Source organism: Amphiprion ocellaris, chromosome 7 (assembly GCF_022539595.1).
Source record: "Amphiprion ocellaris isolate individual 3 ecotype Okinawa chromosome 7, ASM2253959v1, whole genome shotgun sequence".
Classification (NCBI taxonomy): domain Eukaryota; kingdom Metazoa; phylum Chordata; class Actinopteri; family Pomacentridae; genus Amphiprion; species Amphiprion ocellaris.
Genome location: NC_072772.1, coordinates 442552 through 566113, shown reverse-complemented (window position 1 = coordinate 566113; position 123562 = coordinate 442552). Strand labels below are relative to the sequence as shown.

At 39.8% G+C, this 123562-nt stretch overlaps 3 protein-coding genes and 1 long non-coding RNA gene across 7 annotated transcripts; all 4 read right to left on the bottom strand.

Annotated features, from left to right (window-relative positions):
• Positions 1 to 29081: 29081 nt before the first annotated feature.
• LOC111580063 (uncharacterized) lies at positions 29082 to 40580 on the bottom strand. The gene is made up of 4 exons (XR_002747146.3): positions 40508 to 40580; positions 39339 to 39424; positions 32845 to 32944; positions 29082 to 29298 (listed from the first exon to the last, which is right to left on the bottom strand). It is a non-coding gene; the product is annotated as an uncharacterized LOC111580063 (long non-coding RNA).
• An 8803-nt stretch (positions 40581 to 49383) lies between these two features.
• On the bottom strand, positions 49384 to 89114 carry traf4a (tnf receptor-associated factor 4a). 2 transcript variants are annotated; one of them, XM_023287636.3, is made up of 7 exons: positions 88630 to 89114; positions 61611 to 61662; positions 57304 to 57408; positions 57098 to 57211; positions 55093 to 55254; positions 53523 to 53678; positions 49384 to 52235 (listed from the first exon to the last, which is right to left on the bottom strand). In XM_023287636.3, exons 1-7 carry the CDS (start codon positions 88770 to 88772, stop codon positions 51603 to 51605), a joined length of 1365 nt encoding a protein of 454 aa, XP_023143404.1. In that variant the 5' UTR covers positions 88773 to 89114; the 3' UTR covers positions 49384 to 51602. The 2 variants fall into 2 exon arrangements, with proteins under 2 accessions (XP_023143404.1, XP_023143402.1); XM_023287634.3 differs by having other exon boundaries at positions 57050 to 57211; positions 88630 to 89111.
• Positions 89115 to 89368: 254 nt separating this feature from the next.
• On the bottom strand, positions 89369 to 107426 carry nek8 (NIMA-related kinase 8). 2 transcript variants are annotated; one of them, XM_023287633.3, is made up of 15 exons: positions 107289 to 107426; positions 104519 to 104724; positions 102139 to 102371; positions 101921 to 102052; positions 101259 to 101467; positions 101035 to 101114; positions 100762 to 100946; positions 100029 to 100176; positions 99422 to 99498; positions 98355 to 98472; positions 98078 to 98228; positions 97450 to 97613; positions 96875 to 97027; positions 95469 to 95627; positions 89369 to 93827 (listed from the first exon to the last, which is right to left on the bottom strand). In XM_023287633.3, the coding sequence occupies exons 1-15, from the start codon at positions 107333 to 107335 to the stop codon at positions 93799 to 93801; spliced, it is 2091 nt and encodes a 696-aa protein (XP_023143401.1). In that variant the 5' UTR covers positions 107336 to 107426; the 3' UTR covers positions 89369 to 93798. The 2 variants fall into 2 exon arrangements, with proteins under 2 accessions (XP_023143401.1, XP_035811869.1); XM_035955976.2 differs by having other exon boundaries at positions 97504 to 97613.
• A 9158-nt stretch (positions 107427 to 116584) lies between these two features.
• Positions 116585 to 122908, bottom strand: LOC111580065 (dehydrogenase/reductase SDR family member 11-like). Of its 2 annotated transcripts, none has more exons than XM_055012476.1 (7): positions 122683 to 122908; positions 118820 to 119029; positions 118620 to 118714; positions 117238 to 117367; positions 117009 to 117098; positions 116847 to 116912; positions 116585 to 116754 (listed from the first exon to the last, which is right to left on the bottom strand). In XM_055012476.1, the coding sequence occupies exons 1-7, from the start codon at positions 122812 to 122814 to the stop codon at positions 116725 to 116727; spliced, it is 753 nt and encodes a 250-aa protein (XP_054868451.1). In that variant the 5' UTR covers positions 122815 to 122908; the 3' UTR covers positions 116585 to 116724. The 2 variants fall into 2 exon arrangements, with proteins under 2 accessions (XP_054868451.1, XP_023143396.1); XM_023287628.3 differs by having other exon boundaries at positions 116585 to 116740; positions 122683 to 122907.
• Between the last annotated feature and the right edge of the window lie 654 nt (positions 122909 to 123562).

Below are 123562 nucleotides of genomic sequence, written 5' to 3'. Positions count from 1 at the left end.
ATTTCTTTTTTTTAAGTTTTTGCAGCAGTTCTTTTTAGTTTTTTGACTTTGTCTGTTTGCAGTGCTCTGGGCTGCCACACTTTTGGTCTTTTGCTACACAAAGTGTCATTTTATGACCACGTTTTCAACCTTTATAGATAAGCACTGGATTTCCGGCTGTTAATCATAAACCAAACCAACCAACTTCCCTGGGTTTATGACCCCGCAGAGAGAAGTTTACATACGAACTAACCTAAACTGACTTTTGGTGGCAGGAAATCCTCATGTGGTGCAAAGTGACTCAGGACAGAAGTATGTGTTAAACAATGAGCTCGTATGTTGATGAAACTCTAGATAAGGTTTTGTCATCGTAGAAGCAGCTGTTAAGCCTCACGTCCTTGTTGCTCAGACTCATCTAACCGTTGTGGAGAGTTCTGAGTGGGTTTCAAACGGCTTTCAGTGCACAGCTCTTGACACTGCTGGCTTATTTACAGGTGCGATAGAAATAGAGAGTGTAAATGTTGATAATGATACAGACTGACCCGACTTCCTTCAGCTGGATGTTAGTATATTAATGAAAACAGATGACTCCCCCACAGATGTCGCATCGGTTTATATTTGCTGAGCGAGAGGTTCTCCCTACATGTGTTCTTCTTCCCTGTGAGCTGGGTGGACGTCCTCTCCCCACGGTTGAGGTAACACCGAGGAATCAGCACGGCGAGAGTTCAGGGAGGTCAACAAGTGGGTGTGGAATGTACGTGTTTCCCACGCGAAGCACCTCCACACACAAGCTCTGTGAAAACATGTGCTCGGCCTCAGCACGACAAAAACTGGAATTCAGTGAGGTCCAAAAGGGCCACAGAGCATCTGAGGAACCGTCAGGTTAATTTAACAACTCTGGGGAGCAGAAAATCGGTTGAAGATAAAGTACTGCAGTCCTTTAAGTCTCTGAAGCCCCAAAATCTGAAGTATGGCTAGAAAGGCATGCTGTCTTTTAAAGAAATCACCAAAATTACACAATTTATCAGAGCCTGGAATAATTTAAATAGGAAGAATTGACAGATTTTAAACATTTCTTTCATTGCTGTTGTATCAGTAAAATAAACTAAATCTAATCTTAAAATATTTATGTTTATTTTACATGTCTCATTTAAAATTCACAATAATTTAGACATTTTCTCTCAGTGCATTCTGTGAAAAAACTAAAATTCTGCGCTCTTCGGTGTAAATGTAGAACTACTACTGACTCACATGAGACCGAGAATAGAATAGAATAGAATAGAATAGAATAGAATAGAATAGAATGTGCTTTATTGTCATTATACAGTATATAACGAGATTGGAGAGCTTCTCCTATTCAATGCAAAGAAATCTTAAAGATAGTACAAACAGTCTATTTACAAATATACAGTATAAATAAGAGTGAACCAACAGTAATGTGAGGAAAATTTGGGGCCATTTTGGCCAAACTCGGCTGAACTGCAGGCAGTGTTTACATAAAAAATGTAGCAGATGAATATGGACACAAAATACAAACCTGACCAGTTAAATATCTATCATATGTAGAGCCACAGTGTTCATTTTATAGAATTGGTAACACCTGTGGGCACTAAAAAATACATTGTACAGGCTGATTTAATTTTTTTTTCTTCTTTTTATGATGTATGCCAACATTTCTTTGCTATACAGCACAAATTACATTTTTGGGTTGGTTGTGTTGTTTCCATAGAGGTGCAGGACTGTATATTGCAGTGAAAAATGAGCCCATAGTGAGTAAAAATGTGTAGGAAAAAAAACCCAGAAACTGCGTGGGCTTTAGAGGGTTAATGGAGTAACAGTACAACTACTCGATTACAAGTCCTGCATTGAAACTCCTCTGAAGAGTGTTTTGAAACATGAAGCATAAAATAACGTAAAATGGAAACACTCAAGTAAAAGAGCAGTAACTGAAAACTGTACTGAATTATAGCACTTGGGTTACTTTCCACCACTGCAGGGCAATTCATGAGCAGGCAGGAGTGGGAGTGGGAAAATTCTGGGTGAGCTCAGAGGAGATTTGTGCAGCTGGAATACGGAAATGTGTCTAAACGCACACACACACACACACACACACACACACACACACACACACATACACACACACACACACACACACACACACACACACACACACACACACACACGGACGAAGCTCCCCGCTGAGGCCGAGCTGAGGATGGAGATGGAGCTCGGCGTGTGAACCACCATGTTTCCTCTTGTACCTCTTACAGCAGAGCGGATCGACCACAACACTGTCAGAACGCATCAGCTGCTGGAGCTTGATGGCTTCCACACTCGGGTTCTCCCAGCGCGGCCCTGGAGAGACACCACAGGCCTGTTGCTTTAGTCCTGCCCGGGTCTCAGCTCACCAGAGAGGGTTCCCTAACACAATACCGCCCTCCCCTCGGTTTAATCTGAGCGAAGAATGATGCCGTGCATCGCGCATTATCTGTGGTGGCGTTAGGGAGAATGGACAGAAATAACAGCGAGGGGTCACGCGGGACAACGTAAAAAGTTTTTCTAAAAGGCTGATCTGTTGTAGCTGGAGCATAAATGGGCCTTGAGCCCTCCAGCTACAGCTCTGTGAGAAGGACAATATCCTCAGAGCGTGACCATGACCTCATTGGATAGAGAGCCTCACAATAATCCATAATGTCCTCTTTCTACTCGGTAGCTAAAAATGTGTCATATCATGGCTGCAGTCTCCACTCTGCCATAGATTTCCACCTTAAAAGCCTCGTGTTTGGCAGTCACGATCTTGCTCTTCAAAACTGTGCATAATGAGCGAATGGTGGATCTAACTGCGAACTGGAGCACACAACATACGACAATACGGTAGTGACGTTTCTCAAATCATACCTCACACTGTTGTCTAGTTTTCTCTAAATGGGGCCATAATTTACAAAATAAACATCATGCTGTGTTAAGAGAGACTTAAAACTAGAGACTGAGATTATGAACTCAGTTAAGAAATGTTCAGTGAGGTAGCAAATGAAGTGAGAAGTAGGGCAATTTTCTCACAGAATTGTATACAACCAGACTTCTTTTTGCAACCAGAGGAGTTGCTCCCTGCTGCCTGTTAAAAATAATGCAGATGTTAGGAATTCTAGGTTCACTTTTCTTTTTTTGAAGAACAGACTCTGCATAAAAAAGTTGGATGCACCGACACTGATGTCACCCATTGGGTTCTGGACTTAAGTCATCTTTAAAGCCTTCTGATTAGCATTTGGCCATCACTATTTTGCTCTTTAAAACTGTGCACAACTTCACTGAGAGCTCGGGGATACGATGCACAACAATACGGTAGCGACTTATCAATCACAAGTCAGTCCTTTTCCAAAACCTACCCCGCCTGCTTTATTATCTAATTTTCTCTGAAATAGACCCTAATGTACAAAATAAACATCATACTGTATTGAAGGAGATGTGAAACTAGAGACTGAGACCATAAGCTCAATCAAAAAATGTTCACTGAGTAACAAACTGAAAAGCAGTGTAATTTTTTTCAGAGATTTCTATACAACCAGACTTTATTCCCAACAAGAGGAGTCTCCCCCTGCTGACTGGTGGAAATAATGCAATAAAGTCTATGGTAGAGACCGAAAACAGAGCTAAAAGAGAATCCAGGTGGACAGAAACCCGTCTCCAGAAGATTTATAATGTAATCTTTAGGAGTACATTTTTTGTGGCACCCTTGCTGCCTGATTTACATCATATCTTCCGACAAATGTTTTCACTTTGCAGCTAAATAGGAAGGTATTTGACAGAGAGACTTATTAAAGATCAGAAACTCCCCTCTTTGAAGCTTCCTGTTTGGCATTTGGCCGTCACCATCTCACTCTTTAAAACTGTGCATAAAGAGTGTACGGCGGATCTGACAATTTCCTCAAAAGTGGACCATAATTTACAAAATGAACATCTCGCTTTTTGAAAAAAGATTTAAAACCAGAAGCTCAGACCATAAACTCAATCAAAATGCTCAATGAGGTAACAAATAAAGTGCAAATCAGTGCAATTTTCTTAAAGACTTCTATACAACTAGATGTCTTTTTGTAACCAGAGGAGTCGCCCCCTGGTGTCTGTTAGAAACAATGCAGGTTTAAGGAACTTCAGCGTTGACTTCACTTTTCAGACACAGAGGTAAATATACATAAAGTCTGGTGGAGCCCTAAAACAGAGCTAACAGAGAAAAAACAGTGGACATACATTTGCCAGGTGGCCAGAAACACAACTCCAATGATTACTAATGTTGCTTTATGGCTGCTGAGTGTGAAAACAAATGGGTAAAGCTCACAGACAAATTCGTCAAATCAACTTAAAAATGTCATTTGAGTGTTCGTAATTTTGTTTCAGCTGCCAAGTGACCAATAACTATTAAATGCTGTTTTAAGTAACTGTATGATATGAATCATAACAGATCTAAGAAGTTGAGCAATGAATTGATAGTGTCCTCTTTCTACTCAGTGGCTAAGAATGTGCCATGTCATCACTGCAGTCTCCTCTAACAGCGGTATGCCGTCTGTCAACAGAGTGAAAATATATTCTTGGTTGTCACCTGCTCTTTAGAAGTAAATGTGCATCGAAGAGCAGTGAATTGTCATGAGGGTCGGAGCTGGAATGAAGCGGCAGCAGTATGAGACAGGCGAAGATAAAGACACATGAATGTTGCTCAGCTAACACCAGCTTCAGGGTTACGACCTGTCTGCCTCGCCACTTTCTATTACACTGCAGAAATGTATATCGCCAGCCTCAGCCTGGGTGGGTTTACTGTGGGAGCCAAACACTGCTGAGGGATTCACCAGCTGCTGTGCCCGAGTGGGGGAATTTCAAGGGTTTTTCCCTCAGTTGAAAGTTCACGAGAACGCCAAGTGTGCAGTCGCGGTCAGTAAATGAACAGTAGAGCGACACAGATGACAATTATCAGACATTAAAAGCTCATATGGGAGCAACAGGAGTGAATTTTCATCCTGGTGGGACAGTCAAAGCAGTGAAAAGTAGTAGGAGTCTTCTGGAAATGAACTCAACGTTATATGTGAATTATCGAAAAGAACAAACTGCATTAGCATGTGTTTTTCAGGGCTGCAACCAATTTCTGTCAAACCTTCAACACCCACTTTCCACTTATTTCCATTTATTAAGGTTGGAAAATAGATGTTATTCCAGCCTGTCTGGTAACTGGTTGCAGCTCCTCATTGAAACTTTATGATGTTACACAGAGTAAATATCCAAAGCCCAGATCTCTTGTTTTCCATCAAATAGAAAATATCCCGGATGCATCATTTCATCCACTTTTCCACAACATTCACTGTAGTATGTTTGATATGTTTTCAATCTCCAGAAGACTTTAGTGTACCATACTTAAAGTGGATATAATCTATATTTTTATGATGATAATGCATCAAATGGCAATAAAAATGAATTCTCAAGAGAGATATTACACAAATCTGCGGCTTCTCCACAGTTTTTCAAAGGTTTAAAGGGAGTTTCAGCTCATCGTTTAGCTGTTGGGCTGGACGCTTTATTATTGTGGTTCACTCTGGGTTTTGGCCGCAGTAGGCAGCTGTTTTCCTTGAGAAAGCTCTAAAAAAAAAACTCCAGAAAGACAAGCTAGTGAACAGAGAAATATGTAGCACACTGTGAAAAACTTTTTGGTTGCTGGTTTAATGGTTTAAAACAGTCTTTTTTTAACTGTCATTCTACAAATTTTCCGTTTTGTTAAATTATAGATTCTGCCAAAATTGAAATACTTGTATTTTTGTAAATGGCAATTTGTTCTTTTACAATGTTTGACTGTAAAATTACACTTTTTTGTTTTAGTCTATTGAAATCAGCAATCATATCACTATTTTACAGATATTTGGTGTCATTTAAAACAAAATAAGTAGGCCATATGAAGGATTAAAAACATTCATTAATTTTTAAGTTATTTTACAGATTTTCCCAGTTTTGTTAAATAAAAACTAGTAAAAACCACAGAAAAGGTATTCATTTATACGTTGAAAGTTTTTTTAAAAAATGGTCAAAATTGTAAATTATGTCCACAAAAAACAGTCATTATTTTAGAGATATCTGTTCATATTTTTGATATATCTTTTATAATTTGTGTTCATATATTTAAGCGTCTCGAGACAATTTGACTGTAATTGGCGCTATATAAATAAAATTGAATTGAATTGAATTGAATATATTTTCACCTGTTTACAGAACATAACCTGCTTTATTGTCTATTTTCCTGTAAATGGGACTGAACATCTGAACATCATGCTGTTTTGAAGAAGGAGACATAGAACTAGAGATTAACACCATAAACTCAATTAAAAAATGTTTACTGAGGTAGGAAGTCAGGCCATTTTCTTAGAGACACTGATACTATAAAACTTCTTTTTGTAACTACAGGAGTCGCCCCCTGCTGGCTGTTAGAAAGAATGCAGGTTTAAAACACTGAGACCCGGAGGCTACATCCATCCTGTTGTTTCATAATGTTGTTTCACGGCTGCTGAGTGTGTGAACAGAAAAGTAAACCCGACAGACCAGTGTTGATCATTATATTTATCTGCTGCCAAGTGGCCCATAAAATTATTAACTGCAAGTTTGAATAATGTTTGCAATATAGAACAGATATGAGAAATTAAAGAAATAATTGAATATCAAAATTGCTTTTAATTAATTCTGTGTTATTAGTCCATGTGCTGGAAAAATGCAGCACTGAGAAGCATTAAGTATAATAAACATGAGCAGTAATTTCATCATGTTGGAGGTTGATGATCCTGTCAGATGTGATTTGATTCGTCTGATCTCGCATTGAGTAAAGCTTGTTTTCCTTCACCTGTGGAGTAAAAAGAAGTCACTCAGTATCACCTTGATAGCTGTAGTGATGAACAAATCACAGGAATTCCTTCACACCCCCAACCCTTTAAAAAAATCAACCAATTTAATCCAAAAACATGTTTGGGAGGAGCTCCGCCGTCTCACAACACCCTGAAAAAGTTGAATGAATACAGAGCCATTGTTTGCAGGCTTGGGAACGGGGCTCCCACAGGACAGGACATGACTGAAAACAGGGACTGAGATCAGGGCGTTTGGGTTGAAACTGGCATGTGGTTCTCATTGCTGCAGCGTGGTGAGCGATGGTTGTGTACTGGAGCTCTAGCTGGCCTCGGCGCTGCACGTGAGTCGATGAAAACCACATGTTCCAGTGTGACTGTGTCTGTGGGCTCGTAAAGACGGAGCTCTGGCTGAAGAGCTGCCCCTGGCTCACACACAGAGCCTCTCTTTGCATGTTAAAAACGTTTTCCCACTCGCTTGGCTGATGCAACGTAGTACAACTTCCACATGGAGAGTATTTTCCCTGACTAAGGGGTTTGGGGTCTGATTTATGGCACGGCGCTGTTGCTGAAATGAATCTAGAGGAGAGGGGCTTTGTTTTTCTAAGAGCCCTCCTCCAGTTAATATTCCAACAGCAATCACAGAAGAATGGAAGTTATTAAAAGTAAATTACGGTCCAGGCCGTATGGAAAGATGACGATTTAGAGGTGCTAAAAGATTCTTCACAGAGCAGCTATCAGCTTAAAAAAATCCGCCTGAACTTCTTCCTCACAATTATTTGAATGTCGCTGCTTTTTTTTCTCTCTCTCCACATAGTTTCTCTTTCAGAAACAACTGTTACAGGCCACACTGTCTACATCTGGTTTACATTTCCACAAGCATTTTTTCTGTGTCTTGTGCATATCTACTTTTTGTTTTTAGCATTTACACTCTTTTTGCTACTTTTAAAAATGAAAACTGTGGTTTATTTTAGCAGAATTTTTAACTGACAAAACAAAAATGATGAGTTGACATGTTTTTACGTGACTATTTTCAAAACCTTTTTTTCTGATTTTGTTTGCTGGATCCGGAGAGCAAAAGCATGCATCAATAGTTTTCACCCTTGGTTGAAATCTTAATGATTTAATTGTGAGTGGTGAGTGCATTAACCATCACGCAAAACTGTGCAAAACAGTGCTTGATATTGTGCAGCCCGATCTACTCCAACTGGACAATTTCAGTTTACTGATGTTTGTTTATTGTCCAAATATCATTCAATGATTATTCAAAAATGGTAGAAGAGACTCATGTTGAACTCCAGGAGCTTCCCAGCTGCAGACACAAAAGTTGACAATGCAGAAAATAGTAAAATAATCAGCAGTCAGAGTTAGCCGAGCAACTCAAATCTATTACAACCAGAGAATTCCTGAGTAAAACGGGACAAGAATATGGCACTAAGTGGAAAATATGGCAAATGGTAGGAATATTCATGCAAAAAAAATGTAACATTCTGCTTTATTTGTAGAAATTTGGTATCAAAACAGATGTTGTGTTCAATTTTCACAAACTTATACCTTTACTGTAACTATTAGTGGACTTAAAGTTTTGTGTATTTCTATGTCATGAATGTAAAAGCAGCTGCAGATAAACTCAGGAATAATCATTTTTTTTTGGATAAATATCACTTTATTGCTAAATAGGTTTTCACATTCTTTGAATTTGACATGTTTTGGTGCAGAACAGCAAACACTGACAAGCATACATTTTTTGAAGAAGGATAAAAAGATTGTTTTTAAACACTCTCACTGTTAGCGACCTGCTTTAATCATCTCTAGCCTATACGAGGTTCAGTTATCTCAGCTGTAGCTCTCAGTATGACAACTTCAGCTAAACATTTTAGTCGTTAGTCGTTACTTTTGGCCTCATGGATAACCAGTACTACTTGTCTAACTCCAACTTTTAGTGTTTAATATGCAGATGACACTGAATGATCCTCTGCATGTGATCGGTTCCTGCTCCAGCCTTCAGTCCTGTCATGTGGAGGCAGTTAGAGACTGGACGGACACAAAGAAACACTGCTCACTTTAATTTTCAAAGCCATTGCAATCAAAATTAAACCTTAACAGCTGTGATTGTGGATATTTTAGATTTTTCAGCAGTTTTTATATTCCTTTTAGCTTTTTAGATATTGACTTCTAGCAAACTAAATTATTATGTTTTCTATTTTCAGCAGTTTGTCTGTTATTTCCAGTGCTATTTCAATTTGTGTATCCTAGTTAACCATATCAGCTGTTTGTGCATTACTTTTGTTTATTTGACTGTCTGTTAATGCTTAGCTTTCTGTGTAATGGTTGACTTTTTGCTAATGGTTTAAACTCACTAATACTTTTATCTATTTCAACTGTTTATCAGTAGCTTTTCTACTCTATGGATGTTACAAGTGTTGCTTTAAGCTTTAAGAAGGCCAACTTGATTGTTATCAAACTAAACTGCTCAGTACTTTTAGCAATTTTAACTGTTTATTTTGTTATTAGCACTATTTTAACTAATTATTTAGCTTTCTGTGAGCTTTCACACTGTCTATGGTAAACACATATCCATTAAATGTATCTGTTTTAACCTTGTAATCATTATTTTTTGTTCACACAAGTGAACATTAACTCCCTAATGTACTGTCAGCAGCAACAAGTGGAGTTCAGCCATAGCAGCTGATTCAATATGTAAAAATACAGTGTGTGTTCTTAATCAGATTATAATTTCTGTGTTTTTTATTATCTGAATAGCACCACAGTATTTCCTTGTACCTCCTAGAAGCTGCTAAAATACCAGCATATGACTGCAGATGACTGATTCAACCTAAGAGTCACTCAGATAAGGCGTCTGGGTGGTACGACGTGTTAAAATAGGGGCGACTGAGCAGCGACTGAGGTGTCCACGGTGAGGTTTGCTGCTGTTGCCCTGAAGTCTCCTGGCAGGAAGCCAGCAGCACCTCACTGAGTCACTTTACCGCCTTATCTGCTGCAGGCAGGATGCTGATTACGGGGAGACCGTGGACGCATGAAATACATCCTGCTCGGCGTCAGACGCCGCATGGCTGTGCACCTGCCTGCACAGATATGCTCGCAGTCGTTACTATGCCACTCACTGCAACAGGATAGTCAGCAGACTCTCACTGCAGAACTGTTTAATGTCTGCTGCTTTCTTGGACACTGATGGCAACAGGTTGTGTGAACAAAATGATTCCAGGTCTTTTTATATCCTCAGCAGCATCACTGCTGCTTTAAATTACACAAAGCGGACTTGTAGAAGTAATAAACGCCAGAATTGTATTAAGTTGGAAACAGAATTTGCTGTTGGTTGAAAAAGTATGTCAATTTAACTCACTGTTAACTCAATGGCTGCTCCATTTCTACACTTATTTATATAGAAATATATATATATATATATATATGTAGTATTTGTTGTATTATGGATCATCTGTGCTATCAAATGCTTAATTTGTGCATCAGTTTTGAAGAATTTAAGCCTAGTACTGCTTTTTAAATGTCACTCCTTACTTCCTATATATATCCCCTATGGATATCTTGTTCTTTAAAACATTTGTGTAAAAAGAGTGAAGTTTTTGGAATTATAACAGGAATCTCAAAAGAGTTTAGCAACTAAACTTTTCCAATTTTTTTGGCTCCAGCATATTCCCACGCCTCCCCATTTAAATTACATTTTCCTTTGAGTTCCCAAGGAAAGAATCTGATCCTGGAGCAGTTTGTTGTGACAAGCCAAAGGTCCAAAGAGAGTCAGTGATTTTCACTTCGGCGTCAGCGTGTCAGCCAAGAACGTGACTGCTACTTCTGAACCTCTGCAGCTGTGGAAGAAAAGTGACAAGAAAGTAAGGTAATCTATATTTGTTTCAGGGGAATGTGACACCAGAGACAGGCGAGGAAGAAAGAGAACATGACCTGTGAACCGCCTGATGGAGCCTGAAGAAGACGTCACCTGCATGGACAAAAAGCTCACATGCAGGTGTGAACTGTCGGCCTGAGAAAGCAGACTTGGCTGTTGGTCTCCAGACAGATTACTGGTGCAAAAGGGTAAATACATAAATACGGCAAATGTCAAGGGATAAAGGAAAAGTGTACAAATACAATGCATGCATTTAACATTGAAGAGGATTAAAGCGCCGCTGTTATCGAAGGCCTCCAGCCACCTCCAGGCTTTCTGTTTGTCTCATCAACAGGTTTGGATCCATCGCTGATCCACTGAAACAGAGCTCATGAAGCCCTCACTGCCTTTTTAAATGCTGGCAGGAAAATAACAGAATCTGCCTTCTATTTAGTACTCCGCTCCCTTTTTTGGGGACGTGACTGCCTGCTGAAAAAACTAATTTAATGATATCCTGAATTAAATGCAAACAGTCAAGTGGTTGAAGCTGAAAGGAGGTTGGTTTGATGCACAAATTACATCAGTAATGAAGTTCAACTGGAGAAAAGCAGCAGAGGCTGAGAGTCATTTCAGCTGGCTGATGCCACTGATTAAATGAGTTTAACTTTATTTGTGACAATTTAGATTAATGACAAAAAAAAAAATGCTTTCATATTTGATGCCGTGATGACTTACTGGTTAAAATGATCTTCTTTAGTTTAAAATAAATTACAGAAAAATCCTTTTCCACATCTTCAAACTAAATGCAACTAAAATTTTCCATTACAATTAGTAAAATCAGTTTATTTATTGTGCATTTTTAAGACAATTTTCACCCTAACTAACAAATGGTCACAGACTGCTTGACTTTTAGCTTTTGATAAACAAATGTGTTCAGAAACTTTCAAATAATCAAATTGTTGCTTCAGCCTGAGGACGACTGTCTGCAGCAGATGCGGCAGGACAGAAAAAGTGGCAGCACCTGTCGCTGCTGCAGGACAAGAGGTCATAACCCAGAGACCACCAAGAACTGCTGAATATTAGTACGACATTATCCAGTCGTCATCTTCCTCCTTTTCAGTTCCTTAAAATAATTTATGATAATCAGAGAAAAGTCAGTTCAGTGCTGTTATGTTCAGGTTTGTATATTGGATGGATTACTATGATGTATTTTTGTTTGAGATAATGGTGCTGTAGTGCATCTATAATTAGTAAAACCATTGTACTACATCATGTCACATCTCAATCCCAGACCCAGATCACCACTTCACAAACTCTGGTTGCAAATGATGTCACCATTGTAAGATGGCAGCACTCATTTCCACTATATATTCTGGCTTCACTTTGTAGCTTTAAAAGCACTCTCAGGTCCTTACAGCCATTACATTACAGATCTCCTGGTTGTTTGTTTTCAGCTCAGTTAAAGACTTGTGGAGACATGAAGTCATGAAAAAGTCTTCCTCTGGGGAGAATATCAAAGATCCAGCCCCGTCTGCCAAAAAACACTCAACTAAACTGCATCTTATTCACATATTTTCTCCCATAAAGGCCAGACTGTGACATAGTGCAGTCAAACAAAGGAATTCTTGGACCATCATCCATAAAGGAGTTGCTTCAACTGGTAACACGGAAATGAAATATGTTTATCCCAATTAAGTAATATTAATGCTTTAAGTGAGATGTACTTCAATTGTTTGAGTACTCCTAAATGAACACTTTGAATTGCTAATTGCTGTCATTTTTTCCACAAGTATTTTCTTTGCACAAACATGAAATGTAAGACAGGATTTTGTGGCCACACTGTTTAAATGCTGGTTGAGTTGCAGAACAACAAACTGAACATCAGATGTACATGAAGTGAAGCTAATTTTCAGACTTTGGCTGAAGTTAGGATAGCAATTTAAGGTAACAAAGTGTAATTTTAAGTTGATAGAAATGAAAAAATATGAGACTGCCTTCACAAAATCAGAAAGCTAAACCAGATTCATTTTTAAAATGATTTTAACTACAGCTCAAGTATCAGGTCCTCTCTGGGACCACTCTTCTTAGACTCAAGTTTTGTTTTTACCCCTGTTTAGATAGATTTAGGCACCAAAGCTGCATGGTTTGGATAATTTCATGCTTTAGTTGGCGTGTTAGAGACTTGGTTAAGTTTAGGCCACAAAATGAATTGGTTAAGTTCAAGAAAATTGACCAGTTTGGGTAAATATATGATCCTTTTACCACAAGTTTGAAGCTTCTCCTCCATTTTCTCAGTTACCAGGGTGATGAATCCCATCATATCTAATATATGATTGGTCGACTGAAAAGAAGTGGCATTAAAGTAATAAAATAAATGGGAGATATGTTAAATAGGAACAAATGGCTGAACACGTTTTCATCTCAGTTAAGAATGCAGTTTAGTTGTACATTTTTTGAGAGACACGGCTTCAAAATCTTGTCTAACATTTATAAACTCTCAGAAGTATGTATTGGTTCTTCCTTTCCCTGTTTTTGGCTTTTCTTTAATTAAAATAGCAATTCAAATATTTTATTTTAGCAATTTTAGAACCATATAGCACTTTATGACCCTGTTATATGAATAAAGCATTACTTACTTCTGGTTATTAACATTTTATTACCTTCATTTTCTCAAACCAAGCCAAACAAGATGGCTGTTGATGATAGTAGAAGAATGGAAGTTACAAAAAAGCCTAAGAAGCCCACTAACAGTCCAAAGTCTGACCCTGTGACCTCTTGAAACAACCACAGAAACGGCCTTTTCCTGCGCTGCAACAGCTTAACAGCTTTCTAACAACTCAGCCATGTGCTGCAGCCATTGAGGAACTCTCGAGCTTTTCCTCTTTGCCGCCGCAACAAAATCTGCAATCCATCACTCACTTCCTGTTTGTGCAGCACCTCAGTTTCCGTGCTTCCTGAATGGGCCAAAGGACTTCCCTCTGGATGCACTGAATCTTTCAGCAGCCTGCTTATCTGCTCGGCACACCGTCACACAAATACGGACTCGAGATTCACCGGTGCACACAAACAACTGTGCACATCCCTAAAGAAAGGCATGCATGAATCATTAACAGACAATGAATAAATGAGTGCCAAGATGACCTGAATATGGGAGGACATCACTTCTCCAGGATCTGCTTTTGAGATTGGAAGACAGTTTTACTCTGAGACTGTGCAAGTTTTTGGAGTTTATCTTCTGTGATAGCTGCTGTTTGACGGTTTTCTGGTTCATTTCTGCAGTAAAGATGTGAAAAGATTGTAGCAGCTTTTAAAAATCCCTGTATTTTTGCAACTATGCACACTTGATAGCCTAAAAACTACAATGCAACATTCTTAAAATGTAGACTAAAACATATGTTCAATCAAACGCAATGATAACTGTGTTTTCCTCAAATAAACATTTTGTCAAGCTAATTCCAAGAAGAAATATCATTTTACATTCAAGCAAATACACTCATTTACAGCAAACATCTTCACCAGAACTGGATTAGAACAAATGAGGAACTGATTTAGGTAATATTTTGCCTTATTCTGACCCTTTATTGTGGTTCATAGGGTTTATTCTCTCCCCCGCTGTATCAGTTCCAGCTCCTGTATCCATTCTCACTGACATATTACCAAGGTGTTGACGGATGTCTCCCGGTTTGGCCTCTTGTTTACTTCTATCACTTCCTATCAGTGGGACCATCAGTAAAGGCTGCAGGTCTACCAGGACCACCAGCAGCACCTTCACCACAACAACAAACTCCGTCTGTGCGAGAACAAAGCCAGAAAGAAAGTGTGCCAGAAGTTAGTGTGTGGTATAGAAGTGCTGATTCTGTGTGTTAATCAAGAGGAAGAAGTGCTGAGGCGACTGCTCATAAAGCCTAATGTTTCAAATCAGCCTAAGGACGCACTGTTAAAAAGTTAAAAATACCCGAGTTGGAGAGATGATGCAACTGAAGTGACTTGAAAGTTTGGACACTCTTGCGCAGACAAACCCAGCTGGTCGTCGGCTGCTCAGGATGGCAAGGAAACACTTCCTCTGGGGTTTGATGGCACAATGTTTTATTCATGAAGAGGCCACCACTCAGGTTAAATGTATCAGAAGGAAAAAAAAAGCAGCTCCTTTACTACGAGACAAAATGTGTCTGATTCAATTATTCAGCACTGCAGGTTGACGACAAGAGTGCAGAGCAAAGAAAAAGAAAAAAAAGCGTGTTCGTGGAGAAACAGTTGGGCTGACAGCTGCAGCATGAAGGTGGTGAGTTCAGAGTGTCGTCAGTGATGCTGCTGCTGCTGAGAAGCTATGAAGAGCTGCTTCACACAGAGCGACGATCCGGCAGCTTTAAGTCCACATAAACACAGAGAGGCTATTAAAGTACACATTCTGGGAGAGGAAAGGTCAGAAGGACTTCAAAAAGTTCTCAGCCTTGCACAGAAACAAGGACGTCCATCTGGGGCCATAATCATATACCATAAGGCCTTCTATCACTGTCCTACAAAACTTATTAAATGTCTGAAGCAAATAAAGAAAAAGGAGAGGAAAGCTGTACCGTTGTTCCAAGACAATGTGACCGTCCACACAGATCAGATGGTTTTGAACTGTTGCTCCATGAACTGACCCAACAGCAGAAACACAAACTTAAGGACGCTCAGCATGGACGTGTTTGTTTTTAAAGCTCTACAAACAGGATTCCTAAACAGAGAGCAGTAAAAAACAAATGAAATCAGAGTCTAATTTATGTCTAATATTCATTCTGGCTGATCAAACATTAGATTTTTCACCTGCTAAATGGTTGAATTTCATTCTGGCTATAGTTGCCAGTTTGTCTGTTTCTTGTTGCAGCTTTTTCTTTCCTGACAGTCGCATTTACTGTGTTTTTACTGTAACAAGGTTCATTCACTGTGAATCTGTTTACACAAAGTCAGTCAGTTTATCAGTTGTACTTCCAAGTCATCCTATGAGTGGTGGCAGTGTGAAACTACATTAAATGAACAGAATCTGGAAAAACAACTCAACAAAATTAAGATATTGAGTTGAATCAATGGTCAGAGACTGGTTAGAGACAGAGGGGCTTTCTCTTGACATTTGCTAAGTTTCTTCAGCATTGAGAACTTCCAGCCTCAGCAGCTGAAGGGATTTTTGATGAGTCAGTACAAAACGATCTGTGATCCTGCTCCAAGTTACAGTGAGATAAACTGTAATTCTGCAGATGTATCGACTGAATTCAGTACAAATCGTTGTCGTCATTAGAATTGTTTCGAATGTTATGAAAAGAAACAAACACAAATACACACAGCAAGTTTCTCAAACTACAAAGAGTCTCAGGGGAGTTTTCATCCTGAGAAATCTGCTTATACGCCAGTTCTGTATCTACAAAACTTAATTTAATGAGTTGAATGACCTGAAAATGAAAATCTGGCTTACTTCAATTAGCTAGAAATGAGCAAACACTTTGGAAAGAACAGAAAAGATCATTTGATTTGACTAAATAGTTTCATGATGTTTTACAGTGGGATGATTAGGGGGATTGGACAGTTTGCACAAAACAAAAACCTAAAACGGACTGAGTTTGTTTTTAGCAGTGAATTATGTGAGGTTTCATGGAGTCATCTCATGCATACACATAAGATGGGATCTTATTTAAGAATCTTGACTAAAGGTGCATCCAGCAGCTGTTCTGGAGCTTTTGATCCCATCACATAATCTTCAGCAGCAGATGGATGTAAAAACCTTAGTTTTTCTAAAAACTTTTTAAAAAAATTCACAGCCATATCAGCTTAAAACTGGTTTTTCAAAGTTCATTCTGAGAAAAGTTTGGATTCTTCTGACATGTATAACCCAGTTTATCTTAACTGGATATCGTCTGTGTTCTTTTATAGGGTGTGAGAGCCGCCTTAGCCTGTTTATGTGGTTTGCATTTACTGTAAATGTTTTAATGTCGCCCTCTTAATCAGGTCTCTGTTGAAAAGAAACTTTTATGTGGTTAGATTAAAGACAAATTAAAGGTGACTAATGAAAACAGATTAGTGGAGCTTTGAATAATAACTCTGTTGATGCTTCATGATGAGACTTTCTGAGTGAATCTACAGCAGACAGCAGTGTTTTGAAAGCTTATGATCCTGCAGCTCCACTTTAAAACCAGGATTACCTGCAGTCGGCTGGATTTCAAAATTGCAGGTGGGGATTATGAGGTCCAGACATTATCTCCTCAATCCCGACGCTGCTGTCCGATATTTAACGTGCAGATTATGAGGACACGTGTGAAGGTTGCAGTGAAATGTTTTCATCAGCAGGGGTCACAGACCGAGGAAGCGGCTTCAAATGAATCCAATCTGACACGTGATGCAAATTTCTCCAGGGATCAATGCTGTCAGAGGAGGATGTGAGGGATTCCCTGTTAAGGGTGGGGGAATGTTGTAAGACATATGGCTGATTCCCCTGACAAAAGGCTTTTTCCTGCACAGCAGCAGCAGCATCAGGCAGAAACCCCCAAGAAGAAAAGGCCTCCAGCTGGGGTCAGAGGTCACGGCCCTCCATGCCGGCCAGAGGAGAAGAGCGTTTACAGAAAACTCTGAAGTCAAACCGACAGCTTATGTTACGACGCTCCGTCCTCCCTCCCTGGTTTCCATTGTTCAGACGTGGCTCCTTGTTTACAGTGTTGGGAAAGTTTTCCGTTTCTAAAATGTTTCCGCTCGGCTCTTCTCGAGTTGATTTTTCCTGCAGAGATGTTTGGCGCTGATAAAAACTAGCGCACGTGTCTCGTAGATATGTCTGTTGTTACGCCGATGGCAGGAGACAGATTGAATCCCAGCCAGAGGAGTGAATCACCTTCTTTCATCTGTCTTTATTTCATCTGTCACCACAAAGCTCATAAAGACGGTTCACAGCCCTCCATCCTCAGCTGTCTCCAAAGTCTCAGCCGGCAGATTTATTCCCACTCAGGGCCGTTAGGATGTTATCGCCCTAATTTCTCAGCACGTTTTTTGACATACTGGTGGTTTGATCAGCGTGAGGGTGGCCGTCTGTTGCATACACTCAATTCCCTGTTTGAGTTGGAGACGATATTCTTTTCCCTCTGTGGCTTTATTACAAGTAATATATCTGTTAGAGGATGTCTTTCTTCTCTCTCTCGGAGGACAGTGAATGCATCGTGAAATGGTTTCAATCATGAGAGACTGAGACTCAGATTAAATTGGCATGAAACACAATCACTGTGGAAGTTTATACACATACGGAGTCCGGAGTTTCAGTTAAGTTTTGGCTATTTTGAACATTTACAGCTCATATTTTTATAAATGAAGGGAAGTTTTCAGTGCAGGAAGGCATGGTTTAACCCCTTTAAACTCCTAAACATGCCTGTGGGTTTGAAAGACGTGTTTAAAAAGCTGCCAAAATTCCACCATTTATTCAAGTCAGAAACAGTAAAAACAAAAAGAATTGTCAGGTTTTTAACATTTTGACAAAATTAATCACATGTGATGTGTGGTCAGCTGAAAAACTTAACCAAAGAAAGCAAAATACAGTGCTATTGAATCATAATTATAAATTGTTATGTTCTATTATTTTAAAAAAAAATGGAGAAAAATAAATCATTTGCACCAATCAAATTCTGTTAAAAAAAATAAATAAATAAATAAATAAATAAAATTTTGCACTTCTTTCCACAACCAGTAAGGCATTAGTGACAGAGCTGCAACAAACAGTCACATGACAAAAATTGAGAGACTTTTCGGCTGAACTGCAGGTTGTGTCTTTCAGGACATCCTGATGTCTTTCTGCCTTGAGTCAAGCCTTTTTTAAAATTTCATTCTCATCCATGGACTCTGGTTCCAGTAAATACTGCCAATCATCAACCTGAAATGACCCACCATCGTCCTCATAATCATCCACTGGGTAATCCACCATTACATTTAGCTGCATTAGCCCCACATATGTAAATAAACTGGTGATTATCAGACGTAAGTATCCAGAGATCTCTAATGCATTTAGCAAAATGGCTGCTCCAGATGGCTGGGTTTTTTTTGTTTAGTCGGACATGAAAAGCAAATGATTCATGCAAAAAATAAATAAATGTTGCTACTCCTTGTTTCCCTGAAACTCTCCAACAGAGATGGACGGTGCAAAGTTGCCATGAACCTCAGAGCCCAAATGGACACATTAAAGCGAAATACAAAAGACTGAAAATAACCAAAATGATCATTTAATCACAGAATGAAAACTAAAGCTATATGAACATTGGGGGGGGGGGGGGGGGGGGGGTCATATAAAAATTAAGATACACATAAATTGGTTTGAACTGCTTCTCAGATTTGCACCTACAGAGGGCTTTATGGTGTTTATGGTGCATCTAAATCTCTTTTCTGTGGATAATCCAGAGAAACAGTGACAGTGTTTCTGGAAAGACATGTTGCTGTTGGCTTTTAATGACACATTTCATCGCACAAATGAGAGCTGCACAGTGGAAGAACATCAGACAATGAATCATAGACTATATGCATCTATACAGTTTTCTTTCCCTTTTTTTGTAATTTGAGTGAATAATCCATAAAGGTCTCCTTCTGCATGAAATTCACTGTTGCAGAAGAATAAATCTGAGAAGCGAATGAGCTCATTTTCATATTTACTTTGCAGACTAAAGATAGTCATTTCTCAGTCAGTATTAGCTGCTTCCTCCTCCACATGTCAGTGTGACGTTGCTGCAGAAGTTTATGACTCGATAAGCAGAGTGGGCTGTATCTAAAGGAACATGACGGTGAGGTGAGACATCCGTGCTGAACCAGCAGCGTTAGACACTGTACAGTCTCAGTGATGGAGATAACACATCATTATCTATTTTCAGTTGGCTTTACTGAGCCCAGTCTGTCATTATACATGCAGCGTGGAGATCTGGAGGAAAGAGAGGGGTTACAGCCAGGAATGTGACACAGTTTTCACTGAGCACCAGAACGTAGAAACTTACTATAGTTTGTTGGCAAGAGTCAGATGAGACGTTTATGCTACAGCTGGTTAGCATAAACACAAAATCAAACTCTTAACATATCTTAAGTCCAATCATTTTTGCCAGTTTTTGTACTTTAAACACATTTTTACAGTTTTCCACGTTAAGATGCAACAATTAATCAGTGAGTTTTAGAGGAGCAGGTAGGTGAATTTGTTACGTTTATACAGAAAAAACTGTAAGAAAAACAATGATATGAAAATAATTGTTAAACTGTCAACATCCATGGATCACTTGTCAGAAAACTGAATCAAATCTAATCTTAAAACTATATTTCATATCAATCGCTTTATTCTATGTGTTTCCTCAAAAAAATGCAAAAAATATTCAGCTCTCAACAGAGTCTAAATTCTGCCCTTCAATCAGCTGCATACAGCAGTCATGTAAAAAAAGATCTGAACTTTTAGGTTGAACTGCAGGCTGTGTTTACAGAGCTGAAGCTGCAGGTGGCTGCTGTTTAGCTCAGCTTAGCATAAATACTGGGTGTCATACTCCCAGCACCTCCAAAGTCCTCTAATATTAATGATTTGTACACTTTCACCACACTTTTACACAGTTTTCTACATTAAATAAGACAGAACTGTTGTTCGGTCAGCGAGTTTCAGAGGTGCAGGTACGTGAACAGAGCCAAGCTAGCAGTGTCCTCTTGTCTTGTTATGCTAAACTAATGAAACTAAAGACTCAATGAGATGAACACATCTCATCTGAAGAGCACTAAAGTCAAACAGTTTCCAGCAACTTTCATTCAAATGTGTTTACATCTGAATCTGACTCTGGTTTAATAAAATGTTATCAGACACGTATATCAGTTTGTTCCATTTTCATTAAAACAGGGTAGCCAATTAAAAAGCTATAAAGGCAATCTGTGATCTCTGGTCATGGTTCAACCTCTGTTTTACACGAATTCTCTCAATTTAGCATCAGATCAGTTTGTATGTTCCTCTTAAGCTATATAAAGAAACAGAAAAACTAAATACAACAGAAAGACACAAGTACAAAACAACAACTCTGATCACTGATCTGTCAGATTTTCAGACTCTCAAGGAGAAAACATCTGTACAGATATTATTTTAAGAATCCTCACATCTCTTAACAGAAGTTGAGTGTTGCTACATACTTCAAGAATTAAAACAGTCCAACATTACTATACAACAAACTAGAACTGTGATATGTTGTCTGCAGTTTATGATGTGGAATCTGAATGTTTTCAGATAAACATCACCATCAACCATGACATTTAGTCTTTTAAAATCTGCCAAAATTTAATCCAAATCCTGTCATTACAACTAAAATGAAAAGTTTCTATCAAATGTCATATTGCTGAGTCAACATCTAAACAGATGAGCTGTCAGATCAGGTGGGACCAGGTGTTTCCCTTCATGCCCTGAAGCTGTGCAGTTGTTGTTGAACTCTTGGCCCGATAAACTGCAGCCGCCTCGATCTCATGATTTTACTGTCGCCTGCATCTTTGTGACGTCTGAGCGAGTCGGGATCAAGTTGGACAGAAATCTAATCGACATGCAAGAATCCATTCTGTGCAGGTGTGACTCAATATCTGCTCCACATTTACCCCAACGACAAGCGTGGGATAAATCTTGTCTAGCTCTCAATCAGAAATCAGATAAACATGTTTCCTAAATAACAAACTATTTCACTGAGGTACCTGCTTCTGGGATTTCTACCACCAACTCAGAATTAGATTTAACTGGACACCATCCAAAGTTGTTAAATCAATCCAACTGGACTTTACGAAGGTTCCTTGAAGACGTTTCACCTCTCATCCAAGAGGCTTCTTAAAGTTAAGAAAACTTAAAGTCCAGTTGGATTGATTTAACGACTTTGGATAACCATGACCTGGATGAATGAGAAACTACACAGACAACTGGACGCCATATAAAAATGTAGTCTGATGACAGTGTGGAGTAGCAGGGAATCATGGGAGGTGCCGATGAAAAGTTATTTACTAGTGTCTCTAGTGGTAGGAAATTGCAAAACCAAAAGTATTTGAATTATGACAAGATGTAACCGAGACAGATATGTATAATTTGGGTGAACTGACCCTATAAAATGTTTACAAAGCAGTTCACTGATTTCAGCCCAAGCAGGGAGAATCTTCATTGTGTCTGAGTGAAGCCTGAAACTGGACACCGTTCGTTAAACTGTCGTCTCCTGACAGCTTCATCACCTCCCCCCTCCTTCACTGGAGTTTCACTGGCCTCTTGTTTTATCTAATTTGACTTCAAAACTTGGAGATAAAAAGTGAGAGAGCACCTTGCAGTTTCAGCTCCATTGTTTCTGGTGTCTGGGATCCCAGCCAGGGAACAACTCAATGTTGTTAAATCGTTCTAGTGGTTGGCGGCTCGTGATGCAAACTGTTGAACATGGTTTAATGTTTTACTCTCCTCTGGGTGTGAAAGTCTGCGTCTGTATGAATGGAATGTGTGAATCACGCCGTGCTGCTCTGACAGTGACACAAAGGACGCCGGAGTCACTGCAGTGTATTAAAAAAGAGAGAATGTGGCGCTCAGTCCATAGTGGAGGCCAGTTTGAAACGTTGACATGAGATTAATGAAGCCCGACAGGATTTCGGAAGTGTCCTTGAGCAAAACAAACACAATTCTGGAGCCCTGAGACCACATTTCATCTCTGTGGAGGAAAAAAGACATCACATTTTAGGACATTTTGAAGCTTTTAGTCTTTTAAAATTAGTAGAAATTCACCAGAGTGACTATAAATAACAGTGATACCAAAACGTAGATGATCTCAGTCAACTAAATGAAGAAATTTATTGTTAAAACATTTCTTTTTAAATTAACAATAAGAGGTGAAATGAGTGTGTAAAAGCCACAGACTTCCATTTGCTCTGAGATTTCTTTGGTTTTCTGGCTCACAACTGCACAGAAAAGTAAATCAGATGCTTTTGTATGCGCTGTGTATGTATGCTGGTTTGTGTTTTTGGTTGTTTTAATTTATCTAAATGACAAACCAGCAAAGTAGATACTAAATATGACATCATACCAAACATATTCATTCTCTCTTTAGCAGAACACACTCAGCATATCATCAATCATAACAACAAAAGCAGAAATTAGACATTAATGGATATAGTATTAATGGATTTCCAGGTCTCACTACAAAAAATCTTGTATTTGAAACAAACATTTTACCATCTTCACTTTCCATGCAGTTTCAATGCCATCATTTGTGTTTGTGTCAGAATCCAGAATAAAATAATATTATATAAACATAATCAACTGATTCGTGTTTAAGGAATCTGTCCAAGCAGCATTAAAAATAAGATTTAGGATTGTTTTACTTTTCTCTGTAACGTCACCCATTACTGGCTAATATTTATACATTAATAAACATTTCTCCAAAACACAGAAACAACATGCGAAAATATGTAATACTGGTACGGAGGCACACATTTTGGGTATTTTCCTTGAAACCAGAAAATTGTGAATATTTTTTAACTGGATGTATCTGTTGTAGTCCCATATATTCACTCTAATATTTGCTTCTGAGGCGTAGGACAATAACAAGTATTTTATGATTTTGTATATTGGCTAACTCTATAAGGAGCTGAAGGTTAAAAGAAATTCATTCATTTCATTTATCTTACTTTCTTGAAGCTATATTACATTTCTCTAAGATGAGTTACAAACTGACAGCTTGGTTACCTCAGTATGAACCAGTGTCTTCCAATCTACTCAAAAGGAAGAGTAATTCATTATATAATGTAAATATGCGATGCGTTTGTCATTGTGTTTGTTCCATATCTTTGGTTTTATTGAAATACAACAAACCTAACAGATCTCTTTCTTGTTTTCAGGAGGTTGCCGTCATGTTTTCTCGTGAGCAAAATGAGTTTTACGTACGCATTCCTCTGATTGTACTTTGTGTAGAAGTGTGTGAAAGTCCACGTTTAGAGTTTGAATCCTTTACTTGCAAAGTTAGCACCTCGTGTAGAGTCAACGCCGGAGCAAGCACTTGATTCTTTGGTCAGAAACATGGCTGTAAATAGATGCTAACGTCGCTCTGTTTGTGTAAATAAACAACTGTTTGCTGACAAGTTTGCCACATCAGCATTAGAAGGTGTTAATACTATTTAATCTGATTTAATGTGCAGTGTGTACATCCTGTGATTAGCTGTTCCAAAAATAAAAATACATTTATGTCAGAGAGCAAATTTCCACATATAAGCTGCAGTGAAACCAGCCATCTGCTCTACAGTGGCGGCCAAATTCCAACAACATACCTCAGACGGCTTTAGAACAGCGGCTGCAGTAAACGGGCACCATCCTGCAACAACAAGTCTTAAATGTACATTGTGTTTGCAGAGAAAACAAAGCCAGACCTCCTAACAGGCCGGTGGCTGGCCGGTCGGGGTGTGGTGGATGTCGCCTCACTGAAATGCCACATGCAGGCCGGTTAATCCGCTCCATGTGCTGGAAACCCCACACACTGACTGAGAGTGGAGGCACAACGGGCCGGAAGGAGCTCCAGGTGATGGAGGACTCCCCAGTGACCCATCAGACACATTCATCAGCCTCCACCCCGAAAACCTACAGCCAGCTCGGAACCAGCGGAGTCAGTAGATCACAAGGACCTGAAAACATCCCAATCATTATCTTCTTCTTATTTATTAAGGATGTTACTTTTCCTACTGTTTTTTAAAAACTGTTCTCTATGTGTCTTACTGTTATTGCACAGCCTTGATGGATGGTCACTTTGCATTTAACTGCACATAGAGCATAAGCATGTGACAAATAAAAACTTGAAATTCAGTTTCTTGTTATGGGTGATAATTAACAACCCAATTTTCTGTCTGATTTTAAAAGGTTGTTTTAATTCCAAGAGATTTATGCTTTTTCTTCTTTGCTTTCGTAATCGCTAATCCAGCATTTTAAAGTTGGTGTTGCTCGGTCAGAAAAGTTTTGCATAATTTCTAATGGAACTGCAACAGTTGTGTTAAATGCTTGATTGTCACAGTTTGTCCTCACACTCTCACTTTGATCATTTCTTGAAAATATACAATGCATGCTAATAAAAGTTAAAATAAAGGTTTAGACAACAGTAACAATTGTTTTTTGTGCAGCTTCTCCTTTGTGTAGCTTCAAACTCCATCTCACCGTCTTTAGTGCTGCATAGACTTGGCTCAGATTTCATCATGTGACCAAAGTGTGAACCTTCAGTAATTTGATCACAAGACATTGTAAATGGGCTGAGATCATAACCTCCTTCACTGCTTCAATTTGTGGCTTTTTTACACGCCTAACTTGCATTTTCTTTCTTTAATTTCCCAATTAAATCAATTAGAAAGTAAGAGTTGGTTGTGTTTTTCTTATTGATTTTTTGCAGCATGGCAGTCCATACATGACAGCTTATACAGAATGATTTTCCCACATATAAATCACTTGTATATGTGGGAAAGGTTCAGTCAGGTGATCAGCAGATTATGTTGCTTTGAAGCTGCTCATTCTCCTCTGCAACATAAAGTCCTGCACCTCTATGGAAACACAACAACAAAGGCTAGAAGTCTACAGGAGAATGGAAATGTCTTTGTGCAGTACGACACGCCCAGCGGGCAGCAAACGTTTCCACAACACTGGATCACCTAGAAATTCAAATCATTTTTTCAAGAAAATGCTTTTTATCAAATGTTCAAAAAACATTTTAAAAAAGTTTTACTTCAACACAGACTAGGTTTGATGGTAAACAAAAGGAACGTTTTCAGACCAACATTCAAAAAAATTTTTTTCAGATCTTATGAAAAAAGAAAAATAGTCATTTAATATGATATGTTACCAATGTTCTGAGGGTGTACTTGAGGAACACTTTATAGAACGTTCCTCTGTAAAACATTTTCTGAGTGTTTCAGGGCTACAGAGGGAAAACGTCCTCAAACAGCATTCAAAAAACGTTTTCCAGATATTATCAAGTCTTCAGGTGAAAGGATGTTATATAAAGAAAGTTTAAAGTGTTTCTGTGGAGTCATATAATGAACATTTTGTCTTTTTGTTGAGGGAACACCTTACAGTTCCTCTACAAGATGTTTCCACAATGATTTAAAAAAAAAAAAGAGTTATGCTCTCAACGCAACATTCAGAAAATATTCTCAAGATGTTAAAAAAAAATGCTGGCCAAATCCTGGGAAGTAAAAAAAGAAGTTCCCACTGAAAATATTAGTACAATATTGCAGATCTCTTTTTGAACAATAAAAAATAATCTAGCTGGGCGGTTAAAATGCTATAAATGAAATTGAAAATTAAAAAATAAAGTTGAATTTCTTTGAATATTTATTTACTAATTTTTTAAAAACTTGGAATCAACATGTTTAATATCTTTGAGTGTCCACGTGTTATTAACACCGAAACAAAGAATAGATGGTGGCTCTACATACTATTATTATACTATACTATACTATCTATACATTTTTAATTTGTTTCCATACTTATTTCCTATCTGCTCTGTGTAAACACAGCCTGTAGTTCAGTTGAAAAGTTCCTGATTTTTTTAAGTTTTTTTGCCACATCACTGTTGGTTGCAGCTGAGTCAGAAATGACTTCACAATTACCCTGAGGAGTGCAGAATTTTTTATGTTTTTTACAGAATCTGTTGAGAGCAAATGCTGTCTTTTTTTTTGAATTGTTTAAAATGAGACAGGTTGAGTGGGCGAGCCATAAATGGCTATAGTCATGGGTTCGAGTCCGACCCACGGCCATTTGCTGCATGTCATTTTCCAACTCTTCTACCCATGTTTCCTGTCTCTCTCTCTCCAGTGTCCTATATAATAAAGCCTAAAAAGGCAAAACAAAAACAACACAACATGCTTTTCAAAGTGTTAAGTTTTGGGCTTCAGAGGGTTAAATGAATTGCAGCACATTATCTCTGAGATGCTATTGTGATTTGTTGCAGGTTTTCTAGCGAGGTAGTCCAAAGAAAACATTAATATTGCTGGACTTCAGCTGAGAGCAGAATGATTTTCAAACAGCCCCTTAAGGCTGAGACGTCTCAGAGTGACTTATGTGTCACAGGGTGGAGGAGGAGGAGGAGGAGGAGGAGGAAGATGAGGAGGTCACGTTTCCAGCAGCGTCCCTCCTCCCTCTCAGTGCTGCTGCAGAGGCTTCCTCCTCTCCAGTTTTGTTGAACAGTCCTTCGCAGTAAGAGACGGAGCACATCTGGAGCTGCAGCCGTGAGGCCAAACCTGGCGCCAGCCCAGCTCCAAGCCAGCATCACAAACACACACACAGGAACACACACACAGGAACACACACTCATCCCTGCACGTCCCAAAAACGCTGCACAACAGTTTGTTTCTCAGCCATCATTTGAGCCAGCAGGAGGTCTGACATGCTGGATATATATTCTCATTTTTACGTGGAACTCTTGGCTCAACAATGCAAGCAAAGAGTCAGTCTACTTCCAAAAAAATCCCTCCCGCTGAAGCACCCTTAAAAGCTTCTTAAATTAATCCTGAGAAATTAACATAAGCAGATACCGTTCCTTTCTCATCGAGGCAGACCCTCGTGCACGTTAATTGTTCATAGCTTTTCTAATCCAGTTGTGCACATGTGGGACCTGATCCAGGCTGCCTGCTCCTGATTAAGACTCGTGGGACGAGAGATGCTGAGGGAGGCGTCCGAGGTGCATTTTTCTGGGTTTGCGGGATCCAAAACTATTGTCTTGATTGGCCGACTGAAGCGTCTCTGTCATGCTCAGAGTTGTGATTATTGCTGATTTACCCAGCTGAATGAAAATAATACAGCTGGGTAATTATGTCTGTGGAGAAGGAGGCACACAACTCGCTGATTGCTTCTTTTTGCGGGGGGCAAGAAATATTTAGATCCAAACTTTCATGGGAATCCATCAGTCAGCAGCAACGTCTGTTTAAACTTCTGCTGCTTTGTGAGATTTAAAATTAAAAGCTAAGTATAGTAGTAAGAGCAGAAAAAATTGAGCATGAAAAGTTGAGGAAAAAAAATGACACCATAAAGCAGAAATATTTTTTTAGCGAATTGGATTTTTTTCGATTCCAAACATTCATAGTCCCAGAGGATGAACCCTACTGAACTCTGAGTTTCAGAAGTATATTAAAGACAACTGGAGGCTAAACACAAAGAAGGCATCTGCTCATTTGAATGAAACTGAAAAATCTAGTAGGTTTAGTAGGTTTCTTTCAAATTTGAGTAAATAAACGGATCTACTCCATGTTGCAAGTGAAGTACAGCCTTTTGCTGACAGTCATTCTTGTTTTGGGCTCCAGAAAAGCATCAGCTTTTACTGTTTTTAACCAAATTTTGGAAAAACAGAATGCTACTGTTAGAATTGAGCTGGTTTTACAGTAATTTCTTACAGTGTGCTTTATGTATTAACTAGAAAAGACAAGAAAACAAGTGAAACACTTGTAATAAGGTGCGGGTGGCAGGAAGTGATGAAGTGGTAAGAAGGAGGCATTTCATTGGTCAACATTGTAGTTGTTGTTTGAATGGTGGGAGATCTGAGCAGAGGTTTTGCAAACTGAAGCACAGCACATTTGTGCAGCATCAGTTTATTTTAGTGCAGAAGTTGTTTGAGCAGATTTGCACAATAGTAGTTGATATTTGAGAGGGAATGCTGAATTTTGAGTGAAAGATTAACAAATTCTGATCATAAAACTACGAAATAAAGCTCCTAAATTGAAAGACCACACTCTTGATTAAGGATAAAACCTCCACATTCTTTAGGTTTAACCGAATGTTTTGCTAAATCCTTTCATTTGTGGCCCATTTAGTTTGCATTTGCAGCATGCTAATTTAATATAAGCCCCTAAATAAGAGTCGGTGAAATCATCTCATTCGATTGATTCGTTGATGTTTGCAGTTATGAAATGATTCCCTGTTGTCTGCTCCACCAGTGGACGGCTGCCAGGTCTGCTATGAATCAACAGTGGACAAATTCCTTTATCCCATTAACTCTCCGTTCTTGTTCGGGGCCAAATATTGCTGATTTACATACGCAATTAGCAGCATTGAAGGGGCAAAACTCTGCCTGACAGTGATTGTCATGGTTCAAAAGAGTAATGCAATTAGAGCCAATTGTTTAAGCACAGCCGCCGGTTCAATTACTCATGTGCAGCTGACAATTACTGTCTGGCTGTTTGAGATGCACGACTAATGAATGACATGGGGACACGCTGCCACCTTGCATCACTGCTCCAGCAACTCTCCACACAGTCATCAAGATCCTTTTAACCAACAAATGGAGAAATCTTGATCAGCAAAATGGAAAATTAAGCAGAAGATTCACGTTTGCTTTGAAGTTTTGTAATTTTCCCTCTTGAATGTGAAACACGATCCAGTGAATGAGAACAGAAAGCTTTGATGTTTACATCCAGAGGGCTTTTACTATTAACTTTACAGTTTTATGCACAGAGAAATAAGAAGCGTTGCTTTTCCTGCTCACACTCAACTTATAAAGGGCGTGATAAAAAGTTCAGATACGCAGAAGAAACAGAAACCTCCAGCGAGAATACTGAGCTCATTGTTTTGTTTTTTTTTTTGCACTCAGTTGACGTCCCACAGCTTCAAGCAGCCTGAAATTACAGAGGGACAGATTTTATTAAAAACAGGGAGGATCTGTTTGTATGAACAGCTCAGATTTAATAAAGCATGTAAAAAAAATCCTGTATCTCACATATTGCAGGGTTGAAATGCAGAGTTGGTAGTTGTTTTTTTTTTTAACATATTCAGCTGAATTTAACAGCTATCTCTTGTTTTAATAAAGAAATGCTCATATCTTTGCAACAACATGTGTACTTCATTCAAACATTAGCTGCTTATTGATGAGAGACACACTTGGAGCTCCACTGTATTTTTAACATACTTTAGGCCTTCAGTAATCAATAACTCGGTTTATATTTATAGATGTGAGCAGTTCAGCTGGTTGTCTCCTGCAGTTCTATTTATTTTATTTTCTACTGGGGACTCTGGCTGAACTGGAAAAACAGCTTCTAACATTTAAATAATTCACCCAACAGTTGGCAGCTTTTCTCTCCTGCCTTTACTGGAGGTCAGGACTTTGGTTCAGGGAGAGTTCATTGATTAAGTGAGAGATGTTTTATGTTTATGGGTTAAATGTGAAGATGTCACACAAAATGTACAGTTTTTTTAAAAATAAAGCAACTATTACAAAATGCTGGAGAAGGTTTTAAAACAAGCAACTAGACTGTATGTAGAAGAAAAAGTTGCAAAACTACTGAGCTCAAGTTGAATTTTGACATACTTGATGATGCTGTTATTTATTTCGGTTTAATGCTTGTTACATCATACTGCACTGCTGTAAAACACAAACAGATAAACCTAACTTATAGTTTGCTTAAGTAATATCTCAGTATATGATCAAAAATCCTGCATTCAATTCTTTCAAAAATATTAAGAAAAGAGACAAATTTATTAGATATTATCATTACATTTCAAGAATATTGTATCTCCTGTACAAATTGGCATGTATTATAAAATCGTGAACTGGAAATGTAAATGTATGAATGTAGTAGAATAAATGTGCATTATGTTCCATTGAAATAAAGTGGAGAAGCACCAAATAGCTGTACATTCTTTTAAAAAAGCTGTGAATATTTATATCAGTGACCCATTGAAATTCGACAGGGGCTAAAGTTCTGTATAATTACGAGAATGGCAGTTTTGAATAGCAGGTAGGTGATGTCACTGGACCAGTTTGCATGGCGCCACCTCAGTTTTGCTCATTTTTGGATTATGCTGAAGTTAGAAGTCAGGAAACATTCCCAACACTGAGCTTCAAGTGGGAGTACATCCAACTTTTTTTACAGTTTATATTCATACCGTTCTCTCTCTGTAATGACTGCTTGACTAAAAGAAAAAACAAGGAATCGAAATATACAAACAAGACGTAAGATAATATTATGTAGCTGTGTTTTTTATGTAGATTTTTGATTTACTTAAGTTGAGCACCATATTTGATTAAATAACCAACACACTGCATGTATGTCTATTACTTTGGGCATAATTCTGAGTATTTATTTAAGCTTGTATTTAAATTGTTACGTACAGAAAATTATATATAACATTTGATGTAAACTAAGGAAGTGAAAGCTTTTGGTCTAGCAGTTTGCTGAAGGGGCCGGATTTTACCCAGGAACCAGTAATTGGCCCACACTTTGCTAACTGAAACCCTACTTATGGATTTTTAAAATAATTCTGCATTATTTGCTCGTTTTTGTTGAGTCTGTTTACATTGCAGTACTGAAACTTTTACTTCAGTAAAGCTTCTTCCTCCGCTGACATTGGACAGTTTGTCACTTTAGTAATGTTTCTCCAAACGACCACATTTGTTCTAAGTGCCACCTTTTCTAACCTGAGGATCTCGGTGCCAATAAACATCAGCTTTGTGTCAGGAGTGCTTGGCCTGGCAACAAAACATCAATTGTTTACAATTGGCAGAATCTCCTTCCCTGAGTCGTGGCTCTGGCCAATCAGAGGCCGGCTTGGTGGAACAGAGCATGTTTGCCGTGGCAACCGCACCACTCTACCTCTGCTCGCTGACAGTCCTCGCACCGTCCTCTCTCTCTCCCTCAGAAAATAACACTGAAACTGGCTTTTCTGCAGCTCAGGACGAGGGAGAAATTCTGCTTTTTCACCGGTAAACCAAAGCTCAGGGTCGCTATTTGAGGAGCGAGGTTGTCTTCAGGGCGGCGTCTCCAAAATGAGCAAGACGTGAGGCAATCTGGGAGTCGGTGCAGGGCTGCAGCAGATGCTCGTGGGGGGAACAGCGGCAATATATATTGTTATATTGGCTCCATAATTTCTGATTTTTGCAGTATTTTTAACGCACATGTTGCTTTTAAATCACACATTGTTGTTCAAAAATCAGCCAATGTGACATTACTGTTGTGTGATAACGAATCCGAAACAGACACAGTTTTATTGCCACGCATGTTTTTGCATATGTGGAATTTGAGTTGGTGTTTTAATGCCTAAGAGTAACATGTAGATTTAAAAAAGTGTTGCAGGTCAAGTGGGCATTAAAAAACATGCAAGTCTAGTTTAAAAACTCATTACTTTACAAGAATATTGGATTCAGTTGTTGATGCCCTCACTTTATTCGTGCACATTTTAAATATGCAGATAAGAGTTTCAACAAAAGGTACAGGCCAGACAAGAATTAACAGGGGAGAAAAAGGTCTGCAAAGGTCAAATTTGAATGTTTCTGGTCATTTATTAAGTGTAAGTCTGCTTATTTTTGCTCTGTTTTGGTCTTGACCAACTCCCACGAAAATATTATGGGCTTTTTTGCTGCTAAATCAACATATAAAGCTATTTTTCACAACACAGATGCATTCATTGGCCAAAAACAACAATTTAGGAGCTGTGAAAGTGAAGTAAAACTCTTTAGTTTTGCACCTGACAGCTGAGCAATGAGCTAAAACTCCATTATAAAGTCGAGGGAACCACCTTCACATTTTAGTAAAAAGTGTAACGCCATGTCACGCTTAAAAAATGTAAATTTAAATAGAAGACAAGATGAACTTTATTGATCCCTCAGCCCCTAAAATTACATGTTAAATCAGCTCGACAGTAACGAAGCATGGAAGAAGCAATACAAGAAACACAAAAGTATATTAAGGCTAAAGATAAAGATATAATAAAGACTAAATGATACAATAAGTAGCATCATATTTGTATTAGATTTTATGTATTTTTTTTCATAGTTTTAATTTTTTTTGCAGTATTTTTCAGGCAAATGTTGCTTTCTAATCACATACAGCATGTGCCATTTAAAAATCAGCTAGCACCTGTGAAACTTGTTCAAAATCCATTCATTTTTACATTATTGTTGTGTGATAATGCAGTTTGAATACAGAATAGCTTGAGAACTCATTACTTGACAAAAAATAATGTAATGTTGGATTTAGTTATTGATATAGCTAGCTTGTTTTGCTACTTTATTTGCAACTAGTTTAGGTAGGAAGATCAGAGTTTCACCAAACAGCTACAGGCCAGACAGATTAAAAAAAACACAAAAGGTCTAAAAAAAAGTAAAAAAGAAACGGAGGCTGCAAGCTGTGGCAAATGCTCAAACACAGTGCAAGAGTGGGAGTTACCTGCTGGTATTTATCCTGGTGGGAGGAGATGAGGTGGGACTTAACAGGTGAATGAAGAGGTGGAGGTGATCAGCTGAGACATCAGGACAGATGGCTGCTTCTGAAAAGACAGGAGGATTAATAAATGGTAAAGAATATCAGCAAATGAACGAAAACAACTGCAGCACTCTTAATCAGCTGTTCACATCTCTATATGCAATTTAGTACCTTTATTATGCTGCATTTTGTGGATTGCAAGTGTCCACAATGTGTTCTAGGTGTTTACTTAACTCAAAAATCTTACTTGACATCACATAAAACAAAGAGATATTTGGATAATAGTCCACTAATAGCGATTTTATGTTATGTGGACACGAATGGAGGTCAATTACTTGGTTTCAACAGAACTAAAAACATTTCTAAGATGGAAATGGTTGATGTGATTTGTAGTAAAAGTGCCTAAAAATGCCAAAAACATTAATGGGATTCTGTTATTGTGCCATTTGTATTATATGTGATTTTTAATCATATACCATAAAACTCTTGGCCCCGTTTTCTGTCATTTTTGTAATGATCTGAAGTTTTGACAACTTGAAATCCCTATGAGTCAATCTAATATTCAAATTCTGTGGTTTTTCCATTATTTATTCCTTTTATTGTTACTTGATGATCAGATATTTGTCATGCATCAAATTTTATCTTTCTGCTACTCAATACTTTTTTGTCTCTGAAATCTAAGAGGTATAACAGTTTTCTGTGCTACTTAAGATAGAATAAAATAAATAAAAACACCGACTACTTTGCCATTATGGCATCAAGTCGTGAAAAACTTGCAGTAAAAAAAAATCCAGCCTATTGCATTTCTCATTCTCCCAGCAAACATCTCTGTTTTTACTGAAAATCAATGTCCAGCACAAATACACACGTAAACATATATTGGAAAACAGACTGCTCAGTTATTGGCAGGACGATCTGAGTTTAAACATCCGGTCAGACCGATGCTTCGTCAGTGGGGATGGAGGTTTTCAGGATGAATGGATGTGTAAGAAAACAGCTTCATCATGTTCAGAAATAACTACACATCACTTCTAACTACCTGCTAGTTATCCTTTTAAAAATGTGCAGCTGAACTCCAGAAAATGAGAGATAAAAATAGGGCAGAAACCATAAAATTTCTATTTCAGTCATGACTCGAGGATCTTAAGGACTTTTCTCTGTTCATGTATCTGCCATGTGGCCTTTTAGCATACGGCCAGATTACGGGTTGCAGCCACAGAAAGCCATTACTTAGAGCTAAAGGCTGGAGTTAAGATTATCGGCAGGCCTGCAGGCCAAAGAGATTTGTTTCTGCAAGCACAACACAACAGTGTGTTTAGCAGCGAGAGGATTCTGGGGTGGCAACGGTTAAATCCAAGATTAAGCTAATTCTGGATGATGAACACTTTGGTTGAATTTCTGTGGAAATCTGCGTCTGAGAAAATAGAATTAGATCACTGCACCCCGCACCCCGCACGAACCACAGGACAATGGAAAAACCAAGACTGATATGTGACCAAGTACTGATGATTAATGGCAGCCACGTTTTCCAGAAAAGAGGAAATACATATAGGAACTGCTCATTTTTTTCTTTTTTGGTGTTAAGTTTGTTGCTTGCTTAAGCTTTTTAGACAGAAAAATAATCCTCTACAGATACTTATTGAGGCTACTTTAACCCTAATGTGTTAATATAATGCTATTTTCACATTTAAAACACATTAAACTTGAGATTTGCCACCAGTTTAGGGATACAAATATATCTAGTGTGGTGGAAAATGTAGATCAAGGCAATGATTGGTGGTAATTATTTCATTCTTCCACTAAAATTTTTGTTGAATCTGCTATAACTGATTTGAAGGAGTAGTGTGAACAAAGCATGAGCACATATATGACAGAAAATCATCTTTTAAATCGATATGTAGATAATCCAACACTCATATTCATTCAAGTGAGTTTCTGGTCTTCTGGTAAGGGTACAGTTTAAAATCTCTTTGCTCTGTTTTTGGTCTCCACCACGTTCCAAGAGAAATATTTGGGATTTTTGCTGCTAAATAAAGCCTTTTTTCTTAAAGCAACTGCCATTTTAAAAAGTCATATTAAGGTTTGCTATCAGTTTACATATTAATATATTTAAGGATACAAATATATGTGGTTCTTAGGAAATGTAGGTCAAACAATAATCAGTGCAGATAATAAAAGATTTTAAATAAAAAGGTTTGTTTAACCTCCAATAACAAATTATTTTTAGGAACATTGTAAAAAAAAAATTATGAACACAATACTGATAAAAAAAATAATCTTTTACATTGATATTCTGATAACTATTAATTCAAGTGAGTTTTTGGTCATCTGGTGAAAGTAAGTTTTTGTCTCTTTGCTCTATTTTTGGTCTCCACCACCTACAGAGAAAATTATTTATGACTTTTGCTGCTAAATAGAACTTTTTATTCTTAAAACAGTTGCCTTCTACTATTTAAAAAATCCCGTTAAGCTTTGCTACCAGTTTACATGTATATACTGAAAGATACAAACATATATCTGGTTTTCTAAAAAATGTCAATTTTAGTACTCCGCCAAGGCTGCTCAGTCATTGTACCATTTCCAATGAATGAAATCTTGAAAAAAGTCATGGTAGAAATCACAGCACTATAGAATGTGGCCATTTAACGTAGATATACCCACAAACATAATTACGTTGAGCTGAGCACAGGCATGTGCTCTGCATGTGTACGTTATGTACGGATACCGGGTCACGTGACCTAAATATGTAGCGGGCGGCGGGAATTGATGGGACTCAGAAACACCTCCACAATTTAATCAGTTGTTCCTTGGATCATTTCTGACAGATAAGTCAGTAGTAGGATCACAATCATGTGATCGTCAGCAGGCAGCTGATGTAGTGTTCACTTGTTGTCATGGTTACAGTGACACCGTGCTGCTATCTGGCAATGATACAGAAATCTTTAACAAATCTCTAGATCCAGACTATTAGCCGCATCACTGCCAAAATCTAATCACTTGGTCCTTGTGTCATTTCTGACCTTCTCTGAAAATTTCATCCAAATCCATGAGTCCGTTTTTGAGTAATGTTGCTGACAGACAGACAGACAGACAGACAGACAGACAGACAGACAGACAGACGTACGCTGATGATCACATAACTCCCTCATTCCGGAGTAATAATATAATTAAAACTGCAATGACAATGGAGTGCTATGAGAGTCAATATAATGTTGACTGTCTTAAACTTGGAAAATGAGGTAAAATGTTAAAATGCACCAAGCAAAGCTTATTTGTTTTTTTTAAAGGGTGAATTTTGAAATTTTGCAACTAGCCTCCACATCTGTTTCATCCTCTGCTGCTAAAATTATGACATTTATCTTGAATTTTTCCCTTTGCATCATTTCATGAGAATGATATTTGTAGCTGCTATGCTATATTGTGTCATTTATTTAAGCAAGACTGAAAACTTCTGCACTCATGACACAATCATGCAGGACAAAGGTCAAAGATTCTGTCTTCAGTCACCAGTGCACGAGATGACTTAGATGCAGCCTCTGAAACTAAGCTATTTTCGGTCTTTTTATTTCTGAGAGCAAAACTCTGACTCTTTAATAAGCACCTTCCACCTTCTCAGTCAGGGTAAAGTGTGCATGCAGAGGGTTTGTGGTTGAAGGCGCTGAACCTGAAAGATTCCAGCAACTTCTGCTGCTTACACGAGTCGACATTCATGAAGACAAATCATCTGAGCAGCGTGTGAACCTCTGGAGGCTTCCTGATCATCCACTAAAACCTTCACTCTATTCACAGTTTTACTGCTGCACAGGCTCATCTTCAATTTCAGTCATATCCAAGGTGAAAGGAAAACTCCTCTGCTCACAGCTCTTTTAGTTGTTTTGTTGTTCTCAGAGTGAGACGGATCATGTTTGGAGAACAAAAATCTGGATTTATTAAATGCTGAAGGAGGAAGCAGGATTGTTTAACAGACAGAAGCAAACAACATATCAGATCTATTTGACATAAGGTGGCTGTACTAACCTTCTTTTAAAGAAACACAGTTGTTTTGAGTGAAGTGAAGTCCTCTTACATTACTAAGATGCAGACACAAGATAACATCAACAGATAAATGGTGGAAAGTATAAATAAGGAAATAAACAAACCAATCAATGCAGAAAAATTGGTATAGAAAAATGTAGAAATACTGAAATAATCGAATACATGCAGAAACAAACAAAAAATAAACAACTTACTGTAAATATTGCAAAATTAATTATTAAATACATGAACAAAGTAGAAACAGCCTGGTAAAAGCTGATGTGTGGAAATGTAGAACCAAGGTCATGAAAAGGATAAATTTGTCTTTTTTTCCTTACCAATTTCTTGTTTTTAAATTTGTGTCTTTAATTCTTTATTACTGTATTTATTTCTGTACTTATTTAGATTTGAGTAATTTTTTATCCTTCATAACAGCAAAGTATGTGAATTCAAAAATTATTTTTTATATATACTTATGTTTTATTAATCTACTTCAATTAATCTTGTTTACTCATTTAATTGATTCTTTGCTCATAATAACATAAAAAATAGTGAGCTGCGATGCTAACAATCCAAATCTCAAAATTATTTTAAAAAATACTTCAAAATATTTAAAATATTTAACAGAAAAGCAACAAATCCCCATATTGGAAAAGCTAGGACCAGAAAATATTTGTCATTTTTAAATGAAACTGACTAATAGTTTCAGCTCCACGAGTGTTCACTGTTGTATAGTTCAGTCAGCAGCATCATAATTTATGAGATCTTTATATGTTTTCTTCTTTCTTTAATTTGTAGAGTAGTTGGCAACATAAGGCCGTCGGACAAACGTATTGGAGTAAAAGTATATAAATACTCTAGTGAAGTACAAATACGTAGAATTTATGTGAAAGTTTCACTTTTCTCCCTCACAGTCTGTAAACTGTTAGACAGATGTTCACACCTCTCTGGATGTTACCATCTGAGCTGTAAGGTCTCACACAGGCATCAAACACCAGCTGCTTTTATGAAGCATCTTTTACAAAGGGCTTTAAATATGAATAAATAAAAGAGACAAACCTGACATGCAAGGAGAAAAATTAAAAAAATATCATGACTATCTGAATAATTGATGTTTTGGCCACTTGGAAGTATTGACAAGAAATTGCAAACATAAAGTTTTCTTCTACTATTAAGCTGATTTGATGAACTAGTTAGCAAACAGTTACATAAATATACATCCAGTGGTTACGGAGCAACAACATCATATTTAGGAACCGTGACTCGTGCCACCTGATTTAATTCAATTCAGGTTGCTTTGGTTTAATTACTCAGCCAAGGAATGGCGGAGTTATGTGACGATCGGCGTACATTTGTCTGTGAATCTGTCTGTCTTCCTGTGTGAAATATTACTGAAAAACGGAGCAACAGATTTGGATGAAATTTTCAGAGAAGGTCAGAAATGACACAAGGACCAAGTGATTAGATTTTGGCATTGATGCGGCTTATGGTCTGGATCTACAGCTTTGTTAAAGATTTCCCATTGGGAGATACAGCAGCCGGCACGGCATCACTGTAACCATGATGTGAACACTGTGTCAGTTACCTGCTGACGATCACATGATTGCATCCTACTACAGACTGACTGTGATTTATCAGTTGGAAATCATACAAGGAACTAATGATTAAACTGTGGGGTGTTTCTGAGTCCCATCAGTTCCTGCCGTCCGCTACATATTTAGGTCACGTATGCAGCAAACCCCAGCCAGACACGTTAAGTTCAGCCGTCAGCCTTATTTTGAACACAAATTCACCTTTCTGTCCTTCACTCATTCCTTCACAGTAAGAGCTTGTCTCCATTCCAGCTGCTTCTAAGTTTAGACACATCCTTTGCTAGACAGCAACAGCTGGAACCGTTGTCTTTCATCTTTATTTGAATTTTCGGACTTTTCAGCAGCATCTTCGTCATGTCAAGAAACCGCTTCTTAGAGAATCACTTCCTGTGCTGCTGGCATGGTGACAAAATACAAGCCCGCAACATTAAATATACATCTTCAAAATAAAAGCATGGAAGGAACGGTTACTTTAACAGTAGCAAAACAAAGGTTTGCCAAAAGTGATGAACTGATCAACAGACTTTTATAACAGTAATTTACATGCAATTTGGTATTCATACATAACATGCACATGCATAACACATGCTTGTGCTCAGCGCAAGGTCATTTTTTATTAAAGATTTCATCCGTCGGAAATGATACGTCAACTGAACAGCCTTGGAGGAGTACTGCACTCTCTGAGTGCTTTTCTAGTTTATACAGTGACAATTCACAACATAAGTCATCTCAAGAGTCTTCACAAGGTAAGGTCCAGGCCTTACAACACTATGGTAAAGACAGAAAACAAAAACAAATCCAAAGATTCCCTTTGAGCAGCAATCTGGTGACAGTAAAAAGAAAAAAACTCACTTTTAAAGGAAGAAACCTCCAGCAGAGCCAGGCACAGGGAGGGCAGACATCTGCCTCGTCCAGCTGGGGAGAGGATAAAACTCAAACTACGGGAGATAGAAGACACAAAATTAGTTTTTCTCATTTTAGAGCTTTGCTGTTGCTGCTTTTCAGCCAACTGATTATTAGATGGGGTGGGCCATCTCAGTAATCCAGAAAGTGGACAAGTTCAAACATGTAGTAAAAGGTTATATTTTAACCCAAAAAATTTACACTTTTCCCAAACCTAAGCAAGCAATTTTGGTTGAATCAAAAGTCCAACATGTAAAAGTATGTAACAAGGGCAATAATTTCCTAAATCTAAGTGATGGTGTCTCATCTATCACAGGATGCAAACCCTGGTCTTCTGGGTGAAAGTCCGGTCCCTGGTTCAAGCCTACATCCTCCCTTCGCACCACCTAACACACACTTGGTTGTTCTTTCAAACTGACCACCGTTTCTATCATGCAACAGGTCACATATTATTATTTTTTTTCAAAACAAAACTACGCTCCCCTCAAAATGTAACTGAGTTTGCCTTTTAGTTGCATAGGAACATGATTTTATGGAGACAGGGTTGTTTTTAGCTCTGTTTTTGGTCTCATCCAACTCTAAAGGGAAATAAATGGCTGTTTAGCAGCTAAATGCTCCATTATGTTCACTAGCTAAGGGCAGTGTTAAACTTTAGGGTCCATGCGATGTAAATTTTGTGATCTCTCCTAGTTTGCAAGAGTCTGCACAGTCCAAATTTTTTGTGTATATGGCAACTACTCTACCAGGACAAGAATTTGCATGTTTGAATATGTCGATACGACCCACTATGCATGTATGCAACAGAGTGGAAGTGGATTCTCGTAGACTACAAACGTATTATAAAAGCAACAGCTATGCATCAATGGGAGCAATGAGTGCTAATTTTTGCTCACTACTTGTCCCTGGACACTTTCATTCTACACATTATACAGTACTGTTTTCTTCATGTGTGTTCTGCTTGAATTTAACTGTTCTAGTGGAACACTGCAGCACACACTCTCCTGGGCTGGTTTGTCTTAATATGATGTTTCAGCCAAACAAACAGACATTAATTAGTTACAGTTATCAAGTTACAGGTCAGATGTGCTTTAATTGTTGATTCCTTTGTTCAGACTCACCTTTCTTTGTTCCTTTGTTCTGACTATCAAGCATCACTAGTGTTTCGGAGGGAAGTGGCCCAGCACTTCCTGGATTTATGTGTCAGTGACATCACTGGGACAGACCAAGTGGAGGTGTTTTGGGTTTTTACATTTTTGATAAATGTTTCTGTTGTATTAAGTGGCATCAGTTCATACTGACATCACATATTTAGCTTTTAGAGACACATTTAGAAATGCAGTAAGTTTGTAGTGTTCACACTGAGGTTGGTCACAGATTTATCTGCATCCAGATAATGGAGTAGATCACCCTGCTGCAGAATGGTACAGCTGAAGTGAACGGGTGTGAATTGAGCAGCATATATAAGGAGGTTTTTCCCTCAGGAGAGAGTTGAGGCTGTGGTGCCGAGTTTTGCATAGCTATGGTTAATTTTGAACTCATTAATAATATCAGTAATAATAACAACTTTATTTATATAGCACTTTCAGATCAAAGTGCTTTACAGAGCATGCAAGAGATAAATTACAATAAAATGATAACGGATAAAAACAATGGTTAAGGAGACACTTTGTAAATAATTTTTTGTGTTGTTTTATCATTTTAAATCTCACATCAGTGAACTGTAAAATAATATCTTCACCTCTTTTGCACTCAGTAAGCCTGCTGAGTCTGCCTGCTGACCACCAAGTGGCTCTCAGAATGTTGTTGTTGGAAAAATGCTGATCGCAGCTGCATTAAATCCTAAACACACTGCAAAACACAAAGCAATAAATGATAATAATGGATGTTACAACATGTTGAAATTCTGGGGGAAAAAAACAATAAAAATAACAGAACAAGTGTTTGCTTACAACAAAAGGTTTATAGGAAGTGTTTCTAATTACTGTATTATACAAAGTTGTGTATTTTAATGTTGTGTTTGTGTCAAAACTACAAACATATCTCATTCAGTGCTGCTTCACAGCTGTATGCTATATCTGCAGCACATCAATCAGAGCTCTCATTGACATGTGTGGGTGAGTGAACGGCCTGTGAACGCCTCCAGGTTCCTCCCCCAAAGGCCCGTGTGTGGTTTTCCAGGAATCCAGGCCAGTAATTGATCCAGTCCTGGCTGAAGTGCAGAGCTGGCAGGCGGCCACGGTGGGTCTGACTGACCTCTGGCCTCGGGTCGCTGCTTCTGGTTGCACCCGACTGGCTTTTAAAAGAGATGAAATCCGTCAGTCACTCACTGGATGGAAATACATCAGAGGGAAGGCATCAATCAATATACAGGAGAGGCTATCTTTCTTTCTCCTCACACGTAATAAAGCAGCCAGCTGGTCATGATCAGCTCAACCTTATCAGGGCACTTGTGTCTGATAAGTCATCCAGACCAACAAACTAAGAAGAAGTTTGAAACACTTTTATGGAGAAATTAAAAAAAACATCCAACCTTCAGGATCTCAACATCTGCAGTCTTACAAGCTGTTAAGTTGATTCGGACATAAAGCCACACGTAAAAGTCTACAGCAGCAGCGAGAGCATTGCGCCGACCTCTCATTAAATTAGATGAGTCATATGTGATTAGAGGCTTAGCTCCGTGTGTCAGATATGTTTTTAATGGTCTGTGTATGAGGTATGTGTTCGCTATGTACTCAGCTCATGTCACAGTTTGGCACCTTTGCAGGTGTTTGTTAAAGATAAGTGGGATTATTTCAGTGAGTCACTGAGGTGGAGCTGCTGGTGAGTAACACATGATTAAATAGTGGCTAATGAAAGAAGGAACGTGCCACAAGGTCAACAAACAGCCGGCAAGGTCAGCCTGATTCTCAACATTTTTCAGGTAGTACTCCGTAAATCATGTTGTTTGAGATTTGGTAATCCGATCCGATGTTATCTGTTTAACCCTCTGAACCCCAGGAGGTTTTTGGGTGGTTTTTGCACTGTGGGCTCATTTTTCACTGCAATATAAAGTCCTGCACGTCTATGGAAACAGCACAGTCATAACTTTTTTGTGCAGTTTTTTACAGTTTATAATGCTACAGATCATTAAAGAAAATTACAAAACGAAGGCTGAATCTCTAAGATTATTTAGTTGACAAAACTTGCAATCAACATGCATAATTTTTTGCTCAGTACTCACAGATCTTACCAACACTTTAAATATGATTAATGTTTTATTACCCACGTTTTTTATTTCTTTCTATACTTGTATCCCATCTGCTCAGTGTAAACACTGCCTGCAGTACAGCCAAAAGTCTCAGAATTTTTGCATCTTAACTGTTGGTCACATTTCAGTCACTAATAATTTTTCAATTCTACTGAGGAGTCCAGATTTTTTGTTTTTTACTGAATAATTTGAATGCAAAGGCTGTATTTTTGCCTAGTTTTTAAATGAGACGTGTAATAAAGAGATTTTAATGATATATCACGTTTTAAAATTCTGATTTGGTTAATTGTCCCAAAAAACCTCCACATCACAGATGATTAGTTCAGGATTGTCTGAAAGTTTGAAATCTGATCTTTTTGATGAAGGTTGTCAATTTAGCTTTTTTTTTTTTTTTTTTTAAAGGGAATATACCTTTCAAAGCCTTTTAGTTGTTGAATATGTTGTAACAAAAATCAGTAAAATGTATTCAAAACTATGAAATGCTTTCAGAATGTTTTGTGGTGTCCTTTTAACACTTGAAAATCGAAAAACACTACAGCAAAAGTTGCAGCTAAACAGCTGTCCCCGAGCGTGCCCGCAATCATTAGCAGCTAAATAGCTAATTAGCCTACGTCCACAGATTGTACAATAGTTAATTATGTTTGCTGAGCCCTTTTCAAAAGCCAATGCCTAGGGATAATTTACAAAGTACTTTGTCAGGCAACATAAAAGCAGGACACCCAAGATGAAGTTAAAACAAGAAGGAAAGAGACACAAAATGCTGAACACATTATATCAGTATTAGTCCAGTCACTGTTATTTATACAGCAAAAGTCACTGTAGAGGAATGAAACTGCCATTCTAAATGTACATAACAAGCTGAAATAAAAAGACTTTGGAATCATCTATTGTGTAAATTTACCTAAATTAAACATTAAGGTTAAGACTCGACAATATTACTGAAAATTACTGAAAACATATTAGTCATCAGGTTGCTTGTGGGTGAGCAACACAAGATTATTTGTCAAACTCTTTTCTCCAGTTCAGGAATGAAGCTTTCCCGCTCCAACACTGAGGAAACTCCTGCTGTGCAGCTCAGATGTTTGCTCCTCCTGGGAGTTTCTCGGCTGCTGTCGGACACTGTCTCACTCGTGGACCACTGCGACTCAGTTCCTGCACTGTGAAGCTCGATTGTTTAACATCAGTACGACAGCATGGCACCGCTTCATAAACCACAGCTCTGCTTTGATGTGTTATTTTTTATGGGCGAGGAAAGCCTCATGGGTTGGGCTCTTCTGCGCCTTCACCACCTCCTCCTCCTCCTTTAACCCAGCTGGCATCTCACTTTTAGCGCACGTTGACCAAAGGTTTGCTGTGCTCACCAGGCAGGAACGACACTGATGTGAATGGGAACGTGACTGTACCTAGAAATCATTTACAGAGTGAGCGAAGGGCGATTTGAAAAAGCAGATCGCCCTTCGAAGCTCTGGACACTGAGCTACACGTGACTCTGCTCTTCATGGGAAACATGGAGCTCTAACATGTAATTAGCTGCTACTATTTTCATTCTGCATCAGCCTGAAGCTACACAGTTGTGAAACCTTTGCCAGGAAAGTCTGAGACTGTCATATGGCTTTTGATTTTTAGACCCTTCTATCAATTAACTTTCTGTGTTCCAGAGGAGTGGCCCCCCCTCCCTGAAATGAATGAAACCTCTGACTGGACTGAAAAATAAGCTCACTCAAACAGTGTTTTTCTTCCAAGGATATCTGCAATATCCTCAAAAGGCACAGAAGCAAAGAAAAAGTCGGTCAGAGTTCCTAAAACAGATGTTGTTTTCCTTTTTAAGAAAGAAAAATGTGAAGATTATAGGTTTCGTGGAGGCGTTTGCCAGCTATTGTATAGTGCGTGGAAAGTAGTGACTGTCCTCCTGAGGGACCTCTCAGTGACTTTCACATTAAAAGCTCATTTTCCTCTTCCCTAAATCCCGCTGCACAGAACATCCTCCAAACTGCGAGCTAATGCAAACTCCAGGCGATGCTTCAAAGCAGGGCTGCTGTCTGCCACACTTCCTCTGCTCCTTCACTTCCTCTGTCTCCAGCAGCGTAAAACTGAAAGCAGCACAGAGAGAAGCAGCGCTGACCCCTGACCCACATCGCTGGGTGGGTGAAGAGACAGAAATCATATCCAGAATAGAAGGAGTGGCTCGGTTTGGAGTGGAGGTCAGCCATGGTTTGCTCCAATAAAACAGAAAACTGAGTAGACTTTTTTTTCCAAAGTACTGATGCCAAGAAGCAAACCTTCTTACTGCAGCCAGGTTTGAACTTTTAAGAGCAGATAAAACAGGACAGATGGAGAGTGTGCTAAATGTGAACGTAAAGATAAGTTTTATAGCCTTTTACTATCATTTATTATTGATAAAGATAATATTTTCATCAATAATTCAGTTGGTGTTTTAAGTACACACACATTTTAAATGCACTGGTGGTCAGTGTCCAATTCAGAGAAACAGTTTAAAGCTTTTTCAGTCCAAAATCATGTGAAACAGTAGTTGGTCTGCACTTAAATTAGTCTTTTAACCCTATCTAGATTCCACAGAATGCTTTCACACACAGACGGTGGCACATTTAGTTAATGGGGACTGAAGCGCCAGCCTTGTAATCAGTAGACAACCCATTCTAAAATCCCTGGAGCCGACCTGCATCCAGGATTTACATGTTCAGAGTTAAGAATCGAGTGCAGATGTATCACACCCCGGAAACAATATCCAACGTTTCCCCTCCACTACAGAGCACTGAGGGCCAAAATAACCACACAGAAACAGTTTCACTCTGATGGACATTTAAATGAGCTCACTCTGAACCGCTGTACACACTGTTTATCACAGAATTACTTCATCCCCGTTACGCTGCTTTCTGCTCCACTGCACTATCATCACCCTACATTGTGTATATAAGGTATATATATGTATATAACTCTGTATTTATTGTATTCATTATACACTGCCTGTCCAAGAAAAAGTCGTCACTTGGATTTAACTAAACAAATAGGTAAGAGTCTTCCATTGGATAATTACTGAATGTTTCAGCTGCAACAACTTCTTTAACCCTAGCTAATGCAGCGAGGAGCTTCTCATTCCTTCAACAACCATGTTGGAAAACATGTCCTGTGATCATGAAAGGATGTTAATCTGTCTCAGAAGGGTCAAATTATTGTCCTGCATCAAGCAAAGAAAACAACTAAGGAGATTTAAACCGCACTAACTCTCAACAAACTTCTATTCAGACGGCTAACAAGGTAAGAGGCAAAGCAAAGTGTGTTTAATTCCCAAACGTCAGATTGCAAACTTGTTGCTGAACAGGGAGTCACATCACTGTAGGCTGTTTTTCCCAGATGTTTTAAACTTAAACAAAAGCTGTTGTTATCAGACCTGCTGGATCTTCTGGGAATTCTGATGGTGAAATTATCGTCACAGGTTTCTACAGTCGCTTCTCCTCCACAAATTGTTCATGTAAACTGTTGTTTTAATGCAATTTGACCACCATACTACAGAGCCAATCGCTGCTCCTGATGGGCCGACATCACACAGTTAGGCATTATATCCATCACTGCTAATTACAGACTATTGAATTGCATTCTGGAAAGGGTAGATATCCACCATGTGTGGGATTTTGATATATTAGGGACTAGAATTCAGCCTGTCTTTACGTCTGGTCCTTTGAGTTTCGCCGTTCTATTCAGACTAATTGAGTCGTACCTGAGTTTAGTTTGTCTAATAGATGAATCTGATTTATTTATAATTCAAAAGTTCCAGTTCCCTGTTTTATGCATCCGTACCGGTGACAGTTGTGGCTGAAGGATGTATGTCTTTACATTGTCCGTCTGTCCCATTTTTACTTTGCCATGGAACGCAGCGGAAGTATGTGACGATCAGCGTATGTTTGTCTGTCTGTCTGTCTGTCCGTCAGCAACATTACTCAAAAACAGAGCAACAGATTTGGATGAAATTTTCAGGGAAGGTCAGAAATGACTCAAGGACCAAGTGATTAGATTCTGGCAGTGACGCGGCTTATAGTCTGGTTCCTCTGGTTAAGACCAGGAAAGCTGCAGGTCCTGATGGAATCAGCTCCAGACTCCTTAGAGACTGTGCAGACCAGCTCTGTCAGGTGCTGCTGCACATCTTTAACCTGAGCCTGAGTCTGGAGAGGGTTCCTCTGTTATGGAAGACTTCCTGCCTGGTTCCTGTCTCTAAGACCAGGAACCCCAGGGAGCCTAACCACTTCAGACCTGTGGCCCTCACTTCTCACCTGATGAAGACCATGGAGAGGATCGTCCTCAAGAACCTCCGTCCCCAGGTGAGCCAGTATCTGGATCCACTGCAGTTCGCCTACTAACCGAACATTGGAGTGGATGATGCAGTGGTCTACCTGCTGCACAGATCACTGACTCACCTGGAGAAACCCAGCAGCACTGTGAGGGTCATGTTCTTTGACTTCTCCAGTGCTTTCAACACCATCCAGCCTTCTCTGCTTAGGGTGAAGCTTGAAGGAGCGGGAGTAGAGTGTCACCTGGCTGCTTGGACCATCGACTACCTCACCAACAGACCACAGTACGTGAGGCTTCAGGACTGTGTGTCTGATGTGGTAGTCAGCAGCATGGGGGCCCCACAGGGGACAGTGCTCTCCCCCTTTCTCTTCACCCTGTACACATCGGACTTCCACTACAACTCTGGGAGCTGTCACCTCCAGAAGTTCTCCAATGATACAGCCATTGTCGGGTATCTGAGGGGGACTAGCAGGAGTACAGGACGGTCATCTCTGACTTTGTGGACTGGTGTGAGCGAAACCATCTGCAGCTCAACGCCAGTAAGACGAAGGAGATGATCGTGGACTTCAGCAGGAGGAGGACACCCCAGACTGCACCGGTGAACATCCAGGGTTTGGACATTGACATGGTGGACACATACAAATACCTGGGTGTTCACCTCAATAATAAACTGGACTGGACACACAATACAGAGGTCCTGTACAAGAAGGGCCAAAGTCGTCTCCACCTGCTGAGGAGACTGAGGTCCTTTGGAGTGTGCAGGACTCTGCTTAGGACATTCTACGACTCTGTGGTAGCGTCTGCTATCTTCTATGCAGTGGTCTGCTGGGGAGCAGGGAGCACTGAAAGGGACAGAAAGAGACTAAACAGAAGGTCAGGAGGGCTGGTTCTGTCCTGGACTGTTCCCTGGACTCCATAGAGGAGGTGGGTGAGAGGAGGATGCTGGCAAAGCTCACATCCATCATGGACAATCCCTCTCACCCACTGCATGACACTGTGGGGTCTTTAAGCAGCTCCTTCAGCAGCAGACTGAGACATCCACCCTGCAAGAAAGAGCGCTATCACAGGTCCTTCATCCCATCTGCTATAAGACTTTACAACATCAGCATCACTGGCTGATGTTAACATAAACTGGACTATATCATTACCACCCCAAACCATAAAATTTGCACTGACATTCTTGCACTGCACATCTCTGCACTTTTAAACTTTATTTTTATTTTTATTTTTTCTGTTAAAAAATTTTGCCACCCTTGTATATATTGTAAATAAAGCTGCTGTAACAATGTAAATTTCCCCTGGAGTGGGGAGAAATAAAGAACTTTATCTTATCTTATCTTAAAGATTTCTGTATCATTGCCAGATCGTGGCACGGTGTCACTGTAACCATGACAACCAGTGAACACTACATCAGCTGATTGTGATCCTACTATAAATCCACTGCTGAGGACTTATCAGGACTTATCCGTCAGAAATGATCCAAGGACTGAGCCTTGGAGGAATATTGCGCTCTGACTGCTTTTCTTGTTGTGAATGTGATATCTTTTGAATTTATTCAATCTCTTCTAATTTCACACTAATCTTTACTTGGACTGGTGATGATGATGATTTTGGTGGCAAAGGTCACAGTAATCTCCCACAAATTCACACACTCAACATGACACAATTTCACACAAGAGTCTCATTCAGTAGAAATAAGTGATAAGGTTTTGTAGCCAAAAGGTCAAATCTGGACAGACATGGATGTGAACAGCAGCTTGACTGGTTTATGGAGGCATATGACCACAAAGCACTAATTCTTTTCTATTTTCTGTCACAGATATTTCCTTTTTGGTATCATTTAATGCAAGTGTAGCAACAGCTTAGATGACTAAAAGGATGAACGGGATTTCAAAGAAACATATATTGCTTCACCTCAGTTATTGTTAATTTTCTGCTGTTAACAGAAAGGACAAAGACACAGACTTTCACTTCTGCTTTTTAAAATGTCTCTCATAAGATCTCACAACTTCATAGAAGTGCAGCAGTAAATTGCTTTAGTGCCTCTTTAATACACACATTTCTGCAGCATTATGTTATCAGATCCAGGGAAGTCTGCTGAGTCATGGATTATGCATCGACTAACAGGCACTTCATGGACATGATGCATTATTAGACATAAAGTGATTTCTAAACTGCAAACCAGAGTTGACAATTAAAACAAAGTTTTTAAATATATTACAGAAATGTTTTCCTTTTGACAGCTCATTTCAAGATTTATTTTTATATTATTTTTAATTGTAGTTTTTCTAGGATTTGTCCCAGATCACGATTAAAAACATAAATCTGCTGCTATGGAGATATGAATCTTATCAGATGAAGCTCTGAGGATTTAAGAAAGTGAGTAAAAGTGATCAACAGTTTGTTTCATGCAGCACAAAACACAAACAGGTAAAAAAAAACTATAATATATGGTATTTTATTTCAGTTAGGAAATTGACAAGCACTCATCAATCAACATATTAAAACATTTGCACCGCCTGTGCAAAGTCACATGACGGCTCCTTTAAAATAAATACTTTTAAGAGGAAATAATACAGACAGAATATGTGAGGCTCAAACCACACAGACAGATCATCCAAATGTCCAAGAGACGAAAGGGTCTGAAAATTCCCAAAGTCAACCCCGACTCTCCAACGAAAAGGGTTTTTGTATAAAACAGCTAAGTATTTTTAAAAATACAGAATCTTACAAAAAAAATTTTTTTTTTAATCTTCTCGCTTCTTTAAATCACTGTAAAATATCAGCTGGTATTATGACAGGAAATCAGGAGCTTTTCCATGTAGAATAATAAAAAGACAGAATGTGCTTCTGCATTTTTACATTAGTATTCACATACATCATGAGCATCTTGGTTCGTCCTCTGGTGGAGACGGGTGTAGCGCTGGGCTGCTCCTCATCGTCACTTTGTGTGTCCAGCTGAAGACAGACACCGGTGACCATGGTAACAAGTCAGTCCCGAGACACCCATATATGTGTCTTTAGACCATCTTTTCAAACGTGCGCCCTCCATCCAGGCCCAGGCTACGCAACACACTTCACAGCCAAGTGTTCATTGTCTTTATAGGTTAGATTACCGACAGCGTTCACATTTTCTGTATAGAAAAACAAAACTTAAAAAAAATATTCTTATGACAATTTGTCAAACTTTCAAATGGTCTAAAAAAAAGAGAGACAAAACAGCCATTAACAGGAGAGGATTTCAAGAATACAGGTTACAGTACAAAAAAATGTGATCCAGGTGGTAGAACATGAAGCATGCATGTGTTTCTGTTGCCCTGCTCTCCCCTAAAACCCTAATGCGAAGACATACTGTTATAAAAAGGCCACATGGCTTTTCCTTCACTATTAAATGCACGTTTACTCTGTCAACTGGCCTCTTTGTCTGCTCTGCTCATCCAAAGACCAACAAAAGGTGCTTTCTTTATCTTATTGGTGGACTCCACAGTAGACATGAAGCCTCCTAGGGTCACTATGAAGTGTGTTTGGTACATCAGTGGCTCCTGAAGCTAATGTACGACTGTTAACCCACTGACAAACAGTTTCTGTGATGGGAAGAAGACACAGATTTGTAACTTTAATGTTAGCAGGTGAGAAACTTTCCTTTAAAATGCAGCCCTGGTTTAGCATGACTGTTTTTGTGTGGTTTTAAAAGCCAGAAAGTTGTACTGGGGCTGACATATCTTTCTGATTCATTTAAAGCTACAGCTGGTAGCTAGTTAGCTTAGCATTAGGACTCTAAAACAAATGAAACAGCTAGCCTGGCTCTGTTTGAAGGTTTTTGTATAGATTGAACCAATAACTCATATGACTGTTTATTAGCTTCTCCAGCTGCTGATAGGTAGATTCTGCAACCTTTATGCTAAGTTAAGCTAACCAGCTGTTGACTATAGTTTCATATTTGGTAAAACGACACCAGAGTGGTTGATTCTCCCACCAAAAATCAATCTATTCCATTAAAACATGAAAATGACCAATATCTGAGCTGCTAGTTTCTCACCTGAAAACACAGATTTGTTTGCTTTTGTGTACACTAACCTCAGGTGCAGTTCTTGTTTCAGGGATTGGTATACTGGATGAGCATGGAAACAAAAGGCAGTTGGGCTTGAGCTTGAGTCTGCTGAGCTCCCTCTTCTTTAGATCATCCCAGATAAAGCAGGACATCTCCAAACAGCTTCTCGCCTTCTTTCTCTACTCTAAGTGCAGCGGCTTAGTGAAGCCCATCACCCTTATTTTTATATCTTCTCCATAATCTTCAACATCTGTACTGCGGAAACAACAAAATTATAACTTAAGATAAACTCTCTAGGCACTGTTTGATTTCAAAGGCTTTTTGTTGTAGTCTGTGATAAAAGGTCAACAAACAGATAGAAAAAAATAATAAAAAGAAACACCAGAGAGTGATGGTTCTGCAGACCAAACACTTTCTCCTCTGTGATGCATCAAGGTCCTCCGAGTCGGCTCGCACAGCCAAACAGACTCACTTCAAGCTCCGTGGTGGAGAGGCTGTAAGGGCACAAAGTATCTAAAGGGTAAGTGTGTAGAAGTATTCAAGGTTAAGTCTTCAGTTCCAGTCTTTAACCCATCTGTCTCCTTCATAAACACAACGCAAAGGCTGGATCTTAAGCCATTATCTTCTGGGGAATCTCTATAGAAGCCTTGATGAAGATGCAGTTGTCTCGGATGTAGTTCCTCTTCTTGATCTCCTCGTGTGAGATGAACTTGGGGTAGCCGAAGCCCAGGGTGCTCTCGTCCAGCGAGTTGCGGCTGCTGCAGGGCTTCTGGAAGTTCTTCCAGTTGGGGTCAGGGTTGAAGGTCTCCGTGATGTGCTGCGGTTTGGAAAGCGACGGGTCGCTCTGGTCTAGGATGGAGAAGGTCACCTTGTAGGAGAAGGGCCACTCCAGCAGGTTGTCGTACTCTCCGGGCAGCACTCGGATGTAGACGGACAGGTGGGAACCTTCGCCGCTGCCGTTACCGTTCAGGAAGGCCGACACTTGCAGCTTGTAGCCGTAGCGGTGAGTGTAGAAGGGCGGGCTGAAGAACTCGTGGTTGCTTCGCAGTTTGGCTTCCTGGAGCTTGCGGGAGTAGTCGTTGAGCTTCCAGATGAGGACGCCGTCGTGGCTGACCGACAGCTCCTCCATCTCCCTCCGCAGCTCCAGGATCTCCTGCCGTTGGCGACCCACCAGGTTACACATCATAGTCAGGTGGGATTTAGTGGTGTCTTCCAGGTGACGACCGATGGCCAGTTTGGGGCACTGAAGGGAGCAGCAGAGATAAATTATGCACAGTGAGTAAGGACAAGGATCTCTTATACATACAGATTTGCGATATAAAGTAATGCAAAGATACAAATTGAATATTTCACAAAACTTTCTGGACTTGGATTTATACACTTTTACATCTATATTGCTTCATTTTTGTGTTAAACTTTTTTGGACTACCATTTTTACTTAATTTAGCTGCCGACAAAATATAAACAACTTAGATTAATCAAACAAAAAAATTGTGATTTGTATTTGAAATCATCTTTAAACAAAGAAACTGCAGAAACGGTAAGTCCTGACAGTTTTGGATGTGTTGGATTCCTCTGTTTAAAATTTGTAAGGTCTTATTATGTGAAGTGCTACAAGGTGGCACATGTTGTGATTTGATGCATGATACTAAATTTGAATTGAAATGAATGCAAAAGTTGTGAAACTGAGAATTCTAACTGAAATAGAAATTAAGGAATGTATTACACCAAACTGAGATTTCTTTAACAGTTGAATAGAATGAAAAATGGTTGCGATTAATGTGAAGTTGTTGTGTTGATGATTAAAAAAAAAAAAAAAAAAAAAAAGCAAAACCACAGAAAAAATTTGGCCGTATAGCATCATTTTAAAGCATGGAGGTTTTACATGCAGTGAAAAATGAAAATAAAGCTGTTCTGAAAGATCTATGAAAAAAAGGGAAACCCGCATGTTGGAAATAATTCTGGAAAGTCCTCTGCCATATTCCAGCTTCTCAGGTTTGTTTTGAACAAGTGACACATAAAACTGTCTACATATTAGTGTTTTGAGCTCATACACTCACCCTAGTCAATAATAAAATAAGAAACACTGAACGTGATGAATGCGTGGACACCTGGACTGTAAAAATTAATCATCACTGTGCTGTTGTGGAAACATGTTTTTGCTTTCCATCAGGCCATCTGTAAATATTACACATCAAGCTTTTCAGACGCTCTGTAGGTCTGAAAGCTGAGCCGACAGACAGCACAGAGTTTGAAGCTCATCTGTTGCTCTTCCTCGAGCGAGTCCGCATTTCCACAAATTGATGCGAGCTTTAAAAATAGACAGAAATGTGCTGTGGGAATGTAGATGTGTTGCTCTCATTAAAATAGGCCCTACAGACACAGAACTGTACGCTGAAAAGACGGAATTCACAAGTTTGGACAGAGTGACCAAGGACAAGGAGACGATGTGATTAAATAAATAAACCACAAAGACTGAGTTAACAGGAAAACAAATCTTTTCAGGTTAAATAACGCAGGTCAGTCATACCCTGTGTTTGCAGCCGGCGTCTTTGAAAGGGCAGAGAACGAGGGCGCTGCCACAGTTGTCCTTCACGTGGTTGGCCAGGTCCTCTCGGGCGATGTTGGGCGTGCCGCACTGGTTTGGGCACTGGACAGGGAAGCGAGGGCAGTGGTACTGGTGGTTCTGTGGAGGACGGCATGAGTGATAAGAGCACAGACCAAACAGCAGGGATGCAAATTAATGGTCGTACCGAGAAAAACGTCCTTGAAAGCTCAAAAAACTACATACAGGTTTAAAAAAAATGAGGCTGCAGAAATAGACCAGAAAAACAGAAGACAAATAATCATGTGTCCTGAAGCCAGAGAAAATAAGCCAGTTTTAGTTATTATTCCCACTCAAATGGAAGGGTTTGTTGCTCTTTTTCTCATATTATATTAAACTGAAAATCTGTGGGTTGTTGACCCCTGGCTGAACAAATGTGGCTATTTGAAGAGGAGTCTGGAAACTGGATGAGCATTTTTATCCATATTTGAGGTTTCACAAACCAGACTGATCAATTGTTGAATGAATTATTAGTTGAATCTATGAAATGTCAAAAAATGTGCATTTAAATGTACTATTTTGTCAAACAGCCAGTCTAAAGCCCCAAATAAACAGGGAAAGCAGAACACCTTCATACTTGAGGACTTGAAAGCAGGAATTCTTTCGTATTTTTGCTTTAAATCATTATTGAATTATTAAAATAGCTGCTTTACAATGACCTAGATTTGGACAAAATGTGCAAAAATGGCTCCTGCCTGAATAAAACCAGCTACACAGTGCATATTAAGAGTCAAAAAGAATCCTCACACAAGGAGTGACTGAAAGAGTAGCTCTGCAGCTGTTGTTTGTGCTGCGACCAAGGTTGGGTTATTACATCTTGATTCAAACTATGGGGGAGGGGAAAGTGACACTGGCTGCTCAGCCTCTGGCCAGATGTGTGCAGCAGCAGGTGCCTTCACATTAAAAGCCCAGACAGCAAAACACTAGATGACTCTCACCTCACACACACATGTGCCTATGTTCAGCAGCTCAGCACCGACTCATCAACAACTACCACTGTTTTTGCACTACAATATTTGCACTACGTGGTGGCCCCCACCACCTGCTGCTACTGGTCACTTTATTCACTTAGTCACTTTTTTGTTGTACAGTGTACTTAGATGTTAGTTTTTATTATAGTAGATGTTAGCTTTTATTATAGTATTTACTTTATCTTTATCTTTATTTTTATCTTTATTTTTATCTCTACTATTTGTTAAATGTTTAATGTAGCAGCATTGCACTGAGTCAAATTCCTCGTTTGTGAACCTCATGAACAATGGCAATAAAACTCATTCTGATTCTGATTCTGAGCAGCTCAGTCTCACATTCAGCTGCCACAAGACAGAGACGCCATGAATGGAAACAACCTACAGCTATGGCAGGTTTTGTTTGCTGAGGCTTGAAACTCTGGAGGACGAACATCAGGCTCGTCATCACGCTAATTATAATGGAGCCGTTTCACTAATAAGAAGGAATTCTGGCAGAAAATGAGAAATTCTGATTATAAACTGACCTGGATTGTGTCGAAGACGAACTCCTTGCCGCAGTACTTGCAGGGCTGCGTGCGTTTGGGACATTCGGCCATGCTGTGCTGGGACAGCAGCCGGCGCATCATCCTCGCTCCACACTTGTTCTCACAGTAAACGCTCTCCTGAGGACACACACCCTGGTGGTTCTGGTGTGGACAAGAAAACACAAGTTTATAGTTTAGAGCAGGAATATCAAGTCAGACCATTTTAATTAAAAGATTGATGCTGCTTTTCCTCAAGCAGGGTTTTGCTTGAGGAAAAGCAGAATATATACAGAAGGAAAGAACACATCTGCACCTTAAGGCCCATTTAGTAGCTGTTCATTAGCTACTAGAGGGTCTTTAGGTGATGCTATTCTGTCAACTCCTGCTCAAATATCTCATAATGAGATGTTTACTGATTATATGTAAAAGTGTCTAGCACAAGATGTTAAACCTTTAGAGTCAAGTGTCAACATTTATAGTTTTATTTACCTAATAATCATCAACTAGTTTGCTATTTCGAAGGCCTAAATGACTTTTCACAACTTAAATTTAATCTAGGTTTGAATAAATTTTGATTGGACCTGAAAGAGTTAATCCTCTGTTTGATAATTTTACTCTGTCTTTGGGTAACTGTGCTATTCATTGTAAAGACAGAGTCCAGAATCTTGGTATACTCTTTGATAAAACTCTTTTGCTCCAATTCCATATTAAAGAGGAACCTTTTTTCACCTCAGAAACATCTCCATGATCAGACCGATTCTGTCATTTCAGGATGCTGAGGTCCTAATTCATGCGTTTGTTTCCTCATGGCTGGATTACTGCAATGTCCTTTTATCAGGTCTGCCAAAGAAGAGTTTTCATGGTCCACAGATGGTCCAGAAGGCAGCAGCTCGTGTTCTGACCAGAGCGAGTAAATATGATCATATCACTCCAGTGCTGGCCTCTCTGCATCGGCTAACTGTTCAGGTTAGAGCAGACTTTAAGGTGCTGCTACTAACCTGTAAAACTGTAAATGGAATTGTCCCATTGTACCTATCCAGTCTGCTGAACCCGTATGTCCCCACTCGGGTTCTCCGTTCCCAGGGGACTGGACTTCTGAATATCCTAAAGGTCTGTAAAAAGACAGTTGGGAAATGGTCTTTTTCATTCTGGGCACCAAAATTATGGAATAGTCTGCCTGCTGAAATCAGGCAGGCATCGTCCATTAATGTATTTAAAACTAAGCTGAAGACCCACTTGTTTTCTTTTACATATGAATCTTAAATTGTTTGTTTTACTGATGTCTCTTTTGTTGTTTTGTTTTTATTGTTTTTATCTGTTTTGACTGTTTTATCTGTTTTTACTTTTTATTGTTTTTATTTCTGTGTACAGCACTTTGACTGAAAGCGCTTTATAAGTAAATTTTATTATTATTATTATTATTATTATTATTATTATTATTATTATTATTATTATTATTATTATTATTATTATTATTATTAATAAGAATAAATGTACAGTTAGAGTGCTGTGAAGTTAAACTGAGCCACACGCACAAACTAAGCAGCCCAAATCCAGTTTCTTGCAAACAGAGTTCTTACAAATGAATGGAGACAAACATACAGTGAAAAGGTGGACTAATACTGTTAGTGGGTGCAGAGGGGAGAGTAAACAGAGGAGGGGCAGCCTGGCAGGAATGACAGAGGTGTTAGTGAGGAGCCTGAGGGACCTTCAGCTCGCTCACTGACCAAAACACTTTTAGTATGAAAGACGCAGTCAAAGGTTCTTTCTTTCTACCAGCACACGCGCCATTTTAAACACACTCTCTGACACGCGTGTGCATTAGTTTTTCCTGCACCTTTTCTCTCAAAGGCGCCTTTCACATAACCATGGAAATCATGAGTCGTCACACTGGTTTGTTCACGTCAAGCTCCCGCTGCGCTGGAGCAGGAAAAAGGAACGGGTTTGGTGTGTTTACCTCGTAGGCTTCACCGGTGAACTCGCTGCCACAAAACTCACACTTCACCTTGCGCTTGGGGCAGTCGTGCTGCAGGTGGTCGGGCAAGTCGCGGCGCGTCAGCTTGACGGAGCAGCGATTGGGGCAGGGGATCACGTTGAAGGCGCAGGTGGAGAAGTGGCCCTGAGGGAGAAGAGACAAATGTCAGACCGCTGAGCCAGGTGAGGGGGTGAGAGGGGGGAGGCGGCAAGTAGGAGATACAACAAGCTTCTCACCTGCAGCTGCTTCATCTGGCCGGTCCAGCGGCAGCCCTCCTCGCTGTGGATGCAGCGGATGGGCAGCGCCAGGATCTGCTGCTCCAGCTCTGGGTCTGGGTAGATCTGAAGGAGAAGCAGGAGCAGGTCAGGGAGACTGGAACACACACCCCTCATCCAGCTAAATTATCTCAATCTGAAAACATCTGTCCCAGTTATCTTTTTGAGAAGCTCAAGTCTTTTAAAACTGCATTAGATTATCTGAAAAGGAATAAAGCCCAAAACATTCTCCTTTAACACCCTTGAGACCGAATAACAGGGTCATCTGTAGCTGTCAGCATTTGCAAACTAGTTTAATATGCTTCACTGCTAAACCAGCCCTACTGGGGAATTGTACTACATAAATACTCTACTAAATAAAGAAATGTTTAAGGGATCAGCTTAGCGATGTTTGTCATTTTTCTTACTATCACCAAGATCAAAACCAAAATTGTCAGTGTGCAGCCAGAGCTGAATTTAGCTTATTCCAGCACTAAAAACTTTTATTTTTGCAACTGTTTCAACACTAATAAAGCTACTGAATGACACATTTCTTTGTTAAAAGAAACATGGTTACTGTAGTTATTTTAAATCAGTCCTACATCCACTGTCCTGCTGCTGTGAATACCAACTAATCCGTAGCCAAAGATAGTCCCCAACAAATGCACTAATTATTTCTATTTGAGCAACATTTGTTAAAAACTACAGAGTCCACCTGTTGTAGGAAATGAATTAGTTTTTAGAAGAGTGAAATCCTACATTTGTGAGCCGTTTTAAAACATTTAACTGCTCAGTAGGAACTAAAGAGCCACAGACAGCAGGAAAGCTGGATGGACTTCCAAAGAGAATTTAATAAAGTTTTTCGGCACAAGCTCATTAATTTCCATTTTGCTGGCTCTTTAGGGAGTTAGTCAAAAATATCTGAATGTCAGTATTTACACAGCAAGTTTTAATCCCTAATAGTGACCCTTCTTCCCCAAAGGCAGTCAGTTTAATGTTCAGACACCCAGCATCACTGCATGATGCCTGATGCTAAAAATAGTGCTTAGTGTAGATTTATTTGAATAGTTGTACATAAAAAACATAAAAATGCCATGTAAATAAGTCAATTGCTTCTTTAAAATTATGTTGTAGTTGTTTCCAGCTGCACTGAGCTGAAACCAACATGGAAAGAAACGCAAATAAGCATATTTTCCAAAAGGGTAAATGTTCAGTGACAGGAAAAAGCCATCATGAAACCGCAGCACAGTGAGTCCAGTCTGCCACTACAGTGATTATGAGTAAGTTTATGGGTTTATGGGACCTTTGAGAGAGACAGAGGCAGAGAGACGTGGAGCAGAGGAAAAGATTTATTTATCCTCGGTCACTGAGCGATAAGGATGAGTCAGTTTTCTGCCCAAACACCCCAAATCCTTCCCTATAGTACACTGTCCGAGGATTTACAGCTCTGCTCTGCATCTCCATCCCCCACGCTGTCACATGAGCAGAGCACTGGTCAAACAAGAAAAGGCACTTCCTCAAAATGTCACAACAGCCCTCGAAACAAATAACTGCACAGAAACACGGGAGCCATCATCTGTAATAAAACTCTTCTGCTTATCTCGCTCAGTGTTCGTTAGACAGAAGCACCGTCAGACTAAATTAATGCATGTATGTTAAATACGCTGTACTGGTGTGAAGAAAAGTGCTGCTCTCCACTTACACAGGAGCAGCAGATGGTATTTCGTTGCCATAATCACATTCTCTGAGGAGAAACAAAGAAGAAAAAATCCTCTAAAGCAAACTAAAAACTCTTTCATTGTTCCAGTCTTGGAATCTGCAGGGCGACGGCAATAATGACCTTTTAATAACCGAGTCCCAGGCAGATCAGTGGGGTTAAGCTCTTTGGAGCTCCAACTTGGGGGTTTATTCTGTCTGCTGCAGCAGTTGTTGGCCTCACACTACTGCTACAGCAGCGGCAGTACTATCCTGCAATGACTGCAACACTGTTCTGTGTGAGCAAGGCTGTGTTTGTGCGTGTTTTTTTCGAAGGACACTGTGCTGCGAGCATTACGATAACCCTGACAGGAGACCACCAGGATGGGGTAATTTGCAGGCGACTGGGAGCCTTGGTAAATAACAACGTCTGACAGGTGTGCCATGAGCACATCCTTCCCATGGGGAGTCCCTGCTATTACAGGCGCCTTCATCGCTTTCAGCACAGCATGCAGACCTGCACTGCTGCAGCTCTGGGTTAACCCCTGAACATACACCTTTCCCCCTTTCCTTTTCCTTTAAGTAGCTTTAATGTTATTAAAATCGTCTTATTCCTCGCTGTCATCAGCTCGCTCCAGTGCTTCATTAAACCTATATGATGATTACACAAACGTTTATAGAACGTCACTGTTTGTTTAAACAAGGTCTCCATAATGACTGACCCCGCAGCAGGCCACTGCTTGTTATGTTTTAATGACTAATGCAGGCCAAAGCTAACAAACTGCGTGGAAAAAATACATATATGTGCCTGCAATTGAGGCCAAAAGTTGCACAGAAAAGAAGATGATCCTTTCTTGTCTGTTATCCTTCTGTTGCAGTTTCTGGCTTTGCACTGAGGGATCACGTGCACAGCGACATCCTCTGACTCTGAATACAGTTAGTCATTATCTCCCTCCCTGCCCCCCTCCCCTGAGCACAATCTGATTAACTGCATTTAGAGTTCAGCTGAAATTTCTTTCTTCTTCTGCACAGGCAGAGATTTATTTAGGGAAAAAACACAGTGGCTTTAACAATTTATCCACTGTAATGAAATGAAATGCAACCTCTGACTTTGGGTTAAGGCAAGGATTACTGCCTTTATGTTTTCCAGAAATCCACTGCTTTTGTTTTTCCTGACAATTTGCATCTTATAACTGAACTGTATCCAGATCAAATGCAGCCGCTTAGCTCTGCTTTGCATTTTTTCCTGGTTGGACTGATGCACCCATATTTATGTAGCTTTGCAGGACCTGCATGTTCACTATTTTTCTTTCATTTCTGCCAGATATTAAAAAAATGTCAACATTACATTTTGTGTTATGTTTTTAAACCATTCAGGTTTTTTTTTTTTTTTTTGATGCTCCTCGTTGGTTTGCTGCTTTTTTTCTGTTATACCTTTTCAATGTTTTAGTTTTCCAATTATTTTAGCATTTTTAACCTGGCTATGACCAAATACCTTCCAATCAGTCTGTACTTTGTGTTCAGCACTAATTAGTAATTGTTAGCATGCTATGATGCAAAAAAAGATAGTGTGTATAAAAGCAGCCCACTAACATGCTAAATTGGGATAGACACAACATGGCAAACACTACCTAATTCTTCATTTAGCTCAGACTAAAATGGTTAACATCACACCTGCTAAACGGAAGCGTAGTATATTGCTATAATAACCAGGTTAGCATGCTACTGTTTGGCTCTAAATTAGCCAATTTTAGCATGCTAACATGCTCAGTTAAGGTGGGGAGATTGTGTAAACATGAACTAATTAGCATTTAGCTCAGAGAAAAGCCTCACAGAGCTGCTGGTATGACTGTAGACTCTGAGTCCTTTTAAAGTGTACTAGGTTGTAAAGCTAACATTAGCATTAACTGGTAACATCACCATATTATCCTGTCACAGAGAGCAGGACAGCATGATTGGGGCTTTGCACTAAATGAGCTAAGAGTAAATATTACCTGCTAGCAAGAACTAGCTTGTTAGCACTGTCAATGGAAAAAGAAGAAAAACGAGGTTAAAATTGGCTGAGACTAAATGTGAGATAACTGAATTCACCACTTCATCAAAATAAGTACCTTTATTTTTATTACTTGACTATTCATTAAATGTTCACTTTTTTAAATAGTACAAAAGAACAGTGTCTGGGATTTCATAATACAATCATGTGATGCATGATGATAATTAAATTAAGAAACATCTCTGCAACTTTTGCACAATTGCAATTATTGTCACATCTCCTTGCGTCTTAATGATGGAGCACTGATACTGATGAGACTATTCATTTATATATTTGTACAGTTTGCTGTTTACCACCAGCTTTCCTTCCTACTTTGGCTGCAACAGCTGTTTTGTTTTAAGCCTGTATCATAATTCCACCAGTGGTCATCTGTTGTCAACAGTGACGCTTTTATGTGAACGCGCTCATAGCTACGTTTGGAAACCCTGCATATAACCAACTTTGTGTGACTGCTTAGCATGACTGCCTTTGTTAGCTTTAGTGAGTTTGATTACAGGGCTCAGGTGTGGATGAAAATGTGCCGTCAGAGTGTTAGTCGTACCTTGGCATAGTCTAACGGCAGCTGATCCTCTGGACACTTGAAGACTCCCTCACTGCAACAAAACAGAAGAACACATTTGTTGTTACTGCAATCACTCAGATTAAAAGATGACTGCGGACAAAACAAGTTCAGAAACATCTCCACAAGGACAGTTAGTCATTTTAAAATCACGTCGAGAGAGATTACTGACTCTGACCCCTAGCCAAAGCTAAAAAGCTCTTCTTTGACAGCAGCACTGCACTGCTTTGACTTTTACTTTGTCTGTTCAAACGCACTCTCAATCTGAGAAGTTCTTTGACTCATCACACTGGATGACGTACAAACACACTCACATGCACAATGAAGTCTGATCTGTGAGCCGCTGACTTTAAAGACACTGACTCTTCTATCTTCTCCCCTCAGAGGATATGTCTGCACAGATTTATACTACCACAGAAGACAAAGCTACAAATTGGAGCTGAGTTCGTTTATTTGTAATACATAAACAGATAATTGTGGGCTCCACTTTTTAGCTCTTTTTGCTATTTCTCCTGCAGCATATAGTGGATCATTTTGTGCCCTTGTGTCACAGCCTAAATAACAAGATGCTTGTTTCAACAGGCATCTGTTTGTGTCTGAATAAACCAGAGAAAACACCGCCTTTATGCTCGAGGCTCTTCCTCGGGTTAAAAACAGACGATCGCTGATCTGCTGGTGCAACAGCGAGACAAGTTTTTTGCTCCTTTCCTCACTTTTCTCCAAACCCCAAACAAGACTTGAACTCGTTTTACTACAGGCCGCCCAGTGTCGTTTTTGTGGCGCCACAGAGGAGCACTCTCCAACTCGTTTTAGGGCTAAATGAGCGAGTGCCACGGCTCGTTAGGGCAGCCCTCTCCCTGAGTCCCAACCCTGATGTCATCATGAAATATTCACACTTGTAAATAATGGAGGCAGCAGCCATGAGGGGTGAGCTGCTACACAGCATCGAGACTCTTAGCTGTATGGCAAACACATCTAGACATACAAAGGTTACTTAAAAAAAACACAGTAAAGGCAGTCGGTGGCTGATCCTGAGATGTTGATGGTGTTCCAGGTTGTCTGGAGCCTCACGGCTGTTTCTGCATCACATGTGCTCTACTGACAGGAAAGAATGACATTTAAAGATGACACCTTAGGATTTTGGGAACCTGTGATAGGCAACGATAATTTATGCATATAACTACAGAAAAAAAGATGCACAGCAGTGTGTTTTGTGCAAAAGTCAGAAGCCCTAAAGCTCCAACTGACCTCGCGTGCAGAGGTTTCTCCTCACTCTGGCCATGCCTAAATCATGCTTAAACTAATTAAGGGACAACAGTGTGCAAACAGTAAGTGTATGTTGTTTGCTGCTTTAATTTACTTGGCAGTGTCACCTGACTGTGGCTCCTAGAGGCGTTCAGGGACATGTGACAGGACGGGACAGCATGTGCACTTCAGCCCGTCTACCCAGCTGCTGTGAAACCAGAGCGAGCTGAGGGGGGGTGGGAGCAGAGGTTAGGCCTGACAGGGAGGCAGCGCTGATGAAAGGCGGGACGAAGGAGAAGGAGGAGGAGGAGGGAGGTTAATGCATGACGAGACAGCAGTAATTCTCCTCCATTAGGGTCACTGTGTCAGCAGGGAGCTGGAGACCAATTAACAAGCCACAACGGGCTGTAAAAGAGGGTCAGTCGATTAGAGGCTGGGGGAACCCAGTCAGCATCTCGTGTGTAGTGTGAAATCATTTACAGTGCTCATCGCCATCACCAAGGAATCGGTACAGAGAGCGCTGCCTGTCCCACAACCGTAGAGGAGATGGGAAGCGACAGGCCTCTGCTCTGGACAGGGCTGAGGCAGGCAGGGGACCGCCAGGGGCCTCGTCCAGCTCGGGCCCCGATCTGACACACAGGGAGGCAGACAGGCGAAAAGAGCCGAGTCACAGACTGTCAGGATGATTCATCCTCCGGTCGCAGAGAAGCTCCCACAGCCACACATTCATGTGTTCAGGCCCACTAGTGATAATACCACGCGACTCTCTCGGTCGCTTTCGACTTGAGCTCGCTGCCGCTTTGTGACAGCACATTAGCGGTGAAAGGTAACACCGCTCGGGTTCAAATCCATCCATCCCCCCTGCCTGACAATTTATCTGACCAGTGAGGACTTACTAGAAGAGACAAAATATAACAAATAGGGCTGCGAGAACATTACTGATTAATCTATTGCTAGGGTGTTTTAGTTAACTGCTTAGTCTAAATAAAATGTCAAAAAATAACAAAAACGTGATTACAGATTCCAGGATGCCAGTCAAAAACATCAATGTTAGAAATTACATTTTACAGTCAAACAAAAGCTGTATAAAGTCACATTGAGAAGGTGGGTCCAGGAAATGTCTGTTATTTTTAACCACAGAAATGGGATGCCTGCTAAATCTAAACGGTCATGGAGGTGCTGGTGTAGCTGACATTTTTGTTTTTGATGAAACGATTGATTGATTTATTGATTGAACACGGCTATCAATTTATGCCACTGTTGTTGACTAATTCCATGATGATTATTTTGATGATTAGTTTGCTGTCCCCAGATGTGTGGATTTGCTCATTCATATGACTAAAACAGCTGTTTTGGGGATTTGAGGATTGAATCAGATGAAAAAACTAATCTGAAGACGGAATACAGTGGAAAATTGTGAGCTTTTTCACCACCTTCTGACATTTTGAATTACAACTGCAACTAAACATGTGCGAAACATTCCAACATCAAACTTTTAATGGAGGAAATGATGCCTCGTCCAACAAATACACAGAGCCTCAATGCTGGCCATTGAAATATAAAAGCAGAACATTTCTTGGAGCGCCACAATGGTAGTGAATCTGAAGCTGTTTCATTGTTGATTAATCTGTTAGTTGTCTGGTCAACAATAATGGTAGAAAATTGTGAAAAATGTCAATCAGTGTTTACCAAAGTCCACAATGACATCCTCAGATATAGTTTTGTCCACAATAAGAGATATTCAGTTTAATGTCATAAAGGATTAAATTAGAAAATATTCAAATTTAGGAAGCTGGAATCTCAGAATTTTGTTGTTTTTCTTCTTTAACAATTTGCAGACCAATTAATAAATTATCTAAATAGTTTGCGATACATTCAGCTCAGTTTTTCCTCTATTTTATACACTACTAATAATTGTAAAAATGATCGGTAAATCGGTATGTGTTCTTTTTAGCTACTATAAGATAAATAATAATCTCAGGCAAAGCCTAAAGTCATTTCTGTTCATCCTGCCTGTGGGAACTGGCGCCTCACAAACCTCTTTAAAAACAAGTTCACTAGGAGTGTTTGTGAGTAACAGCTCTCTGACCACAGTTCACAGGCGAGTCAGTGAACATCCAGGGTGAGATGCAGATAAACAGTGCTTCTGTGTCGTGGTGGGATGTCACAGGGGAGCAGCTTAAGACTGGAGCGCATACAGTATAATACAATCACCTCATTAAAATTTCATCGCCTCCTTCTGTCCGTTCGGCTGCTCCACTGCAGAGATGATGATCGCGCTCAAATTTACTGCCAGACAACATCATCACAATGTGTCTGAAAGCACATTCGCCCCTCTACAGGTGACACCCAGTCAGACTCACCACTAAACCCCTCTCCCCTCTAATTGCCCTCTCTCTTCCATGTCCTCAAATCTTCTTTTCAGGGGCAGATTAAACAGCCGTCCATTCATCCAGCTGATACCACGAGGACGGCCGTCACAACATGCTTCGTCACTCCTGACAGGCAGACGGTGAGAAGTAGAAATCCCTCAGGTTTAATCTGACCGTGCAGAGCGGAGGGGTGTTTTTCAGACGACAGCGACCAGCCTGCAGGCCACACAGGGAGGACACATCGGTGATAGTCGGCCTCTCAAACCAGGACCACAGAGTAACCTTGAAACCTGCTCTGTGTAGACTAACGGAGAGACTCCTAAACAAACCTCCATGTGTTTGCCGTTGTGGCGGGCAAGGCTGTGGAGACACTAAACAAACTAAATCAAAAGCACGAGAGCTTCGGAGAGCACAAGTCTGTGGCACATTAACACTCCAAACAGACCTGTGTCATTGACTCAGATACCATCGAGGAGCCTCCGCTGAACTCCCCACTTATCTCCCGCTGGAGCTCACTGCCAGCTTTCATGTTCATCCTCGTGCTAAAGCCTTTTGTCTTTTCAAGTTATAGCCAGCATTAACTTTTATATACACAAACAAAACCTTAAATTCCAGCAGCGCCCTCAGTGCAGGCTTTAGGTCTCCCAGCTGAAACCCAAACTCTCCATTTCCTTCCAGGAAGCTTGGAGAAAACAGGACTTTTGTTTTATCTCAGATACAGTTACTGTAATCCTCCAAATCCAACTGGTTTTGGGTTTATGTGTGTAAGAAGTCAGGACTTCCTTTGTCTGAGCCTCCTGTTTTGAACAATAATGAGTGTAGATTTCATAGAGACGGCATACAGTTTCACCGCTATTCTTACATGTAACATTGGTTGTGTGGCTGTTGAAGATGCGATTTTTTTAAAAATGTTTTTTTTTTACTTGTCAGCTGAATTGATTAATCATAGAGTAACTGATTTTCTGTGGTTTACATTATAGGTTTAAGTTGAATATTTTTAAGTTTTGAATAATTGCATTGGACAAAAAAAAGAGAGTTACCTTGACCCGTAGACACATTTTCACCACAACTGACAGGAATTTTTACTGTTTTCAAACAGCTGCACATAAAATCAATCTATGACTTTCTAGTTCATCATTACTTAAGTTTTACAGATTTCCCAGTCAAAAGCATTCCACTTTAGATGTTTCATTTTTGTTTAACATAAGCTGTGACTGTCAGGTCAAGTGAAGTCAAGTTGTCATTATTAATATAACACATTTAAAGCATGAGCACAAATGTACAAAGTGGTGCTTGTTTTGTCCAAACCCTCCAAAAATAATAAGTTTACAATGATATAAAACACAGAAAAGCATCACTGTTATTTATATGGTACATTAAACAGCCATTGAGCTAAAGTGCTTTCCAAGAGAACAGTAACATTGGCTTTCCTTAGCAAGTTTAAATATTAAGGTTAAGAGCCTGTATTATCATACCTCATACAGAATAACTGGACAAACATTTGAGCAGCTGGGTTGACTTTCAGCCACAGTACTGGATCTGGCTCTAAATTAGCCATGTTAGCATGCTAACTGTGGTCAACATTATATCTTATAAATATCAACATACTGGTATTGTCATTGTGAGCATAACATACGAGTGGTGTGGCTCTAAATAAGCTAATGATAGCTTGCCAACATACACACTAAGCTGGTAAACATCACCTGCTAGCTAAACATAAGCCTGTTAGCATAATCACCATTAGAATGATAGCAAGTCACTGTTAGCATTTAGCTTAAAGTAAACCCTCACAGAGCATTTCCAGAGTGTTTCTGATGTTTCTACAGATCAAATGTTTAATTGATTCATGAAGAAGAGAATCAGCAGCTTCATCCATCCATCCATCCATTTTCTATACACCGCTTAATCCTCACTAGGGTCGCGGGGGGGCTGGAGTCTATCCCAGCTGACTCGGGCGAAGGCAGGGGACACCTGGACAGGTCACCAGTCTGTCACAGGGCCACATATATAGACAAACAAGCACTCTCACATTCACACCTACGGGCAATTTAGAATAATCAATTAACCTCAGCATATTTTTGGACTGTGGGAGGAAGCCGGAGTACCCGGAGAAAACCCATGCATGCACAGGGAGAACATGCAAACTCCATGCAGAAAGATCCCGGGAAAGCCGGGACGCGAACCAGGGATCTTCTTGCTGCAAGGCGAAGCAGCTTCATCATCAAGGAAAATAATTAGCAGTTGCAGCCCTGATATATCAGATATAACAGGAATGAATGAGCTTTAGGGATGCTTTTAGGCAGATTTTGTTACTTTCAGACAGAGGCAGACAAGCTGTTTAAAATCTTTCTCCTAAGCCAAGCAGCTTTTTAGCAGAGACATGAGAGTGGCTTCATCCTCACCTGTGACTCAGTAAGAATGCAAATAAGTAACTAACACAATGTTTGACTATTTCTTCTCATACAGACTTTTCTAACCCCTGCAGTTACCATTTAGCAGCATTGGAAGTACAGTCGCTCAAGTATTTTTACTTGAGTGTTTTCTTTTAAAACAACGCATCTTACATCAACAGATGTTTTGATACCAGACTGGTATTAAGTATAAAACAAGTCAGTGTGACTTGAACATGATGTGTGACTTTGGACAGCCACAAAACACTTTAATGATGGAAACTTCTCAAAGAGAAAGCTAAATGTTTTTCCAAACAGTTTATTTTTATGTTGTTGCTGCTGTCTCTGGAGCTGTCTGACCACAAACCACAATTTGTTTTAATTTCTTCCAAATGAAAGTAGAGGAGCTACTTACAGGCAGCATTTCTGCTGAACGCAGCATTTCAGGACAATAAGATCAAAGTCATGTTTTTAAAAAAACACCATATTTAAAGCTTAAACTGCACACCACAGACTCAGAAGTCAGAATTAATGTTGTGTAAAATCTTTGTTAATGGCCTTTATAAGTAGTGCTGCTTGTTTCACCTGACTAACTCACTTTTCTGACACCAGCAGGAGATATGACCTGCAGACCTCATGATTAGCTGGAATAAGCTGGAGTGACGGCGGTGAAGGTGGGAGGTTTCCACCTGTGGAACCTGATAGACTTTGCCCAGAGCTCTTTTGGCTTTTGCAGCCCTCTCATCTGTCTGAAAAAGGGAGGCACAGCTTCTACTTACAGAGTTGATGACACGCCCGCCCACAGGTGGACCGACGGCTCCTTTACAGGCTTTCTGAGTGGGATGTCCACATCGCATGGTGCTGTGACAGCTCCTTGTGTGGGATTTAAGACCTACAAGATAAGCTGTCCATACCTGTGGTTTGCTGGAGATTATATTCTCTGTAAAGTCTTTGTGGTGCCACCTATACCAGGAAGGCAAAGTTACTATCTACCTGCAAGCTGAGCCACCTTTAAACACAGTAAGACAATGTGCTGAGATTAGAAAAGTTTGTTTGACACTGAACTAGGTCAGTTGGTCATTTTGCTAGTATTAATCTCTCTCAAGCTGTTTGTCATAGGTAATAATCCAAATGTTTCCTTGTTTAAGCCTCTTAAATGTGAAACAAAAGCTGTTTTCTTCTCTTTACATTGTAGTAAATAGATTTTTGAGTGTCTGACTGCCATCTGATGATGTCTTGTTGGAGTTTTCTTATGAATATCTTTAGATTTTTATGCTGGAAAATAATACATCAAACATCAAACACAAGGTTTGCTATTACCCATGTTGGTTAACTTTTGTTAAACCAAACTACATGTCTTGCAGGATTAAAGACTTCTTACTGTTTGGCTTATTATTGTCCTTCCACCACCCAGCAAAGCCTTTCAGCCAGTTAAGCAGCTGATACTTTAATTCTTGGTGGGAGCATCTCTTTTCAGTTTTATGAGACTGGTATAGCCTTCTGATCTCGTTTAATTTCATCGACATGATATGTGCATCTAATCATGTCCCCATCTGCTCTGTCATTACTTTAAAATACAAATGTTATCATTATTACAGATCGTATTTCACCTAACACAAGGGTCATCTGATGCATATCAGTCCTGTGAAATTTAGCGTTCCTGTACTTTGGCCAAAGAGTCATAAGACTGTAAATTTTAGTGAAAAAAAAATTTTTTAAATCATGTGAATGCACTAAAAAGACCGGAAGACATGGGATCAATTCCTAAATGGGCTCTGCAAACAGGACATGCTTTCCTTAAAAATATTTTTTACAGCCTGGTTTTTGACAGATTCTTTTTGTTGGATTTGGCAGGAGCCTGAAGTGCTCGTCGGTGCAGAATATGACACCTGTAAAATCCTATCTGACTTCCTCTGCTGGTCACTAACAGCCACTGGCAGCTGTTTCATACGAAGTAACAATGGCTGACAGTGTGCAGGTCATGGTCATCAGCAACACAGAAATAAATCACATCTGACTCCGTGTCAGACAACGCTAAAAAGACAGGCAGAAAATTAAACCATGTCCAACCGCTCATAGCATATATTCATGTACGTTGAACATTTGTTGCAGTGTAAGCGCCCTGCTTTATGCTTCCTTACTGAGAAAAAGATTATTTTTGTTGTGTTGCTCTGCCATGGCAGGAAAAAAATCATGATGCAAGTGGAAGAAAGGCACTACTACAAGAGAAAGCGTGTGTGGGTGGATGTCTGGCCTCTTTCCCTGGCTTCATCTCCTGCACCCCATGTAACACACTCACTGAGACCAAATGTGGACCAAGATAGACGAACCATTAAAAGAAGGTTTTACTATGTGCTACACCGACAACACCTACAAAATCTGAACAGAAGAAAGTGGATTTTGATGCCAGTGAGATTTTGTTTCGTGCCTACGCAGAAATAAATTTCTGACCACACAAACAGTGTAGATCAGGACACCTGGGGCCATCCCTGCTCATGCCGTCATCGCTTATGTAATGATATTCGTTTCTCCGTGCTGTTCACCTCACCGAGCTGACATTTGTGAGCACAAGCCATCTGTGAGCGAGTTCACGCAGCTATAAAGTGTCCAAAGGTTAACAAAATCTCTGTTTGTTTTCCTTAAATGTCAGCTTTGCAGTAGCACTGGCAGCAGATAAACATGAACATTACTGTGTACTCTGTACTTCAGAACTCTGATGGAGTTTATTTAAATTTTGACCCAACAATAAACTCAATATTTTTGAGGGTTGTCCTTTAAATTTCATCATCAGGGCAAAATTTTGCCCATTTAGGAAGGAAAAATCCTGGATGATGTTATGACACAGGATGATTGTAAAAGAAAGATGTAACTTATGTCAATAAAAGACCTCGTGGTGTGAATAGTGTGTTCCCCTGTCAACCTACACAGTTATTTTGAATTATCTACAGAAAAATAAAACAGAAAGACAAACATGCCAAAAAAAACTAGATGAACTTTTGATCCACATAATATACAGCTAGGAGTACAATAATCCTGTTAGCATCATGCTTTTATGTTGATGATTCATTCATAAAGGTTGGTTGAACAGAGTTCATGCACTTGGTTTTCATGTTTACGTTTTTTCCTGGGAACAGAATTACATTTCCTGGACAGACGTATTCACTCATGATTATTTAAGTAGCACCCGGAAGCTCAAGAGGTGAAATCAGATCGTCAGTTTGAATTTGTGAGCAATTAAACAACCATGAGTCATGGTATTGCCAGAGGTGCAGCTTTGACGTACAGCCACGATAACAAACTGTGGAAGAAACAACCAGAGGAAAAGCTGAAAGCACAAACTGAGGGAAAAGAGCAGAAGGAGGGATGGATGGATATGGAGGGTCAGCCATCTGCAGGCTGAAGGCAGCCTGTGAGATCCATAATCCATCTTTAAGTGTGTGAGGAGGAGAGGCAGCACTTACAAGTAGTTATAATCCCCTCGTACTGCCTCCTTCCATCAGAGTGATCAGCTCTGACGTTTATCAGAGAGGGCAGGGCTAGAACACAAAACTACACTTGTTACCAGTTTTTGTGCTAAGCTAACTGGCTACAGGTCATTCATATGTGTGAGTTTAGAGGAATAGTTTTGTTGAAGCACCTTTTTGCTTTCTTATCAAGAGACTAATAAAAATGCTTTATGATGGTTTCATGTCGATAGTGTCTAAGGCTACGATTATTCTACATGCATGAGAGTGGCATCAACTTGAGCCCAAAGGATCCATCGATAGGTCGATATTAGCCTGCAACAGACATCATGGCACCAATGGACATGTTGTCTGATATGCACCAATGAAAGCTGTCTTTTACAAAACATAATGCAGAAAAAGATCTGAGGGGTAATTTAGAAATGGGAAGTAAAGCTTTGAATAGACTGCTGGAAAGTTAGTAAACAATAACCACATAATTTTCCTCTTTCAATATAATTCTAAAACACTATATTTGTAGCTGTAGACAATATTAGACAGTCATTAGTATCAGAATTTCTTACAAATCCAGTATTGGTCACAAATCTAGTAGGTCAAGCCATAGTATCAATCATACCATCTAATTCTTGACTTCAAAGCCAACAAGCTTATCTTCCAAAATTATATGGATTTCAGTCTCTGTTATGCAGCTTTATATCTACACCGACTGTTTTTACTGTGCTTGGCAGGCAATCAAATAAATCAGTAAATGTAATAGCATGCTGTAGGATCTTTTGTTTTCCTGCTCAATTTCATCCCCCAGATTATACGCTGAATGCAGGAGGTACAGGAAAATCAATCCACTTTCATTAACTGCTGCTGATCTGGGAGCAGGATGGGGGTTGAGAGAGTTGAGTCCCATCAATTGTAGTGGGAGCTGAGCTCATGCATGCATGAGTGCAGTCACCCTCACCCACGCAGCCACAGCAAAACAGAAGAGAGAGAGACCACCATAACAGAGGCGTACCCACACCAACGAGGGCCTGCACTGCGTACATGAAAGGAACGGAGAGCTTGAAAGGAGATGCTTCACGTTTGATCTGGTTGAAGGGCGGTTTTTGGAGGCGGGATGGGTGGAGGACTGCATCTGGAGATCAATAAAAGTCCTGAGCTTTAACATGTCGCAGATGTGAGAAGGACCTGCTGCTCCGTGAAGAAGTGCTAAAAGCGGCTGTCAAGGTTGCAATAGGTGTGAAACAGCCCACTCTCCATTTTACTACCCGCCGTCACACGTCGCTCAAGACTCAAACGCTGCCAGAGCAAGAGAGGCATCAACTGTTATTCCACAACAAAAGGAAGTTATGCACTATAAATCTCTCCAGACACGTGTGAATTTTAGCTGTTTTAATCACAGATGGCTGGTTTAATTTTAGCGCAGCTTCACAGGGCAGATTTCTCTCCAAAAAAAGCGATCTGCAGCTTCGAGGAGCTGCAGCGCTGCCACACTAATCTCGGCTGCACTGGACGGAGCAGCTCTGAAACTGCCAAGATATTGCCTGGCCTATTGAAGGAAGAGCTCACTGCCAACTGTATGCATATGGCGTTGGACGAGCAGTAACAGACACAGTCGCCTCTTTTTCCCCCTTCAAACAGCATTAATGAATCAGCTATTGGAGTCACAATCATGGAGAAGCACAGCATGAAATCGCAGCACTAGTGCAGATTAAGTGTGGAAGCAGCAGCGCGCTTTGAGCTATTGTACAAGCTGTCTGTCAAAATAAGAGCAAAGGGATGCTATGCATTTCCCATCAGCATGTGAAGTCTGCCATAATAAGGTGGCAGAAAAGAGAAACTTGTTAATGTGCAGGTGGTTGGGTTGGGGTCACTTCTCAGCTTGGAATTTACACTGTTTCCTAACAGTAGCTCAGCAGTTTGGAGTTCAAGGCTATAGACAGATGAATATCAATCTTGGCCCTGTGTGCTAAATATGAAGCTGCAGTCACTAAGTTTACCTTAGTACTAAGACTGGAGACAGAGGAAGCAGCCGGCCTGTCTCTGTCCAAAGGTTTCTGTACAGATTAAAGATACAAGCTATAACTTCCTGTATTGGCGATGGACGTGTGCCAGTGGGTGGACTTTATTATTTGAGCAAAGCTAAGATATCATTTTCTTCATTGTTTCAAGTCTTCATGCTAATTATGATTAGCCATATTTGAAGTAACAGTTACATATTTTGAGGAGCACACACTCATATGGCTCTATTAAATGTCTAAAATCTGCTTAGAAACACCTCTGAAGTTCACTTTAACCACTATATATCTTGTTTTTTTGATCCAAACAAACCAAACCAAGCTAGCAGTTTGTGTCCAAGCTGCTGACTGTACTGTTAGCTTCATATTTAGCCAAAGTGTTATCAATCTTGTCTAACTCTTTGCATCTATTTCTTTAAGTTTCAGCAGCTATTTAAAATCTTCTTACAGATGTCAGACTGAGCTGACATACTGCTGATGGTCAGAACATCTGGCAGATGGCTGACGGGGGGGTTAGGAGGTTAATGCCAAGTAAATCCAGAGATAAGCATATTCTGTATGATAAAGCACTTCACATTGAACACACTTTCTCTGTTTAGTTAGGATACAAGATGTGAAAGTGGTCCTGCACATAAATAGTGGATTAACTCAAGATTTAAATGCCAGGACAGTTCCTGCTCAAGCATGGAGACAGGAGGAGCAACCCTGAAATAAGAAACCCTGCGACTGGATCGAGCTTTAATGGAGCATCTCTGTGATCCTTCCTCACAGTAGTAAAGATTAAAAAAATCCCACAAGGTGTTTAAAAGCTATTAAAATTAAAAAAGGATTTCACATACAGAGGTTTAATGCTTCTTTAACCAATTAAGACTATGAGGTCAGATACTTTTCCCCTAAATTAAGCGGTATGGATTTCAGCATCAAAATACAATTTTAGTCATGAAAATCTGAACTCCTGTGGGAGAAAGAAGAGGAATATGGCGGTGATTTGTTAGCTGGTCCTAACAGGACATTATTCCCGCATAACGACCTCCTTCAGCTCTCTGCAGGGTTTATGACTTTAAAAACCAGCAAGATCAGTTTCACCCAGGCCAGAAGCCAAAGGGGACAATTTAACTTTAAAGGGGATTTACTCCAAACTTGGCCACCAGAGACTCAACATCAATCAGAAGCCACTTAGAGCTAAAGTTTCACTATTTAATGCCGATAGACAGCAGCTCATGGTAGAAAAGGAAGGGAAGACGAGCCGCTGCTGCTGCTCTGCATGCTCTCATCGTGAATCACATTTTATAGCAATTCGTAAGAAGAGCACTTCGGTTCGCTCCTTTATGAAGCCGCTCTCAACGCCAAAGCCTGCAGCAGACAAAGAAGACTTGTTTTTAATGCAGGCAGATCTGCTGTGTACCCCTGGGGGAGACAGCCTCAGAGAAACTGCTCTCATCACTCTTCAATTAAAACTATTCTTTTACTGCAGGCTGACTGACACTCCTTTGAAAATATGTGGAGCAAAGTAAGCTGTAAACAAGCTGCGAGGGGAAAAACAACACTTTGTCTGCTGCCAGACCGCTGAAACTTCTGTATCAGGTCCAGGAAGCCAGTGACTGATGAGCAGATCATGTCACTTAATTTCTGTATCATGTCTCCTGCAAGCCACCGCAGCAGGTGGGCAGCAGATAATGCGACCGACGAACAACAACTTATGAACAACAGATCTGTTCATGAACTTACACCTGCAATCATCTCGACAAATAAGGAGTTTAAAAAGATTTCACAAAGTCATTCAGGCTTGTTAGATGCTAAAAAATTAATAAATTCTCCTATTTTAGAAGAGTTTTAAGTGTTTCATCGTGTGAAGTATCTGCAATCAAGTTTCCATCCACCTGTTTTTAAGCTCATCTACAGTCATGTGTTAAAAACGTCATGTGTCAAGAGTGACAACTTGTTTTTTTTTGATGCAAACACTCCTTAAATTAATACATAAAACAAACACAAAATGCAACCATTCCCTCTTCTTTTGCAATAGTTTAACAGCACCGTACTGGACAATTAACACCTCCAGCTGCTAATCTTGATGCGCTCAAGTGTTTTGCTTGAAAGAAGGATGGAAACATGCATTTTCTTGTCATTTACACTAAATTTGAAGCAGAAAACTGACCTGTGTAAATAAAATGATCATCCAACATTGTCTCCTTTCAACAAGTCAATGTTGAACTCTATGAAGTTGTTTTAAACTCCAGAAAGAGCAGCTCTGCTGTCATTAACCAGCTGTCTTTTCTTTCCTGTCCTTCATGAATAAGTCACGCGCGCGCACACACGCACGCACGCACGCACGCACGCACACACACACACACACCCAAATACCTTGCTAGTTATTTTGGTCCCATCCCACAAGAACACCTTTGGGGAAAATGTGAAATGCCCTGTGTGACACATGCATTAATGAGGCGGAGGGCAAAGGAGTCCAACCCTGCAGGATCATTAAGACATAAAGTGTTTCGACAGAGTGACTCACTGTCAAACTGATAAGCACATTTGTTGTTGGATCACATGCTGGTGTCTGAGTTCAGGACAAGCAGAAGATGGTTCTGACTACAGACAGGAGAGTGATTTGGATTTTCCCTCATCGGATTCTGTGACCTGTCACGTCGTGATTCACCGTGAGTCACCTGTTCTCCTCTCAGCCAGAATAATGGAAAAAGTCTCATCTTAACTTTCTTCCTTGACGCCGCTCACCTTCAGAAATTGATGCCTCGCTTCCCTCTCAGACATCAGGAAGAAAAACAGCGTTACATAATGTGAATTTCTGTTTCCGGCTCATTTGAATTTGCACTGAAATGTGAGCAGAAAAGCTCCTTTTCCTGATTTGTCAGTAAGCTGATTTGGGCCTGTGAGGTGTGCACATCACTGGCAGTGACAATTTTAGGTCCTGTGCTTTTGTGTCCATGGTAACGGAGGGTGTGGGGGGGAGTTGAGGGTTTTTAGGTGTGTGTGTAGCTGATAGGCGAGCACACACAGAGACAAGCACTAATTCACAAAAAGGAAACGATCCCTGCTCACTGCTGCTATTATCAGCTGCTGTAATCACACTTCAGACGTGTTGTGGCTCCTGGTTTCCCTCATCAGTCTCCATCTGTGAAGACAGCATGTAGATGAAGTCCAAAACAAAGCCCAGAGTGCGTTTCAGCCTCCCATGAGTGACTGCGAGCGGCGCCTCCTGCAGTTGTCCACTTCTCTGCTTTGTGGATGCAGTTTCTTTGTTCAGCGAGGTGAGGTGCTGACGTCAAATTGCCTCCTTTGTTTCAAAACGCCTCAGCTGCATTGTTCGTCTAGCATGAATTCTTCAACCTGCCCCTGTTGCCGGGAGCAACAAAGAGATAAATGACAAGATTTTTCAATCAGCTCATAAAAGAGTAGAAGGGATGACGAAAAGAAGAAGCAAATAGAGGAATTAGCAACAAATACAGATGACACCCATTCTTCATAACGATAAATGTGCTCATTATTGACAGATAAATTATGGTCTGCACTGCTTTAGCTGCACTATGACAACTAATTAATTGTGTTTCTTTGCAGCACTTCCTGCAACAAGTTCATCAAATGAGCAGAGGTGTTCCTAAGGGCTGCTGTGATAGGCCAGGTCCAATGATTTTGATAGTTTTTATGCAAAAATGGGCAAAATTCAGCACCTCTTCAGTTGTGAATATTTTGGTGGTTTTCTATGTCTCCCGCCACAGTAAACTAACTATCTTTTGGGTTTGACAGTTGTTCAGGCAGAGCAAACAGTCTGAATAAGACGAGTCAGACATTTGCTCCCAGCGATCAACCAGCTGATGAAGATAATCACTGGCATCGGTTAATGTACTTCAACAAACAGCTGATCCGGTCTCATTTCCATGGCTGGTGAGCTGAGAAAGTCTAGAAAACAAACGCTCCTTCATGGTGAAGGAGGTGACCATTCCATCTGGAGGTGCACCTGATGAAGTGACTTCCTGCGCTGCCTTTTCATTGGATCTATAGCCGGCCTGTTCAGAGGGAGGAAGAAGGAGGGTCGGAGCGTTAATGCTGTGTTGATGTATCTGAAAATGAGATCCTGAGGTGCGACACAAGGGAGTCATTGAGCTGTTTGGTTAAAGGACCGCCACAGTAAACAGACCAGCTGATGAGAGGAAGACGGAAGAGTCTCGGCAGGAAGGAAGCCCTCGTGGCTGAAAGAAAAAAAAAGGGGGCAACTGGGCAACGACCTTAACATTGACGGACACCCCTGCAGATAAATGATTAGAATTCAGAGTGTGTTCGCTTAAAGTGAAGGGCTTAACTGCTCCGCCGACACCTGTTCGGCTCCACAGAGGAGCCTTTCACTGAGGACAGGTGCCTCGGCCTGCTTCCCGGCACTCTCTGCTCCCAGCTGCTCCGCTTTCAGACCTCAGATTCCTCACATGCCTTCCTGTCAGCTTAGAAACCACTGCAGCCCCTGATACCAACAAGGAGCATTAACTCCACATAGGCGCTAAAGAGTGCTGGCAGTTCGTGAGGTTTTGGAAGCTGCATTAAAGCACTTTTCTCACTCAGCACTTGGTGGCAAGTTCCCTGAAAGTATGTGTGAGCTTCACCTCCTACATGAATAACAACAAGACATCACTTCCATTACGATCATCAGCTTTACTCGGACTCAAATGAAGCAAACTCAAGAACCTGCTGCATCATCAGAATCATTTCTCAGAACTGTTTCTACATTCAGTCCCAAATTGAGAAATTTTACGTGGGTTTCAGGCTGCAACAAACATTTATTTTGATGGTTTTATTAATTTAATTCATCTGCCAATCATTTTCTTGATTAACCAACTTATCCTTTGCTCTATGAAATAGTAAATATTGGCAGTTATGATTCCCTAAAGCATCTTCAAAAAGCCTGTTATGTCTCACCCTGATTTTAAAACCTAAATATGTTCAAGAAGTGTGCCAATTTCTCATATTTAAACAGCTTTAAAAAATCCTGTTTATTATTACGGTTATCTATTGATGGACTGAACTGATTCATCACAGCTCTTACCATTTAGAACAGAAAACAGGTGAAAAAGCATGTTGAAGTCCCGACAACCCGAAACCAACTGTCAGAAAAGACACAGACAAGCAAGAAAACCTCACAATTTAGATGCTAAATTGTAAAAATGTTCATTATAGTTGCTAATAAAGACTCTTGATGGTGCCTGACTGTCCTCTGCATTTGAGATTTTATCAAGTTTTGAAAATAATAACAGCAAAACCGGAAAACACAAAGCGTCCTGCTGGAATAATTCACGTGGGAGTGTGAACATATGTGTTGCAGCATGCAAACACGCTCTGTCGGTTCAGTGACCTATGCACAAGACAAACACGGTGGATGATTTGGGGGGGGGGGGGGGTGTCAATTAGTGCAATAGGGAGCAGATGTAACCCGAGTGAGCAGTGAAAACTCAAACCTGAAAATATCTGCTGCTGAACCCTAAAATCAGTCATTAGCACCACAACTACAAGGCCTCATTACAAGCCCCTGCTGGCAGTGGGAACAGGCAGCCTGCATGTATGTACTATCATAAACATACCTTTATCTGCGCTGCCTCACATAGCATGCATACCCAGGCACGTGTACACACTAGCCGTGCTGCTCAGATCTGGGCCAACTGGCGGCGGTCCAGCAGCAGGGCTGGGCTGAGCGGCTCGGCCCCAGCATGCTCGCTGTGTGAGGGGCAAGGTGCTTCGCTGCATAGCTGGAATGTCTTCCATCTTTGTTTGACCCCATAAGGCTGCAGGATTCATTTTAAAGGAGCTCTTACAGAGGAGGGCAAGTGGAGGCATGTCTGTAACGGGCTGGTGTAGGGCACTTCTAGTACTTCTGTTCTATCAGAGCTGTGGTTTAAGATCAGGGACATTAAATTAGACGAAGCAGCAGTTCAATTTATACACAGTTTCAGTCATCATTTCTGTGGGTTACATTAAAGGCTGCATCATGGTTTCAGTGTGCTGATGGCAATAAGAAGAACTGCTTTGTCTCTTGTGTTTGGCTGGACAATATGAAAAAGTCTAAACAGATGTGGAGGATCTACAGATGCTGCACTAAACGCTGTGTGGTCTCAAAGTTTGGGTTTTGTACGGATGCCCGCAGACACACGACAAAGCTTTCGTCATCATGATTTCACCATAACATCACCGTCACAATTCATCAGCGCAGTGACAAGACAAAACATGAGTTATCTGACAATCAGAGTATCAAACAAATCTCCTAGTCAGCCAGACAAAGGGGTTTCCCACACCAACTTCTTCTTGACTCAGCTTTTATCGACCACATCGCACATGTTGACGTCACCAGACTGCCTGTTTTATCTGACCACCGGTTAAACCTAAAAGATAGTTAATTTAATGGCATATAAGTTTTAAAAAAGACTGTAAATATCGACATTTAACAACTATAATTTTTGCATTTTTCCTTCAAAGAGGTGCTGAATTCACCAATTCAATGCCACCTTGTCTCCTCTGGGATGAGTACTGACTTGCAGTGGCTAACATTAGCTAATCTTTACACGGATAATACAGGGTAATTATCTAACGTTCATTAGTAATTTGGTGGTTTTATAAGCTTGTTGTACTAAATTCAGCATTGTCACAGATTTGTCAGTCATAGCTCATTTTCTATAGACCCACTAATACCATTAATTAGCATTTCCAGTGCTAACACTGCCTACAAATAATGATCTTTTAGGCCCATTAAAACAGTTTTTAGTCATGTTGCCGCACTACTAGAATCAAGCATTAAACTTCACCAATATACCAATATATAAGACAGTCAAAGCTGCAAAAAAGTGACATTTTAAAATCGCCAGCTGATGCAAGACTGTAATCTAAACTCATTTATTCTTTCAAAATGCCACAATTTGCTGCACAAACATATTTTGTTCACAAACTGGCAGCTCTGTATATAACGTGAAGCCAAACCATTACAAGTTATTCAGGTGTGTGGAAGCTGAGTCACTTTCTCTAAACCACAAATTACCTCCATCAGTGTTCACATACCACAAACTGCAGTGAGACAACGCTATGTGTGGTCAGACAGTCAAGGTTCACGTAGAAGTCAACTAGGGCTCTTTATAGGCACTCAGAGGTAATTCAGGATGCATCTGAGCTCTTGCTGCTGCTTTGCTTATAAATCAAATCAAATAAAATCAGGAGTGAGCAGTTCTAACTGTCTCTAATAAACTCTCAGACAATCTAAAAGCGATGTGTCTAGAGAGCCGCCCCATCGCAACGCGAGGCTAAATACCACTCGATGAGAAAATTAACCTAAGAGTTTGAAGAGGCTCTCCATCTTCTGAGTTTCAACCCGACACGAGTGCCCCTTTCTCGTTTCTTTGCCTCCACATAAGCAGCTGTCACAATATGAGTCTCGAAATGACATCTTTTCTGTGTCGGAGGGCCTCTGCAGCTGTGTGAAATGGTCAGGGCACGTTCTCTCAGCGATGCCATCATCACAGCTGCATCTCTAAAGCCTCTCAGCTTCCTCCCAGGAGACCAGTGTCTTATCCTGAAACAGGCCGGCTAACATCAATCTGTCAGTCTCTGGGGCGACGGATGCTGCTCCGAGAACAAGGGGAAGTGTATTAAAAAGAGCAAGTTTCTTCTACAAATGTCTTTTTGTGCTTTGATATAAAAAACAATCCTCATTGCTGCTGCACTTTGTTCGTTTCCTTTACTCCGAGCCACACTGGGAAAAGTTTGTTGACAAGAGAACTAGGGCATGTAGACAAAAGTCACATGTAGGCTGTGGTGGAGTCAGAACGACTGAATTACTCGTCCGCCTGTAATAATCCACTTAGTCTTGTGTTAACAAGTGAAAAGCACCCCATTTTAAAACAGGTTGTAGTGAAAACTGTCGTTTTGGCTGATTTTTTCTCACTCTTCTGTCTAAACGTGGACAATTGCTTGCTATGAGATGTCAACATCCATTTCCTTACACCCATTAAACTCTGTGATTTGAGGTTGTTTCCTGTGTTTGCTTGGAATACATTCTGATGCTTAGATTTTCAGCTTTTGTGCATCCAAGTTAAAGTAACACTGATTACAGGAGAGGTGAATGTGAGAAAATGTGAGAATTAGCTTCTTTTCTCTCACTTTAAACTGAATATTTTAAATAAACCAACAGAAAAAGAAACTAAAATGGTCATTGCTCACTATTTATTGACATGTTAGAATACAAAGGTAGTTCAGAAAGCCCAAACTAGACAAGCTGAAGTCCATATTTTTCATTTATGTTCATGTTATTGCTGCTGCTTGTTTCTATGATAAAGAAGAAAATATCTTTGTGTTAAATTTTGAAGATCATGACTTTTCATTTCATCATTAGTATCAAAGTCCAGCAATGTGGAGTGATGACATACAAAGTTCAGGAACACTTAGTGACTAACACTAACTGGCTTTCCTGCTGCTACAATAAGACAGGAGTGTGGGCGGCACAGTTCCACAGTGGCTGGTGTTTGTGTCTTTCCTTTACAGGTACATTCATGCAGCGTATAGTGCACAGACTGTTCTTTTCTCAGACTAAACACTGCTTTATCCTGCAGCATTTATTTCCTCCACACGTGTCTCTTACTTCTTCGGATGAGCAGCTCCTTCTATGTATTGATGTGTTAGAATTTACTGGGCTGTTTCCAGCTCCGTCACCCCGAGTACATCGGCTGACAGCGGCCTCAGCTCTAAGAGGCCGTCACAGAGCCCAAAGTGCAGATTGGAGGCCGGAGGGCTTTCACTCAGCGAAACACAACATCTCTGTGTGTGCAGCTCACTGACCACCGTTGTCGTCAGGGGAGGACGGGATGCTGAAGTGGCCCCCTCGAACTCTCCGGATCTGGACTCAGGATGCCTTCGCGGCACTTTCGGACACCTGCGGGGGACTGTGAATGTCTCTGTGATGCAACCGAGGGACGGGAATGGCAATGAAGGCGCAGTCATTCATCAGCCATCCATGGCTTTGCTCCCATTCAGATACAGATACCCACTGAGACACAAAGCCCCAGCTGCCTCAAGTGGCAGACTTACACACAACATTGAGCACTAATGCAACACAGCTCCATTTAGGCCTTTAAGAAACGCCCCGTCACAGCGTCCAGACAGCCTCTCTGTACGTCTCCCTGCACAGCTGCATGCACAATGGACAGAAGTGAATCCATCACATATTTAAAGGGAACTAATGTAGATTGCCACGCACTGAACCAACCAAACACATCTCAGATCAAGTCTGTTATTTGGTGTTTTGGTAACACTTTCCAATTTCTATTTAATTCTAATGAATGTGTAACTTTTAGCAAGCTGTAATGGTAAATAAATCCTTTATAGATCAGTTAGGGGCATGAATGAAAACAGCTTTTGGATTGCTTCGTAGCATACACTTGTGTTTTCGGTTCTTTAGAGGAATTGTTTGACATGTTAGAAAGTCTGCTTTCTTTGACAGTTAGCAGAAAACATCAGTGCCACTCTAAATATGTGAATTTTAATTACCGCTAGCAGCACGTTAGCTTAGATTAGCACAATTACTGGAAATAAGGGGTAAAAGCTAGTCTGACTCAGTCCGAAGCACTTTCAAAGTGCTCTAATTAACACATTACATATCATTTAGTGTCACATCATCATTGTGGGGTTTCCAGACAACCAGCATAAGAAGTTGTCTGACAAATAATTCCCTGGAAAACCACAAATCTATGTTTTACCATTCCACATTTACAGAGACAACACTAAACTTTAGAGGTGCTGGTAGGATGATTCTAGCTGTTGATCTGTGTTTCCAGTCTTTCTGCTAAACTCAACTAACTGCTGGTTGTAGTTTCAGATTTACTCTACACAGAGAGGTGAATGAGGGTATTTACAACAAAGTGTCAAAGAATTCCTTTAACTGACCAGAAAAACCCTAAAAAGAGTCGCTTGTATCCTGGAAAAAGCTGCAGAGGATCACAAAAGATGCAGAAGAGATAGTAGCCAGACGAATTTTAAACAAACTAGCAACCCAACAGTGGAAAATTATAAAGTTCTGCAAGATCCGTTGGCTATAGAGCTGACACAATTCACTGATTAACTGGTTAGTTGATCGACTGACAGTCAATCAACAATTCTGCTGATTGTCATTTATCAAGAAAAAATGCTCGATCTTGGTCTCTTTAAGGTGAAAATTTGCTACTTTTGACTACTTTCTATCTTTGTAAAACTGAATTTATTTTTGTTTTGCCAAACTAGACAACTGAAGAGGTGTTTCTGGGTTTCCTGTGAGAGTTTACAGTAATTTAGAACATTTTATGTCCTAAAGAGTAAACCAAATGATTTGGAAACTATCCATAAACTCCGTACAAACACCTCATAAGAGATGACTTATCAGATTCCTTCCACTAAGCTGCCCACATATTAAATAAAAACAGACAGATGCTGTAGAGAGCAGAGTGAAAGTGGGACGAGGCGTTGGGCTGTAGTACTTTGAACGCTGGTGACGGTGCATCGGGACTTTTTACACTGTAGAAGCGTGGGAGAGCTGCAGCAGAAGTAGTGAGTATCACCTACATCAGTGAGGAGAGAAAAAGCTGCATTACACACAGAGGATGTGTCCAAGTTTAAATGAATCACTGCTCATTCCAAAAAACACTCCCTTGGCTTTCGGACAGTGAATAATCGAGCTGTGAAAAATTCCCACATTAGCCCACTTTGGAGCTCCTCATGACTCCGGGTAAGGCAGCAGTTGCACTATGCGAGTGTGTGGAGGCCTGCAGGAAGAGGCTCCTGAGCCGAACAAACCAATTACACCCCTGTCAAAGCCGTGGCACAACACTGCATCATCCCCACAGAGGCTCCGTCGTCACATCGCAAGGTGGCTTAGGAGACCCGGCACAGACGAACCACGAGGCCCGGCATGTGTGGCACGGCCGTCAGCCCCGCTATTAAGCCTTGATGCTGCTGTATTAGACAGGCAGTGCAGCTAAAACAAAGGCCTGCTCTGGTCAGCACACAACTAACTGCTGAAGCATGTGACTCATATTCGATTGCAGAGTGTTGAGGCTGCAGGGCAACGCTGTCTTTACCCCATGACTCTCCCTGGGAGCGAGGGCAGCCTCCAGGACTGCTGCTACTGCTGTATTTACACATTCCTCCTGGGGCGGAAACACAGCCCATTAGCATCACGTGCTAACAGAGGCACTCGGACATGGTAATGCAAGAACAATTCATGTGTTTCCTCGAGTGCCTCTCAGGGCGGTTCACTTTCATTGTGGTGTCCTTTGAAGAGAAAACAAAGGATTCAGCTTTTCAAGATACTTTAACTGCCACCATTTAGTTTCTATAAGCAGCAAATAAACTATAAGAAAGGATTTATAACAGTATAATGTAATTAGTAGCAGATATAAGTGTATTCATGCATCAATAAATGGAAAACTTCTTTTTATAGAAATTTGTTGGCATTTAGAAGTCAAGTGTTTGCAGATAAATGCTAAGTAATGGGAGCTTAAAAAAATAAATTGTGACCGCTGTGGTTCAGTGACAACTATTTCCTAAGAAAGGATGATTAACACCGCAGCAATGCCACACAGTAGCCTTCCTGTGCAGCTTGTTGCAACAGAGCAAAGAGCTGGAGACGCCACCAGAGGCGTCCATGTGAAAGTGGGCAGACCAGGCTGGCAAGTCCGGACTGGATGTGACACAGCCCTCAATAATTACAGGGGAAAGGATCAACCTAGTTGCATAGCAGGCAAAGCATTAGCTAACTACCGTCTGTCAGCCTCAATAAACTTGAACTCCACTCACAAAAGATGCACACGCTGGATGGCCTCGACTGGCACACTTTGTTAATTAACGAGGTGAAAGTAGAGCCTGTCCACTGTGTCTGTATGTCAGCGCTAGTGAGGGCTGAAGGCGTGCAAAAACGCAATCTACCGCTAATATAAATGTTTATTTACACTTTATTCAACCAGCGAAGTGGATTTTAACTCCAATATAAACATATAAACATGGTTTAAAATCTCAGGTCTCACTTTCTAGAATGCAAGTCTTTATGAAGGGTTCATTAAATGTAAATAATGATCTTATTAGTGGTTATTAAATCACTCCATGGTGCCTCTAACACCAGTTATGAGTCATTCTAAGAACTTTAACTCAATTTTTAGTGTTCATGGGTTAGAAAATTACCTTTTCTATTCAGTAATATTGAAGTTTTGAACATTTGAATCACCATTGTTCAGTTTTGATGTCTGCAATCATGTGTTAGAGGTCAACAATAAAGTTTTTAATCATCTAGTCTGCATTTACAGATGTTAATAATGCATTAATAAAGAGCTTTGAGCATCTATTTTGCAGTTAAAGGTGTTAACAAGTCATTAATAGTGAGCGTTAGCCATCTAATCTGCACGTACAGATGTTATTAAGTCATTAATAAAGATTTTTAATCATCTATTTTGCAGTTACAGATGTTCAGAATTCATTAATAAAGCGTTGTGATCCTCTGGTTTGCAGTTAAGATGTTAAGAGTTTTAAGTGTTAATAAGTTGTCAAATAATGCAATGAGTTTTTGCAGTCAGTCAGACCACAGATGTTGTTCCTACAGCAGTCAGACATCAGTACCAGCAGGAGAACTCACATCCTGCTGGACTGTTCTTCCTGATCAAGGATTCTTTAGGTCATTAAGTCAAACAGGGAGGACTCAGTGGTCACATCTGATCATCCCGACCACACAGACACCTAAAGCTACGCAGCTAAAAAGTTTAGTAAGCTGTGAAACTTTACTTAAATACAGTCAGTCTGTGGGAGTTTTAAAATAAAAGGAGCATAAACTGGAGGACGAAGATGGAGGCGGGTGGAATGAGGCAGACAAAGCGTTGGGCCAAACTCATTGATCAGCAGGGAACGCTGTTCCTCCCTCGCTCTCTTTGTTCATCGCAGTTTTCTGCTTTTCAAACCAGATGCAATTTGCTGCTGTTTAGTAAAACAGAGGAGGCTTCCTGATGACTCAAAACGCTGCAAAGCAGGAACTCATGACAAACCCATTAATGTATTCACAGCATCAGTCCACCTGCTGTCAAGCACAGGCAGGAAGGTCGAGAGAATAATCACTAAATAAGGTACTGCTCCCTCCTGGAAACAAGTGGAGCTTTTAAAGATGTTACACCATATTTGCTTCCTCAGTTTGTCTGCATGTTTCATGAAGGAAAGCTGAAGACATTTTAGGATTTTTTCAGCACTGGTTACAGCTAAATAGCAATAAGACCAGTTTGAAGGCTTCACTACAGCCAGACTGAGACATTTTTCTATAAAAGCAACAACAACCCAAGAAACTGCCACATTTATGTGAGTCATAAAACTGAATTCCAACAATTAAAATGTGACATTTAACTACATTGAGCAGCTCTCAGGCTTTAGAAACTGCAGGCAGTTGGCTTGTTTGTTTGCAACAAAAGCAAGTTTGTGTTTTGTTGTTCTCCATTTATCTTTCCATAAAATCACTGAAGCTGAGCGTTGAATCAACACTGGTGATGTCTGGTGTCCCGCTGTACAGTATGTCATCTAGACTTCAGGTCCGCTTTCATTCACAACTTATGAGTCAGTGAATGAAGTTCTACATAAATCTTTATCCAGTCTGCACAAGCTGCAAGTACAGATTTATTTTACTGATAACTTGACCTGTAACATGTCAGAAAACAACAAAAACACATTTGTCATCTGTAAACTCTTTTTTTTAAATTTCAGAGGCACAGAAACGCACCAACTCCAGAAGTCTAAGAGGTACCAAATGTTTGGCATGTTTCTTGAAAAATAACTGTAACTTCTTCTTTTTCTGGCAATCAAACCAATCAATTATTCAGCTTGGAGTTTCAGCTCTACTTCAAAACACTGAGTCAGATCCAAAGAGCTCTGGGCTGATTTTCAAACAATAAGTAAATAGAAACAAAGACAACAAACTAAACTCCCACCATCATGTCTTGAGATTGTCACATATCAAATATGGAAATATTTACTACTCTTGACAATTCAGGATAAATACAACAGAAATAGGCTTTTAAGAGACTAATCAAATTATATAAAAATGACTGCAACTGTAATATATCACCTATTGGCTGAATTTATCAGTTATTCTTAGTCAAAATAGTCCTGAGATGCTTTTAAAAGCCTTCCATGACGCTTTCTATTGTCGTATTTGTCCGATTAACAATTAAAAAGCTACGTAAATGATGTAAAATCAAGAAAAAGAAAGAAATATTTTTGGTTTGACAAATTACTTAAACATGTGTCACAGTGGTGGATTATTTTTTAACTTATCAATCAAGTAATAACTGCAGCTTTACAAACTGCCATCTCAGTTTTTGGTAATTTCAGGGCTTAATTTAGCTCTGTTAAATCATTACACTTTACTAAACAAACAATAAAGAAAAGTCCAAGAAAATGAATGAATAGTAATTTTAACCATCAATTAATCATTAGTTTCATTTCTCAAGCAGGAATGCTCATTTTCTATTTCATTTCATTGGCACAAGTGATGATTTAATTTTAGTAATCGATACTGAAAATCATCATTACTATGTTTAATGAGTGACACAAAAGTGAATCAAACAATCTGACTTCCTCAAGATGAAGAAGATTCTCCCACAACTTCCATAAAAGCGTAACAGCAAGATAGCCACCTCTTCAGAGGCTGACTGGAACTCTTTTTCCCCCAGAGAACTGTATGATTTACTGCCCATAAACATCACATAAAGACATAAAGTCACACGCAGAACATTAAGTGCAGCAGATCAGCCTGTAAAAATGCATCTGAAAGTTCTGCAGGTAACTTGTGGACAGATTCAGTGCATCATGAGTGTCCTTAAAGTGTAGTGTGACCATTAGGGACAGAGTCATCTTTAAAACAAAGAAACAAAGACCGTCTTTGAGCGAGTCTGGACAGTGATTTCAGTGTTGAGCTGATTAAGTCTGTTATGCTTGCTGACCCCTGAGTGAAAAGGTCCCCGAGTGGCCCCCCGGTGCCACCTCTGAACCACAGTGTCTAATCCTGGACTCAAATCTGTCTCCACCACACTCATACAGACAGACAGACAGACAGACAGCAGGCAGCCTGGGGCACAAACACAGGCAGGATGAGGAGGCAGGGGCCCTCTACAGGACACAATCACCACAGCATCAGGGATATTCAATGAATTAAGCATAAAGATGGCATTATTACAATAAACCTAAATGATCTGAGGTGGTATTTGGTGTGGCCAGAGGGGAGGAAACACACCTGAAGGCATGAGAGGAGAGGGGGCTGTTTACCAGGCCTCACATTGTGTTGTTGCAGCAGCAGAAGCAGCAGCAACACAAAAGGACTGAAATGAACGTAAAGACCCGCTAAGGAAAGGTGAGCAGGACACACCTACACCTTTATTTACTGTGGCTCCACCGAAACTAGACGAGGCAGGTCAGCTGTAGTGTCCGGTATCGGCTGCAGAGAGGTGGATCTCTGCAGCACACAAACATAAAAAAACACCTCTTACCTTAAAAATTCTTGCAGACAGGTGTCACAGAAGCGGTGTCCACAGGTGGACACTTGGACCGGCTCCCGCATCGCCTTGCTGCAGAGCGGACACTGGAAGCGTCTCTTTGGCTTCTCCAGAAACTTGTAATCAAACCCGGGCATGGTGGCTGTCGCTTGCGTCGGGCCTTTAGCTGCAGGTTAAAGGTACAAATGTCCTCTCGGTCCTCCCCTTGCAGGAAAAAATCGAGGCTGTTGCGCTGCAGTTTAAGCCGATGAGAGGCTCATATCACGTCCCTTCCTCCGCCGACAGATCAGGATTCTCCTCCGCTGCTCCTCCAACAAACACGGTTCGGTTCCTGCAGGGATCGATCCTTCCCTCCTGCGAAAGGGTTTGTTTTTTTAAATAATATCTGTACTGTGGCCGGCAGAGCTGCACCGTGAAGCTCCTCTGGTGATGCAGAACTGACACACTGAGCACAATGTAAAAAAGCCTCCGTCTGTTTAGGTGCAACCGAGTCCCGCCTCCTCTTCCTCCTCCTCCTCTTCCTCCTCTTCCTCCTCCTCCTCCTCCTCCTCCACACAGGAGGAGTCAAGGAGCTGAAACGCTCTGTTCACACCATTTTATCCTCTGATCTCTCCTTTATGGATCTTTAATTAAGCTGTTGTCCGGCTGCAGTGGCCTCTAATGAGATCCACAGCTCTGCATGCACACATTTGCTATTTAGATGTCCACTGAAAGCCATTTAAATGAATGCACATTGAAGAAATAAACAGATGAATTTAAAAAAATACACACATTTACATCCACAGCTGGTGGAAACAGACATGAAAGCGTCTTTGCTGTTAACATCTAAGTCAAATAATTAGAATTAAACGCAATCCACAATTAATCAGTGCAGTCAGAGGTGACAGATGCCCCCTGCTGGTGGAGCAAACACACAAAATCTACATTATTCTCTGGCTTTTATGTTAATATCTTGCATAAATACACGAGAAAAATAACACCTGGCTTGCATTATCACGCTCACAAAATACAAATATGTGCACATGATTTCAAACGGTGTTCATAAACCGAACATCTTCACATCAGGATCATTTTTCACCTACTATTGCCACCGGATTACATCACCATTACATCATCACACAGGACAACAATGGCAGCTGAGCCCTGTCCTCAGAAAAAAGGTGTCTGAAATCAACAAGAAGTCCTTCTTACTGAGGGAGGAATGCAGATTAATTAGAAAAATGTCTGCTAATAACTGCAATAATGGCTCCGGCTGCTAATTAAACAGAAGCTGTTCCAAAGTGAGATGCAGGATAATGTGAGGATGAAGGGGGATGTGGAGGCGGTGCAGAGACTGTCACTGAGAGGGGTAGTTACTCAGTGAAAGATCTTTACTCTGAGGTGCACAACTACTTTCATTTATATGGCTCCCTGTCATGGGAAAGATCAGACACATTATTCCGCATAAATAGGATTTTCTTTAGCCAACAGCAATCAGATTCTCCCTAATTTAAGCCACTTATAAAAAAGAGCAACCTCGACAAGTCACAAATGAACAGCTACAGACCAATCTCTAATCTCCCATTTTTAAGTAAGATCATTGAAAAAGCAGTTTTTCAACAGCTAAACAATTACCTAACAAAAAGTAACAGTTTCAGTGTTTTTCAGTCAGGTTTTCGGCAGCATCACAGCACTGAGACAGCCCTTATTAAGGTGATTAATGACATCCGCTTAAGTACAGAAAGCGGCAGGATGACAGTCTTAGTGCTGCTGGATCTAAGTGCTGCGTTTGACACAGTCGACCACAATATACTACTCAACCGACTGGAGAACTGGGTGGGACTGTCCGGCACAGTACTAAACTGGTTCAAGTCTTACCTAAAAGACAGGAATTACTTCGTGTCTATAGGTAACTTTACGTCTGAGCAGACAGCAATTACATGTGGAGTTCCCCAAGGTGCCATCCTGGGGCCTCTTCTGTTTAACATCTACATGCTCCCACTGGCCCAGACTATTGAAAACAATAACGTAAGTTACCATAGCTATGCAGATGACACGCAGATTTACATTACAATGTCCCCAGGAGACCATGGCCCTATACAGGTGCTGGGAAAGTGTATTGAACAGATAAATGAGTGGCTGTGTCAGAACTTTCTTCAGCTAAATAAAGACAAAACTGAGGTAATGGTTTTTGGAGCCAAGGAGGGGTGATTAAAAGTGAGCTTAGAGCTTCAGTCTCTACGTACAGCTAAAAACCACAGACCAGGCCAGAAATCTGGGTGTGGTGATGGACTCAGAACTCAGCTTTGAAAAACACATCAAAGCAATTACAAAGTCGGCTTATTATCACTTAAAAAATATCTCAAGAATTAAAGGACTGATGTCTCAGCAGGACCTGGAAAAGCTCGTCCATGCGTTCATCTTCAGTCGGCTTGATTACTGTAACAGTACCTTTACAGGTTTACCTAAAAAAACACTCAGACAACTGCAGCTGATTCAAAACTCTGCTGCTCGAGTCCTCACTAAGACCAAGAAAGTAGATCACATCACTCCAGTTCTGAAGTCTTTACACTGGCTTCCTGTCACTCAGAGGGTAGATTTTAAAGTCCTGCTGCTGGTCTACAAAGCTTTAAATGGTTTAGGACCAAAATACATCAGAGACCTCCTGACTCAGTATATACCAACCAGACCACTCAGGTCATCTGGATCAGGTCTTTTATTAGTTCCCAGAGTGAAAACCAAAAATGGAGAAGCTGTATTCAGCTTCTATGCTCCGTATATTTGGAACAAACTCCCAGAAAACTGTAGATCAGCTGAAACTCTCAGCACATTTAAGTCCAGTCTGAAGACCTACCTGTTCTCAGCTGCTTTTGACTAAGTTCTTCTAAGAGTTATTTTAAATCTTATTTTATGACAAACTCTGCAGTGTAACTTTTAAAATGTCCTTGCTTCCCAACTTCTGTTTTTGATTCTTTTACTCTTCTGCATCCTTAAATTTTAATGACCTTTTTAATGATTTTATAAATGTGTTTTCTTTCTTTTTATAATTGTGTTTTCATCTGCTGTTTTAATGTCCTTGTGAAGCACTTTGAATCGCCTTGTTGTTGAAATGTGCTATATAAATAAACTAACTTTAACTTTAACTTTAATTTAACATGGCCAAACTAACATCAGGGTTTTTGCATGTTTTAAGCTGATCGGTGTTTTATTGTACCTGTGAAGATCTTTTTAAGTTAGATCACAAGAAAATGTAATTATGTAATTATAAGTAAAAGTAAATATAAAAATGCATAGTTAACTCTCAGCAGTGGTGAAAAGAACCACTTCAAGGTATTTAACTTTCTGTTCTATACTTGTACTACACCATGAAATGCACTTTTTTAAAGTTATGAATATACATATTGACATTATTTTAAAAAATCAACTAATAAATGATGATCTGTTGACTACCCCCACTGTGCACACTTAATCTAACCCTAACCCTTTGTTAGATATTTTTTTGTGCATATTTCAGCAAAAATTTGAAGGCAGTCCTTCCACTTCTAAGAGTATTTCTACACTGTATTATTTGTCTTTATGTCTATATGAATGTAGCATCTACACCATTGTTCAAAAGTCTGGGGTCACCTACAAATGTCTTTATTTTAGAAAGAAAAGCAGTTTTTTTCAATGAAGATAACATTAAATGAATCATGAATCCAGTCTAGACATTGTTAATGTGGTAAATGACTATTGTAGCTGGAAACAGCTGATTTTAATGGAATATCTCCATAGGTGTACAGAGGAACATTTCCAGCAACCATCACTCCCTGTCTACTATATAGAGCGCTTCATTTTCTTTTCTTTTTCTGAATTGAAGTGTGGGGTGAACACAGTTCTGTCGATTGTATGTGTGCTACTTACAGAGTGAACTCGTGGACAAATCACTGACTGGACCTACTGGGCACAGGACAAATGAGACATTGGACTGTGGTCTCATCCCATAATTGCAATTTAAATAAATTATTTACAACATTAAAATCACCTGCCTAATACTGTATTGGTCCCAAGACAAGATGGACAAGACGATCAATGTTCACTTCACATGTCAGTGGTTCCAATGTTTTGGCTGATGGGAGCATGTTCCAGAAAGCGACATGAAATAACCAAAAAGGGACGCAAGAGAGATAAAATAACAACAAAGACACAAAATGGCAACAAAAAGATGCAAAACAACCAACAAGAGATGCAAAATAACCCAAATGTGACAGAAAATGGCCTCAAAGAGACACAGAATGGCTACAAACAAGTGCACAGCGAGCAAAATGTGACACAAAGCAACACAAAATTAAATGCAAAGGACAACAGAGAGATGCAAAACAATCAAAATTAGACACAAAATGAACACAACGAGGCATAAAATGATGTAAAACATTAGAAAGATGCACAGCTGGAGACACAAAACAACCACCAATGACATCTGTGTGGCTTTCAGTGTGGGTTTATGTTTGTCGGGGGGACGACTGGGGGTCTTTTATTCGTCTGTGCACAGGGGCCCATTGGTTCATAAATCGTCCATGAGTGAACTGTTGAGTGCTTATTATGCAGAGCAGTGAAAGGGTGAACAAGGGAGTGATTTCTGACTCAGCCCGTCGTTATCTGGTTTGAACACTGCTGTATTAGAGGACTAATCCAAAAGGCACAAAGTGAGCACTGATGATGTGACCCAGATGAATGTGTTCATTCTGTTTGATTGATGATCGCTCAAGTGGCTTCATTCTTTTCCTCTCATTCACCAAGTTGCTTAAGAAAGCTCAAACCAGTCTGACTTTTGCTGGCCTTTCACAGTTTATCGTGCAAACGCTGCACGTGAGCGAGGACAATAGCTCTCCACATGACAGCTGCCTAATGACATCCTCTAATCCAGCTCCAGTATCAGTGTTGCAACATTCCTCTGACCTACCTGTTGTGATACACCTGCTGCCACAGACAGGTCATGACCTTTTCTGAGCTTTGCTCCACGTTATCAAGCTGCTGACTCAAACAAGCAAACATTCCTGAAAGAAAAACGATGGACCAGACAGAGAAGAAGAACAAGAGAAAATCTGAAGCCGCAGCTGCAGAATGAAAGGAAACTGAAGAAGTTGTCCTCCTCCTCCTCGTGCCACTGCCAGCTTTCATGACGGCCACTGAGAGGGTTAGTTTTCATCTCGGGACCGGCTCCTCAAGCAGAGCTGAAACAAGAGAGACAAGAAAAGTCAGTACAGCTGAAATTAGTAAACTGGCCTTTGTTTGAGTGGTTTGATCTTCTCCTCTTTATACGACAGTAAACTGAATCTGAAGATGCCACCTTAACCTAAAACCATCTCTGTATCCTGACTTGTTGCACAAAAAATTCCTTCAGTTTATCTAAGTGTCAGCACATGACTTCACATTGTACAGACTGCTGTAGGTCAATGAATCAATCTGCAGATCAATAGAGGCTGATGGTTAATTAAATGAATGAACTGAACATGAACTGAATGCAGTTTTTGCTCACTGCTAAGAATTAAAATTTGGCCTGTGGGTTTTTTGTGAACAAAGTTTCTGTTTACCAAAACACTTTATGTGCATCCCTCAGGTCTAAATGAATGCATTTCCTCCTTCATAAAACATAAAGTTTGGAACCTGCACTTTCATATTCATGTTTACTGGCTTGTGTGTTTCCTGATATGTTATCACAACATGCTGATCACAGGAACAATGAACAAAGTGTGTTTAGTATCACACACATGCATCTGTTCAGGATAAACAAAGCCGGAACCCACGTAGTGAAACTTTGCTCTGTGATGATTCCAGCTACTCTTTACATTCTGATGTTTATATTATGGAACACAGTCAAAACAATAGACCAGGAAAAAATCTCACACAGTGGACTCAAATCATTTCCTAAATTTGATTTTGTTGGTCAGATGGAGACTAAAAACTAATTTCAGTTCACTTTTTTCCAATTATGTGACATCAACTCTCTGTACGTAATTTACTGACATGATCTACTATGCATATGATTATATATTGAAAAGAACAGTGTTTGTGTTGAGTAATTTCATTCCTTCATAAGTTAAAGTACATGTAAATACTATAATAATATAAGAAATGTGACTATTTCATTAAAACTCAGCTCCTTGTCTGGTCTTAGAGGCAAAATCTTTGTCACTTGTGTGCTCATGTAACTGCTTGTAGCTGAAAATGTTCTGTAATAACAGTCCATCCCTCTCACAGCAGTGGGTCTCCATGTATTTATCACATAGCTCAGGTCAAAGGAAACATTTCAGCAGCAGCAGCCCTGCAGCCCACATCAAGGATTACTAACATCTCTGTTACTTATTAAATTGGGATGCAGTTTAATCTTCTCTAATTCTGTAGCTATTTTGAATTCGGAGTGTAATCCCACCTTCAGTGTTTGTCAGTTTTCATTAGAATCTGGTGGATTGTGCACATCACTGTTGTTTTCTGTTCCTCTCACTAGAAGCTCTGTAGTCATGATTCAGGTTTGTCTAAAATTATTAGATGTAAAGCAAACTTGGACTGAATTCTTGTTGAAAGAAACGGTCTGATCGAGTGTAGCTAAAAGGAACAAGTTTGTTGATGTAAATAAACAACCACCTGTGTCTCTATGTGCTTAAATATTTAATACTTTAGGTCTGTGGTTGCTGCTGTAACTTTCAAACCTACAAATCAGTCCTTTCGCAATGAAAAACATACATCTCTGCCAACGATATCAGCAGAAGCTTGTTTCAAGTTCATCCGGTCTTTCATCTGGGGATCAGTTAGATTATAGCACATCCCAACATCTCACAGTGTTTGTTAACAGAGGGTAATAAGTGAAATATTACGTTTTACTGCCAGCAGAGTGTTGCCATGACAACAAGCCACCGATGTCACCGTGAACGGGTGACTCTCGTCGAGCTGCACCGCCTTTGGTATCCCAGAGTCCTCCTCTTTTCTACCGAGCCGGCCGCGGGCCCCCTTTCCCCACGTGTACACCTCCCCTTCTGCAGAAAACAGGAGAAGAAGGAGCTGTGAGACCCCCAGGACGCATTAATCCACACAAATCTTTAACTGACAGCTCTGTCGCTCCTGCAGTGGAAGCATAATGGCTCAATCTGTAGGAAGTCAGAGTCGAACAAAGCCTTTCTTCAACAAAGAAAACCTGTAGGCAGAGCTGGCCCTGCTGGCTTCTCCCCAGGGAGCCAATCGCTGGCACAATGTGACATTTTACCATTTTACCCTCAGATGAAAGAACAGCACACACACACACACACACACACACACACACACACACACACACCCGCACGCACACATGCGCACACACACACACACACACATGCGCGCACACACACCGCACACACACACACACACACACACACACACACACACACACACACATCTGTTACCTATCTGCTAAGCCACGTATTTAAAGAATCATCCCATGGTTTTCTATGTTTACCACATTAGCTAAAACACTTGTATAGTTTAGTTTATTAGTGACAAACTTTGAGTTCACTTTAATGTGACATAAAAATAAACCTGCAGAGATCTGAAATCCACCACACTGGATGTTCAGTCGACTTTGTTTTAGAGTTAAAGTTACTTTACTGCTACTTAAAGGGACAGTTTGAAACTGAGTGACTTAAAATGCCCTCAGTGTCCCAGAGTCCTCGTTTCCTCTGAAAGCAGCTAAACCGCAGATATGATAAAATGTTGCCTCTGCTGAAAGCTCAGATGAACGCTGCTATTAAACAACTCCACTGAGCAACATCTCATACATTTTAACACAGAACATTTATGCATGTTTTTAATTTTTCAGCAGCCGACTGTTTAGTTTCAGAGGGTGGGATTTACTGCTCGTTTAGGAAAATAGTTTGTTTATGTATTAACTTTAACTTGTCGTATATCTGCACAATAATCCCCAAAATATCATGTTTGATAAAGTGATAATACAAAGTGTAATGTAAAGCTACACAAACTGCTGCTGTTAGCCATGCTAGCTCTAATAGGCTATTTTCTTTTTTCCAAATCAAGCAAGTCTAATTCACTGAACAGATTTTGCTCTGATTGCAACTTAAGATGTGTTTGTACATGCACATTTCTCCCTCTTACTAGTACAGTATTCCAGTGAACTCAACCATACATCAACCTGAACAGGGTGGATAAAGTAGCTGAACTCACCTGTGCAGGTGTTATAGGGCCTTTACAAACAGAGGGGATGAGGGTATTAAATTTATTCTCTTCTACTCACCAGATCCAATGGCTAAGGTGAAGGCGTCGCCACAGGCAGCCATGGTGATACCCTGCAGGCCGGGCACCAGGTAGGGAACACGGCTGCTACGACGGGAACTGCAGCCCATCTGTCCGTGCTGGTTGCTGCCGAAGGTAAAACACTGACCTCTTTCTGAATAGCGAAAAGACACAGACCAAGACAATGTATGAAAATCCCACTAGTGGTGGTGTCAAGTGTTTTATTTTTGAAATTGAACATCCTAAAAGACTGCACTTCTGTTTTTTTATTATTTTGCTTTAGCCCTTTAGCTTTACTGAAGGAATGTAACATGTTGTGATCTTTCTTGGAAGTTTTTCATTTAACGTGGAGCTTGAAAAAAATGCTCTTGCACACAACAGAGAAGCTGTATCAACAGTTCCAAACAAAAATATCATCTGCACTGACGCTGCCTTATGGAGGTCTGAGAATCAAAATGTTTTGCAGGATTCTTACTCTCCACCTAAACTTGTACTGCAAGATGCAGCATAGACAGAAAACTACAGTTTATGCTGTAAAAATATGATTTGACAGAATGATACTGTGAGTTTCTTAACTTGTAACAGCAACAGAATGAGCCGTGCCGAGGTCAATGTAAACAGTCTTCTCACTGTTGAGCGGGGCTGATTGGACCGGACTGCAAGAATGAACTTCTTCCACTTGATTCGAGGGATTTGGTTCCTCTCCTGATGCAGTCTTGTCCAGGCCAAGCTTGTTGAACCTGACCAAAGACATTTTTAACAGAAACAGTATTGTAGCATTCATCAGAACCTTTTATAGTGGTACTTATACATAAACTTAAGTCTGTCACAAGACTCAGGTGTTCAGGTGTCTGAACTGTAGTTCTTCAGCCTGAACTGTTATGTTTACTGCAGTTATACCTACTGACAGAGATCTACATCATCTCAGGGAAAGAGATTAACAATGGCTACAAACAAAATGTCATTCTCAGAGAATGTTGTCTCACAGGTTGTGCACCAAGAAACTATCTCTCTGAACCTTTAATCTACCACCACCCCACACACATGACATTGACATTTAAGCCTATGGGAGGTGCAGTTTATTATCCTTTAAGGAAAACATGCAGTGAAAATGTCATCTCATGAAATGTAGAAAAGGTGCGTTTCTCTGCTCATCATTAACTCTTCCCAGTCAGTATTTCTGTTTTAGAAACAGAATAATTACCTGTTGCTTCCACATGCCACAATGCTGTATTGGGTGCTGATTATCATGGAGCAGTCGACTCCACAAACTACCCTCTGGGCTTCAAATTCCACAGGTAGACACACCTGCTGTGGACAGTTGTGGGTGTCTTGGGTGCCGAGCCCGAGGCGACCTTCCAGACAGAGACCCAGCAATCAGTGTGAGACGCTGCTGCCATAAATCAGTGACGTGACAACAAACACCCCAAAGAAGAAAACGGCACGAGTTAGTTAGAAAACAACTGGCTGAATTACTTTACCATTGTCTCCTCTTCCCCAGGCAAATACTTCTCTTTCATTGGTCACAGCGAGAACATGGGAAGCACCGCAGGACACCTGAACCAGCTCGTAGCCGAGGAGTGCCTCCACTATCTTGGGCTGAGAGCAAAAACAGAGAGGAAAGAAATGTGCAATTACAGATTTTTATCAAAAAGCCATATGGGTGCAGCATCCTGGTAGCCTTGTGGATAAATGTATAAATTTAACTGGAACATCAAGTTCAGCAAGGGCCCTTTTGTTTTCTGTCATCATTCTCCTTCTATTTCCTGTCCAGTAAGTGCTAAAAATAACCGCTTCCTTATACAAAGTCATAATCATATATTATTATTCATTTTAAGGCTTGTTCACCATATCTGTGGCCTTTCTCCTCACAATTTCTAACAGGAAACGCACATTATAGCATAAAAATGAATAAAAAATGTCATGAACTGCTTCATAAATATATTCAGCATCAAGAAAAAATCCCAAATGAGCAGAAGCAGCTTCAGTGCCCTCCGAAAAAAAAGCAACAGCAAAATCTGTGCTTTTACTACTTTCTTGATTTGAATTTCAGATCAAAGCACAGCAGTGAGGGAAAAACTCGACTTTAGAATTTACTTTACACTATTTATATAAATATAAAACATATCAAAAGTATGTGGACAGTACAGTGAAACTTGACTGTACTGTTTGCAAACTTATGTATGTATTAATGCACATCGTACTGGATTAACCATCATTTTAATATGTTAAACTGAGCAGGAACCAACTGGAAGTATGACACAGTATAATAGACAGCAAGAAGTAACTAATATTGTAAATTTGTCTACCTAGTGGAGAAAACTGTTATAAATATAAACTCAGTTGCCCTTCATGAAGGTGATATGTTCACTTTTAATTTGAGAGATGTTTCTAATATTTAGTCTAATTTTATTTAAATATGGTAAACAAAATATGTGAAACACCAGCAGAACTGTTATATTACACTGCTGTAGTTTGGTTGTTTAATAAACTTATGGCAGAGTTTGCATTTAATGTGACAGTGAAATGTTCTCTCATGAAGTCGTACCTGTGTTACATCATTGAAGTTACCGTGTCCCAGACAGCCATTGCTCCCGCTCCCAAACGTCATGATAATGCCCCTGTCTGCAAATTGAAAATAAAAAAGAAGGGATTAACGGTACTATTAGTTGATGAGTGGAGGTGTATTCTTATGTAGACCAACAGAATGCTTCTAATCCCTATCTAGGAAACGCTAATCTATGTCAGTGAAAAGTGATGAAAGTGAGGCAACTGAGCCGAGAGGAAGGGTCTTTAATCCCGTGTTATCTGCTTTGCAATGCTGGACGGACTGTCGGCAGCCTCCTAAAGTGCTCCGACACACAGTGAAACACCGTTTCAGCTCAACAAAAATGACACCTCCAAACTGCTTGGCAAGCATGGAGAGGTTTATTTTATGAGTGGCTTCACGCTATCGAGAAAAAGAACTGGCTGTAGCCACACTTTCATACGTACACTCAGATGCTGCCTCTGTGTTTTTCAGCTATTTCTTGCAGAGTGTTGGGGGCAGAAAGCAGAGAATAAACACTGATTTCCTATAGCAGAGTTCCTAGCTGCACTGACTGGGCATAGCTGTGACTTTCTGATGGCTATCCAAAGACGAACGCACCACCAACCTGTCATGCAGGTGGTGAAGAGATCGCCACAGGACACGGATTTGATGGTGACTCCAGACTGACCCTCGAGGAAGCGAGAAATGAACTGAGGCTGCATCTGCTCCACCACACCGGGAAGACTGGCCTCCCCAGACCCCACTGACGGAGCCTGTGACGATAAATGATTATAAGGCTGTGTGAGCAGAGAGTCTCTTTCTGGCAGCAGCAGAGTGAGAACGCACCTCTTTCCTGGAAAACATCAAGTTAAAAGAAGAATCTGCCCTCTGATGCATCATTAGACACCATCAGGCTGTGATGTTCAACCCTGCCTAGGTGTCATTTTACTATTAAATAACCGTATTATCTAGCATGCCTCATTTAGTGATTTTCTACCTTTCCTAGACTTTCCTGGAATTCAGAAAATGGGCACAAACATGTTGTTTTCAACAAAATGATGTTGGCTGTTTGCTCTGTAAACTACCAGAGCAATTGCTCCTATTTCTGACTCTTCCACTCTAAATTTCCTCCTGTAATGTGGCTTTTGAGTCTACAAGACCACACCGAAGACAGCTACCAGTGATATTTTCCACAAAATGTACTGTCTTGTGAGTGTTTTAGAAATAAATCATTGAGTAATGGAAATCTTGCAGCTGTGAGTACATACTGAGCAGTGGGAACATCAACAAGTGACTGTACCTTATAATTCATTACTTCAAGAAACTTTCAAAGCAGCTAAAGCTAAGTCTACACAGACCTCCCATGTTATCAGACGGCCGGACTTGGTGACTCCCATCTTCTGCGTGCGACCAAGAGACACCTGGAGCACTTCAGTGTTGAGCATCGGCAGGCGGAGAGGCGTTGAGATGCCACTGCCCCACGTATACACTGAGGACAGCGGGAGAGAATGCAGCTTTCCAGATCCTAAACCCACTGATCCATCTGTTACAGCCCAAGAAGACACAGCTGAGTTCATAGTTCCAGTATTATGGTCTGTCTTGATTTCAAATAATTATATTATGTGTTTCACCTCTGGATCTGCTAGTAGGAACTCTCCCTCCTGGTCTGTCTTGAGGACCAGTTTGCACAGTAGACAGTGGTTTCTCAATCCTGGAGGAAAAAAGTCAGTGGTGGAGGTTTTGTATGAAGAATATAGATAAAGACAGAATTAGCTGCACAAAATTTGTAAATCTGACTCTCAAATATAAATAAAAATAGGTCAATCTTCTCATTACTGCTGCATTAAGGCCCCACCTTCGCATTTTCACGTTGCCTATATCCGTGTAGAGGTTAAGCAGGGGCCTGATGCATATTGGAAGAGCCATTATTTCAGTGAGTTGAGGCCGCTTGGATGGATCCAGATTGAGCATGTTGAGGATGAGCTGTCGGAGCTCTGGGCTGTACCGGTCTGAGATCGGAGCAAAGGTACCGCTCATGATCTTCAGAACGAGGGCGGGTAGATTCTGAAGCAAAATTAGAGAGTAAAATAATGAGATGCATTACATATGAGTGGGAAAACTCAAAAAAATCTCGACCAAAGAAATAAGGTTTTCAGATTAGTAAACCACTGTGGAATTGGTAGTGAAGAGAGATTTGAGCTAAACCAAAAAAAAAAAAATTTGAATTAATTATTGATTTGTGTGAAAATCAAAAGCCCTATCCAATCTGCTCCATGCTTTAAAATGAGACAACCTGAAGTCTTCATATGAAATGTTCTGAGAAATGGTAGGAATCTCTCTCGGTGTACATAATGCAGCTGTGATGGTTGTTAGGATGGTTTCACTGCCTTTGCACACAGCAAGAGTTGATGCATTATGAATTCACAAAGAATAATAAAGTTGTAAAAGCTAACAGAAATGTAGATTTTTCATTACATCCCAAAAAAAGGATTACTACAAAGAAAATGCTTTAAGTACAGCAGCTTCGAAGGCTCTCTTGAGGCTTGCCAGCTCATACAGCACGCAGCCTAAAGCCCAGATGTCACTCTTCTGGTTGTACGGCTTTCCTTCACACAGCTCTGGGGAGATGTAGCAAGGAGTCCCAACCACCTGTGGAGTAAAGAAGAAGCTACTGTTTCATGTTAACACATATTCTGTTATCATACTATTTCCCAAATAAAGGCATATCTGCTCACTGTGTAGGCTTTGCTCTTGCTGACAAGGATTTTGGAGATGCCAAAGTCACCGATTTTGACAATCATCTGGTGCTTATCAAGAAGAATATTCTGTGTCTTGAGGTCTCGGTGCAGGATGAGTTTGTTGTGTACATGGTACAGAGCAAGTAAGATCTGTACGAAGAAGTGAAGAATGGTGTCCTCGTCCAGCAGGGAGTTACAACGCTTCTGTATGTAGTCCGCCAAGGTGCCTCCTGCACAAAGAATATTTAGCAAAGATGATTTCTGTTCATTCAAACTATAATAAAACAGCAGTTAGTGGGCTGCAGTGATATGATAATGTGAATTGAACAGGTTGTCTCCTCAGTGCAGAAGTGATGTAAAGTATGTAAACTCCAGACAGAAAGATGCCAGGCCTGGGCCAGGATGCAACGATGCTAACCACCGAGCCACTGTGCAGCCCCCTAACAAATCCCAAAAGCTAAAAATAGAAAACCAAGTCTGAAAAAAGTCCTAAACAAAGAGAAAAACCAGGACAACACCAGCACAAAATTTGCCATAAATTAGTCCTAAACCACACCAAAATCAATCCACAACCAGTCCAAAATGACTTCAAAGCCAGCCCAAAGCCACCGGTCTGAAACAAGCCAAAACATATCTAACGCCAAGTCCTAAACCAGCCACAACAAAAGCCAGCAGAAAGCATCTACACTTTCTATCAGTGGTTTCGCTTGATGACAAGAAACAGAACACTAAAACCATTTTTACAAATCCAGTTACACAGCATAAAATGTCCTTTTTTAACAACAGAGTTTGCTTCCTGTGAAACTTTAATTCACTTTAGATTACACAGTAATGAAAAAAACATTAAATTAAAAGACACAGACAAACCAAAAATGCTACTGAAATAAAGTACAGTGAAGATGGCTCACAGATCCTCTGATGTGGTGTGCACTATCAAACATAAGATCTAGAAAGCCGTTCCAACATTTTATCCGTCACTATCAATGATGGTTAGGATGATGGGCACATTCTGGGCACAGTGGTTTGGAGTTAAAAAGGAGTTTGCAGGCCAAAAAAATGAGGTTACATAACATCCTGGGTGTGTTTGGTAGGATGACAGTCTATGTAATGCAGCGGTAGATGTGGTGACTTCAGGTAGGTGAATTCTACTAGTGATTTCACAGTAACTTAAGACAAAGATAAAGCACAAGACTTACAGTAACTACATCAAATTATTATAACAATAGGAGGAGGAGAACACAACATGACAATGACAAGATAATAAAACAAAAAGACGAGGAAATAAATCTTCAACAGAATATAAAAACACCAAAGGGCATTGGAGCATACGTCAAACCTTCATAGGCAGCAGAGTAACATTGAATTGTATTGAATTTTATTTATTATAATATGTATGGGTATGTAAGCATGATATATAAATACACAAAAGTATGTATGCATATATATGTATGTGTGTGGGTGTGTATACTTTGCTGTGTGTTGTGTAACCTTCAGCAAGCTGCTGTAAATGAATCACCCCAAGTGGAATCAATAAAGCTGTTTGAGTTGAATTGGGGCGGCACAGTGTATCGGTGGTTAGCACAGTCGCCTCACAGCTAGAAGGTTTGCATCCCGGCCTTCCTGGGATCTTCCTGCATGGAGTCTCCATGTTCTCCTGTACATGTGTGGGTTTTCTCCAGGTTCTCCAGCTTCCTCCCACAGTCCACAAACATGCTGAGGTTAACTGGTGATTCTAACTAGTCTGTAGGTGTGAATGTGATTGTGATCGTTTGTCTCTATGTGTAGCCCTGTGATAGACTGTTACCTGGCCAGGTGAACCTGTGATAGACTGTTACCTGTCCAGGTGAACCTGTGATAGACTGTTACCTGTCCTGGTGAACCTGTGATAGACTGTTACCTGTCCTGGTGAACCTGTGATAGACTGTTACCTGTCCAACATGTCAGCCTGCCTTAAGCTGTGAATAGCTAATGAATTGTATTGAACTGAATTTACCTGAATTGAAACCAATATAAATGAATCAGTGTTACGAATCTGTAGAAGATCCATCGAGTGACTGAATTCAAGCGTAAGGATGAAAACTGTAATATAGAAAGAGAGCCCAAGGGTTTGACAGCAAATGTTTGGTCTTTAACCTGATAGCATGAACAGCCAAACATGTTCAGTCTCATGATTTCAGGGTCGCATCTCTATTTTTTACACGATAAGTCACTTAATTACACTGCCTCACACAAACTGAGATATTGGATGTTCTAATGCGGTCCTTCCAGGCCTGGCATGGGAACAGGAACAGGCCTGATGGAGCCCTGCAGCACTAAATCATGGGAAAAGTGAGCTGCTGTACAATGAACAAAAAGAGGTTATGTAATAAGATCTTACCTGGTGCATATTCCATGGCTATCATGAGGGCCTTGTCTTCCAGGAAGTTCTCATAGTACTCTATGATATTTGGGTGGTTGAGCAGTTTGAGCACCTGACACTCGTTCTGGGCCGCCAGACGCTCATCTCGTGACATCTGCTCCACTGGGATCTCCTTCAGGATGACAAAGGCCCCGTCGCTGCGCCTGCGGCACAGGTGAACAATCCTGACAGGCGAGGAAAGTGGAGAAAAATGAAGAACATATTGCCTTGAATAAAGAATAGGAGGATGATTTGTGGCAGTTTAGGTTCAGTGATATGAACCTCAAAGAGCTTTTGCACTGACTTTGTTAGTGACAGTCAAGCAGTGTGTACATTTTGAGGTAAGTGATGTATAAAAAGAAAAAGTACACATTGTGGAAAAGATGCTGCTTTCACACTGCTGTCTGAACATTGAAGAACTAATCTTACTGTTAGATACACTGCTGGTTTTCTAGTCCAGAATATAATGAGAAGGACCATGCTGACACATGCACTCATTAGGTGTGAGACATGTAGTTTTTGCTTTCCTGTGAAAGTCCAAAACATGATCAGTGAAGTGATGACTAATCAGTCAGCAGAAAACACAGCACAAAGTAATGATAATATTAATGCAGAGAAAGACAGATTTACTGCTTCTTAATACTGTTGTTACACAAGAACAACCTTATTAGAATGGAATTTGTTCAAAAGTACATTTCTGTCACATAACAAACATCATCTCTTATGAAACTACAGTATGTTCAGCATGTACAGTAATGGGAATTATCAACAAACACAGAGACAACTTCAAAGTAACCATGGAGCAAAAAAGTTCCTGAATGACTGCACTGTGCAAATCTCCACTGCACTTTACGCTGAATTATTAAGTTTCAAAAATGGTTATTTCATCACACAATATAGAACAATGTTGTCTGTGCTGTTACATAACAGTGTGCCTATTGTACCTATCCAGTATTTGCAAAATGCTTAAGAGTATAATTTACATAGCATTGTCTCTTGTTCTTTGCCATCTTACATCACATTACATTTCATAACAGGGAAGCTGAGGTTGTCAGACTATGAATGCTGACTATCTGAAACATCTTATTGGGACACCTAATACATCTGAGCCATTACTAACATTAATAAAGGCTGGAGTGTTTGTCCTGCAATAAGTGAGTCAAAATGTCTGCTGTCTCCTTTTATACTCATCACTCATTCCTTAGGTTTTAAATACAAAATCATACTGTATTGTACATCATAAAAAAGATGCTTGCTATGTACTAAATTTGTCAACAGTGTACATACTTAACATCCTAACCAGATAAACTAGATAAAATTTCAGGGAAACAGTAAAGCACAGCTTTATTACGATTACATAACTCTATGAAACTGTGACTTCTGTTGTCTTTGAGTGATTTTACTTATATTTTTATGCTAATACACTTAAGTGAAGTATTTTTAAACTAAAGTACTGGTACTTTTACATAAGTAAAATTTCTGAGTACTTCTTCTACTACTATTACTTCTTCTCACCATTTGGAACCAGTTTGTGCCAAAAACAATTGCTTCTAAAAACCTGAATGCCCACTTTCTTAATGTCTACAGCTGCTTTATGTGGATGAAACAGTGAAAACATGCAGATGTTTATAATTTTGTGTCAGTGGTAACAACAGAGTGATGTCATTGTTGAAGTTTAATGCTTCTTGTAACTGAATAATTGTGTCCAAAGAAATGTTTGCAGTTTTATTGCATAATCTATTGATTATGCAATAAAACTGCATAATGAGATGCATTAAATATGCATGGGAAGAGATGCATATAGCTCTTCAAAACTAATTAGCCAACATGTTCAATCAGTTCAACAGATAACACTGAAAGGAAAGCTTGTACTCTCTTCATGGCATCATCAGTAAAGCTGAGATACTACAGCTTTATTCCAGTCCTTAGGGTGTATGTGTTTGGTGTGACTATTATGCTTGTTTAGATCAGCTAACTAGTATCATGTGCAGATGGTTCTATACACTAAATAAAGTATGTCTTTATCTCTCTTCACCCTATGGACTATACTCTTTAAAATATAACCAAAGTGAACATATTTGTCATTTTGATGCATTAATAATATTTCAGTCACCGTGTAGCAGCTGCAGCTGCATTTTTGCCTAGTGGAAAACTGTATTTTATGAGTTGATTTGGTCCTTTAAAGCCATTAAAACCTAGAAAAAATGGATTGATTTTACTGTGGAGATAAGGATAACTGCAAAAGAGGTATTTAATTTGTGACTGTTTGACCCAGACAAAAGCAGCTGTGGATGTGTAGAAAAGTGAACGATCACTTTTATGGCACAGCACCGCCAGATTTTTTATTTACAGGTTCACACAACGAAACTACACGGTAATATAGCATTACTAGATGAACTAATATTGTCTTTTATCTAGACAAACCAATAAAACACACAAAAGATCTACAAAAGGAAAGTGAAATGGGAACCAATCTGTAAACTATGCGATTAGTTTATAGCTTAGAAAACAAAATTCTATCAAATATTTCACCTAAATATGCTTAAGAAAGCTTTATGATAAACCACGTCAAATGTTCCGTTACTTCTGACGTCACCATCTTCTTCTTCTTCCGTTACTTTTAGAGATAAAAGCTGAGTTTTAACAGAGTTCTGCCGTTTTTAGCCCACCTCTGCCAGTAACGTTGTTCACACAGACCGATGATGTGTCACAGAACGTTTCAAAAAGTGATACTAAAGCCAGACTTTACCCGAAAGCTCCTCTTCCAACAACTTTGATTTTCTCGTACTTCTCCATCGCCGCTCCTCCCAAACGCTTCCGCCGTCTCCTGGCAACCCAGGCCCAGAGCTACGGCGGCCACCGGGGGACAAAACAAGAGAAACTCAAACTTTGCAGCCAGAGAGAAGAAAAACGGTGACACACACTTTCCTTAGCTGAGATACGGTTTTAATGAACATTCTCCGACACAGGGAAATATTAAAGACAGAAAAAATCTGCAAACACGCAATTCCTTGTTATTTTCAATCAGTTTTCCTGTGCTTTGGCAAGAGAAGACAATGTGGCTGTAGCAGAATAGAATAGAATAGAATAGAATAGAATAGAATAGAATAGAATAGAATAGAATAGAATAGAATAGAATAGAATAGAATAGAATAGAATAGAATAGAATGGCTTTATTGTCATCATACACAGCATGACGAAAATGTAGATAGCTTCCACTGGACAGTGCACAACAACAAGCAATAAGTAATAAAATATTAACATTAAATAATAAAATCAAATGTACATATATAACAAAACAATATTAAAAATGACATCTGCAAAAGAGGCCAGATATATACAATATGGGAGGTAAATGAAATGAAATAAGAACCAGCAGAATATGATAATATGTCAGGAAATTGCACAAAAGCAGCAAAAAATGACATTGTGCATTCAGGTAGAAGGTGTTTGTAGCTCACCCTAAATGCTATTTTTATGTGTATGCTGACATGCAGATGATACATTCCCTCCGATGTTTGTAAAGTTATTGCTTAATTCCCCTTTCAGTCTTTAATCAGAATCTACGCTTGTGTATTTCAGTACAGACAAATGTATTTTCAATGTATTTGAGCAACTATAAATAGCAGTCAGTGTTTGCAGCTGGGTCACATGTTAGAGAAATTAATCTATTGGTTGGACTAGAATGTTATTTACTGAAACTAAATTTCAATAAGTCGAAAGTGTGGGAAAAGATGAGCAACTGGTTCAGCTTGACTGGAAGTTCTCTCAATTGTTCTACGACTTCACATTTTTTGTTAAATGCTCAAAATTACAGCTTTTACAAATATTCAAAGTAAAGGCAAATAGCAGGTTCAGTTACAGTAAAAATAAGAAAAGCACATCCTTTCTTCTTGTACTTGTCTTTTATTTAATCTGTTTTCATGTCCTGACTCATAAATGACAATTTATTTGCACCTGTAAATGTTTGTGTGGAGTCTAGTTGTGCATCCAGGAAAGCTAAACAAAGGTGCATATCAGGATTTTTGTCTAATATTGCTTTAGTAGTCTTGTTTAAAGTCTGTTGTGCTACTTTTGTCATGGCCTGTTTCCAGAAAAGTGGCTCGGTACTTTGACTTTACAAACCAAATTACTGAGTTTGTGCCAGTAGACTTTCTATGTTTTGACATGCCAGAAGAATCCTCTGTGAGATATCTGACTGTACAGTAACACCAGGTAGCAGGTGAACTGAAGTAAAAAGTGAGACAGATGCGATTAGTGCAGCGTCTTGAGCCTGGACTTTGGATACTGCAGTCTTACATCCAGACACCTGGTGATTATAAAGCGCCTTCCCCTTGTCTGAGATAAGCAGGATGGGGGCTGCAGGAGCACTGTTTCCCCTCTCTGCCATGACGGGGATAATATCAGCTTTGTGCTGTGACAAAGCCTGCTCTGTGCTGTGCTGAACGCATACCTCCACTATCATCATCAATCGGAAATAATGATATATCACCACAAACAGTCATCTGCATGTAACTGAACCTTTCCCTACAATTAGCAGTTTTTAAATGAAGCTTGACGAAGGGGAGATGGGCGAGTAGCTGGTTTGACAAACAATAGTTTTCTCTTTCTCAGGGGTATAATATCTCACCAAAGAAGCATCTAAAGGAGTCTTGAAATGTATACGCCACTCCTCAGACCAGCTTAGTGACATATTTGGCCTTCTGTCAGCAGCTGATCTGACAGTCAGCGTCCAGGAATGCTTTGAGCAGCACAGTGAAACTGGTGCTGAGTCTCAGGTATGAACCTGCAGCTCATCTGGAGATTTCTCAAGACACATGACAGGAAGCAGTAGGAGGTTGTTTTATCAGACACACATCTTTATCTTTCACAGATCATCCTGTTCTTTTACAGGAGGAATAGCACATGCATTTATCATGAAATGAGCAATTGTGTCTTTGTGTTGATTTATACGAAACATTTGAAATTGAATTTAAGCAAAAAAAAATGTTTATTAGAATGTCAAAAGCACCTTAGAAATGTTATTCTTTCGTTTGATCATTAGAGTTAGGTATCTACATAAATGCACGATGACAAATAATGGCAAATATATGGACATAGTGGTGTCTAAAAGTCTGAGTTCCCACTGCAAATGTTTCATGTAAACTTGGAAATAATCAGAAAGTCTGAGGATTTGTTATGATATGTAAAGTGAAGAACAAATATTGAAGATTTCTGCTCTATTTCTAGATCAACAATCATGACTGTGTTTACCCAGGTGGATTAAATTGACTCATCAGAGGTTTATTGTGTAAATCAACTTGCACTGATTGTTGACCTGCTATAAATACGGCTGTGCACCAAGTTTTCAGCAGAGCATTACTCACTAAGTAGCACTGAGATAGTGGGAATAAGAACTAAGTGGAAGTGTCAGAAGTTAATTTGGTATTCTGAGCAAAGGGGGGCTTTCTCAGCATCAAAGCTAGACTGTAAATGTCCAAGGGGGAACGCTGAAACACTCTGGATGATCCAAAGCACGATCAGGTAGACTGAGAGTGAACACAGTGTCAGAAGATCAATACACCAAACTTTGTTCTTTTGTTGTTTGAGATAAAACGCAGTTTCATCACAGATTTGTTAAATAAAAAAGGCAAGGCTCCCATCAGTAAAAGTCCTGCCAAATGAAGGCTGTCTGGAAGTGGTATAGTGGCTCTAAACAACTTAACAGGAGAGGAAATAAGGCCAAACACTTGGGGTGGGTTGAGATATACCAACATTTTACATTGGATAGCGGAAAGGGAGGCTTATTTATGGATTATTTCAGGTTTTTGAGTTTGTGGCAGTAACAGAAGAGACTAACCAGAAAGAAACTTAAACCTACGGCGAAACATGATGTTGGGAATATTTAGGTCTGATGGTGTTTTGCCACGCTGGAGTCGGACATGTGCAGTGAATCGAGTCCACCCTGACCAAAGAAAAGCAAAACTCCATTCCTAAGAGAAGCCTACACACTCTGGTTTACATCTTTGTGTAGAAGAACTCTTACTATGGCAGGACAATGAGCCCAGACACACCTTGGAGACCAAATAAGAGCAAACAGTGCTGACCGTCATGGACTTTCCTCCACAGTCACGAGACTCAGAAAACCAAACATTCCTGACATGACAAGAAGCTCTGGGGATCATTGTCAACCCATGCTGCAGTCAGATGAGGTTTCACAGTTTACACAGACTTGTGGACTCTCTTCAGCCCAAACATTCCAAATGTATGTACATTTTTATTATAATTTGTAATGTTTTTACATTAAAAAGCAGTACAGAATTATCCACACTCATGTCTCAGACCTTTGGATCTCACAATGCGATGGTTAGAGTTCTCCCTTTAGCACCCGGAACAGTTCAAACATAAACTGGGGGACAAACAAGAAGGAAATGAAGAAACTAATATTTAAAAATTTATGAATTACAATGAACCCTCGCTTTTTTAGAACCTTCAGTGCTGTTTTCCAGCAAGGCACTGAAACAAAATCTCTCCCTGATCAAGACAAACTTATTTTTGTTTGGCTATTTATGATGCAGTCACTGGAAATCAGTTAACCTCCAGAGTTTCTCTTTATCTCTGCCTCTGACTCCACAGTTCCTCAACAGCCTTTAGGGGAAAGAAAAATTACCCCAAGATCAATATGCTTCAGCTCTGGGCCACATGCACACATGGACAAAATAGTTGGTACCCCTCGGTTAATGAAGGAAAAACCCACAATGGCCACAGAAATAACTTGAATCTGGCAAAAGTAAAAATAAATAAAAATTCTATGAAAATTAACCAATGAAAATCAGGCATTGCTTTTGAACTGTGGTTCAACTGAATTATTTTAATAAATAAACTCATGAAACAGGCCTGGACAAAAATGATGGTACCCTGAACTTAATATTTTGTTGCACAACCTTTTGAGGCAATCACTGCAATCAAACCATTTGTGTAACTGTCAGTGAGACTTCTGCACCTCTCAGCAGGTATTCTGGTCCACTCCTCATCAGCAGACTGCTCCAGTTGTCTCAGGTTTGAAGGGTTCCTTCTCCAGACGCCATGTTTCAGCTCCTTCCACAGATGTTCAATAGGATTTAGATCAGGGCTCATAGAGGCCACTTCAGAATAGTCCAATGTTTTCCTCTTGGCCAGGAAGGTTGGCTACAGTCCCATGGATCTTAAATTTCTGAATAATATGTGCAGCTGTAGTCACAGGAACATCAAGCTGCTTGGAGATGGTCTTCTAGCCTTTACCTTTAACATGCTGGTCTATAATTTTCTTTCTAATCTCCTGAGACAACTCTCTCCTTGGCTTCCTCTGGTCCATGTTTAGTGTGGTACACACCATGTCACCAAACAGCACAGTGACTACTGTAACCCTATAAATAGGTCGACTGACTGATTACAAGTTTGTAGACACCTGTGATGCTAATTAGAGGACACACCTTGATTGAACATGTCTCTATGGTCACATTATTTTCAGTCTTTTCTAGGGGAACCATCATTTTTGTCCAGGCCTGTTTCATGAGTTTATTTTTCTAAATAATTCTGTTGAACCATGGTTCAAAAGCAATGTATGATTTTCATTGGTTAATTTTCATAGAATTTTTATTTATTGTTACTTTTGTCAGATTAAAATTATTTCTGTGACCATTGTGGGTTTTTCTTTCATTAACTGAGGGGTACAAACTATTTTGTCCACATGTGTACAAAGATTCCAGCATTCAGACAGATTGCATGATACTGAGAGACCTTTTCAAGACCTCAGCAGTTACGACTTGATGAAAACATTTGCATCTGCTGTCCGAAATCTATGAGAAATTGCATGTTTTAATGATTTTCTTTTAAAATGAGGGCAAAGGCTTTCAGTCTGCACCACAGTGAGGTGACCAGGCAACAGAAACGGCAGTATTAAGTTGCATCTCTGGCTCTAACTGCAGGGTTTTCTGTTATAGGGAGCCCTGTACTCTGTGGATGGAAGGAGATTAATTATAGGGTTCATCTTTCATGCAAGTCTCATACATTTGCAAAACAGCAAACGAAGCATTTGACTGATCCTGGAGGATGTCGCACATTACTGTCATTTGCTGCAAACCAGTGAACTTGGCCTGGTTTGGAATCACTTCGTGAAAGCCAGTGCAGCATTATTAAAGCCACATTAAAACAACTGCCTTGAATTTTACTTTTTAACTGGTGATGAATGGAAAATGTGGGTGTTTTTAGGTTAATTACACTCACTTATACTGGGCAGAGGGGCTGCCTTCCAGTTTAAAGTGGCCAATCAGGACACAGCTTTAATCCAATCATAATCATAATCATAATCATAATCATAATCATAATCTATCTATCTATCTATCTATCTATCTATCTATCTATCTATCTATCTATCTATCTATCTATCTATCTATCTATCTATCTATCTATCTATCTATCTATCTATCTATCTATCTATCTGTCTGTCTGTCTGTCTGTCTATCTGTCTATCCTTACAATAGAATAAAGTTTGTCTTTTTTTATTTTTTGTATGTTTTAAGTGTTTTCACATCTTGCTTTCATACCACTACTGCAGATAATGTTGAAAATAATCAGCAAAACTGATTTAAGAATATATCTGTAACAATCCTCTTCTTATATCAGCAAACAAAAACCCAAAACATAATAAAAACAGAAAGCAGTCCCGAGGAAATAGTAATCCTTAACGGTCATGGCGTACCGCTGCCTCCCACAGGTCATCTGTAGAATCACATTAATGCTGTTAAATCCTGATAGAAAGTTCAAGGCGATTCAAAAACTCATTTACAGAGTTTGTTGCTTCAAAATCTTCCATGCTGACTATTGATTTTCATTTTCTGACAGCTCTGCTTGCATGAGGCTGCTCTTAGATGGATTCTATCAACTTTATCTTATTTTTTGTCCTTTAAACTGTGATGCCAGATGCACAACTTTAAAGGAGAAATAAACCTAAATATCTGACTTTCTCTGAAATTTGAACTTTCCTTCTCTAACGTTGTGCGTCTGGCATCACAGTCCACATTTCTTCAGATTTCTCTGCTGCAATTCAACCACTGTTTCCCTCCACTGATTACAAAGGAAAGGAAAGAACAAGAAAATCATTGACATTTCACATTTGGGTAAAATAAATACTTAAATTGGAGCAATTAGAACTTTCAAATAGACTTTCCTTAAATCAAGTTGCAGCAACGCTAAATTGAGAGTAATTCAACTATTGAAGTACATCTAACTTACGCCAGTGGCAATTACTTGTTGACTGAATTCAGATGAATTGTGTTGCCAATTTAAGCATTTAAGTTTGTCCAACGTTTTCATTTTTCAGGGCACCACATCTCATTAGAACTAAGGGAGCCATTGTCCCGTATTTCACTCACCCATAACCAATAACAGATCTTCTAAATGTCCTGGTTATCGTCGTTCATGTTCAGCTCCCTGGTCACTTATTGCTACCGTCTTCTTTTCATGTACCTGCAGGTTATTCAGTCCTCAAACCAGACGCTTAAAAATGTGTGTTTATTATGTTTTATTATTGCTGTGATGCTTTCTTTTTAAAAACCAAACACTTCCACAGCTACATATCCTGCGTCCAGGACAACCACACACTGTAGGAAAACAGTGAAATCAGTCGTGTTCTAATCAGATTGCTGCTGTTAGTGTACTGCCAACAGTGCGGAGCTACATTTGATGCTGGCCACAGAACACGTCCAAACACATTATTTCATGAACACATATGTGGGAGTGGATCTTGTTTGAACACCAGGAGGAGTCATGAAGTGCTGTAAAAGACATCAACAAAACCTCAGAAGATAAACTTAAAACAAATATGAGTAAATATTTGCAGCAATAATAGTCAGAATGTTACAAGTCTACCTAACAAGTTTAAATATTAGGCTAAGACCCTTCAGATAGACCTTTTAAATATTAAGGGGGGTGTATTTCCTGGACCGCCCATGAAATCTACACCAACGAACACACACTTCTTCTATCTCATCTCAAAGGAACTTATTTGATCAGACATTTAATATTTATTCCAGCTCTCGGTGCACAATTACATCTTTACACCTGCATAAAATCTACGGCAGCAGTTTAACCTGCAGTTACATCTTCAGAGTATCTGATCTATTTCTGCATAGCTCATAGTCGTGTTTGTCTCATGCATCTTTGTTGTCTCCGTTTCATGTGTTCATGTGTGCTTCCTCCTTGTTGTGTTGTGAGGAGAGACGCTAGCTTCAGGTTCCTTGTTTATGGATATTTGGCCAATAAAGGTTCAGTTCAATTTCACACTTAAATCACCCACAGCCGTAGAGTTCATGCATTCGTCTCCATTTCCATGTTTATAAATCACAGTACCATTATCTGCACAGCGTTTGTACTCAGTGGCCACTATATTAGGAACACCACAGTGGCTCAGACCTCCTTTTTCTCTGAAACTGCTTCTGTTGTAGAGAAGATGGAAAGAGTCCTGTGGCATTCTGCTTCATGTTGGTAGAATTCATCACATATTTCTGACAGCTGCCAGTGTCTCATTCGAGCACAGACCAAAGGTTAGGATTCAGATCTGGTGAGCGGGGAGCCCTCCAACCGAGCAGAAACACTCAGATCAGTCGTGTCGCTCACATATATTCACACATCACACAGCTTTCCCTGTTATGTTTGACATGAACGTTTGGGTCATTCCAGAATTGGAGGACATTTGGGCTTCAAATTTTTAAAAAATGCACCTTTTACTATTTTCTGTTCCATATTTATCAACAATAAGTTAAAAACTGTCAAAGGTATGATTGGCTCAGCTTCCACATCAGTGGCAGCATTTTTCTTGCATGTTTTCTGTGTTGTTTGCTAACCCTACTCTGATCCATGCTGCAGTAGAAGCTAGATATTTAGCTAGCTGCTACTGCTGACCAAGAGGACAAACTGACTGATGGAAAACAGTCAAGAAAAAGGTAAAAAAGAATTAATTTTATCCTGATAATATGAGCCAGAGGGAGACATTCAATCGAGGCTGACAATGGGATGAAAATATGAAAAACAGAAGAGAGGACACAGCTTTGCTCTACCCATTCTGTAGGACGCAGTTGGATGTTAATTCCAGCGTTTCATGTGATTCGCTGTTTTCTTCTTCTACCAGCTGAAAAGGTTCTGCTAACAGGGTTGTTGTTGTTGGACACGCTGCATACATAATAAGTATTTAAAATATTATGCTGATTAAAAAAATGTTCCCACAATTACAAGAGACATCAATGAAAAAAAATAATACCAAAAAAGGAGATTTAAATTTCATTTTAACAGTTTTATTTGAGGTTTAATTTGGTCATCAGAGGGCTGGGACAAGAGAAAAACTGCATTTTAGGGGGAACTCCAGACCTATTAGGTATTTTTAAAACTATTTTCAAACCTTCTTTTCCCCTCGTTTTATTTTCTTAAATTTACGCAACAACTGCATGTTTTAGGATTTTGTACATGGATTATTTGAAATTGGATGGATGGGATGTAAAATACCCTCTAATTCTGGAACGATGCATTTACTGAAGCTCTTGTAGCTACACAATTACTGATTGAATAATTGAATGAATTAGCAAGTGAGCAAGATGTTTAACTCTCTGTATTACACATGTACGTGTGCTTTTTCAGCTTTAATTTTTACATTACCATAATATTTATACATGATATATGCAGTATTCTAAGTTAGTATTCATTGATTTGAATGTGTAACAATCATATGTGGGACAGCAACACTTATTTCTATATATCGGGCATGTTTTTGTGTGTGTGTGTGTGTGTGTGTGCGTGTGTGTGTGTGTGTGTGTGTGTGTGTGTGTGTGTGTGTGTGTGTGTGTGTGTGTGTGTGTGTGTGTGCGTGTGTGTGTGCATGTCAGTCTGTTTAAATAGTGTAATGTTCAGTGATTGTAGCTGCTGTACCAAAGTAACTTCCTACAAAGGATCCATTAACTACCCGGCTGTCCAAGTTACTGACGTGGCATTCAGCTACGAATCAGATTCTCTTCCGTGTAACAAAAAGGCGGCAAGTTTCATGTTAAATCAGACGATGTTTTATTGTATGCTTGAGTGGAAAACCATTTGTTTTGTGACTGTAGTGAAGAAATCAGGTGGAGTGTGTGTTGGCTGCCACACAGGGCATCATTACATCTGCTGCTCCACAGGACGGATCAGGAGTTCTCCGATCTGAAAAAAAAAAGCTATCAGATTGTGAGAAAACTGCTGATATTTTAACAGTAAAAGGACAGAAGTCGGCATCAGGAAAATTAAAAAAAGTTATTAAAAACCACACCTGCACATGTGGAGGAGCACCAAGGACGTACACAACAGTTTCTGCAATGTCCCCTGCAGTCAGATTCTGTCAGAGAAGTGAAAAGTGCTTAATTAGTTTTCTTTTAAATTCTTTTAATTATATCAACGGGACTTTTAACTAACATAGGAACACTGTTTTTACCTTTTGTTGAGAGAGCATCTGTTGGGCTAGGTTTTTGTCTTGTAAGTATCGGTCAGCAAATTCAGTCTCCACGAAACCAGGAGAAATACTCTGCAGGGAAAGTAAACTTCAGCTTTAATATTGGTGTTAATTGTGGAGCTGGAGATGGATTGTGGGAGATCTTAGGATCAGAAAGCAGGATGAATGAGTATCAACTATATTTCAAATGCAGACAGCAGTGAAGCCTTACGGTGGCTCGGATGTGGCTCTTGGCTTCATGCAGCTCCTGCCTCAGGCCCTCGGTCAGGGCGGTCACTGTATGCTTGGTGCCAGCGTAGAAATGTGCACCAGAAATAGGATGTACCACGTGTCCTGCCACGCTGTAACAGAAGATTTACCAGGTCAGAATTTACCAGCATGTACTGAAGTAATCTCAGGGCATAGACCTAAAAAATCCCTAATGATGAATTCTGCTGCTACTTTAAAGTCACGTTTACTGTGTTTGGTCTCAAGTTGTAACAATTAGTCACTGAACTGAATTCAACTAATGCTGGTTGGCTGATGCAAGCAATTTGAGGACAAGACAGAGGATACTGTGATGGACATTTTTCACTTCTCAGATCAATTACTTTAAAAAAAAGTCATCTGCAGATTAACTCCTGACTCAGATTGACAATATAAGCAAAAAGCAAAAGGTAAAAAAAAAAAAAAAAATCACACCATGGATGATATTTACACTAGCTGCATTCCGGTCCTTTTTGCTAGGGGAGCACATTGGTGCAGTAGCTGTTATCTTCAACATGCTTTATAAAACAAAAAAATAAAACTTGATTTAACTATTTTATCTTGCTATACGGCATGCTTAGGATCTTTTTTTAATTGGTTTTGAGTATTTTAGTAATTAGACATTTATTTTATTGTAAAGCACTTTCTAACTGTTAAAGTTAACAAAGTCAACACCGCTATAATTTTTAAAAATCAAGTATTTTATTCATGTTATTTACCTAATTTATGTGCACTCGATTTTTTCAGCTCAGTCTCCACTACTGTTTTGATGCTGTATTTGGTAGTCCTTTTCTACTTGTGTCTGTTTCCACATATGATCTACTCCGGTCCGATGGACGGTGGAAATAAGACTTATATGGAGCAGAACAAACATTAGCAGATAAAGTGGAGATAACGGTACTCGAGTTGACAACTCCCTGCAGGTGTTGAGTGTTTTGCAATGCTATCCTGGGCTGGATTCCTTTTGGCTGCCTCTGGTGGAGCCGACACGGCTTTTGTTTGGTCTGACATGCCAGAGTTAAGTTGTGCAGAGCAGCAGGTTGAACAAGTGACTGCCAGTTCACAACAACAACCTGAGAGGTTTGTGTGAGAACAGCAGACAGGAAGTCCAGCAGTTCAAAAAAGGAACTGTCACGGAACCACAAAGCTGCCAATGAGGACAAAAGTCCGACCGGTGACAAATATGAAGACGGAACTGCAAACAAAAGGGCATAGGGGAAGTTTAGTTTGACTATATTTGCACAAATCTGATCAGACAGTTAACCGGTCATGAAAATAATCCTCACACTTTGAATGGTGATGATTTGCTGACTCAACAGAAAAGATCATCAGTAAATAAAACTGCACCTGTTCAGGTTGATGATGTGGCCGTCATCAACGTTTCTTTCCTTCATCGACTGATACGCTTCACGTGCACAGATGGACAAGGCCAGAACGTTCACCTGGAAGACGCCGAGCAGAAGGAAAGTAGAGAAAGGCACAGGTTTCATAACATTAATAGCATTAACTCTTGTTCAAATGTCTCGGTAATGAAACTGAGTTCTTACATCCAGCATGTTCCTCCAGCCGCTGGTTTTGCCGCTCAGCAGCGGGTCAGGATGAGCCAATCCAGCATTGTTGATTAAAACATCTACGCCTTTGTGCTGCTGTTTGATGGTTGCAAACATGGCCAGGATGTCGTCCTCTTTGGTTAAATCACACTTGATTGGCACCAAAACCCCAGTGTAGCCTGCTTTCTTACATTCCGCTGCCAGCTCCTGAAATGAGAATTAAAAACATAAAAGACGTTCAGCTTCACAATCAAGTCTGTGGTTTTAGCAACCTGCCACTCAAATGGTTGATTTTGATTGAAATGTGTAGATTTGGGGAATATAAGTTTGCAAATACTGTCTTTAGCATTTATATTTTTTTTTTATAAGGTGAGCCTTTATTTTGGAAGATCGATCTGTCATAGCTTTTATTCATGAATTCTAAAGCAAACTGCTGATTTCAGAGAAACTCTGAACAATTTATGACAGGTGTTATCCCAGGGAATTGTCCACTGAAGGTAGTATTAGTAAGCCACTTAGGCTGCAACTAATGACTATTTTAACTTTCAATTCACTCATCGATTATTTTCTCAATTAATCGATTAGTTGCTTCATCTATAAAATGTCAGAAAAAAGAGAAAAATGGCAAACAACATTTTTCAAAGTCCAAGATAATGTCCTCAAATGACCACAAACCAAAGACATTCAGTTTGCTGTCATAGAAGAGGAAAGAAATCAGAAAATACTCACATGTATGCAGCTGAAATCAGAGGATTTAAGACTTTTTTTAGTTTCTCAAATCGATTAATCGTGCAGCTCTCAGTGCATTTCATCTCTTGATCTGTTTAGTCAAACTCATTTAACTGCATTTTCTGTGTGAAATCACATCTCTGCCTTTTAAAGCATAACAATTATTTTGCAAAACTTTTGAGGCATTTATTGAATTAAGATTTAATAATAATGAACCAAATTTGTCAAGTTCAACACATTCACTGCACTTCTTTCAATAGTTCTTTTTAAAAATGCACTGTTTCTATGTGAGTTTCTTACTCAGTGCAATTAATCATTTGTGTTCACTTTATCTAAAATTAAGTTGTGATCTGCAGTGTTCTGCTAAACACACAAATATTTTGTCGTCTTGACATAAAACTGCAACTTTTATGATGTTCTATTTCAAGTGATGCAGGTTTGTATGGACTCAAGTATTTAAGTGTGAATATAAGTTTAGTTATGGCACAATACAGAAATACTTCAGTGTAATTCTATTCTGTATAATACCATGCAATGCTACACATACTAGGCTACGCTGTGGAGGACTATGCAATACCGTGTTTCTTTGCTTTCTAAATTTATTTATAGACCTACTTATTGTATTTTAGATTTCTTTTTAGATTTGAGTCCTTCTGTAATTTTGCTGTCATGGCTGCCAACAGTTGTAAAATGACAATGAAACCTCTTATGTCTTAAACTGGCAGTAAATACCAGTCAGACCAATTTGCATCAAACATTATGATTCTACACAAAACTAAAAGTTTCAAATAAACTCAAGTAGAGCAGGTGAGTTTGTGTTTGCAGTGTGAAGATGGAAGATGTGTCCATTTAAGGTTTAGTTGTTGATTTCATGAGTCAGACCTGCCCTTCCTCTGATGGTTTCATTAGACTGACAGCAGAATATTACAGCACAAACAGCAACTTTAAATATCGACATGGAATAGTTCATTTAAAGTGAGAGGCACACTAAAATCCATTTTCATCCTTATGTAACACTAACTTTCCCTTGTTTCTCTTCTACGAAAAAATAAAATGAGTCGGAACCAAAAATGGAGAAGCAGCTTTCAGTTTCTATGCTCCACATCTGGAACAAACTTCCAGAAAACTGCAGGTCTGCTGAAACGCTCAGCTCTAATAAACCAAGATTAAAGAGTTAATTATTTAGTGTTGCCTTTGACTAATGACTGTGTAGTGTCCGACCACAGATATGTGTTCAGTTTCATTTGTATGCTGCCGATTGCAGTTCAGGTTCTCAGGACGTGTTCCAGAACCCATCTATGGCTGAAATGTTGTTTAAATAATAGTTGAGGAGTGGTTTCTGCTAGTCCTGGACTGTTTGTGTTTAGATGGAAGAGATCCTTGTTCCTGGACATGTTGGAATGTTGTCCTAATGTGGAGGAAGTGAGGACCTGTTACTGATGAGACTAAACCTATAAAAGTGAGCTGTCTCTGTGATTCAAGCTGAGTTATTCCCATCGGCTGAGAATGCTCCGCTGGTCTTCTTTCTAAAAAAACTGATCTTTGTGCAAACAAGTCAGTGTCAGCGGACGTTTTCTTCAACATCTGCACATCCTCCATGTCTGAGAAACAACAACTGCCTTAATATCAGCACTGCATTGTAACTTTTAAAGTGATTTTATTTTCTCTCTCTTTTTATCTGAGTTTTAGTTTCTCTGTTTTTATGATCATAAAATTTTGTGTTGATTATATTTAGTGGTGGGACGCGATTCAAAAATGTATCTAATTAATTACAGGCTTTGTAATTAATTGCAATTAATCGCACTTTTGTCAAATAGCAATATTTGAAACAATAAGTGAAGGTTTTCAATTCAAATAAAATTGTGGTTGACAGTTGAATCAATGAATAGACATATATATGTTTATAATTTAAAGTTTATAAAAATTTTAAAGTGGGACTTGTAGAAAAAAGTGATTTCGATAATTTAAAGCCTGGATTCAGTTGTTTTTTCCACTGTATGGCACATAACATCAGCAGAAGTAGTTCAAGGAGCTTTAGAGAGTTGAAAATCCACAGATTCATTCTGTTTTCATAGTTTCTGGGTCTGATAAATGGTGTCGTTTTCATGGTTCTTTTTTTAGGAATATCAATTTTTATTTATGTAATTTTTTATGAACAAAGTTTATAATTAACTTATTAAAAGACAGATATTTTTGTTGTTGCAGTTATTCCTCCTCCAAGGAGGCAGAGCCTCGACAGAGTATAAACTTAATAAAAATGTTTGTTTCATTTCTATTTATCTGCATTTTTCATCTGTCTGCTACATTCACAGATTATTGCAAATCTAAGTGCAATTATAGCGATTTTATTCAACATTTTAAGACTTTCTGTAAACACAAGCACTGTCTAGAAAAGTGGTCTATTATGGGATGGCTACACCGTTAGCAGGACGGTGGTAGCTAACGTTAGCTCTGGTGCTAACAGCAACATGTTTTACATTGAGGTGATCAGGAAACAACCAGGCTTTTATCCAAGCTGCCATCAGGAAGATTTTTACAAGAAAACTTTCCTCCCAACGAGCTCAATCTGATCTTCCTCCGCTGTTCCCCAGAGCGCTGACGTCACTCACTGCTTCCTGTGCTTCTTCATCGCAGCTGCAGACAGACTTTAGGTTCATTCGCGCCACCTACTGGGCTGGAGTGTTCATCAGTTACTAGTGTGCCACAAATTAGGGAACTGAGAAAGGTGCAATAAAATGCGTTCATTAAGTTCGTTATTTGTGTTGTAATTAATCTCAATTAACGCGTAAAAGTCCCAGCCCTAATTATATTGCTTAACTCGTGTTTTATTTCTGTGATTTTAACACATGCTTTTAATGTCTACCTTCTGAATCATCTTTTATAAGACTGCCTTGCCTCTAAAACTCAGAAAGTTTGAACAAACATCTCCTGGGTTTGGGTTTGGGTTTGTGTTTCTCTCCAAAGCTAAAATCTGACTCTGATTTCGCCTGAAAACTGCAGAAATTAAAATAATAATAATTTAGTGTCTATCAATCAGCGTCTCTGTTGTAATTCTGTCCAAAGCAGAGAAAAATCCTGACTCTGATTTCTCCTGAAATCCGCAGAAATGAAGTTTTCACTTCAGTCCAAACCTGGATTTTGTCCACGTTCCTGGCGCAGCCCACCACCTTCATCCCGCAGCGGACCAGCTCTTTGGCTACGGCCGCCCCGATCCCCACCGAGGCTCCGGTCACCAGAGCCACTCTGCCCCTCCAGCGATCCATCACAGCGATACACCGGTAAGCTGCTGCAGACACACAGGAAGAAGAGAGGACGGAGAGTCTGACAGCCACGGAGCCTGAATGCAGCACACTGGACACGGTGCGTCTCCACCACACTTAAATGCACCACTGTGCTGCGTTCAGGATCCAGGTGCACTGCAGGAAATCAGAGAACGCAGCTCCACCTGCAGATCGCTGCAAAGAATTCAAACTTTCTCTGTCTTACACGGTGTTTTCTCATGAATTATCTCCATGTTTATCCCTGTTGGCCGCAAACGTGATGCATAATTTCTTCCTTTTTGGACAAATGGCTCTTTAGTTTTAACTTTGGAAAACAAATGCCCTCCACTTAGGGGTTACATCAGATCGTATCCACGGTGGTGCGTTCAGGTGCAGAATGACGGCAGAGCAATGAAATCCAGGTCAGATGTCAACTACAACTGAATTAACTAGAACTTCATTTCTGCAGTTTGAGGTGGAATCAGAGCCGGAGTTCATCTTTCATAGCTTTTCTAGAACTTTTATCAAAGAGAAACAGGTGAAAGTCACTGTTACAGGAGGCAACAGCTGAAAATGTATTTTTATCTGTCTCTCACACAAAGTTAAATGAATCTATTAAAACAAATAAAAGCACAATGCAAAGTGGAAATGCAAAGTAAAACCCTTCATTATTTATATTTGCTTTTTGCTATCATTTCAGTTTCTGCTGTGTCACTCTGATGTAAGCAAAAGAGGAAGGGCGTGTACGGTC

Bases quoted from the DNA above. Each gene is read 5' to 3' on its own strand.
- traf4a (XM_023287634.3), bottom strand. From the start codon at position 88,772: ATGCCCGGGTTTGATTACAAGTTTCTGGAGAAGCCAAAGAGACGCTTC. The intron at 53,679-55,092 runs GTCAGTTTATAA...CGTCCTCCACAG, and splicing joins TCGTCTTCGACACAATCCAG to AACCACCAGTACCACTGCCC. The intron at 52,236-53,522 runs GTATGACTGACC...TGCTCCCTTCAG, and splicing joins ACGCCGGCTGCAAACACAGG to TGCCCCAAACTGGCCATCGG.
- nek8 (XM_023287633.3), bottom strand. From the start codon at position 107,335: ATGGAGAAGTACGAGAAAATCAAAGTTGTTGGAAGAGGAGCTTTCGG. The intron at 99,499-100,028 runs GTTGGTGGTGCG...TTCAATTTGCAG, and splicing joins CTTCACCACCTGCATGACAG to ACAGGGGCATTATCATGACG. The intron at 98,229-98,354 runs GTAAAGTAATTC...TCTGTCTGGAAG, and splicing joins CTGGGGAAGAGGAGACAATG to GTCGCCTCGGGCTCGGCACC.
- LOC111580065 (XM_023287628.3), bottom strand. From the start codon at position 122,814: ATGGATCGCTGGAGGGGCAGAGTGGCTCTGGTGACCGGAGCCTCGGTG. The intron at 118,715-118,819 runs GTAAGAACTCAG...GGCGTCTTCCAG, and splicing joins GCTGGAGGAACATGCTGGAT to GTGAACGTTCTGGCCTTGTC. The intron at 117,099-117,237 runs GTAAGGCTTCAC...CTTTCCCTGCAG, and splicing joins AGAGCCACATCCGAGCCACC to AGTATTTCTCCTGGTTTCGT.